The sequence below is a fragment of the Myxocyprinus asiaticus genome, chromosome 4 (genome assembly GCF_019703515.2).
Source record: "Myxocyprinus asiaticus isolate MX2 ecotype Aquarium Trade chromosome 4, UBuf_Myxa_2, whole genome shotgun sequence".
Lineage (NCBI taxonomy): Eukaryota > Metazoa > Chordata > Actinopteri > Cypriniformes > Catostomidae > Myxocyprinus > Myxocyprinus asiaticus.
In genome coordinates, this window is record NC_059347.1 from 29,281,768 (window position 1) to 29,405,531 (window position 123,764).

General features: G+C 36.9%; 1 protein-coding gene across 1 annotated transcript; it reads right to left on the bottom strand.

Moving 5' to 3' along the window:
• Window positions 1-24,221: 24,221 nt before the first annotated feature.
• Window positions 24,222-113,016, bottom strand: LOC127439982 (AT-rich interactive domain-containing protein 3A-like). Its single transcript, XM_051696312.1, is given in 10 exon segments — window positions 24,222-27,696; window positions 29,623-29,712; window positions 32,770-33,057; window positions 34,876-35,120; window positions 36,578-36,761; window positions 56,690-56,762; window positions 104,937-105,023; window positions 111,517-111,808; window positions 111,810-112,159; window positions 112,733-113,016. Coding segments are annotated over 10 exon segments (1,821 nt in total). The 5' UTR covers window positions 112,772-113,016; the 3' UTR covers window positions 24,222-27,523.
• Between the last annotated feature and the right edge of the window lie 10,748 nt (window positions 113,017-123,764).

Genomic DNA, 123,764 nt, shown 5'->3' on the forward strand with positions numbered 1-123,764 from the left:
AAAATATTGTGTTAAGATTCTACTGGGAGGAAAAAACAATGAGGAACAACTTGATGGCAGTAAATAATTTTGTGTATTTTCTTTTTGCTAGCCAGCTGACACAGTCATGTCATTTTACAGATACATCAGTGATGAAAAGAAATTCAAATTATATTCGTCTTTTCTTTGATACAGCACAAAAAAGAAAGAAAAGATGACTAAAACAGGCAAATTGCTAGCAATGTAGACACAGAGGTAGTCTTGTACTGTGTGAACATTTTTTTATCTTTTAAAACCAAAACGTATACAATTTTGTGCCATTACCGCATTTAAAGCCTTTATTCAGAAAAGCATTACATTCAGAGCCTTTAATATTTTAAAAGACCAAAGAGGACAATTATATTTGTGACCTCAACAACCACGATCCCCCACCCCCAAATGTTCAAGATATGGTTACACCCTTGGATCTGAATACAAAAAAGTAGGGATGTACTTGTACTCATACTTGTAAAAATGCTCCAGTCCTAAAAATGATATGTCTGATGTGCAAATGTCAGTACGTAAACATTCAGTGCACAAATTAAAATTGCGACATGTACTTGTATGATTATTAAACCGCAAAGGCCAGATTTAATGAAATAACTATATAAGATAGTTTCCAAACCGCACACTTCTGCACTATTCTACATAATTTTGTAGTGTGGTATGTTTACACTGAAAATTCAACAAAAAGAACTGTACTATGAGCACCCGGATGGATGATGTACTTCTTCATTAGTCAGACGGAGTGTGGAATGTTGGACACTTTGCGCACTCACCGCTCGTGGCTTGCTGTAAGTAGCAGAAGAGGCGGAGTTACCTAGCTGAGTTGCTGGTCTGACAAAATAATTGTAAATAATGTATACTGGAGAATGTAGCAACTAGCAAAACTTCAGTGAAGACAGCACCTTACAAATGTAAGTTGAATACTTTACATCACCCCATGCTGTGTGAATAGGTACGTTGTTTGAAATACAAGTGATGAACAGAGTTTGGCTAACTTGCTAAAGCTTGCTGCAACACATTACACGCATTTGAAACGTCACTTCTGTCAGCTATTAAAGTGCGAATGCTTCCGTAAAGTGTTCCATTTGGGACAATGCTACACTTTTAAAATTCATACATGGCTGAGTGCATGTATTTTGTAAGTGCATGGTGTATAGTGTTTCATTTGGGACACAGCTACAGCCTGCAAGTGCTGCACGCTTCAAAGTGAATGTGTGAAGCTGGCTGCTCAAAGACAAGAGACAGAGAGCAAAATGCCCATTCACCTTGAAGCGTTCAGCACATACAGACTACATATTTATTTATTTAAATCCCAGCCTTTTGTGCTTTTTGTAAAGCTGTCATAAAAAACAAATGAATTCAAGGGACTTCAGTCGGTTTTCTACCATATAAAAGCTCCATTTAAATGGGAAAAAAATATATGGCTAACAAGATTGACGTAAATTCCGCAGTACAACAAATAAATTATATTTATCAAAGGTGCTCAATCAAAGCAAACCTACTCCGTGCAAACAAGAAAACGAAACTAAAAACTGGGGATGAAATTTGGTTTGATAAAGAATGTAAAATTAAAAGAAAACTACTCAGACAGCTCTCCAACCAAAAACACAGAGCCACACAAAGATGAAACCAACAAGGATTATAAAAATACAATACACAACAAAAAGCAACAACATCTAAACCACACTCTTAATGAAATTGAAGACTCAATTAATGATAATCAGTTCTGGGAAAAATGGAACAGTCTGAATAAACAACACAGCCAGGACATAGCCATACAAAATGGAGAATTATGGAAAGGCTATTTTAAAAATGTATTCCAAAAAATGTATCCAGAAAATCTCACACCTGACCAGAAAAACATGCAAAATAAGCTGTCAATTGGAATCTACAATAAAAAATAACCAAAACCCTTTAGACTATCAGATTAGCAGAGTAGAACTGACAGATGCACTTAAGAAACTAAAACCCAGAAACCCAGTTTAGACAACATCAAATCAGAAATGCTGAAGCACAGCCCTGCAGTAATGCAGGAGGCCTTGTTAAAACTGTTCAATCTGGTTCTGCAAACTGGCTACCTTCCTGATACCTGGAGTATGGGCTTAATACACCCATTATATAAGAGTGGAGACAAATTTGACCCCAATAACTACCAAGGCATTTGTGTGAACAGTAATCTGGGGAAGATTTTCTGTTGTATCCTTAACGCCCAGATACAGGCCTTCCTTACCAAGCACAATGTCTTGAGTAAGAGTCAGACTGGATATCTACCAATCCACCGCACCACCATCCACATTTACACACTACACACGATAGTCAACCAGCACGTTCATCAAAAAAGCAAAGGCAAAATGTATGAATGTTTTGTTGATTTAAAAAAAAGCATTTGATTCCATTTGGCATGATGGTCTATATTATAAAATTCTACAATCCGGCATTGGGGGTAAAATGTACAACACTATCAAATCTATGTATTCGGACAACAGGTGCGGAGTTAAAATTGGCAATAAAAGAACAGAATTCTTCACTCAAGGGCATGGAGTGCTGCAGTCTGAGTCCAACTCTGTTCAACTTTTACATTAATGAGTTAACAGTGCTACTGGAACAATCTGCAACATCCTGTCTTACTAAACTATTCTGAAGTTAAATTTCTTCTCTGTGCAGATGATCTGGTGCTGCTGTCAGCTACTGCACAAGGGCTACAGCAGCACCTGGACCTGCTGGAGAACTACTGTCAGAACTGGGCCCTGACAGTCAATTTGAAAAAAAAAACTAAAAAACTAAAAAAACTAAAATTATGATCTTCCAGAAAAAAAAGAAAAGAAAAAAGACGGATTACAGGAAATCAGATACACATTCACGCTGGGAAACACTGCAGTAGAACACACCCTACATTACCTAGTCTACAAATCAGTGCTTCAGGGGTTTGGTATGGTTTTGGTTTTGGTCTGGCAGTGAATGCATTAAAAGAGAAAGCTAGAAGAGCATTCTATGCTATTAAAGGCAAATTTACCAAAATAGACATTCCTGTAACAATTTGGTGTATAATCTTTGATAGTATTATTTTGCCTATTGCTCTGTACGAATGTGAGGTTTGGGGTCCACACCCCATAGAATCCCTGTATGCAGAATTCTGTAGAAACATTCTAAGAGTTAAGAGAACACCTACTAATGCATGCAGGGGTTGTGCTAGGCAGATACCTAACTCACTGCAACATGAAGCCCTTAAAACCCAAGAGTTGAAGCTTAAAACCAGTCCCCTTTGTCAGCAGGCTCTGAAACTCACAAACCCACTAATAACTAACAAACACCAGTTTCAGACCAGCACTGCTGAACAAAACCAAATCAAAATAAACCAAATCATAAAAGAAAGAAACTATTCATATTTGGATCATTGGGAAAATGAAAGTAAAATCCAAAGCAAATTGGAATGTTATCGGACCCTAAATGGAAAGTATAATCTGGCAGAATATCTCCACACTGTAAGAGATCCAAAATGGAGATGGATCCTTACCAAATACTGGCTCAGTGATCACATTCTGGCCATAGAAAAAGGCAGACATAGACAAACATGGCTTCCAAAGGAAGAACGAGCCTGTGCTCACTGTGACACTGGTGAGGTTGAGACTGAGACACACTTTCTACTTCACTGTGAGAAATTGAGGTGAGAGAGAAATACTTCAACAAACTCTCAAACCTCATGCCACAGTTTTCCAGTTTAGCAGAAACGGATCAAATGCAGGTGTTACTGGGGAAGGACAATCACGCATCAGTTGCAGCAAAATTCATTTTTGAAGTGCACACCCTCAGAAACCAATCACTGCCTTAATGTACTTCATTCACAGTATTTTTTATTTTATTTTTCATGTTCATAATGTCTTGTTAAATGCTTATTTTATTTGATATTGTATAGTGTATATTGTTATTATAGTTTTTATTTTATTCATTACCTGGCACCTTATTTTAATGATATTTTAATTGTTAGTTGTTACTGTTTTATTATTATTTTTTGTCTTGTCATTATCTGTTTTGTGTATTAATGCTTTGGCAATATTGTATGCAAACACAATCATGCTAATAAAGCACTTTGAATTGAATTGATTATTTTTAGCCATTTGTTTTCTGTGAATTATTTGCTTTTAGCCTTTACAAATAGGGGAGAGAGAGAGAGAGAGAGAGAGAGAGAGAGAGAGAGAGAGAGAGAGAGAGAGAGAGAATTTGTTTTGGAGAATTCACAAAGTTTTTATTTACAAAAAATCATCTTGTTACCCATCAGATAACAACCCAATACAAATCAGTAAAGTGTGAATATTAATTCATCTTCAAAAATGGCACATAGAGCATCATTACAGCACCAAATATTTTCAAAAGAAAATAAACCATCAATACATTTATAGTAATAAAATTCAATTAAGATTCTAGATTGCACCAGGTTAAAAAAACAACATGACAATATTTTGTACTATATCCTGTTCAATTTTTTTTCTCCTACTCAAATAGATGGCCATTTTTGCTTGTCCCACCACAAAATTAAGCAACTGACACACAAACTTTTTCTTTAAAACATATCTGCATCCTAAAATGAAAATATCTTGTGAGAATACTCATTGCAATTTTTAAAAACATATTTTAGAACAGAAAACAATGGTTCAAGTCTATGACAGTTTAAAAATGCATGAAAAATAGTTTCTCTAACATCACAAAAAGGACACTTATCAGTGCTTCCAGGATTTAAAACAGAAGTAAATGCATTAACTGCAATAGCACCATGAACAATTCTCCATTGTAAATCTCCTGTCTTTTTGGTCAACGGTGGTTTGTAAAAAACTCTCCATTCTGGTTTTTTGTCTTCATATCTATCCTGTTATTCAACTTTTTCTTGTTAAAAACAATTAAACAGTATTTATACAAAAACTTTGTCACAGGAAAAAAAATCAACACTTAAATCAACTTTTTCAAGATAAAACCCAGCGCACCCATCCAACTTAAGAGTAAAAATCAAACTTGGAAAAAGCTTTTCCAAGTCTGGATTGCACAATCTGTTATTATAGTCCAATAACAAGAGTCTCTCATGATCACTTAGAGCAGAAGTTGTGCTATAACACGAGTAGAATTGATTCCAAGATGCTGAGATGTTGCTTCTTTGTTTTTAAAATCAAGTCCAGCTACTTCCAGCAAACGGCCAAGAGTCGCCATTTTGTTATCAATAAGTGCTTTGTTTAGTCTGGGAAGAAAAAAATTGTTTGTTAAATCCAATCGCTTACCGTGGATTAAAGGTTCTTCTAATAACCAGTAAAGGGATTTTGAGACCTCCACTTTTTGAAAAGTGAAAAGATTCCACACTTTAAAGACATTCTTATAAAAAAACAGGTAACATAGGAAAATTAAATTTCAAAGGATCCATCAAAAAAATTGTCCTGCCTAGATTAAAATTACCCAACCTATTCAAAATCACTCTTACCACAGCATTCCAGTTAAAGATATCTGAAACAGTTAAAAGTCTTTGCACAAATTGTAATCTAAAAGCAGCTATTCTACTTTGCAGATGTATCAGTCCCTGACCACCTTCTTCTTTGGACAAAAATAAAACACTTTGTGGGATCCAATGTAGCTTATCCCAAAAAAGTCCACTAGCAGTGCTTGTAATTTCATTAACAAAGTTAATGGGGGATCCAAAACAGCAAACTTGTGCCACAACGAAGAGGCCACTAAATTATTAGCAATTAAAACTCGCCCTCTAAATGACATTTTTGGAACCATTTTTTTGGCCATTTCCATTTTTCAAGTCGACCTTTAGCTTTCTCAGTTATACCCTCCCAGTTCTTTTGTGTAACCACTTCATCTGCAATAAAAATTCCTAAATATTTAAAACATATTCCCCACTCATAGAAGCCCATAGGAAGTTTTGGTTTATCATTTTTCCAATCCCTTATTAAAAAAGCTTCACTTTTTTCCAGTTTATATTAGCAGAAGAGATTTTTTTAAAAGTTTTCAACAAATTTAGCGAAGCCTGAATATCACTTTGTCCATTGATACACACTGTCACATCATCTGCATAGGCCGACAGTATGAATTTATTCCTGCACTCTGGTAAAATTACACCTTGAAGTTTGCACCATATCTGTTGTAACAAAGGCTCAATTGCTAAAGATAACATACCAGATAATGCACAACCCTGTCTTATGCCTCTAAAAACTTTAGAAGGAGTACATAAACCACCATTGACCTTTAAAATACTCTGACCCCAGCTTAGCTGGGATATGTGAAAAAAAGAATTTCACTGTATATGTGCAAATGTATAATGTGTGATAAATAAATATAATAATAATAATAATAATAATAATAATACTCTCCACATCACAATAAAGGACTTTAATGAAGTTAATAAAACTCTCACTAAAGCCAAATGCATTTAAAACCTTCCATAAAAAACAATGCTCTACCCGATCAAAAGCATTTTCTTGATCTAATGAAATAAAACCACAATTTAAATTTAGCATCTTGGAGACTTCAATAAGATCACGAATAAAAGCAATGTTGTCAAAAATCGATCTACCTGGGACACAGTAAGTTTGATCAGGATGAATAACACTGTCCATTACATTAGCCAGTCTGTTAGCGAAGACCTTTGATAAAAGCTTGTAGTTGCTGCAAAGAAACTGGACGCCAACACTTTATGTCTCCAAGATCTCCTTTTTTCGGTAGGAGGGTCAACACAGCTCTTTGGCAACTTTGAGGCATTTTACCCCTTGCCAGACTGATATTCAACACTTCTAGGAGATCTACGCCTATTGTTGACCAAAAGGACTTGTAAAAGTCCACTGGTATACCATCAATACCTGGTGTTTTTCCAGACACCATCCCTCGAAGTGCTTTTGTAGCTCACTCATACTCAAAGGGCCAGAAATTTCAGCGTTGATGCTTTCAGGCATCTGAGGTAAGTTTTCAAAGGAAAACTCACCCTCATTTTCTAGCTCTACAGCAACTTCACTTTTATATAAATTGTCATAAAAACCAACCGCCCTCTGGCGATTATCCGAAAGATCTGTCAAAAGAGTTCCAGTGTCAGATCGTAAAGCATGAATAGTTCTACTCTGACCATTCTTTTTTTCCAAATTAAAAAATAATTTTGTTGAAGCATCCATTAGATTCGATCTCGACCTGACCAAGGCCCCCTGTGTCCTGGAACCAAGTAGATCAGCCAATTGTGTTTTTTTTTCTTTCTAAAAGTAGGTCTAAGAAACCTCTTGTACCAGTAGACTCTGCCAATTCTTGGAGTTTTAAAATATCAGCCTCCAAGATACTCTTTCTAAAATTAGTCTCTATAGTGATATTTCGAGTAAACTGTAAACAAAACAGCTTAATTTGGCCTTTTCCTACATCCCACTATTGTTGTACAGAGTTATAAAAACCTTTCTTAGTTTTAAAATCCTCCCAAAAAAAATTTAAACAATTCTTTAAAATGTTTGTTACTTAATAATGCAGTGTTGAATTGCCAATAAGCACTTTTAGGTTTTAAAAAATTAATAAAAACTGAACAATTGACCATGCAATGGTCAGAAAAACTAACAGGTACAATGTGACAGTTCTTTATGATATTGTAATGGTGTTTAAAAACATAAAATCTGTCCAATCTTGCCATAGAAATGACTCTATCACGCATATGAGTCCAAGTATACTGTTTTTGCGTCCCCTTTAAGCGTCTCCAAACATCACACAGTTCATGCATCTTAACAAGTTGAATCAATCGATTTCTAGAAGGCATATGGGGTTCTAAATGATTCCTATCTATATTAGTTTCAGTGCAGTTAAAATCACCTCCCAAAAATAAAAACTCTTCTTGACTACATTTTTGTAACACAGAACACAAAATATTTCAAAACACCATTCTCTCTATTGCTGAGACTGGACAGTACACACAAATAAAAACAATAACATTCTTTTCATAGTTTGCTCTTACTTTTAAAAGTCTACCTTTTACTATTTCTTCTACTTGAAAGGAACGTGGGTTACATTTTTTTGCAAAAAGAATGGCTACTCCACCACTAAGTGAAGTATTATGACTTAAAAACGAGAAACCACCCCATTCTCTAGTCCAATCAGAAGCATTATTTAGATCGCTATGAGTTTCCTGCAGCATCACCACATCTAACTTATTATGTTTCACAAATTCATAACTTTCCATTCATCTCTTGCCCCATTAATATTCAAGGAAGCAATATCAATTTCATTCATTTTTTAAAAGAAGAGTATAAAATAACAGGCAAAAACTGCTAAAAACACAACTACAAAACCATAGCATGTCACCTTAGGCTTTTTAGCTATTATCATTTACAAGATCAGGATTTAAAATTCTTAACATTTTCTTCAACCGATAAATGTCCTTATTTGTGAATAAGCTTTCTGCCATGAACAATTTGGTTTTGTCAACGAATTGTTTGATGTCTGGAAAATATTCACAGACACGTACTCCTCTCTTATTTTTCGTTGCTCTGAGGAAGAGTTTAATATCTTCTACCTCATAATCACGACTGGATGAATCTCTTTGAGAAAAACTGAAACTTGAATCTGAAGATTCATTGCCACTTTCCATCTCTTCTTTGTCGTCATCATCAACTACATGTTTTTTTTCTGTTTAACACTTTGAACTTCACTTGAAATTTTCCTTTTAACTGGAACTTTAAACTCCGTTTTATCTGATTCTAGATCAGCATCATAAAGCTCAAATGATTGCCACTTCACATTATCACTTCCACCCTTTGTCAAAGCTGACTCAGCTGTGAAATCACTGACTCCTTCACTCGCTACAGCATTAGCTTCCAACCCACCTTCCTGCAAAAACACTACTGGTGCAGTGGCCTCAGAAACACTACCATCGTTCTCCACAACAGTCAAGATTTTTCATACTCAAAATGGGAGCATTAGAGGTCCCTGCTTCAACCCTTTCCTCATCATCACTATTTAAATTAGTCTCTCTCATATTTTGCCCACCAGTTGACAGATGATCCAATTTATTCCTTTCAGGGCAAACCTGAAGTAGATGACCAACCCCACCACAGCCAAAGCATTTCATCTTATCAGTTGTGGCATAGAAAACATAATCAAAGTTGTCAACCTTAATATTAAAAGTCAAGTTCTTCGCTGTCTTTCAAAATCATGTAGACAAATCTTCTAAAAGAAACTATATGTTTTAACAGTGGTGAAGCAGTACCAATGAGGATTTTCTTAATCGGTGAAACCAGCTTTCCATAGCGGGACAAGATCTTAACCAGTGTATCATCAGAAACAAAAGGTGGAATATTAGACAATGTAACCTTTTTCGTGGGTGTTGAAAGCGGAAGAACAGGTGTGAAGAGATTATTTACAACAATTCCCTTTTCCACTAACTCGTTTGCCTTTTCCGTCGAATTAAAAAAAAAACACAACAGCACTATTCATTTTAGACGCCGACAAAATACTGTCGTGGCCAACAACATCTCCCATTGCCAAACAACAATCTTCAACACTCACCGCGGACGCCACTTTAACACCGTGACGCCGCGTGAGATTCTTTAGAAACCCAGCTCGTGAGTCCGCCATACAAGGGGAAAAAACCCCACGCGACCCAAAAAAAAAACATCAAAAAGAAAAGCAGTAAATAAAAAAATAAAAAAGAGGAAAGAGAGAGAAAACTCACTCAGAAAATCACGCTCCACACTCACACCGGAAATGAGAGAGAGAGAGAGAGATGCACAGCTGCAGGACAAGAGACCTATGATAAGATAGAACAGATAAGACAGAAGATCGAAAATAGAAATCACTACAGGCCATGTGTGTTGCTGAACTGTTGATCAAGATTAATTGCTGATTTCCAGGAGTAGCCTGCAGTCCGTTTGCAGCCAGTCGTCCAGCAGGTGGGGCTGAATGCCAATACATCGATGTATGGTTATCACAAGGGCTTTCCTGTCCTCTGACACCCCCTTAACATGACAAAATCAACATGACAAAATCAACATGACGTTTACATTAAAGAAAGTAGAAATATATCTTTAGGTAATAATTACACATAGCCACTTTTTACAGTGTGTATTTGTAATATTTCTTTGTGTACCTAAAGTTATAAAGACTCTGAGAAAGGGCTTTAAACTGCCATGACTGAAATATATATATATATATATATAAAGTATATAGACTATATATATATATACTATATGATATATATATATATATATATAATCTTGTAATAACTTTGAAAATTACAAAGAAAATGTAATTTTTTTCAGTTTATATTAGCGTGGTGGCCTCACAGTTTCAACTTTCAGCTGTTTACCAAGTGCATTCCAGTGGGCTAACCTCAGTATTACTGGTTACGAGATTTAAACATACACATTTACGTCTTTTTCCAACTGTATTTTTGCCCACTGGTCAGTTCAACTGACCACATAAGATAAATAATTGAAAACTAGTTCACTTCTTCTAGATAGTCTATGTATATGCAAACAGTTTATGTATTTAGGCACTGAAAAACATTTTTCCAAAAAAAAAAAGAAGACGAAATCAACTATTTTCTCTTTGATGACATCGATAACTTCAGTTTTAAACTTGAATTTACCATAAATATCTTCTATGAATGACAGCAGGTCAACAAATTGCACTTTTTACACTTGCATTAGTCTTCAAATGCAATCTCACTAGTCAGTCTCCCATTTCTGCAACTATAGCCATGGAATATAGATAACATACACAGAAAGTTCTATTTTCCCTTTTCAAATGATTTTTTTGTTTTGTTTTTGTAATGAGTGACAATTTGTAGTAGTGACTAAAATAATTAATAAATAAAATAAGTTTATCAAGAGAAGGCATGTTTGTGATCATATTGATACAGTTTCCCCACACATCTCTATCAGTTTATCACTGGTGTTCAAGGTTGCCTTTGTCAATGGGCAAAGTTCCCTCCCCCACATTTCACATCCCCTTCTTTATCTATGAAATGAATACGAGCATGAAAGGCGAGGAGACATCAGATCTACTCCCAGAAGGGTTTGTTTCAAACATTAGCTATTTATTCATAATTTTTTACCACAATAACTCCACAATCACCACTCTTGTTCAATTCAACTCTTGTCTTGTAGAAAACTGGTAACATGCATGCGTTATAATAATATTTTTTTCCACTCGATCTAACCCTTAAAAATGAATTTTTGTAGCCAGGTTGATTCAGTCGTATTTAATAATATTTTTTCTCATGAATAAAACTAGTTCATTTAGATTTTTTTCACATGACACAAATGTTTTAGGTTAGGTTTTAAGTAAGGTTTAATAATAAAATATTTTGAAATTGTTTGCTGAACTGGCAATTGAACCTATTTTCACCACAGTAACATTTCCAGTTTTTTCTCAACATGATATTTGTTAGCATGTGACAGCTTTAACAAAGAACTATTCAAACATTTCAATGAAACTTGTGATACCATAATTTTTAAATAAAGAGTTGGCTTATGTATCACAAACCAGAATAAATAGTATATCAAGTGAACAATGACTGTTTTGACTAATAAAAAACTGTCAGAACATCAGTGTGGATGATCTAACTCTGTTCTCTGAATCAAATAACCGTCCACATTAGGCTTATATTATTCTGGTGTAATGGGTGTACACAGTGTTACCACACAAATCTTAAATAACTTATGATTGATAGACTGTTACTCATGACATGATGTTGAGTTCAACATGTTCTAGTGAAAACAGAAAGATTGCACTTAGATTGAATCTTTGCTCGGCTTGACAAATACAAGGTTAACCAAGATATTTGTGATTGATGAGGTTGAAGTGTGCAGGCACACAAGTCCATGACCTGGGTAAACTGCCCATGGCATCTAATTTACCCAGCCTTTCCCATTTGAGCAACCTGTCATAAGAAACATTCACACTTACAGGCATGTAAAGACCTGCCATAGGAAAAACACACATATAGGCACACAAACATCTTAGCCTTTATTAACCTTAGCTCGTGTTATTGGCAGTAGACAGAGACAAGACCCCAATTACTGTTGAAATCAGAGTTGCTACCGTTGAAGCTGTGGTGGAAGTGTGTGGAAACTCAAGAGTACTGGAGTGGCTTGTTAGTCCACTTAGTGCTCGTCCATTGGGACTCTCCCTTTCAAATACCTGTCTCTCCAAGCATTGTTATTCAAACGGAAAATCGAAGAGCCCAGTGTTGCTCTGGTCATTCTATCAAGTACAGACCATGCTGTGGGCAATGCTTAACAGTAAATTGTAACTTAGGGTCAAGTTCAGGGATAACACCACTTACATGTTTGCCTCAAAGTCCTGGACATCATGGGCATCCTCATATGTTAATTAGAAAAACTTCAGTTGGTTTTAACTAATTGTGTACCGCTCAGACTGACAGACAGATCGCCCTAAATAAATTTATGCCATCTGTTAAGCTGAGTGAAAAAAGATAAATCACTGGCTTACTAAAAATCATATTAAGGTCTACCCTTAAATCTGAGTAATCACTTATCCCAAACCTTTTTGTAATGTAATGTCATCTAATGCATTGCAAATAATAATAATGATAATAATAATAATAATAATACAGACCAATTGTATTAATTGAATAAATGTATTAATATTTAAGGAGAGGCATGCAAGAGACATTTTACACATGCCTGAAAGAGTATGACAAGTTTAGACATATTTTAGACAGATGCTGGGTGGTTTGTAATATTGCTTTAGAAATTAACGTGTTGGAATAAGATGTTTAAGTGTCTCATGTTTAACAACATTTAGGATTTTCTTTATACCTTTCAGAAATAAATGTATCCTCCATGTTAAGCTTAAACAAAACCAGAATATGCCCTAAACATACCAAACATGGTTTAAAGCTTAACCCACAAGGATTATAACCTTCCAAAAGGCTGGTAGGTTTTGTGGGTTACCTTAACTTTTCAAACTCTAGGGGAGACTGGGGTTGGTTGGCAGAATTTTCATTCTTTGTTCAATATCAAAACATTTAATTAACCCAACTGTGTGCAAATGAAAGCTTTGTCATGAAATATTTGATTGATTTAGTTAATTAATGACTAAAGTTATGTTGTGTGATTGTGCCAGCCAACCCCAACTCAAGGATGGTTCATGGTTGGAACAGATTGTGGGGCTTGTTGGTTGGCATTGGCACAGTGTTAAAAGGTTTAAGAGAGAAGCAAAAAACAGAAAAAATAAAAATGGTCATTTCAAAACAAACTTACACCACTCAGCTCACATTAGTCTCACATTTATTATAACATTTTTATGATAAAAATATAAATGTACTGTATATCATATGACATAATTCATTGTAAAAAGTGTTCATCTGCAACTGTTACTTTCCAGAGCTATTTCTGCTTGATCTAACCTTTAACATTTTTTTGATGATGTAACCAATTGTTATGAAAGTTTATCCAGACATGTTAAATAATATTTTTGACATGAATCAAACCAGTTAATTTAGATGTGAATGCAAGAAGCACATTTTTAACATGAACTTTTTTTTGTTGTGTATATTATGTTATATCATTTATGGTAAATGATTAATTTAAACAAATGTACAATATTTTATCATGCTTTTTAATCAATTAAATAACCAGTAGGGACACTTTGAATGTTTTATTTTTCTCCTCCAATTGCCCTTTTAATTACAATAATAGTTATCATAATACATTTAAATAAAAAATAAAATAAAAGTCATCCTCAACAAATCGTATAAATCGTCACGATAGAATCAATAAGTGTGGATGAAGAGGGCAAGCATTCAGATGGTACATTTTCCAGCATTCATTTATGTGGCAATTCTGTGACATGCAGTCAACCCCAGTCTCCCCTAATGGTTTAAGTTGTGCTTTATTTGAGTTGAAAAATGTTTATTAAATATATTAAACTGATATTATGCTGTCTGTTCACAGTGGGGGGTGGGGGGAATATGCTTTTGTATGTTCTTAGCAGTTTCATTCCCATACACTTCAGCTGCTGAAAACCAAATATCGCTGCCGATAAAACCACCATTATGATTGTGGTAACATGCTCTTTTTGTAATTCAGAAGGGCAGAAATGTTGCACAGGACTCTCCATTTGTAAGGCAAAACAGAAAAATAAGCAAAAGACTAGCTTGGGCCAGCTGTGTTTGTTGGGATGTCAGCATGTTAGAGGCAGCACATTCATCATTGCGCCACATAGCTTTGGTTCGGCTTTGTGTTTTGGTGAATTTGCATTCTAAATGTTTCATGTTATCTTCACAAAGGCAGGTGCAGGCAAGAGTTGGTAGGACTCGAACACCTAGTCTCACAGCAAGCAGACCGACGAAAGAGACGTTGCAAAGTATTCACTGATTTATCTCTGTTGATTTGGCACCCAGAAACAGCTTGATATTCATTGGCTCATGATGTAAAGCGTGACAATCCAGATGACGCAAAATGGAAAGCAGAGCTATACATACAAATATCCACATTGACAACATCAACAGATTTTTCTCTTTGTTTCAATATAATGTTTGGGCTGCTCTAAACAGTGTCTGACTTTTCTCAATAAGGCATGAAAAGTCTTTTGTTGCATTGTTGAGCTGCGATAGTGCTTTGATAAATAGACTCGGTGTAAAACGTGCCAATGTTACATTAAAGCTATTGTTATGAACCTACATTTTGATCTTCTGCATTTTAAATTAGATAAACATTAACATTTTTATAGTAAATTTATTGATTTGTTTGTTTGTTTGTTTATCAGAGTGTAAATGTTTGAAAATGTGTGCAATTCAGGAACCAGGAAATGAAAAATATAATTGTCATTGAATAATAATAATAATAATAATAATAATAATAATAAGCACAACACAGAGTAAAATGAAATAAAATAGAACTCCTCGCATAATATAAAATAAAAACAACTAAAGATATCAGTCATTACATACGTTAAGGACAAATAAAAGCTGACATTGTATGCCAGAAAGGATTGGGTTATGTTTGTTCAATAAAATCCACACCATAGACAATTTACAGTGGAACTATGGTGATCAATACATGATTTGTGTATTGACTACATATCCAGTTTCCATAGCTTTAATCACTATGGCAACCTGTGGTTTTGTGGCAAAACTACCATTTCATTTCACATGAGAATATTTCTAATGGCCTTTAAAGCACTTCCTTGCCATTTTATAAAACAGGTCATGGACTGTGGCCAAGATAACTGCCTAAAGAAAAGAATCCCATCACAATGCATAAGTGTCTGACTAACCCCTATGTAATAAGAGGAATGTATGACCCTTCCCCCACTCAGATATCTATCAATCTAGCCTTGTCAATGAACAAATAGAGGGACATCCCATCAATGCTTGTTCGAGCCTATGAAAAATCAGATGAGGAAACAGCATCTAAATTGTCACACAAACAGAAATAGCAAGAATATTATGTAGTGTTTGTGAAAAATTCTGTTTGTTGTTCACAATTTAAAATGTTTCATTCTTTATAATTAGAAAAATCAATATAGACTACCTGGACACACAAAGATAATGAGTTTATTAAATAAATAAATAAATAAAAAATCGAAATGTTACAGAAATGGAACTAGTCATCAATCAAAACAAAAACGAATGATGTAATTGTATAATAGATAGATAGATACAATATAATATATTGTTTAAATATATATATGTATACAAGATATACAGACAGACAGAGAGACAGACAGACAGACAGAGAGACAGACAGACAGACAGACAGACAGGCAGATAGATAGATAGATAGATAGATAGATAGATAGATAGATATTCAAATTAATGACTTGCTGTGAGACAGCTGTATGTTGTTTGTATGATCCTTCTTCAGTTTTGACTAGTAGGCTATTCTACTGAGGTTTAAACTTGAATCCCTCTCTGGCAACCTATTGAAATCCTCCTTCAATGAGCCTTTGCTATACAACATTTTGTTCTTTTTTGGTGAAAAAAATGCATGGTTTTCTTATAAAACTCAGAGGCTGAGGAATTTAGTGTATTGGACTAAATAGATTGTGCTTCTCAGTTTGCCTTTGAAGTGACACTCCCTTTGAGGCTTTGTGAAGCCCAATACATTTCATTGCTGACTTCATCTTACTACACCCCTGAGGCAAACCTGTCCACAGATAAAAGCATTTGATCCACGATCAGCGAAATACTGGCATTTAACTTTTTTTTTCTTTTCTTTTTTGTTTTTTGCCTAAAAGAATTGTCTTTAATTTACAATGGCATTATGTACAAAAATGTTGCACGTTTGCAGAGTTTTTTAAGAACAACTAGAGATATGATCTGATGTGCAAGGGATGATATTTACTTTTTAATAGAAACTGACATTTGGTGTTGGTTGTTCATGTTTTGAGGCCATTTAATAGTAGAAAAAGCACATCCTTACGTAAACATGTAAAGCTGGATGAGAGGTAGCAGTCACCACATCCTTGATCTTTCATGTTCCACTTGCAAAAAGTAAAAATAAAAAAATAAAAAAATAAATAAATAAATATATATATATATATATATATATATATATATATATATATATATATATATATATATATATATATATATACAGTATATCTTATGTATGATAAATATTACATTTTTATTTGTTTACATTAGTTAATGCATTAGGTATCATGAGCTAACAATGAACAATATATATTTTACAGTATTTTATTCATCTTTGTTACTAATAAAAATACAACTGTTAATTGTTAGTTCAATGCATTAATTAATGTTAACAAATACAACTTTCGATTTTAAAAATGCATTAGTATATGTTGAAATTAAAATGAACCAAGATTAATAAATGCTGTAAAACTATTGTTCATTGTTAGTTCATGTTAACTAATGTTGATAACTAATGTTAATAAATGGAACCTTACAGTATTTTAAAGGTTACCAAAAATATAGTTTATAATAAATTGTCTCCAAAGTTTCCTAAAGTAAAATGTCTGCAATGCTCAATGATTTAAAAAAAAAGATTTTTCACACCTTCTGAATTTGATTCGGGCAAGCCAAGAAGTCCAGAGCAAGTTATGCTTTTTCCTTTCATACTATGTGTCACGTCTTGTATGGATGAGGCGAGAGAGCGGGATCAAGGTGCAGCAATCCTTTAACTGACAATGACAAGAAGGCGAGGATACACAGAAGACGATGACTTAGGATACAAAACTAGACAGTCATTTTAGTAAACATAAACAATAACTAAGAACAACTAACAAGAACTGACAAGGTTGGAACTGAACTAGAAGATATGTATACACAAGGTGCTGATGAGGGAATGGAGAACAGGTGGCTGAGGAACAGATGGCAGTGATGAGGGCAGTGCATTCTGGAAACATAGTCTGGGGGAAACAGAAGACAGAAGACGAAAACCACTTCAAAATAAGAGTCCTAGGAAACACAGTGACTGTGACACTATGAAAAAAAGATCACAATTTTAACTGGACCATTAAAGGTTTTTACAGTCTTATTTTGTTGATGTTACCAATTGTTTAATTAGTGTTTTGAATTTATGTACATGTTTGGCAGAATGTCAGCATAAGTTCAGTTCAGTTTGATTGTCTGGGGAAAAAAATGCAGTGAAAGTGAATGGTTACTTTTTTTGGTGTGCATTTTATCAAATCACAAATTTGGAGCCAATTAATCAATATTCTGGATGTTACATTGCCAGTAAAGGCTGTGGTTGCTAATTGGTATTGACAGCACAAAAGCCTGTCCTCATACATTGGCTGAGCTAATCATCTCTGACAGCCATGAGGTGATTCTAGTGTGGAATCTTACTCCAGAGGTGAAAGTTCACCATTGAATCAATGGTCACCAGGACAGCAGAGGATGAAAACAGCATCTTTGTTTTCATTTCTCTTATCAATGGGTCATCAGCCAGTGAATAAAGGTGTAAGATGAGAGAAAACAACAGAAACCATAGGCCAATAATGTAGCTTTATTTGATGCAGGTGGGTGACTCTGTAGGGGAGCCTTGATGCAGATCTGACAGGTTTGCATCTAATGATAAACATGCCTTCATTTCACTGTGCTGTCCAGAAACGAGAACTCTCAATGACAAATCATTATATTCAATGTAATTAAGCTTATTCATTAAGGCTGCAAGCAGGAGCAGAAGTCAGAATTATACTACAGGTACTTGTAATATGCAATCGGATTAGATGTTCTCAGATGACCCCAGGCAAGGTAATCTAACCCCTTTGACACATGACCATTTTAATGCCTGCCAGTAATACTGGTCTATCAGACTGAAAACAGAAATGAGAGAGCACCTAGGTAAAAGCATTGAACTAACATGTGACTGGCCTGTTAAAAGTAAAGGATAAACCTTAGTTTGATATTTATTTCTTACTCTTCATCAGATGTCTATTATGACTTTTTAATGTGACTTAAAGTAATAAGTCGGTCATATTAAATAGTACTTTTTCACACAAATAAAACCAGTTCATTTAGATTAACTACGCACCCAATCTCATGACAAGTCGTAATAATAGTTCGAGATTGTGAAATCATGAGAAATCATTCGAGTTAGCTTGTACAAAAAAGGAGGACTTTTACTTCCATAGAGAAAAATAAATGAAACGATGGATGATGTTATTACGATTCTTCTAACCCAAACCTAACCAACAAGTCCATCCCCATGTCAAAATCCTAATCGTAACCATGATTTTAATCATGATTTTAGGAAAATAACTTTGGTGTGCCACGGAAGAAAGAAAACATTGAGGTTTAAAATGAGACAGGATAAGCATGTTAGAGATTATTAACATACATCAACCAAGTTTGCTCACTGACATTTCCTAAGTGTCAGACTGGAGGCTAGATAAAATTTGATGCCTGTATTTTATCGATTGGAAATTCTGTTTGTTGTTTGGTTGGTGTCTATGGAACTAAAATTTAAGAGACTGTGATGAACTACCACACACAGCACACTTTTACATTACCTGAAATAACATTTTAAAGTGTACTTCATTAGTCTATTTGTCCTGAACTATTTCTTGTACATTGATGCTGTAATAACAAGTTTATATCCCTAGAATGCAGGTACAGTTGAGGGATTAAGATATTTTATATATCTTATATTTATAAAGGTATTAAAGGGCAGTTTTTAGTAAACAACAAAAAGAGAACTCCTACAACAAGGAGAAAACTCCTCGTCTGTCCTCAACCCAGATTGATGGTCTCCCTGACTTTATAGTACCTCTATCGATTTTGAAGGTGCTTGTCAGTGAAGCATAAAATTAACACTGTGTTATAGGGCATGGATTTCTGTCAGACCCTGACAAGATAACCCATTATTGGACGACGCTGCTAATTTGTTTTTGTTTATTCCCGAAGTGTAATGTAACTGCTTGAGCCTCAATGATAACTCTATTACCTGCAAATCCTCAGCAAGACCATTGACAGGCACTAATCTTGGCCTTACTCATAATTACATCAGGTTCTCGGGCCTTAATGAACCAATCTTTACTCTATTTTAGCTGCTTAATGCCGCACACACCCCTGGCATCATTAGTTTAATTGCCCGTGTTTGCAATGCGGGATTTTGACCTTTGCCCTGCCAAGTCAACTTTTTCTGTCTCTGTCTGTCTGTCTGTTTTTCTGTCTCTTTCCTTGTAGTCTTTATGGTTGTTGTGGAAACTAACTGCTGATTTTTAATGCTACCTGTGTTTAAATTCTGGACCATCTGCTATTTCCACACAATCCTATTATGTTTTAATATGAACATAATGAGATTGAAGCCATCTTTCTCTGCACACATCTTGTCATTTAATTAATGTTTGTCACTCAATTTGTCTTTTAAGTGGACAGCTTTTAACAAAATCCTCTGTCAGTAAACATAGGCTGATCAAATATTAAGCAGCCTATCTGTCACGGTCCTGTCACTCTGTCAGTCTGGGTTTTTGTGTGACAGGACTGTGACATCATCGTCCTATGTCTGTCTTGTGTTTCGTTGTCTGTCTTTTTGTGAGCACATGGCTTTGTTTTTTATTTTCCTGCCATGCGCTCTTCAGACTGTCTTGTGTTTCATGTCCGGAGCATGGTGTCTGGATCCTGACTTCCCTGTCTGGTTCGGTTTCAGTCTGTGTCGGGATCCGGACACTCATGCTCCACGTTCTGTCTGTTACTGATGTGAGTGCATTGCGCTTATGTCAACTTGGCGGCATGCACTAGCGTCAATAGTTTATGTCTGTCTCTCGCGAACACGGGTGCGCCTTGCGTTGCGCTGCATGCCCGGGTTGCGAGCTGTCTTCACATTGTCCTGAGGTTCGGTCACTTTGGTCTGAGGTGTCGGGTTTGTGTGTGGCCGAACTCTTGCACAGGTGTCCTGTCTCTTGTCACCTGTTGCATGCATCGCGTGGCGTTTGGCACGTGATGTACGCTCAGGCTTTGTCTAGTGTGGGAATGCGTGGCATTGCTTTGTTTGCCGTTGCTACGCATTCTCTCGTCTTGTCTGTCGGTTGGCATGAACGTATATTGCCTTATTATCTTAGTGATGTGCACTCATGCCATTCGGGTGTTTGTGTCTTGTGAGAGCACTTGGCTTTGTTTTGTTCCGTATTGCTGCATGTCTCTCAGTCTTGCGTCATACCCCGCCTCCTTGTTTGCCTATTATTAGTTCATTAGTCACACCTGCCCTGTCTGTTAACCTGTTTGATTTCTCTTCCTATTTTAGTCTCCTCGTGTGCTGTCCAGTGCCAGTTCATCTTGTTTGTTGGTCTTGTTCCAGTCGGTCCTGTGTGTTTTCCCCGTTTTCCAGTCCAGCCCGTTTTTGTTATTTTTTGCCCAGAGCCTGGTTTTACCCTTTGGGGTAGTTTTTGTTTTGGCTTTGTTTATTTTTTATATTAATAAAACCTTTTGTTTTTTAACTTTGCGTTTGGGTCCTGCTTCTGCAACTCTGACACTATCATTATGACTCCACTCTGTATTATCTTTAAAAAAATGTTTTTTAAATATATTCTCCCCTTTTTCTCCCCAATTTGGAATGCCCAATTCCCAATGCGCTCTAAATCCTCGTGGTTGCGTAGTGACTTGCCTCAATCCGGTTGGCGGAGGACAAATCTCAGTTGCCTCTGCGTCTGAGACGAGACCGTCAATCCACGCATCTTATCACGTGGCTTGTTGAGTGCGTTACCGTGGAGACATAGTGCATGTGGAGGCTTCTTGCCATCCACCGCGGCATCCACGCACAACTCACCACGTGCCGCACCGAGAGCGAACCACATTATAGCGACCACAAGGAGGTTACCCCATGTGACTCTACTCTCCCTAGCAACCGGGTCAATATGGTTGCTTAGAAGCCCTGGTTTCTAACTCGTGACTCATCAATACTCGCTGAGCTACCCAGGCCCCCACTCTGTATTATCTAAAGTTTAATCTTAAATCTATTATTTTTAGGTTCAACTCTGGTTTACTCTCTGGATTTTGTCATATTCATACACTGGTGGCCAAAAGTTTGGAATAATGTACAGATTTGGCTGTTTCGGAATGAAATTGGTACTTTAATTCACCAAAGTGGCATTCAACTGATAACAAAGTATAGTCAGGACATTACTGATGTAAAAAACAGCACTATTTGAAAAAAAATCATTTTTGATCAAATCTAGACAGGCCCCATTTCCAGCAGCCATCACTCCAACACCTTGAGTAATCATGCTAAATTGCTAATTTGGTACTAGAAAATCACTTGCCTTATATCAAACACAGCTGAAAGCTATTTGGTTCGTTAAATAAAGCTTAACATTGTCTTTGTGTTTGTTTATGAGTTGCCACAGTATGCAATAGACTGGCATGTCTGAAGGTCAATATTAGGTCAACAATGGCAAAAAAGAAAAGCTTTCTCTAGAAACTCATCAATCATTGTTTTGAGGAATGAAGGCTATACAGTGCTTGAAATTGCCAAAAAACTGAAGATTTCATACAAAGGTGTACACTACAGTCTTCAAAGACAAAAGACAACTGGCTCTAACAAGGACAGAAAGAGATGTGGAAGGCCAGATGTACAACTAAACAAGAGGATAAGTACATCAGAGTCTCTAGTTTGAGAAATAGACGCCTCACATGTCCTCAGCTGACAGTTTCATTGAATTCTACCCGCTCAACACCAGTTTCATGTACAACAGTAAAGAGAAGACTCAGGGGTGCAGGCCTTATGGGGAGAATTGCAAAGAAAAAGCCACTTTTGAAACAGAAAAACAAAAAGAAAAGGTTAGAGTGGGCAAAGAAACACAGACATTGGACAACAGATAATTGGAAAAGAGTGTTATGGATCTTAACTCCATTGAGCTTTTGTGGTATCAGCTAGACTGTAAGGTGTGGGAGAAGTGCCCGACAAGACAGCCACATCTATGGCAAGTGCTACAGGAAGTGTAGGGTGAAATGTCACCTGAGTATCTGAACAAACTGACAGCTAGAATGCCAAGGATCTGCAAAGCTGTCATTGCTGCACGTGGAGGATTTTTGGGTGAGAACTCTTTGAAGTAGTTTAAGAAGTTCTGAACATTTTTTTCAAATTGTAATTGTAATTTTTCACGTTATTAATGTCCTGACTATACATTGTGATCAGTTGAATGCCACTTTGTTGAATAAAAGTACCTATTTCTTTCCATAAGATCCAAATCTGTACATTACCAAACTTTTGGCCACCAGTATATGTTAGGGTCTTTAGTTTGATTGATACAGATTAGAGAATTAGAGAATGCATTTTCATTACTTCAATGAAAAGTTTCTAATAATTATTATGCTCTAGAAAGCAGTACAGCTCTGTTAAAGGAGGCAAAAAATGTACATACACCGATCAGCCACAACATTAAAACCACCTGCCTAATATTGTGTAGGTCCCCCTCGTGCCGCCAAAACAGCGCCAACCCGCATCTCAGAATAACATTCTGAGATTATATTCTTCTCACCACAATTGTACAGAGCAGTTATCTGAGTTACCGTAGACTGTCAGTTTGAACCAGTCTGGCCATTCTCTGTTGACCTCTCTCATCAACTAGGCATTTCCGTCCACAGAACTGCCGCTCACTGGATGCTTTTTGTTTTTGGCACCATTCTGAGTAAATTCTAGAGACTGTTGTGTGTGAAAATCCCAGGAGATCAGCAGTTACAGAAAAACTCAAACCAGCCCGTCTGGCACCAACAATCATGACATGGTCCAAATCATTGAGATCAAAATTTTTCCCCATTCTGATGGTTGATGTGAACATTAACTGAAGCTCCTGACCCGTATCTGAATGATTTTATGCACTGCTGCCACACGATTGGCTGATTAGATAATCACATGGATGACTATTGGAGCCAGATGGGCTGGTTTGAGTATTTCCGTAACTGCTGATCTCCTGAGATTTTCACACACAACAGTCTCTAGAATTTACTCAGAATGGTGCCAAAACTAAAAAACATCCAGTGAGCGGCAGTTCTGCTGATGGAAATGCCTTGTTGATGAGAGAGGTCAACAGAGAATGGCCAGACTAGTTTGAACTGACAAAGTCTACGGTAACTCAGATAACTGCTCTGTACAATTGTGGTGAGAAGAATATAATCTCAGAATGCTATTCTGAGATGCGGGTTGGCGCTGTTTTGGTGGCATGAGGGGGACCTACACAACATTAGGCAGGTGGTTTTAATGTTATGGCTGATTGTTGTATATGTTAAAACTGAGATAAAATTGTACAATAAGGTTGTGTTGGTTAACATTAGTTAATAAGAGGTAACAATGAACAATAATTTTCTGCACTTAATGATCTTGGTTAATATTAATTTTAGCATACATTAATGCATTTTTTAAAAATAGAAGTTGAGAAGAACATGAACTAACAAAGAAAAAACATATTATATAAGTTAACATTAACCAAGATTAATAAATCCTGTTAAAAAATATTGTTCATTGTTAGTTAATGATGTATTTAGTAATGTTAACAAATAGAACAATATTGTAAAGTGTTACTGAAATTATTCACTTTCTTTTTGAAAATATGTTTTAAGAATCACTGAGGTATTTGGCAAACACAAGACTAGAATGACTGATGCAATAAGCCCTACTCCTAATTCCATCATCAACCAGTGTTATCATTGTGTTCAGACTTTTTTCTCCAATAAAAGTTAAACTTTTATGTATTATGGCAGAGTTATGAAAATTTGATTTAAAACCAAAAGAAAACCTCAACTGGTAATTAAAGTGGAAAGCAGTACTTTATTTCTAATTATGCTACAAGTCAATGGTAAAAAAAAAAAAAAAAATCTTTCACTTGTTTTTTTTCTTCCCTTTTTAACCCCTGAGCACCACAATCCAGCTTTCCCATAATGCACTGGATTTATCCAAAGTGAATAAAAGGAAAAAAAGCATCATACACAGCAAATAATAGGATCTAAAATCTACCAGCATAGCATTGTTGACATAGCTAAACAAAGTAAACAATATGTTATTTTTTAAGCACATAAGTGAATCATATTTTTTCTAAACCTTTATCAAAATGATCTTATATGTCTTACATGAACAAATTCTCAAAACATTGTCATCTACAGAAAGCCTGTAAGCATGGTTTTGTAAAAGCTTTTTGTTTCACAGTCAACAAGCGCTCCAGAGTTTGTCCCGAAATCTCTGCAGTCTAGTGACATGAGCTGTACAGAGAACATGTGAAGGAACAGACCGTGCCACTGCTGTGAAAAAAATAAGAGCAAAGTCTCTTCATTTGCTGATCAAGAGGTAAATTACATTGAACAACAGGAATCAGACAATTGTGCATTGATTGTGCCCTCTGTAGTTCCACATAAATATACACTATATATTTCCATCACAACACAATGATGCTCAAGTTTACTTGTTTAATTCATACTTAAAAGTGTGCGAAAAATCTGGAGACAAACTGAATATACAACTTGGCCTTGCCTTTCAAAACAATTTGATCCAAGTGCTTAATATCAAGTTTTGCTACAGCAGAGACCAAATGAAAACTTTTCTTTGTTGCGCGTGTGATTAAAAGTTAAAGGTTAAAAGTTACAACAGTCAACCCTACAATATTGTCAACTCAGATCTTTGGTATTTGTAAAAAAAAAAAAAAAAAAGTACTGTTCAATCACAAGAGCATGTTTCCACATTCCAATCACATTTAAGAGAGTGTATAAAAAAAGATAATTACAATTTTATGTTAGTTTTAGTTCAGGTTATATCTTCTGAAAGCCACATTAAGTCCTGAATAGAATAGAAATGATGACTGAAGCAAACACTGGCATCAATGGAACATCTAAAGACTGCAAACCGTGATGTAAGCTACAACACTTAATTAAAAAAGTTAATAGACACAGCTTAACATAGTTTATAGTTTATCAGATATATTAAGGTGTTTTTCAGATCGATATAATAAAGATCTAATTTACAAAACCTTTATCACATCAATATTGAATCAATCTGAGCAGTTGAACACATAAAATAGGATCCTTCTGGTATTTTCTTTCCCCCAAGCATAAAAAAATGCCACTAACAAAAACAAACAAGCAATGCAAATCATGCTGTGTAAAGCCCTGTGTGGTCCAGCCTCTGGTTTTACAGAACGAGTCATGCAAACAAAAACGAATTTGGACCAGAAAGGCTATGATTGAAAACTGGCTGCTGTGATCATGTAGTTGGCACAGTCTATAACAAATGAGGTAGATGTGTGTTCATTATATATTCCCTTCTTTGGTAAAACAAAATAGAAAACAAAATCCAGTGATCTACTGAAAAAAAAAAAACAAAAAAAAAAACAAACATCATTTTCAAGTGGCTTCACAATAAACATAATAGAAATGAAATAAATGAGGTATATCTTGTATTCGTAATCTATTATCCATTTACAGGTTTACAGGATTTGTGAGGTATTTGGGCTGTAAAATGACTTTTTTTTTTTTCTTCATAAAAGTGGTGTCACTAAAAGCATTGAAACAGCCCAAGATTCAAAATGATAAAATAATAAATACAACTTGAAATTTTCTACAGAATTCTAACAAAATGACAATAACATCCTCCCATTTTCCTTACCAACAGAAAAGAGAATAAAAAGAAATAAACAACAAGAGCGTGAGCAAACAAAATGGAGAATGGAATAAAGAATGAGAGATGAAATCTCACATGCAAGTGCATTGTTGAGAACTCGATGAAAATTGGATTCTATTCACAACAGTGATAACACCTCATGAGCTGTTGGTTAGGATGGCCGCATTTAGCCTGTTTACGGTACATGCAATCTTGTTCTCGAAAGCCTCTCTTTTCTCATTGCAGTGCTCAACCATTTTGTTTGCATGATCAGCTTCCAGCTCACAATATAATTTAACCTCCCTTGACACCCCTTAAACCTGTATTAATCAATGTGACCCATTTTTTCCATCTACTAAACCATCTAATGAACACTTTTTGCTATTAAACACTAGCCGAGGTGGTGAAAAATCGTTAAACATTGTCGACAAGTGTTCCCCAAATAAATCAGCAATCAATGGAATATATTTTGCCATGGCTCTAGAAACAAACCCAGTCATGAGAGAGTAGGAGACATAATCATATCTGTTGTTCTCCCTGCTTTCTTCAGAATTAAGCTAAAAATGGCTGATTTTGCATATCTGTCTCACTTTTTAATAGATTCTGTATATGATTACTTAGATGTATGAAGTTCGTCCCATCGCAGCAGATAAACATCCCTTCCACATTTTTCTTTACAAACAGAACTTCAAGCAGTGATACAGTAAATAAGTTGTTCTCCCTGATCATTTGATGACCCAAGTAAAATGGGATGTGCTTTGCCAAAAATCAAAATTTTAATATCTTTTTAGCATGATACTTCACTATAATCACTCTCCATTGCATATTTCGGATATTTTGCAATGGCTTTAGATATGTGTGATGTTGCTGAAAAACTGTGCATTGTAATCATTATAAGTTATCAAATAAAGTCATAAACCACTATTATGTTGCTCGTATTCTCTTTGGTAATAGCTGACAGTAGCTCTTGCTGTTTGATTCAAGAATGCAACAGGTAAAGATACAGGAAAAGAAGAACAAGATGGACTCCTGTGCCAAAACTCCAGGATCTGTGAAAGAGAGTTAAGAATCCTGCTTTTAAAAATATCAGCGCTCTGTTTCAGGAACATCCAGTCCTCTCAGGTTCCTCACACTGTTTCTTGTGTTCATGGCATTGCCACACAGTATGTTTCAGTCACTCCACACTGAATAACATGTACTCAGATGAACAAAATTACAAGCTGCAACTTGCTGCATTGTAAATGTAACACACTTCAACTGTGCGACAATCAGCTTTTGGTGCTCAGCTTACTGATTTTGTCTTTTCCTTTTTTAAATTATTTTAATGGAAGTTTTTTAAGTAATAGACTCTTCTGTCCTGATTACAGGGGGGAGGGTTAGAAAAACAGTAAAAAGTTTACATTGAAGGAGACAGGATGAACTAAAGACCCTGCCTTAAATGACGATGGGGAAGAGTCGTGTTAGGTGTTGTGGGCTCAAGGGGAGGTGGCTGGCCCATGTGAGGAAGCGGTGGAGGAGGAGGAGGAGGATGGCGGCATGTGGTTGCTGAGACCTGGGCTGCTGCTCTTTACCTGAGAGCTGTGTTGGTGATGGATTCGCTGGTTGCCTGGCATGAAACCAATGGTTGGCTTACGGGCAAACAAGACCCCTGGAGTAAGCAGACAAATAATTTAGTTCGTTTAAGTTGGGCTGAAGTTAGATTCAAGGCATTTAAACAGTTGCATTCATTGGTTCTGTCAAAATCGAAGTGTTTGATATTTTAATGCAATAGTATGCAAACTATGTTGCCATATACAGTATACTGTATTTTTTAATAAGGTTTAACTGAACCAAATTTATGTGGTGAAATAATCATGTGTTTCCACAGTCCTAACAAACATTTTTGACAACACTCCCTTGCCAAAGCAACTGCTACATTTTGGTGGCAATTTCTCAATTGTGCAATGCAGGAGACATGAAAGTAGTACTTGAAGCCTACATTTTGATTATTTTCTGTATAATATTCACGAGAAAAAGTACAGATGCTAACAAAACAAAAAACTAAGTAGTTGAGATACTAACTAAAAGCAGTGACACTATTAACTTCAGCAGTGTAACTAACTTTGCTTTCAAAATAGTGTAGCTTTTCCAGTTACAAGCTACTCCCTCCAACAAATTACACTGTAGTGGGAGTATAATTTTATGTCATGTATAGTTGCTATAGTATAGTTGCAATAACATTTATAGTATAATTGCTGTTCACCTTTTTAATCCTGTCACCCTCATTGAGATTCTTACTATATTTGTTTCAGATAAATACTGCTCTGATCACAAATGTATAAAAGGATATGCTTTCTCCAAATAGCTTTGATGTAGTTAGCTAATTTTTCTTATTATCTTAAAGGGATAGTTCACCCAAAATTTAACTCACTCATTAACTCACCCTCATGCCATCCCAGATGTGTGTATGACTTTCTTTCTTCTGCAGAACACAAATGAAGATTTTTGAAAGAATATCTCAGCTCTGTAAGTCTATACACTGCAAGTGAATGGGTACCCAAATATTTAAGCTCATAAAGTCAGCATAAAAGCAATCCTTAAGACTCCAGTGGTTAAATCTGTATCTTCTGAAGCAATATGATACAGTAGGTGTGGGTGAGAAACAGAACAATATTTAAGTCTGTTTTTACCATATATTCTCTTGCCTGCCCAGTAGGTGGCGATATGCATGAAAAATGTGACTCACCAAAAACAAAAGAAGAAGAATGTAAAAGTGAAAGTGGAGGGTGATAGTAAAAAAAATGACTCAAATATTGATCTGTTTCTCACCCAAACCTATCATATTGCTTCTAAAGATATGGACTTTACCACTGGAGTCGTATGGATTACTTTTATGCTGACTTATGTGATTTTTGGAGCTTCAAAATTCTGGCAGCTATTCACTTGCATTGTATGGACCTACAGAGCTGAAATACTCTTCTAAAAATCTTCATTTGTGTTCTGCAGAAGAAAGAAAGTCATACACATCTGGGATGGCAGGAGGGTGAGTAAATGATGAGAGAATTTTCATTTTTGGGTGAACTATCCCTTTAACAGTTATTTAACTATAAATTATGATGAGTAGCTTATACAGTAGCTAGACAAACTAAAGTTTCAAAGTAGCTTCCCCACCAGTGAAATTAAGGTATTGAAAAAACTCTATGTTCTGGGGCTATGAATCTTTACTGGAAGCAATCATTCAGTGAAAAATGGATGCCACTTCAACTTGATCTCCTCCACTGAAACGTTCCCAGCAAGCTTATGAGCCATCTTCTAGTAATTACTGTCTCCCGCACATCAAGCACAAGCACTGTATCTAGCTAAGGTACAGGGCCATTCTCTCGGGCACGAAAGACAATAAGCTCCATCGACCTCCCAGTGCCTGGGCCCAATTTTAAGATATTTAACTTTTTTAACTCTATTGAACTCGCCACTTCATTACGATGGATTTTATAGCAAAGACATCAAATTGTGTGGAGGACTAAGCGAGGGGGTGCTGCTATAACTTATTGAATTTTCTGCCTGCAATTACATCAGCAAACGGTGCTCTATTTACCTGTGTAGACAACCCCATTTATTTCTATTGACATGTTGATGCTGCTAATGCCGTTGGTAGACAGGTTCAATGCGGTCTCTTGTCTATCATCTGTCAAGAGAGGAGCCAAAGAGCGAGAGAGAGAAAAACTCAATATGAGCATTTATAAAAGGAACACAAGAAGCAAGAGAAGCATTGGTGATAACTCATGAGTGACAGGATAAGGAAGGATTTATTAAAAGATTTAAAGGGGGGGGGGGGGGTGACTTCCACTTGTGTTCTCTAGATAGGGAACAGCACAGGGGACACCTGTGTCAAATGCTCTGACCATTTCTTACAAAAGCCCATTGAAACTGTTAACATTACACGCAAAGTATTAAATAGAAATACACTAGGCAATCAGATCCATTTTTTGCTAAAAAAATTGCAAAGGATCCATATTTCCAAGAAGTCAGCTACTATTACATTTATCAAATCAAATCCCTTTATTGTCACTCAAACATATACACTAGTGCAACAGTGGGTGAAAGTCTTGGGTGCAGTTCCCAGCAACACAGCAGTATGACAATTACAATAAATATTTAGTGGATATTGGTGTGCATTTCATCAAGTAACAGAAAATATCATTTCAAAAAATAGAAAAAGCAACAGCTGTTAGATGATTGAAGAAAAAAAACAGTGATGCAGAAGACAACATGCATTTTACTCATGACTAGCCTGCAATCATAGCACACTCTCTGTCATTAGGTTATGAAGGTGCACTGCAATCATTACCATTAGACAAATAGCTAGACAGCAATAATCAATTTTCACAATTTACACCTAATTAAGCAGATTTGTTTATTTTTTTGTGAGTGTGTAACCCTTATTAAAGTTTATTTATAATGGTAAGGTATTATTTATTCAAAAATGTATTCAGTACATGGTTTTGTTATAGGAGATTGGAAAGATAATGTTTGAGGCATCTTTTGTTTGGCAGTCAAGCCTGAAGGTTTCCCAGCTGCCGCTGGCTGTTTGTGATCCTCACTCAGCCCAGAGTAAATAACCTCCAGTTCCCTGTCTGTCACTCATTCGACGTTGTGTCGATGTAGTAACACTAGGGGTCACTCTTGGGAGCCCCAAACACCTCTGCTTTTTTTAAAAAAGGCCAATGAGAATTGGCGAGTGGAATTTGCATGCCACTCCCCCGGACATACGGGTATAAAAGGAGCTGGTATGCAACCACTCATTCAGATTTTCTCTTCGGAGCCGAGTGGTTGTATTCAGTGCACTGAATTCAATTCCCTCCAAAGACACCCCTCAAAACTGCTGGATTTATAGCGCATTTCAGCGGCTTCTCCCCCTCTGCACCCGTGGAGTGCAGAGAACGCCCCTGGGCGCTTCGACAGAGTGAAAATAAGAGAGTATATTCTAAAAAAGTTTAATTTTAAAAATAAAGTAAACTTTTCATTCACAAAAAGAGGCCCCTCTGCCCCCGGTCGCCATGCTCTGTAAAATCTCCTCCCCCTTCGGATAGGACCTACAATGGGACCTCTCCACATGACATACTTCCGACAAGACTCGGTAAGAACATGTGACGTATTCCACTCAAAATCTCCCCCCCCCCCTTCTTGGGCGGGGTGTGGTCTCCGTGGTGTCTTCCCTTTGGGAGGGACACCCCCGACGTAGACACTTATGGCTCCCAGTCGGTTAACAAATTCCACTCTTTTTGGGGAGAAAAGAGAGCAAAACAGGCCTCGGCTGGGCTAGCCTGTCCTTATTGTTGGGCAGTCGACATGTTCCTGCAGGACCGTTCGACGCTCATAAGAGCATTGGGGGAGGTTACGTGACGGCCTGATGCGCTGGCTACAAGGCACACAGCGGTCTGCCCGTCACACACCGCCAGTTCATGTAACACAGTTCAGATAGTTGTGGCATTTTGTATAGGGACCCCTAGTGTCACTACATCGACATAACGTCGAGTGAGTGACAGATAGGGAACGTCATGGTTACTTTCGTAACCTCCGTTCCCTGATGAGGGAATGAGACGTTGTGTCCCTCTTGCCACAACGCTGAACTACCCGCTGAAATGGCCGGGACCTGGTCTCAGCTCCTCAGCACAAAACCTGAATGAGTGGTTGCATACCAGCTCCTTTTATACCCGTATGTCTGGGGGAGTGGCATGCAAATTCCACTCGCCAATTCTCATTGGCCTTTTTTCAAAAAAGCAGAGGTGTTTGGGGCTCCCAAGAGTGACCACTAGTGTCACTATATCGACACATCTCGTTCCCTCCATCAGGGAAAGGAGGTTACGAAAGTAACCATGACGTTTTCTCTACCCTCATCTCCATTATTTTACCCATAATGTTATCTCTACTGACTCATGTCACAATATGATATTATATAGACATCTGGGTCAATATAACCCAGATATAATATTGTTTAGTGTATAGGTGCTCAAAACGATTAAATATCTTTTCCTCACTTATTGCTCATTCATCTTCACTGGATTTGCCTAATTATATTCTTTGCTTGTTTGAGAGTAATTTTTTGGTGAAATAGAAATAAATGAATCTGCGTTAACCTAATGCTACAGAACGTTTCCTAAAAATATTAATGTAAAAAATGTAGCTAAAAATATTGGTACTTGGCATTAGAATTATAGACTAGTACTGCGAGGTAAAATCGCTCTTTGAAATTTTTTACCCCATCCTTACCAAGTAGGTTCCATTATTATTAGCTACTTGCTAATCATTACCATTATTAGCCAGTAGCTGAAGTCAGTCTTAACCTTTGCTTCACAATTACAGTACATGCCTTTCCATGAGAAACATGTAACCTCTGTGGTTGATATCATGGCAGACACATTGTTATTATATTACAATACTGCACATGCTTAATTATAAAGGTTGTGACTTTAAATTGCAATGTTACGACTTCTAAGAATATTTTAAGCTGACTGGACAATACCACAAACTGCACTGCATTTTACATTTAGTCTACAAATGGTTGCTACTTATCAATCTTCTCCAATAAAGCATCTTTCAAGAGGAGAGAAATTAAGCTTGTGCCTCTGTTAAGAGTTTTTAATTTCACGTTTTTGTAACGCCGATGACAATAAAGAGGCTTTTATGAGAACATGAACTGACCATTTCAGGACAATCTTAGCACTCCATCTTCTTCACTCACCTCTGTTGTTAAGTTTAATGTTCATAGGTAGCTGAGTTGCCATGGCGAAGAGATTCTGCTGCAATGCATGCTGCATTATCCTCTGCTGCTCCTCTGCCATAAGTATCACTTTCTTCTCCGGTGGCTCTCCAGACTCCAGCTTCTCCCGCAGCTGTTCCAATGCAGCCGCCTGCACAGCTGCTGCAGCTGCAGCCTGGGCTGCAGCAGCCTGAGCTGCACTGTGATGGCCGGCAAAACACACAGGGATGCCCACTCTGTTAGTCAGGCAGTTGGAGAGCATGGTGTCTTCTGTGGAGCAAAAAAGCATCATGAGATCTGTGTGTAATAACTGTGAAGTCTGAATAAAGTGGTAACCTCCAATTGTTTCCTTAAGGAGCTATTTCTACCTGATCTAACACTTAGAATGAGTTTTGTTGGTGTAACCTAATGTATTCAGGTTGATTCAGCGATGTTAAATAATATTTTTTGACCAGTTAATTTAGAAGTCACCACATGTAGTACATTTTTTAAGGTTAACATTTTTTACAGTTGTGTGACTGATGTGACTCTAAAGGTTTTTGGGTCACTATTTGACCTGCACTTTCATACTATAAACTATACACCATTCTATACAATAGTTTCAACCGATACCTTCAACTTTATACTTTATAGTCACTTTGGATAAAAGCGTCTGCCAAATGAATACATGTAAATATAAATAAATGTAAATGTATATTGCAAAGCGATTGTGAAAGTGAAAAGCACTGAACAGACACAGCATTGAACATGTTAATGCATTTGGTATCATGAACTAAAAAGTAAACAATATTTTTGACAGAATTTTTGGTTAATGTTAATTTATTATAACACAATTGCTCATAGTTAATGTTAGTTCAATGTATTAATGTTAACATACAACTTTTAATTTTAAAAATGTATGTTTTGCTGTAAAGGTATTGTTCATTGTTATTTCATGTTAACTAATGTAGTTAAATAATGTTAATGAATACAACCTTACTGTAAAGTATTACCTTGCACAACTACATTGTAAAAAAATTTTTGTCAGGTAACTTAGAAATGTATAAAATATGACTTATCCACTTTTTACAGTGTATATTCTTTGCATGTAACGTTATCGGTCTGCATTGTATGCTACAGTACATTTTAATATTTGGAAATAACATCCACATAGGGAAGCATGAGTATGAAACACAAGCCATGCAATATGCTCTCAGTTCTATTTAAAGCTGCTTTGTAAACACTATAAACACTGTCAGATTTGTAAGGGTCTTTGATCCTTCCAGAGTTGCGTGACTTGTCTTTTTCCATATGGGCACATTACTGGATCATGAAACTCTTTGTGTTTCATTTCTCCTGCTGGCAGAGTGGGCAAGAGGAAGTCCTGCAAGCTGTTTCCTGTCCGCTCTGATGATCACTCAGGCCACAGTGAGGAATCAACATGAGTAAGAAGTGCCAGTGTTACTGTGTAAGAGAGATGACTTCTCATTTGGTGGGTCTAGGATGGGTTGTAATTTAGATGGTATGCAATAACATTACAAATTCCTGATAAAGAATATAATTTAATTAATTAATTAATTTATTTATTTGTTGTCCTTATCTTTTCACTAGTCAACAAGCAAAGCTTTTTTCTTGTTATATTATTTGTAAGGGATAAAATAAACTCTTGCTGAGTGGTCGAGACAACTACTTGTCTAATAAATAAATAAATAAATGCACATAAAATACTAATTTGGGTTGAAATTATTTAATAATATAATTATATAATAATTATCTATTTTACATATTACATATTTATATAATTTTATTTATTGAAGATTGATCACAGGGTGATATGATAGACATGAAAGTAGCATTGATTATTATTGTTACTCCTCGACCCCTTCCACATCACAACCCCCATCCCCCACCCTCCCAATGCTTATAATGTACAACACTCCACCCCCAACCCACTCGACAGATACATGGGGCGCAAAATTTTGTTTCGCGTACCCGCTCAGAAATGGGTAGCTGCGCCCCTGACAGTAGGATTAATATGCAGACTTATAGCCAACTGTAGAACACAAGCAGTCGCTGAGGCTTGCTCACAAAGTGAAACAAAAAAAAAACCTTTCTTGATAACAGGGGACTGAGTCATGTGCCCGCCATTAGGAGTGGGCATGCTGATGTGGGGCATCTGGAGTTTGGGGGAAGCCAGCAGTGTGGGGGTACCCATGGGGGAGTAGTTGAAGAGGGTGGAGCCATAACTCTGTCTCCGCCCTTCACGTCGGTTACTGTCGATAGCTGCCTGGAGCTCGCCGGGAGAGCTCAATCCCCGCTTTTCACATTCATAAGGATAAAGGTATTTCATATACCTGTAAAAAAGAGACAATGTGAGAAAAAAGAAGATTGTCCTGTGGCTGTATGATGGTACAATGAAATGAGAAACTGTCAAATGGTAGAGATTTTGCCATACCGTTTTTACTATGACACAATTTAAAATATCCAACATGAAGCAGAAAATTAAAGTCTACTCTGAAACTGTCTTTCAGCAGAGCGGAGTGGAAGTGGAGCGAGGAGTGGGGTGGCTTGGTTTTGCCTGTAGCGAAAAGTGTGTTTTTTGAAAATCAGAGCATCGTTGTTTTGTCTCGCTTCAAGAGCGCTCCACAGACACTCCATCACGAGCACAACACATGTTAACGGCCCATAATGCAATAATCCACTATGTGTTAAGCAGTGTTACATTTATTTTTCATTTAATACATCTTCTGCAAGGAGGTTTGTGGTATTAAAAAGCATATTGAAATAACTTTACAGTGGAGCGGTAGTTAGGCACAAATTTTACCATAGAGCTAACATGGAGTGGGGTTTCTATTTTCAGGGAGTGCGGAGCAAACGAGGAGCAGGAAATAGACAAACCAGAGTGGAGCTGGAGCGGAGTTATTATAGAATGCTTTGAGCACGGAGGGGACATTTTTGCAGCTCCACTCCACCCACGTACTCTGGTAGCAGGCGAGCGTTACCAGTGTAGACAGTAAATATGATTCCACAAGTCCTTCAAATACCATGTTTTTCTTATGGTAGCCAACAGGGCCACAGGAGAATTGAATTTCTTTAAGTGTATTGTAATTGTGTTAAATGACGGTGCTGAGAGTGGACTTGCACAAACAAGCTCATGTGCTCTTCAAGAAGGTCAAGGATTTACAAAGAAAGCAAAAACAGAACCAGCACAATATTTCTGACACAAATGGAAAAAACGAAATGACACACTGCCGTGTTCATGGATCAGGTTAGGATTTTTTTGAGTAATGTGATTTGATGTTTTCAAGAAAACAGTTCTTAGTTAATTATAATAATAAACAGGTAGTTCACCCAAACATGACAGAATATTTATTATTTACTCACCCTCATGTCATGCTACTATTTTTTCAGTGGAACATGAAGGAAAACTCATAAGGGTTTGGAGCAAGGGTGAGTAAAATTACTAGTAACATTTTCATTTTTGGGTGAACTATACTTTTAATTGTAAACTTTATTGCAATTACATGTTCACTCCATTGAAATAATATCTTCATTAAACTTACATTCTCATGCTGATTTAATGCTTAAAAACAGCATTATTCTTAAGATGATTGATCACAGTTGCAATTCTATCTACAAATTTATCTCTCTGATTCTGCAATCTTTGTCTTATATCCACTCGAACCCTGTCAAATATACTTTCCCCTTCACTCTCTCTATTTTAAAAGTAGATAATTGAATTGGATGAGATAGTCAAGAATCAACTGGCTGTTATCAACAGGTTTTTCCCCTTTAAAGTTATCTCACTCACTGTGTTCGGAGGGTAAAAGCCGCACTGGTGATGGAGGTAGGGAGGTTCAGGCCTTTGGTAATCTCACGCCATATTTTCTTATTAATGACTTCTACTAAGCCGCCTTTTTCGGTGACAAGCTTGTAGAGAGTGTAGAGATCCAACACCTGCTTGGCCATGATAGGGATCCGATTCACTGGAGTCCCTGCAAAAAAAAAAAAAAAAAGGGGGGGGGGGGGTGGAAGCACAATATCCACAATCAATGCCATTAACTTAAGGTCATTGACAGGCCTCTCTGCCGCTTATAATGCCAATCAGTAAGGCATAAGTAAATGTCCAACAGATTCCCACTCCACTTAGTAAAAATATCACTTTTTGCCTTCAATCAAAGGTCTCTGCTGTCTGTTTCACTAGAACTATAAAGATCTATTGCTTTTCTTTTGGAGCAAGAGTGCGTCTGTCTCATTTAGTAAAAGTAAAATTTTGCAGGTTATATTCTCACATACTGAATATTGTATTTGTAAGTTATTGTATGTCCAACCTTAAACACTGCACACCTCACCTTTGCCAGTTAATTTGCTGAATGAAGAAAAGAAAAAAAACCTTGGTGATAATTTGTGCTCACGATTTAATGTTCGGCTGTAATGTGTGAAGAGGATTAGCCCTTTGTGTGCTTTTGAGACCGGCTGACCTCAAGATAATTAACCTGTATTTTGCTGATAGAGTTATATTGTGCTCATTGGATTTGCCATAATAGCAATCAATGCCCAGAGAAATATAGAGCAAACAACAGCAAGGAGAGCCACGGACTGAAAAGAGCAAGGAGAGCAGAGCTATGGTCTATCAAGTTAAAACACATCAATTAAGACTTGTAAGCATGCCTTAATTTTGCCTCTCTGGCATGTAAACTAAGAGACACTATTAAAAGTAAAGATTTATTTGCCCTCCACACTGAGACAATTCTGGCATTAGATCTAAAGCACCACCACCATCTAAAACAATCAACTGATGTTTCTAACTTCTCCTCAAACTGACCAAACAAGTCACTGGAGAAAAAATAAATATAAGGGGTCTGGAGAAAAAAAACACATAAAGCTTATTAAGAACACACACACACACACACACACACACACACACACACACAAAAGCAGTGCTCTCAGTGCTAATCATGCTACTTTATGTCAGATTTATGCTACTTTTTGTCAGATTTTATGATAAAAACCACCAAAATCTGAACATTTGAAAGGGACAACTTCAAGTATTTCAATAATTGTAAAATAGTCTAGACAAATTGCATGCAACACCTTGGTGTTTCCCAACCCTTTTTGTCTTAGTATCCCTTCATCAACACTAAACCGAAAAGAAATGTGCTCCTACTAATTCATTAAACTGGATATCATTTAGCATTATCATTTATATTATTAAAGTCACTTTAATAATGATTTTAAAAAATCAATACTGTGGGTTATTTCTATTTGTTCTAACCCTTAAAATAATTTTCATTGATGTAACGTAATATAATCAGGCTGATTCAGTCACGTTAAATCATATATTTCACTTGAATAATGATACAAATGTGTTCCCACATGGAGCACATTTTTTTAGTTACCTGCCATTTTTTTTTTGTTACATTTATTCATTTAGCAGACGCTACTACCCAAAGCCACTTACAAAAAGGTTTTTGTTGTAAATATTATTATTATTATTTTTTTTTTTTACAGTGTAGCACATATATTCTGCTACGAGTGTCATTCAATTAAAAAAATAAAAATAAATAAAAAATGTGTGTGTAAATCATTCATAAATCCAACAATTTACATACAAATTTGTTCTGATCATGTTTCATGAATTATTTCATTTTATTCCTATTGTTGCATTACACACATTATTGTGTTTTCTATCCTTAAAAAGGAACTTAAAAAAAGAGATTAATCATGATTAGTTATATTAATCTATTTTTTTAATTATTTTTTTTATATAGGTTTAACAAAGCAAAAATCAAAGCCTTTCCAAGTACCCCCTGGAACTTGCTTAATTGCCCACTGGGAGTGAATCACTGCTATAATGCACAAAGTTAAATCACAATAATGCACAAATAATTATTTATTCCCATGCACAAAAGCCCAAACTAAACAAGGCTGAAGCAATAAATAAAACCTGACTATACAAAAGCCACCTTCGGACTAAAGTGAACTTGGATAAGCGTCTTTAAAACAAGATTTACGAGCACTCGATATCCAAGGTGATGTATTCATCTCCTCCAGTTCCCTGAAAGAGATGCAGCGAATAAAGGCCAGTGTGAGCTTTTGTCATCCCAAACAATTTGATCTGGTCATGCATCATTATTACAATGAGTGATTGTGGACTGCAGAGAAACACGTTTCGCCAAACTTACATAGCTGCCTGCTGTTAATTGCTCACTGGCTAAAAAGGTTTAATTGAAAATGTGCTGAAGGGAATAAGATGGTGTTGGGGCCAATCATCTATGTTGCTGCCTTCATCAGCAGTCTGTGTTTTCATCATTCACTTCAAGCAGATAATGGAAGGAGAATGTGCCTGCAATGCTTGCTCTTCCCAAGCATGAAATGAACAGGCTAATTTGTAAACAAAGCTAGAAAAAAAAACTTTATCCATCTGTATAAAACAGGCAAATTGCACTTATAAGACCAAACAAGCTTGAGTAAGTCCTCTATCATGTGTTTGTCAGGGAGACAAGCTACATTTACATTTACATTACATTTATTCATTTAGAAGCAGATGCTTTTATTCAAAGCAATTTACATATGACTCATTACACGAGTGATTCATCCAAAAGTGTAACAGCTTTGCCTACGTTTTTCTTTTTCCTTTTTCAGTATTCTTAAAAAAACTACAATATCTTCTTCTTGGGTTGAAACCAGCACATAAGTAAAAAATGTAAAATTTAAGGGGCCTGGGTAGCTCAGTGAGTAAAGACGCTGACTCCCACACCTGGAGTCGCGAGTTCGAATCAGGGCATGCTGAGTGACTCCAGCCAGGTCTCCTAAGCAACCAAATTGTCCTGGTTGCTAGGGAGGGTAGAGTCATGTGGGGTAACCTCCTTGTGGTTGCTATAGTGTGGTTCGCTCTTGGTGGGGTGGGTGGTGAGTTGTGTGTGGATGCCGTGGAGAATAGCGTGAAGCCTCCACACGCGCTATGTCTCCGTGGTAATGCGCTCAATATGCCACATGATAAGATGTGGGGATTGATGGTCTCAGACCCAGAGGCAACTGAGATTTGTCCTCCTCCACCCAGATTGAGGTGAGTCACTATGCCACCACGAGGACTTAGAGTGCATTGGGAATTGGGCATTCCAAATTGGGGAGAAAAAGTAAAATGTAAAATAAAGTTAAAAATTCTATAAATAAAATGGCCAGCCAACCACATATAATTGTGAAACATTGAAAATGTATAAGAACAAACATGGACAATCACAATTCACTTTCACTGACATATTCAGATGGGGCAGATATGAAGTTATAAGACTTAATCTTATGACTTGCTATTTATAATGATATTCCTCCTTTGCCTTATACGAATGCTCCCTCTCATATATATATATATATATATATATATATATATATATATATATATATATATATATATATATATATATATATATGCTGATATATTAGAGGAAGATCCAATAAATATGTGTGTGGTGCTTTGTTTTTAAAGATCAAGAGCTTTCCTAAAAAAGTAAACTACTAAAAACATACAGTTACGATATTGCTGGCTGAAAACACCCTGGAGTGCTCACTGTAGTAAATAAGGAGTACTAAAAAAAGATACTTTCATTCTATATTTTTGTTTTTATCTTCAGCAAAATGGCATTTCCGTACGGATTCAGGCATGTGCTATCGACCTGACTTCTTTCCTGTATGGAAGCAAGAGTGAAATTAGACATGAACTGACAGAAAAAACTGTGGCTGTCGCTCAACTTGCCTTTCATTCTCCTCATTAGTATTTCAGGTAACTATGAGAGCATCAAATATTGATTTATTCAAAAGAAAGTGCTGATGCTGCCCTAGATGTGATCAATTTATTGTTGCCTCCCTGTGGGAATCATGAGTCAAAGTGGGAATTTATCAGTTTACAATGGGCAATAACACTTGCATTGTTCCTATTGCTTAAAGATTAGGGGCTGTAAATGAGCCCATCACTCCAAGTGACTTCCATGATGGACGTATATATTCTTCAGAACCCATCACAGAAACTTAAAAGAAAGGATGCAATTAAGTGATTTCCATCAGTGGTCGACTAATGAGACAACCATACTAGAGCCAGTATCAACCAAAGGTTTTAATCGAACTATCATAAAACAAAAGTCTATGTCAGGATTATTAAAGTTTTGAAATTTAATTTAGTTTAAATTTCTATTTTATTTTCAATTTGTGCTTTCAATTTAGTTGAGTTTTTGTTAATTTTCACTCTATGTCTGTTAGTTTTAGTCTATTCTGTATTTTTGGCTTTAGTTAATTTTTTTATATTTATATTTATTCTACACTGGTAACCTGCAATTGTTACCTCAAGGATGTATTTCTACTTGATTTAACAAACAAAAAACACTTTTGTTTGTGTACCCCATTTTTCAGGTAAATGTTATACACCGAGATTAAATAAAAATTTTCAATAAAACCAGTTAATTAAGATGTTACCACATGAAGCACAGGTTACCTGAATTTTTTTTTCTTCTTTTTTTTACAGTGCACACAGTAAATGTGCTTCATGTGGTAACATCTAAATTAACTTGTGTTATTCAACTCTGAACAAAAAAAATTATTTAACATCGCTAAAACAACCTGATTACTAGGTAACACCAACAAAACTAATTATAAGAGTTAGAACAAGTCAAAATAGATCCTTAAGGTAACAATTGCAGGTTACCACTATTTACAGTGTAGTTTAAATTTTTTGTTAAAAGTTAATGCGTTAGATGATACAACTAAAATATGTTTGATGGAGATACATTTTTCAGGACTGCTTAGTGTTATTACTATATGTTTAATGAAGGTAGGCTGCAAAAGTAACATTTTATAATATACTATGTATCAAAAATTAAAACTAAAACTAAAATTAATTTACATTTATGCATTTGGCAGATGCTTTTATCCTATGCGACATACTGTGCATTCTAGGTATACATTTTTGAGACCTTTTATGTTTTAGTTAGTTTTGGAGTCATGAAAATGCTATTTTAGTTTAGCTTCAGTTTTTATGGTAGTTGTTATTTCAGTTAACCGAAAACTTTTCATTTAGTTTGTATTTGTTAATGATAATAACACTGTTTTTCAACAAATTCATAAGATTTCTCCATTCTGACAGAGGTATAATTTGCCCTTTGCAGTCAACTGTACAAGTTTCATTAACAGGTCTTAAAACAGCTGGTCATAAATACTTCTCTCTATATAAAGCTCTCTGGGGGAGCATCTACATTCTTCCATGAGCTGAGCTCAAACACAGGCCTGTTTGTGTTGAGCTGTGAAATAGAGGCAGCCATTTTGATGTGAAAAAAGATATGGCCATCTCAGTACACCGAGAACCTTGCGACAAACAATCTGTATTTGACAGGTTATGATTGATGAAGGCAAGGTCCAGGGGACACTGGAAAGGCCAATGACCTCTGGTCGCAGGCCAGGCCTACAGGGGACCACAGTCCTGGCAAGAATTCACTCACAGTGGGGGAGAAATTTTTGTGTATTGATTTTTAATGTGTTCCGGACACTTTTCTTTTCCTTACTGTCATCAAAATGTAATCTGATCCTGTGACTAAACACTGTGGAATTTCAGTCTGGGAGTGGAATTTGGTTTGGAAATATTTTATTTGAGATAATCCTTGATACTTTTACATTTGCGTAATTTTGACTATGTTAAAATACTTTCTCTCACTGCAGCTATGTGAAGCTATTAAAACATTCCTCTGTTTGTTTGAACATCTTGACAAAGCAACATTGGCTCAAACAATAGTCTGAGTATGGGGGCGGGGCTATCTGTTTTTTCTAACCAAAGGTCGACGGAGGAAAAGTTAGGGAAACCTGCTTGAAAACAATCTTTATTTTTGCAGTTACACTTGGTTACACTAGTGGCACAGACATTACACAGATTTAAAAAATACAAGATAATCTAAATAAGCATACATGAATAATGTAGTCATAAAAAATGTTTTGTAACTGTTGGTGCTTTTAAATAAGGATATCTTACGAAGAATTTTGTCAATTAGTCAAAGTTAAATTTACTCTTGTAGAGCTTTACAGGAGTTCAGAAAATACTTTCCAGGTTGATATTAATTTTCCCATGATCATTGTTGACACTGGAAAATTATCTCTTAAGAATACAAGATCAATCAACAACACTTTGCTCTTTTCCAAGCAGATCAAAAGAGAAATGGGATGGTAGTAGTAGTTTTGGGTGAGTCTTGATACACTAACAACTCCAGAATGTCCAACAGAAGTTGCTTGGGATAATAATTCAAGCACTGTTTCGTTTTCTAGTACAGCTGTGGAAAATCACCCTCCTCAGAGCCACAGTTTAATCTTTGAGTACTCTTTAAAGTGGGCTGCAGTTGAGTGAAGAGTGGAAGACAGTGCCCGAGGCAGGACAGGAGATCATAACAGTCCCGAACCCCATCACAATGATCTGACACCAGATATTCCAGCATGCCCCACTTTATGTTGACATTTACCTCAGACACACAGACATACAGTGTGGTCCAAAATTCTGAGACCACACTGAAAATATGGGATTCAATATCAAATTTAAACCTGGATATTTTTAGGTTTTTATAGATAAAGTTTTAACATTTAAAAAAAAAAAAAAACGCTCCTTGTGCTCCTTGAAACAACCACACCGTCTTTTTTCCAGAGCAGCCTGTATTTCTCCTGAGGTTACCTGTGGGTTTTTCTTTGTATCCCAAGCAATTCTTCTGGCAGTTGTGGCGGAAATCTTTCTTGGTCTACCTGACCTTGGCTTGGTATCAAGAGATCCCCGAATTTTCCACTTCTTAATAAGTGATTGAACAGTACTGACTGGCATTTTCAAGGATTTGGATATCTTTTTATATCCTTTTCCATCTTTATAAAGTTCCATTACCTTGTAACGCAGGTCTTTTGACAGTTCTTTTCTGCTCCCCATGGCTCAGTATCTAGCCTGCTCAGTGCATCCATGTGAGAGCTAACAAACTCATTGACTATTTATACACAGACACTAATTGCAATATAAAAGCCACAGGTGTGGGAAATTAACCTTTAATTGCCATTTAAACCTGTGTGTGTCACCTTGTGTGTCTGTAACAAGGCCAAACATTCAAGAGTATGTTTTTTTGCATGATCAGTCATATTTTCAAAATCAATGCCAAAATTTCACAATTTCTGCCAGGGCAGCCCTCAACATTGCGAGTAAATCACTTGCATATGCGAGTAAATTTCGCACAATGCGACCAAAAAACGTCTGTTATTAGCCACTGGCAAGTAAATATTAACATTTTACTCGCCAGTGATAGAGTTATATAAACAAAATATAACAAGGTATAAACTTATTCATTTTGTTAACTCAAAGCACTCCAGTTTCACTTAACGGCCATGTAATGGCAAATGTCCGTGGTCATTGTGGGTTTATTCACGCAGAGTTAATAACACGCAGTGAGACAGAGGAGATGCACTGCTCTATTTTTGTGGAGATGATAAAATGTAAGAAACAGAATCTCAAAGTCTTCCTTCACGAGAAATAAGGGCTTGTGAGTTAATCAGAGAGCCTTAAAATAATGTGTGAAAGTGAAGAATTTAAGGCAGAAATATTTTACTATTGCATAATATAATATATAATATAATATAATATAATATAATATAATATAATAGCTATACAGGTTGGCTGGGTTACAAAAGAAGCAAAAGAAAACAAAACACTGAAAAAGTCCAATGGATCAAAAGTAAATCGGACAAATAAGAGAGATATATTTTAGTTATTTAGACATATTTTGATCATTAAAATATTATTTTAATTATTCATAAAATTATCAAATTTTATACTTTTTTATTTGACTGTCATTCATATGTTTTTGAAGCCTGAAAAGGAAATCATTTACCCTTATTATATGACCCAAGCTAAATTTGTATAAATGACTTTGTTTTGTGCATGAAGCCCAGTTATAAATTACCATACACAGTGAGTTTGTATGGTAATTAATCGTCATATTCCTGAAACACCTAAAACAGACAATTAATCATCATAATCGCAATTATTTGTTTGACAATTAATTGTCAGCCAAATTTCACAATCGTGACCCCTAATTTTCATTATTAGGTTCCTACCTTGTGAATTGTTTAGTTAAAAATGTGTACGAAATTTAAAACAGTGACAACAGCTTGAATCATTAATAAAAATGCGATTTCATGACATCATATAAATTGATAGAATGTGAAATTTGTACGTTTTAAAAAAGCTAAAATGTGATTAAAAACATAAAGCAAAATCTAAAATTTTTTTTTTACAATATACTATATTGTGTGAATATACAGGTGCATATCAATAAATTAGAATGTTGTGGAAATGTTCATTTATTTCAGTAATTCAACTCAAATTGTGAAACTCGTGTATTAAATAAATTCAATGCACACAGACTGAAGTAGTTTAAGTCTTTGGTTCTTTTAATTGTGATGATTTTGGCTCACATTTAACAAAAACCCACCAATTCACTATCTCAAAAAATTAGAATACATCATAAGACCAATAAAAAAAACATTTTTAGTGAATTGTTGGCCTTCTGGAAAGTATGTTCATTTACTGTATATGTACTCAATACTTGGTAGGGGCTCCTTTTGCTTTAATTACTGCTTCAATTCAGCGTGGCATGGAGGTGATCAGTTTGTGGCACTGCTGAGGTGGTATGGAAGCCCAGGTTTCTTTGACAGTGGCCTTCAGCTCATCTGCATTTTTTGGTCTCTTGTTTCTCATTTTCCTCTTGACAATACCCCATAGATTCTCTATGGGGTTCAGGTCTGGTGAGTTTGCTGGCCAGTCAAGCACACCAACACCATGGTCATTTAACCAACTTTTGGTGCTTTTGGCAGTGTGGGCAGGTGCCAAATCCTGCTGGAAAATGAAATCAGCATCTTTAAAAAGCTGGTCAGCAGAAGGAAACATGAAGTGCTCCAAAATTTCTTGGTAAATGGGTGCAGTGACTTTGGTTTTCAAAAAACACAATGGACCAACACCAGCAGATGACATTGCATCCCAAATCATCACAGACTGTGGAAACTTAACACTGGACTTCAAGCAACTTGGGCTATGAGCTTCTCCACCCTTCCACCAGACTCTAGGACCTTGGTTTCCAAATGAAATACAAAACTTGCTCTCATCTGAAAAGAGGACTTTGGACCACTGGGCAACAGTCCAGTTCTTCTTCTCCTTAGCCCAGGTAAGACACCTCTAACGTTGTTTGTGGTTCAGGAGTGGCTTAACAAGAGGAATACGACAACTGTAGCCAAATTCCTTGACACGTCTGTGTGTGGTGGCTCTTGATGCCTTGACCCCAGCCTCAGTCCATTCCTTGTGAAGTTCACCCAAATTCTTGAATCGATTTTGCTTGACAATCCTCATTAAGCTGTGGTTCTCTCGGTTGGTTGTGCATCTTTTTCTTCCACACTTTTTCCTTCCACTCAACTTTCTGTTAACATGCTTGGATACAGCACTCTGTGAACAGCCAGCTTCTTTGGCAATGAATGTTTGTGGCTTACCCTCCTTGTGAAGGGTGTCAATGATTGTCTTCTGGACAACTGTCAGATCAGCAGTCTTCCCCATGATTGTGTAGCCTAGTGAACCAAACTGAGAGACCATTTTGAAGGCTCAGGAAACCTTTGCAAGTGTTTTGAGTTGATTAGCTGATTGGCATGTCACTATATTCTAATGTTTTGAGATAGTGAATTGGTGGGTTTTTGTTAAATGTGAGCCAAAATCATCACAATTAAAAGAACCAAAGACTTAAACTACTTCAGTCTGTGTGCACTGAATTTATTTAATACACGAGTTTCACAATTTGAGTTGAATTACTGAAATAAATGAACTTTTCCATGACATTCTAATTTATTGAGATGCACCTGTATATGAAGAGGCCCCCTCTCTCAGTTTGCTTAATATATTTTTTAGTTACATTATGCTTACATGTCGTCAAAAGTCTGGTGAGTAAAAACAAAAATTTACTAGCCAATGACGATTCTTTCTCCAACATGATCGTAGAGGGTTGCAGGGTATGCAAACTTTTGAGCACAACTGTACACACACACACACACACAAACACACACACACACACATATATATATATATATATATATATATATATATACACACACACACACTGTATACCAGTGTCTTTAACATAAAAAAATTACGTGCCTCTCAAACTCTTTAAAAGCATCGTGTTGATTTTTTCTTTTGCCTTCCAGGGCACTTTCTCTTGTTGGACTTCTTAAGTAAAACAGAAAACTACTAGTTAAGTAACCATTTGTAAAGATATTTCCCAAACATAATGGTACTTAATAACTAGAATGCATACATGACTGAAGTCATATGCTAAAGGAAAAAGTTGATTGGTGTCCACTATCCACATATTCTGGCTTATGGAACCTATGAAAGATAGAACTATTCAGCCTGATCTCCTTTCTCAATCATACTTTTGCTATGAAATATGGGCACAGAAATATTTATATTTTTTTATTGGACAAAACATTAACTCACACCAAAACCCATGTTTGTCAGTTAAAGTGAACGAAAGAAAACAAAATTGGAAGAAAGAATTACGATTCATGTGAGTATTGTAACTAAGAATACTTGGACAAAATCAGTGTCATTATATAATTAAAATACATAAATTATATATAATAGAAATTACATGAATATAATTAATTACATTTTTATTATATACAAATTTACTACAGTGTTAAAATGTATTAAAGTTTGTATATTAATGTTTTTATATAAAATATTTTAAAACGAATGCTGTCTTATAGGAGTCTGAGCTTAGTTTCTTTAGCTCTAGTATGAAATGAACATGTAAGGTCTGACTAGTTCTGAAATGTAGAAATTTATTTACTTCAGATTCTGTGACACTCAACAACTATTACATCTATTTTCAGAAGCACCTGGAATGTCTCTATATATGGAATGCACATATGTCGTTAATAATATATGTAAGACACTGTGTCCTAATTGGATTCTGAAATCTTTGCTCAGTTGAAGCTCAGATTGCAGTGTAACCAACACTCGCCATAGCTCTATATATGAACTTGGTATCACTGATCATTGACCTTTCCTCTATTATAGTGTCCTGCTTAAATTTACCCTTACTAAAATAACGACAGGTGGATCGTTTGCATCCTATCATCCATCTTGCTCATTTTAACTATAAGGCAAATTAAGGCTGTTAATCACTTTCACTCAGAAGTTCAGTTAATATGTAAATTTACGAGAAAATTCAACACATGTAGCTACTGAAAATGACAACATACAGTGTGTGCGGCTAAAAAATAATGCCATGATAAACTAAATGTTCAATCAAATTTCATTCAATCCAAATCGGTCTTGAAATGTAATTTATCATATGTACAGGAATGTGTCATTTGTAATATGATCCTTGGCAAGTTTCAAACAAGAAAACCCACTAACCCACTCGTGTTGCTATTATAGACACCTATATTTCAGTGGGGCCAGCACCTTTCAAAATTTCCCAGGAACAAGTGGTTTTGGACTAGCGCAAACAAACTTACACTCAGGTTTATCAAATTATCACCTGTCAGTTGAAACACACACAGAGCTCGTGATGTAACTGAGTAAGGGGGAAAATGGACCTGTGGCAATCATGTGTTGCAAGAACATGGAATCGCATGTGTGGAATGTGACCAAGACAACAGTCACAGAGAAGACCATGTGCTATCACTCACTTATTGAGGTTATTGAGTGGAGATTCACCCTTAATATTCAAATTTTTACACAGTAAAAAAATTGTCAGGTAACCTAAAAATGTACCATGTTGATATTCAGAAATGTCAATAAACTGGCCTTCAGTCAAAAATATTATTTTATACATTAGGTTACATCAACAAAAAAAAAAGGACTTTGTAAGGGTTTTAAGGCATAGATCAGGTTTAAATGGTCGCTTGGCCATTGGCCCAGAGGAATCCCAGAGGAGGCATGATTAAGCCCCAGAAGTGACATTATGACCCCACTGGCCCTGGCACGCACTAGCATGCCCTCATTTTTCCCGACAGTGGAAACGCGGCTATTATGAGTTAGGTCACTAGCGTTTAAGCTAATCGGCTAGGCAGGCCAAGGCACACATAGAAATTTTGTTCATTAGTGTTACGCCATTTGGCCTGTGGCCAGGCACACCTAGCTAGCATACTCTCGGTGCACGTGGCTCTTCGGAGCAGCAGCAGAACAGAAGTCTTGGCCTAGATCTGCTTGGTTGGGGGGTTGTGTTTTGTGTTTGCATTTATGCATTTGTGCAGCTTCCCTGCTTTGTTGGGGGATCGTTTGTTTTGTCTATTTGTGCAGCAGCATGTAACATATGCTCGATGCAGCATTTCTTGTGTTTAGTCTCATTGTGCAACAGCAGCAGCATGTCCACGTGCTAACTCCAGATGTATGTGTATTTTCTAGCAGTAGCAAGTCTCTGTGCTTGCTCTGCAGCAGCAGCATCAGTGTAGCAGATCTAGTCCACCAAGACCAATTTCCTATCAGTATGTCATAACAACATGCTAAACCTTTGAGAGTTGGCATGACTGAAATAAAATAATTAAGAGTAGCATTTCTACTCTATTCACTTAGTAGTCTCGTAGAATGTACTTTTGACTATTAGCATAAACTCATATTGTAGGAATACTTTAGAATATACTGTTGTGCTTGAGGAATTTGCGAGCAAACAAATTTGTATGAGCCTGTCCATTTGTAGTTGTTGCAAACTATTTTATTAAGGCACAATGCCAAAGTTTGACAAATTTTTCAGAAGCATTCATTGTAAAATCCTGATAACTTCTAAACAAACTTAAAACACCTGGCGTACCATTAACATCAATCTGTCATCAGTGTACCATGTCCATTTTACAGTCGACAAAAAGAGTAAAAATTATTGTAACTACAGCATTTTAAACTACATATGACGCTAAAATGCGCATGATCTTAAGGTGTTAGGGCTGGATATTGATACAGATTTCCCAATTCAATTAAATTCTGTTTAACAAGCTCTCGATTTGATTCAATTAGATTCCGATTCGATTCAATATAGATTCATATGGGTTTTTTTCACTTATAATGTCCCTTTTGCTTACATATAAAATAAATTATCTCCCAGCTAATGCTGTTAATTATACAGGGGACCTTTTAACTAGGTATATTAGGAAAATATTAATTTGACTAATTATATATATTATATATATATTATTTTTGTTACATATTTATTATTAAATTGCATTGTTAATGTGTACTATTTTACAAGTATTTACATAGATTCTTTGAACACGTGCTAAAACCGGTACTGTCACTTTAACAAAAAAATAATAATTTCTGTAAACAGCGCCTTTTAATGAGCCCATGTTTACTAGAGAGGACTTGAATGGCTTTACCTCACCTGTGTATTGCATGATTAGAATTACATGTTTTTTTTTTACGTTTTTGATCCACAACTGACTGTAAAGAGCAAAAAGGGTATAAAAAGAGATAGCATTCAGTGACAAAAGGGTTACGTGGATCTCGTCTTGGACACACATTACGTGGAACAACTTTTACTCTCAACCCGCTGTGAAAGGATCTCGCTGCTGAACACTTCATGACTAAACTACACAATTACTGGTGAGTGAAATGTAAACATTTACCAGCCAGTTGCCAAATATATTCACTTTAGCCACAGAGCACGTAATTTGGTTGCAAATGCGAGTGATTTCCTCTCACTGTAGTAGACTGTGCACTGAGTGAAAGATCGATTTCGAGATCGCTCAAATGAAGATCACAATTAATCGGAAAAACTATATTTTTCTAGTTGTGATAACATAAAATGAACATAAGTTGAATTTACTTAAAATGTGTGATGCAAAAATGCAACCCATCACTTTTTTTTCATTGCAGATATAAAATTTCAATATTTATTTAAAAGTAATGAATGGAGAGCGAGATCAGGAGATGAGAATGGTAAGGATCATCACCTGGCAATGAATGTCTCTAACAGCTGTTTGTTATTGCAGTGAGAGTTGGAGACAAATTTAGGAGTGAACCAATGAGGCAGAGGTAGAGCTACCACACGTACCCAGAGACTGTGCTGAACCGTTTCCGCTGAAAAGCGTTATTTTGAGTTGTTGCCTCTGAAAAGCGTGAATTTGAGTTTAAAATAAAAACATACCTTTTGAGTTGGATTCACCGTCTACCGCTTCCTGCTTTTCCCAACTGTGAACTTGTTACACTGGTGCCGAAACCCGGGATCTAGGAGGAAGAACGCCACCATGGATGCCTCACCTCTGGAGGACGTATTCAAGACCCTTGCCAGCATCCACCAAACACAACGACAGGCCCTCCTCGAACTGCGCACAAAACAGGAGTAGCGGTTTACTGCGCTCCTCCAGGCCCAAGTGGAGGACCAGCAGGTGCTCCGGAGCTTGCTGCCCCAGGAGGGTGCTGCAGTCATGACCCCAGACCCCGTGACGGCCCCACTCCATGTTCTGCTAGTCAAGATGGGCCCCCAAGACGATCCGGAGGCTTTCCTGGATCTCTTTGAGTGGACGGCGGGGGCCTGAAAATGGCCGAGCACCCAGTGGGTGGTCCGGTTAATACCACTGTTGTCCGGGGAAGCCGCAAGCCGCGGCGCAGCAATTACCAATGGAGAACCTCCTGGTATATGCCAGCTTGAGGAAAACCATCCTGCAACGGGTCAGCCGGACACCTGAGCAGCAGCACAAATGCTTCCACTCGCTGACCACTGGCGAGCACGGCCGCCCACTTGCCTTCGCCCAGCAGCTCCGGGACGCCCGCTAGAGGTGGTTGCTGGCTGAGCAACACGACGTTGGAGCTGTGATCGGCCTGGTGGTACTGGAGCAGTTTATCGCTCAACTTCCGAAAGGGACAGTGGAGTGGGTCCAGCACCACTGCCCGGCATTGCTCCAAACGGCCATCCAGCTGGCAGAGGACGATATGGCGGCGAATTCGGCTGGCAAGCCCCGAGATCCTTCTCTCTCTCTCCTGTCTCCCCTCCTTCCCCTTCTTTCCATCTTGTTCCTCCTCCCCAGAAACGGGGGGTACCCCATCCCAAACTGGCTCCTCGGCTTCGGGGACTGCACTACCTGCCGGTTTCCCCTGTCCCTACTCTCACTCCCAGGTTGGTGGACCCGCTGCCACGGGCGCGGGTGTGGAGTCTGGGCTGGTCTGCTGGAGCTGCGGGGAGCCCGGGCATTTCCGGGACCAATGCCAGGTGATGGAGATGCGGACATTGGTTTGGGTCCCTGATGTGCCGCAGGCCACCCCGATCAAGCTGGGACGTACTGCATACCCGTGTGTATTAAGGGGGGTACATATCAGGCCTTGGTGGATTCAGGATGCAGCCAAACCTACATCCATCAATGCCTGGTTCAAGACGAGGCTTTGGATGCTAGTCACAAGGTGAAGGTAAGGTGTGTGGAGCTTACACCAAATCGTGACTCTTCTGTTCAGTTTGTTTGGGGCCCTGGCTACGTTTCAGCGCCTTATGGACCGAGTCCTCAGACCGCACTCTGCGTACGCCGCACATGCAGCATCTGAGGGTGGTTCTGAGGTCGCCGCGATGGGTGGTACTCACAGCAAACCCCAAGAAGTGCAAAATTGGATGAGTGGAGGTATGGTATCTGGGGTTCCACTTGGGTCACGGGCAGGTGCGACCCCAAATTGATAAGACCGCAGCAGTCTGCCCGAGAACCAAGACCAAAAAGGAGGCGAGACAGTTCCTGGGGCCGGCTGCTATTATAGAAGGTTTGTGCTTAATTATTCGGACGTCAACAGCCCGCTGTCCGATCTCACTAAAAAGGGAGCCTCAGACCCAGTCCAGTGGTCGGAGCCATGCCAACAGGCTTTTATGCAGGTGAGCCATTGTTACATGCTCCTGATTTTGCTCTCCCTTTTGTTGTACAGACCGATGTGTCGGACAGGGGGTTGGGAGCCGTGTTGTCCCAGGTGGTCAAGGGGGAGGAGCGCCCGGTGCTGTACATCAGCCAGAAGCTTGGAACAGCACTTTTGAGAAGGAGTGTCTGGCCATCAAGTGGGCAGTCCTCACCCTTTGGTACTACCTCCTGGGACAGGCTTTCACCCTCTGTTCGGACCACACCCTGCTCCAGTGGCTCCATCGCATAAAGGATACCAATGCGCAGATCACCCATTGGTATCTGGCTCTTCAGCCTTTTAAATTCGAGGTGGTCCACAGGCCGGGGGCGCAGATGGCTGTTGTGGACTTCCTCTCCAGAAATGGGTGGAGTTGGAGACAGATTTAGGAACGAGTCAGATGCCAGTGAGGCAGAGAGCTACCACACGCACCCAGAGACTGTGCTGAACCGTTTCCGCTGAAAAGCGTGATTTTGAGTTGTTGTCAATAAAAAACGTGAATTTGAGTTTAAAATAAACATACATTTTGAGTTGGATTCGCCGTCTCCCACTTCCTCCTTTCCCCTAACTGCCACCTTTTTACAGTAATATTTCACTATTAGATCAAAGGTTGGCCCCAGACACAATTGCATTGGCTAAGCACTGGATACACAGTGACCCTAAAACTACCCCTGCCTATTACCATCTCTGACAGAACATGCATTACTGGATAGCATTTTTAATCCTTTATCCCAATGGTGATGCGATCCAACAGATCCAACTGTCTCTAATGACTATAGAGAGTGACAAAACTTACAGGAGTTTCCATTCTATTCATGCTGTCAGTCACAAAGTATGATAACACAGCTATGGAAGCCACTTGGTCATTTAATACCATAGAGACTTTATCAACAACACAATATTAAAACAAGTACTGCAGGTCACCTGCATTATGTGCTGAAAGATTAATTATTTTATGACAGGTGTATCTAAAGCACATAACAGATCTAACACTCTCAAAAAGCTTCATTCAAAAATAAAGGGGTAGATAATTTTTTCATGATTATAACTGATTTTTTATTTTATTTTAAATTTTGTAGTAAAGTAACTTGAAAAATGTAGCCAAATAAATTATTGTGTGAAACACCCCAGGCACACTGACAAATTAATATATCCTTTATGGCCTTGTGAAGAAGTCTAACCAAATCAAGTCACAACCAGTGCCAATAACAAACACTCATTTATAAATGTAACTGAGCCTTTCATGAGTGTCCTGGGTGTTCCAATTTCCTGAGCTATCAAGTCAATGCAGATGAAGACATCAGACATAAGAACAGAGGCGGAGGGGATTTAATTATATTTGATATCATGGCTGAGCTGACGGGAAGAGCTTCACTTTACTGCATTCAGACATTTTTATGTCATGGCATCACTAGACTGGGTGACTCCTCACTGGCTGTCTCGGATGGATTAGCCCATGGTGCAATAACAACAGAGTGAACAGTGATAAAACCTGCCTGAATTCCTGTCATCACAAATTTAAACAGATGAGACAGACATAAATGACAACTCACCCCTCCCTGTCCTCTCTTACCTCTCAGGGCAAATAAATTAGATATCCCAGGACCTGTAACTGCCCCAAACACTGAACCAAAACACTAAGGTGGAGTTTTGCTCCAGACAAGAAAATCTGTTGCAAGATTGTTTGACTAGTCAAAATGGCAACACACGACGTATAAACAAATATTTTACAAAAATATCACTGGAATGGGAAGATTTAGAAAATATTTACTATATATAATTTATCATGGATGCATTGGAATATGTACTGTATAGATGTATATAGATATGCCAATTCATTGTATAGACATTAGTGTTATTTTCGTTAACAAACTAAAACAAAAACTGAATTAAAACAATTTCATTAAGTGAATTAAAAATAAAAACATAACTAAAAAATACTTTTCCATGATGTACTACTATAATCAAATAAAAATGAACATTATTTAATTTTCGTTTTAGAAACACAGTACATAAAATTTGGAACCTAGCAACTTGCCTTTATTAAACAAGAAAATGTCACTTGATAGCGATATCAATAGACGACCCTGAGAAATGTAACTGTGTTAGACATATTTAAATTATATTAAATCTTTTTTTTTTTTGAATAGCCACAGAGTGAAAACTAATAAAACCTAAACTAAATCAAAACTAGAGCAATACTACGCTAAACATGGAATAACACAACAACCACTAACAAAATATACACAGAAAAAATTGTCAGCCAACAGTACACTGAAAAAAGTTAACCTACAAATGTGCTTCGTGTTAACATCTAATTTAACTGGTTTCAAGTCAAAAATATATATCTCGAACATCACTGAATCAACCTGACTACATTAAGTTAAACCAACAAAACTAAATGGTTAGATCAGTTAGAATAAGATCCTTAAGGAAACAACTTAAAGTTATCACTTTTTAAAGTACTATGGTATTACCATGTTTGTTTGTCTTTTTTAAATTTTTAACCATGTACCATATTAGCACCAGGTAGTACTGGCACCACCACAATGTGGTGAGCTTTTCAGTAATAATATGTTGTTTTGCTGACAGGCTGTCAGGTCAGCAATACACCATGAATACATTTACACACAGATTTTGTCGAATTGCTTCCAAGTACCCTCATTGTAATGTGCAAGGAATGATTCCTACACAAGCGACAAAACTGTTGAAGAGGCACATCTGTCATTATTCATGGATTAACAGAGGAGCTCTCACTCAACACCTCTTTCTCTGGAAAAATCTGCAGCATATTTTATTGACTTGGAGATGATTGTCCATGACAATTTCATAATACAACTTTTCAGTCAATCATGCAAAAAGTACACTTTATTTGAGAAAAGGAAAGTTGTTTGATCATGGTGTTTTTCTAGATTACAAATTAAACAATGGCAACCAAATCAGGGAAAATCACCCAACATGATTTACCCAATAAATCATATTTATTCTATTCTATTCTATTCTATTCTATTCTATTCTATTCAAACTTTACAAAAATTGGAATTATGAAATTTAAATGGGTACATTTTAAAAATAGGTTAGTCTATGCCAATACAGAGCCACTCAAAATAACAAAAACAGTTCTGTATGCACCGAAAATATCTCTGTAATTTTGTCCTGTCCTGTCTTGTTTTCTTTTTTTTTTAAAGGGCGGCAAACATCCTCACATTGTGTAAGACCATTAAAGTTCTTCTATTTCCCCTATAAAGTATCTGAGGCTGATGTCTCCTGAAGCATCTCGATGGGAAAAAGTTTCAAATGATGTACCTCCCTCCTCAATAAACAGAAAATTAATTATGGTATGGCAGGCTAACATAATACCAGGATGCTGCCTTCCCCACTGTGGCAAGGTCATCCCCTCAGGGATGTTTCCACATAATCTGAGAGTAATTATAAAACAAACAGCAGAAACCGTTGTTTCAGATAGCATCAGGGGCAGAAAAACGCCACTGTGGCAGCAAAACTGCAGAGAACTGGAAGTTTCAAGCAGGAAACCTGAAAAAGCCTATCACAATAGTATCTACACATTTGCAGCTTTTAGCAAAACAATAAACCCTGCATTTCTATTGTTGGCAAGCCTGCATATGGGTATTAGACATTTATGATTCTTTGTTTTAGAATTCAGGTGGCAATCATCTAAACGCACAATTATAATCAAACATATTTATTCAAATTGTTCACATGAAAGAAGATCCTCATTATATCCTAAGTTTGTATTCATTGTATTCATTTAACTTGATTACAAAAACCTTTTAATACAGCTTCTGTTATTTTTTTTTTTTAAAAAACAAAAAAAAGAAAAGACAACTTAGATAGCTAGAATACAGCTTGAAAGTCCCCGATCCTATAATTACCCGTATGCAAACATTTTCATTTAATGGCAACATAAGCTTGTGTAATGTGGGTGTGTAGGGGTGTGTGTGCTTTTTACATTTGCAATCTTAGCTGCACACACACAGACACAACAAGACTCACCTCTTTTCTGCATGAAACTGAAGAGATCATCAAGAAACTCCTTTCTTTTCTCATCTTCATCTAGTTCATACAGCTGTGAAATGACAAAAAAGAATCATTAGTATTTTGAGAGGATGGCATATTATGTTTATGTTGTGCTGAGAGTTATTAATAGCAGTTCTACCTAGTGTATACACCAGGGCCAGAAATTAACCAGGGCTCAGGGCAAAAATGCAGCTAAAAGTGACAAAAATCCCACAGATATTTTAAATGTGGCTACAAAAAAGACCCCTTAGTGAATTCATCAGATTCATCTTTAAAATAATTCTAAGGAAAAAATTTTTTGTGTTATGATATTTACTATAAAACAGATACTTTTGTATTTTGATGTTGATTTGATTTTATAGGTAACAGCCATTATCGTTTGGGATGAGAATTTATTTCAATTAATTGATTCAGTTAAAGTATCTTGACATAAATGGATGGCACACTGTTCCAGGGAGCAAACAATGCTCCTTAATAAAATAGCTAATTTCTGACACGCTAATCTGTCTTTAAATATATTGTATTAAGGCTTGATTCTGATACACTCACATCAGTGTGAAACCACATGCATTCTACACGAGCTTTTCCCCTTATTGGCATATCCATTATGTTTCTCATCCTGTCCCTCTCTCTGAATGGACATGCTCAAAAGAGCCTTTTAAAAGCCGCCTCAAGAAGAAGGCTGCAAACTGATGGAAATATGCTCCTCAACCTTCACTTTCAATAAGTCTTAGGGCACGTTAACAGGAGAGCAGGTCGATACAGGAAGACAGAGGGATGACCTTTGGAAACAGCGGGGCACATGGAACAAGGCCACAGAGATAATAACCGATCATTTAAGAGTGTATTAGCTGTCACCAATATTAAAGGACCAATGCAATCAATGCCTTGGAAAGAAGGTACAGTGGGTTTAAAGTGTGAACAAGACACAACAGGCTTTTCCCCATATGTGACATTTCAAATGTGCGGAGCACAAATATAAAATGTGCTGTTTGAAGCTAAACAAGCAAACAAAGAGAAACTCTGATATGACATTAACCTCTTAAATGCAGTAAAGCCTGTAGTCACCAGCAAAGATTATCATTGTCTTTATCCTGCATACATTTAAGAGTTATTTAAAGAAAGGTACATTTGAATTAGTCAGTTCACCTAAGAATGTAAATTCTCTCATTATTTACTCATCCTCATGTCTTTCCAAACCTGTATGCCTTTCTTTCTTCCATGGAGCACAAAAAGAGGTTTTAGGCAGAATGACAGCCTCAGTCACCATTAACTTTTTATTGCTTTTTATTTCTCCATACAATGAAAGTGAATGGTGACTGAGGTTATCAGTCTCTAACCTTCTCCTTTTGTGTTCCATGGAAGATAGAATGTCATATAGGTTTGGAATGACAGAGTCATTTTTGTGTGAACTAACCTTTTAACTTAAATCAATTTACCCTTGCTACGTGGTTGTCCAGTTGTGATTTAATTGTGTTTGCGCGGATATTGATGCACAGTCACAGACAGTAAGTGCAGTATGATCAGCACTGTGGCAAGCTGTTGAGCGTCAGAACGTAACCCCTGAAGAATGAGGCACAGAAATTGTATTATAAGAATCCTGCTTCACTTGATGTGCTCAAGAAACACAAAAATTTTTTAAATGCAAATATGTGGCAAAAACTTCCAATTGTTACCTTAAAGGGATAGTTCACCCAAAAATGAAAATTCTCTCATCATTTAATCACCCACACCTACTTTATCACTTCTGTAAATATGGATTAAAACCACATCGTATGGATTACTTTTATGTTGCCTTTATGTGCTTTTTGGAGCATCAAAATTTTGGCACCCATTCACTTGCATTGTATGGACTACAGAGCTGAAATATTCTTCTCAAAATCTTCATTTGAGTTCAGCAGAAGAAAGAAAGTCATACACACCTGGGATGGCACGAGGGTGAGTAAATGATGAGAATTTAAATTTTTTGGGTGAACTATCCCTTTATCCCTTTAAGCTATTCCTGATATAACAATTAAAATTAGTTTTGATGGGGTATATTAATGTGTTCATGCTGATATTATATAATATTTTTTGACTTCAATAAAACCAGTAAATTTAAATGTTACCACATGAAGCACATTTTTATGTTAACCATCTTTTCAGTGTAGCACATTTACCACCATTCTGGGATACAGAATGACTTCAATGTATTTATTAACCATAACAAATACATACTGTGCAAAATATCTCTAAAAAACATACCCATATTTACATTGTATTTTTAAAAAACTATAAAGAATAATTTTTAACAAATTTAAAGAATCCTAACCAATCTTTCTTTTTTAAAAAGATCACACAATCTTGTCAAAACTCTGGCCAAAGTTAAAGTGGCATGAGCCATAACAGTAAATTAGTGATTCATTACAGTAAGATTGAGGTGGTGTTATTGTGACACTGTTGCAGAGGACATCACTAGGCTGGGGTGACCAGTAAAGGAGTAATTAAGTCAAAAGCATAATGACATCTACAACATTTCATTAAATATTAACAGACGGAAAATACATTAGAGCTCTGCTTCACCTTTGAGTGGTCCATTACGGTCAGATTAGTTCTATTCCGAGCATTATGACTGCAGGAATGTAGAGTGCTGCATGCATTTGGTCTCACAAGACTCACATGAATCTAAATTTTGGTAGATGGACTGTAACTCTAATTATTCAGATTTTGGTCACTTGTTGAATGACTTATTTTGTTATATGACATTTACTTTACAGTGATTTGAAGTTCTGATTCTGAAAATATCACTCATGAGATTAAGCAAGTTGTTGAATTCTTAAAGTATGGCCACGTACACCATTTCGGCTAAATACAGTTGTTTTTACACCATAGAGTGCTTAATCCTGTTCTGTACACACACACACACACACACAGTTTGATCATTTAAGGGAGTGACTTCTGCATTCTACAACCAAATTAACTCCAGAAACATTTAGGTGGTTACAACCACATTTTCATAAATTCCATGTAGTGTGTACAAAAGCGAAATTCTGGAATAGTGTGCTATGTCTTTTCTAACTGACCGGACATTGTTTTTTTTTCACACAGCTGACAGTAAAACAAATATCTGAAAAATCCTATAGACTTAAAGTTACGGAATGTTCAAATTGGCCAATTGAAAGCTCGTTAATTCAAACTTCAATTGTCAAAAATTCAAACTAAACTGCAGCCTCAGCTTTCTGTTCTTGGCTGACAGAAGTGGAACCCGACGTGGTCTTCTGCTGTTGTAGCCCATCCGCCTCAAGGTTTGTCATGTTGTGCATTCTAAGATGCTATTCTGCTCACTACAATTGTACAGAGGGGTTATCTGAGTTACCGTAGCTTTTCTATCAGCTCGAACCAGTCTGGCCATTCTCCGTTTATCTCTCTCATCAACAAGGCGTTTCTGTCCGCAGAACTGCTGCTTACTGGATGTTTTTTGTTTTTGGCACCATTCTGAGTAAATTCTAGTGTCTGTTGTGTGTGAAAAATCATGCCAAAATCATGCCATGGTCGAAATCACATGTGAACATTAACTAAAACTCCTGAACCCGTATATGCATGATTTTATGCATTGCACTGCTGCCACACGATTGGCTGATTAGATAATCGCATAACTAAATAGATGTACATGTGTTCCTAATAAAGTGCTTGGTGAGTATATACAGTGTGTGTGTGTGTGTGTATATATATATATATATATATATATATATATATATATATATATATATATATATATATATATATATACCTCTGTTTGTATCTTGCTAGCTGCAGTTTGTCTTACTGTAATGTCTGCATCGAACTTTAAAATTAAGGGCTTTGTCAAGCCAACACTATGTAAGAGTAGATATTCATGCATCACAAGAGAATTCAAGCCTTTTTGTCATTTTTCCCCCCTAAATAATCATTTTTCGGAAAAAACAACATTCTGTGGTGGAAATGACATTTGAAACATTTTGGAATAAATGGCAGACTCCGTTGTCTTGCTAAGGCCAATTTTATAGCTAGCATTTTACATTTCATAAATACACAATTTAAAAAATGTGTTTTTTATTTTTCTTTTCTTTTTTTTTACATTATCATAGTTTCAAAAATGCAATTATTAACATTTTTATAATGGACTTTCACATTTTAAGATTGGAAGTCAGGGTCTTGGACAAAGTTTAAGCAATAACATCAATACACAAAAGCCATTTGAAAAGTAGCAAAAATAAATGAGGATAAAAAATTATAAATAATAATAATAAATCCCTGGAACATACTATAATTAAGAGAATTAAGTCTTTCTTTTTTTACTGACCTACTCAGTTTTGAGCATGAGTGTGTGTGTGTGTGTTTGTTATGAAGCTTCTGAATGATTCCTTCAAGTTTCAAATGACTCAAGCTGCTTTTAGTGTCAAACCCCCTAGGCTGCTGATCACACACTGATTCAACCATGAATGACTGTAGGTTAAAAATATACAAGTAAAAAAACAGAGAGAGAGGGGGGAAGAGGGGTTGCTAAATATGTTCATTTGAGTGATTTATGAATTACATATAAAAAAAAGCTATCAAAACTACATTTTTTAATTTGTCTTCACAAACTAATTATCTACAATTCAATATATTATTATTAGAAAATGAAAAAACTGTAAAACATACTGAACTTAAGTAACTTTCAGAATATGTCACAACACTGATGATTAGGTGTGCATAATGTCAGAAGTATCACAGCAGAATTTCAGTAGAGGGAGCTCTTCACAATACAATAAACTGTCTTGCACAAGCGACTGAAATGTTTAATGTTTATCAAGACATTTTCACCTGGGCTTGCATAACAGACTCTGACCAACACTGAGGGTTTTCACAAATCAAGCACACTGAATCCCAGACTGGGAGTAGAAGAACAAACACTTTTCTTGTGTTTATACAGTGTCCAAGAGCAGGGGTCGACATGCTATAGACATAGATTTATAATCCTCAAATCAGGTAGGCGAGCCAGTGACGGGGTGACATTCTTTGTGACTGAAACACACACATACATCACTCATTTTTTACGTGTCAAAAGCATTGAAGGCAATGTGGGGGGAACTGGAATATGATTTTGAACCCAGTTTAAGTGAAGTTTCAGGCAGTCTAGAGCTGAACTGTTACATGTCATTACTAAAACCTGGAAGCTCAACAGAGGGACTGACTCTTGACTTAAAAGTTTGGAAATGCTTTTACTTCTATACCTCATAACCTCTGTGACCTTGCAAATAATACACACCTTGTGCTATATGTGCGAGAGCACTCTTTAAAAGTCTGCCTTTCAGCACAGCTGAAAAGCAAAAATGTTAGGTACAGTATTATATAGAAAATTGCCTAAAAAAACATAAGGTATGCAATTCAGGAGGCTATGTCATGTCACACAAGCACTGGTGCTGTTGCAGGCAGGCTAATTACAGCCATGCTGATATTCAGTACAACATCATGATTGCAAGTTTAATATTGTTTTATGCAACAGTTTTATAAACATTATAATAATAATTTGGAGTAATTTGAATTATATACACAATTTAGGCCAACTATTTTGTTTATTTTTGATCCATTAATAAAAACAGTTCCTACAGAAGACAAAGCAGGTTAAACTTGTGTGTGTAGCCGAGCAACACAGAGAAGTAGAGTGATACAAACAGTTGAGTGTTCCAGGGCAGTTATACTAAATATCAGAACTCTTAAGGCCGATTTATACTTCTGCGTCGAACCTACAGAGTAGGCTGTTTGCATTTAAAGTTCTGCATTGGTCTGTGTCGTTCTGTAAGTACAGAGCCAAGTGCTAGTATTAATATACTGAGAGAAAATGCTTTCATTTCTAAAATAATTATACATTTCCTATTTAAACAAAAGCACTGCAATTTGTGGATTCAAAAGTATATTTATAAAATTATCATAGCATTAAAAACGAGTTCATCAAAGTATGTTAAGAGATTTCTGCCATGCAGAGAGAAAATAAATCAGGCATCTACTGTATGCTTGCTCTTGAGCCGCTTTAATAATAATAAATACATGTTTTGGCATACTTTTGATGCTCTGTGATGAAAGAAAAAATCATCAAATTAATGAATAACTACTCACTTGACCAACACAAAATGGGTATCATTTAAAGCTTAAAAGATAGACTTTACAATGCATATAGGTAATATTACCAAATCTGAACAGGTGCTTTTAATTTGATGACAAATTAGAAATGTTTTGTTTTCATAACATATGAAATATGATTATTTACTTTACACAATACTGCCAAACATCCGGTCAAAACATCATACAGATCAGAAAGTTCTCAAGTAGAATACAACTAATATTATGTCACTCACATATTACTGTAAATACTGTATATATATTGAGTAAAAGCCCAGAGAAAAAAGCACAGAGATAATAAGTTGTAAACAGATGTCTTTTTGTCACGTTTCACTTGTAACTCCAATAAACATAAACCAAATATTAAAAGAATTCTCCTGAGTTCAAATACAATGTAACACAATCACTGATCAGTAGATATGATGCAAAGATCTTAAAATAATCTTGGAGAAAATGTGTCACTACTGATGTCTTTTTCTTTTACCTCATGCTGGGGGATGGTCTCTGGTCACAAAGCGGACCAGTCACAACTGGTCTGTGTCAACGCAACGTGCAGTTAAATTTTTGAGAAGTGGACATCAAGCTACGTGTAGCCTATGGCGTAGGTTTGGCGCAGAAGTACAAATGGCCCTTTAGAATGCAGAATAAAGGACTGGAACAGACTGTTGCTTAATAAGTCATTTAAATACTATAGAGTAGGATTAAATCTAGCAATGAAGAGAATTTGTTCTGAACATGCTTTATATTCCTGGGGAAATGTGAGTGATGTATAATTTTCAAATACTGTTATTGCCAAAGTGATTGTTTAGAGATTGAGTACAAAAAAAATTAATAAATGTGGAATAAATAATTTTTTGAAGGTAACAATCACCTTGCTAACAAACCACTAATTAACAAGCATCAATACTGGGAAAAAAATACCATTACAATAGAATCGATCACACTCATTGTGTGTGCCACTGATAGTGTGTAGACACGTGTATGTGGTTTCATGCACTGGGTCCTGGAGCTCCTAGGAAACTGCTGGGCTTAATGTGCCTGTGTGTCTGTGTGTTTGTTTGTGTCTGTGTGAATTTGTGTGTGAGAAGCACAGGCGCAAGGGAGCAGGAGTTAATTAGAGAACAGTAAGACTGGTCACGCTGGCACTGGTCCAAACTGGCTGACTGCCAGTGCTTCTTCCATTCCATTCCATTACACACACACACACACACACACACACACACACACACACACACACACACACACACACACACACACACATCTGACATAATGAGATGTGTAAGCTAAAATGAAGAGCTGATCTTTGTCTTTCCTTGATGGAGTTCCTCCTAATGGGATTTGTCCGGGTACTTGAGCTGACGGACTGGATTAAGTAGCAGTGAGTTGAGCTTGTACTGCCAGAGCTAAGTGTTATTTTATGGGGGCAGAACTGTGCAGGGTGCCCCTTTAACTCCCTAGTGGGAGGTGTGAGAAAAGGCCCTTTTGCCATGAGCATGGACTTTTGCCCAAACTACAGTAGGTCTACAGTTAGACACTTGAAAAATGCTTCTATTTTGCATTTTTCTATTAAAGACATTTTTTTTTAAATTACAAATAACAATAAAATCTATAATTATATAGCAAAAAAAACAAAAAAACAAAAAAACTAAAAAACAAAGGAGTTAAAATGGTCACTGACACAAATGTGCTTATTTGATTACTGAAGAAATAGTGCAGAATCTTTCTAATTTGTTTTACATCATAATGTTTCTTTGTTTGACATTTTTTTAAATCCTAAAACTTTCTTTTTATTTTCAGGTTTAAATTATATTTTGGATCCTAAATGTATAATGTGGACTCACATTGAAACCCCATTGTAAATCAGATTTATATGGTGTTGGCCACTGCTATGGGGATTCAAGATCAGTGTAGCACCCCCAAAAAACTAAACATGTTATGTCTTATTGTATCTCTATCATATATTTTACATGGCTGTATTGGAGACATAGGATATGATTATATTAAAACAGAAAATAGACCAATATTGTCAGTAACGTGTGATCAAACAAGCTTTTGATCAAATTGTGAAATATTGAAAGGACAAATAAGATCCATGATATAATTTTGTAATGTGATATAAAATTGTAAAAGGTAATGTGAAATATGGTGCTTAAAATACTAAATCAACCAATTCTAATCCTAAAAACCAGCAGCTATATTCCTAAGAGAGGACTGCTAGAGACAGCTTTCTGCTGTCCTATAAAACATGAATCGCACAAAACATGGCCACCAAAAACATCTCTCTCTCTCTCTAGGTTCAGTTCTTTATCTTTTAAAGGCTCTGTTGATTTAGAGAGGCTGTCTGCTGTCTACTGCCAAACATCTAGCATGTGTGGATCAAAGCGACCAATGGCATTAATATATCTCAACTAATAGCTGATATCTGGGAATGCCATTGCCCCCTCTTCCTCTTGTAAATTTTTATTTATTTATTTATTTATTTTTTACATTAGTCTATTTCTTTATGACTTTAAGACTTTATGTGTCCTTTCTGTGATGAAGGATAAATCTATGACGGTCTGGAGATAAGTGCTGTAGCTGTGCTTATTTAAAGGCAGTGGCATAGCCAAGGGGGGGCCGAGGTTGGCCAGGGTCTAATTTGGGTGGGAATATTAGAGATTATTCTTTGACTTCAAATATATATTTAGAAAATAGTTATAAAAATGCATACATTTCTATTTCTAAAAGTGTGGGGGGTGGGGGGGAATGGTGGGCAAAAACTTGGCCAATCCATTTTTGTTGAGGCCCATCCAAGAGTAATTTCCTGGCTACGCCCTTGTTTAAAGGTGAAGCAATTTCTAAACCACTATCAACACCTAATGAAATTGCAAAAATAATAAATTGTAAATAACAAAGTATTGTTTGGTTTTTCGAATAATTTTTTTTTGGTGGGACTATCTGTTTGCCAACAAATGGCAGATGAGGGAGTATTCATGAAAGCTGTTTGAAAAAGATGATTATATTTGCAATTCCGTTTGGTGATGCTAGTGGTGCAGAAATTACCCAATTTACCTTTAAAGCTTCAAATAATTCTATTATAGTCTTAAAGTGGCATATTCATATTAATGAATATTTTAATGTTTAATGTTTAATGTTCACATGTTCACATGTTCACGCAATCAGAGATCAACCACTGCTTCTGCTTTCATCTGGTGCCACAGGGCAGAATGTGGGGATGATTCATAAACCGTCCTTCACCATTGTGTTTTACTGTGTGATCTGATCATCTGAAGACCAATGCTTTGTCCATGAGATTACACAAGATGCCTGAAACCTCTTTGCCTGCCCACAAACTCAGAGAGATTATCAGATGAACAAAGGCAACTGAATGAGACACTTCTCTAGTCTATGCATACTTATTTCCTCACATCTGGTTCTGATAATTTGGCTTTTACCTTTTTTAGATGTATTTTGGTCTGATGTGAATTAAATTCACTCTTCACATTTTGACCTTATTCATTTAAGAGAAGAGAAAGAAAATATAAAAAAGAGACAGTAGGTTGTTTGATAGAATTTAAGACACTTTAGTGGCAAGCCCCCATAGTGTAATTATGGGATTAAGACTGAAAACTGCTCGGCGCTCAGATTTCGCTCTTTAATTACAAGTGAAAAACACAGCAAATCTTCATAGTCACTCAATCAGAGCACCATAAATTATACATCATCTGATCAGGACAGTTTCTTTGTGTTTTACATCAATGATTTAATGTAAAAGCTTAAATGGGAAGTTGATGCATAAGCTGCCCATGGACATATTGTTTTTTTTGTAAAAACAAATTTTAAGTTAAAATTTATATAAATATATAGGTGAAAGTATATATATTAGGTCTTGTGACTAGTTAACATTTCTTTAAGGTTTTTCACCATTTTTAATCATATTTTTTTTTAGCATTTATAATTAAAAAGACATTAAATTCTAAGCATTTCTTTTCCTTATTTTGTGGTCATTGTGTAAAAATGTACCCATCGGTAAACATTTGGCTGAAACACAAAACATTTTAATTGTTACTCAACAGCTAAAAATAGAATTCCATAAAAACAAACGTCAATTAAAAAATGACACCAAAATGTACATGCAGAAGAAAAACAAATGGAGCTCCCGTACACAGTCTGGAAATGTACCACCAACAATAGCTTCCATAACCAATCACAGTTTTGGGAAAACTTTACTTTACAATTCCTACAGTAAAAGAAATGCTCATTAACAAATGTATAGCATATGTCATAATCATAAAATAGAAGTATCAGATAACGTGGAATAAATTAGAAGGAAAACAGGTCATGTACCTATATATGCAAACTCATGAGAAAATATGACATGTGGATTAGCATTTAAATGCTAATCAATAATCACATTATTATGCTGCAGCAATGACCCACCCAGCATAAAAACAAAAAGAGGATGCTGACTATACATCTGATAAATTGATCACCTCCCCCAATCATTAATTTATGGAAAAACAGACTCAGCGCAGCCTTGTAAAATGAAACACTTTAACTGTGATTTGAACAGGCCTCTTTGTTTTATGCTGGAGCTACTGGGTTCTGTAGTGATAATAATGTCATCTACTGGAAGCTTCATGATATAAAGGGCTAATAGTTTGTGTGTGTGTGTGTGTGTGTGTGTGTGTGTGCGTAGGATGGGGGAGCTTTGCAATCTCTAACACAGGCATGACACGAGAGAAAGAAAAGCTACAACTCTGTCCTTCACCTGTGTCTGAGCCAAGGCAAGGGTCAGACATGATTTATGGAATAAACATAGAAAACAGTAATGAGGATGCAAGGAGTCCTTCTGCTCTCTCCATTTATAGAAGTCACAAGATATCACGTATGATTGCGATCTCAAATATGGGTGCATTCTATCAAAAAGAACATTTTAAACAGCCATTGTTGTTTTATTTTAATAAAAAAATAAAAAATTAATTTAAAGCTACACTATGTAACTTTTTTGGTTAAAAAACAACATTATTGTTATTAATGAGAGAGTGCTACAAAAATCCATCTTCCAAACCATGTCTTGTCTTTACCTAAATACACTTTGATAAACCTTTAATAATAATTTATATTTTTAGAGCTGTCGGGACTTCGCGGGAAATTGCATACATACGTCATTCACCTGTGCGTGTCACGTCATATCCATACAAAGAGAAAATTAGCTCTGGCTTCTGTAGTGCATGTATGGTGTGGGAGTAGCATGAAGCTGAAAGTTTGTTGTCACAACGATTGAGAAAAATTTACCATGGATCATTCAAAACAGCAAACCTCCAGGGAATCACCGGTTGTAAAAACAAAGAAACCCTGAACAGAGCAGAGTCTACAAGTAAAAAGGGAAAGCAACCGTAATAAAACCCAAATCAACATCGGCTTGGCTTTTCAGAGCTGGCGACAACTCCGAGGTCTGAAAGGATTTAAAAGTGACCAAGAGATGGCTTTTTCTTACTCAACAGGTAATATATTTTATTGATATGGTTTATGTGTAGTTATGTAATCACACATGTCTGTGTGTGTGTGTGTGTGTGTGTGGTGAACTACAATAATTATTCTGTAATAGGTGCAGAACATTTCACTTGCTAGCACACGTGTATTTTTCTTTATAACGGCAATAATTTATATAAATAAATCCTTTAGTCCTAGGCTTGCCAAGGACATGTGAGTCTTGAAATGATGTTGACCACTGTTTGGTAACAATGACAATCTATAAATTAGCTACTACTGTGGTCTATTTGGCCAGAATATCCTGCAGTTATAAAAACTTCACAACGTTTGATCTTATCAGACTAGCAATCATTATGTTTAATGTTAACGAACGCTGCCTGAAGTTTGTAACGTCATTTATTTTAAAAAATCAATGTTTCCAATAAGTCTTGAAACTTTGTAATACGGAATTTTTCGTACCACTGTCTCCTTAAGATGATTCGCTTGTAATGTATTCCTCTTTCATAAGTCGCTTTGGATAAAAGCATCTGCTAAACTAATTAATGTAAATGTAAATGTAGTCAAAACAACAGCATAAGTTATGGCACTTACCTGCTCAGATGACATGTTTTCAGATATCTGACTTTTCCTTTCTTCGTTATTTATTTGTCCATTCGCTCTGATAAGATGTCCTGTATCCGTGTACACCAGTGCCTCGAAGCACATTCATCCGCACAGAGGAGCAGAGCCGAAGCACAACTTACGTCTTTACCAAAGCAATGTTCTTCCAAAAGACACATGCAGTTTAGCTTTAAACAAAATATATCTTATTAAATTATTACATTTTAATGTGATTACTTTATAGCTATCATAACTAATCAATTTAATTAAACAATATTTTGTTACATCGATGACTAATAACATAAAAAAAAGAACTTTTCATACTCATACAGACATTTTATTTTGTTATTTGAATAAAACAAATTAAGTTTATATAAGATTTATTAAATTTGTTTTAATTGTTTTTATTTATTTATTTTAATGTAATAACTTTATAACAATTTTTTTTTTTTTTTGGTTTATTCATTCCAAAATGAATTTGGTTTATTCATTTATTCATTTAAATGTCATAATTTTGTTGCATTTTTTCATGTTTATGAAATTATTTTGCTTGAATTGAGCCATTTAAAATTTTAATTAAGATTAAAATTTTTATTGATTCTAAAAAGACAAAGAAAAACAAAACATATATACAATGAATCAACATTTAACTCCCACTACTACCCCTCCCCCTCCCCAATCAAGAACCCCACCCCGACCCCAAACGAACATCCCAGTGGTCTTACATAAGTACACACACACAGAAAATAAAAATAAATAAATACATAAATAACAATATATATATATATATATATATATATATATATATATATATATATATATATATATATATATATATATATATTAGAGCCTGACCGATATGGGATTTTTGAGACCGATACCAATACCGATTTTAGAGAGAAAAAAATTCACCGATTACAGATATGGTGACCAATATAGCTAAGTTTTGAGCTGGAATGAAAACAGACCTTTTCTATGTGGATTGTGCACCGATTTTGCACCGATATGACTATGCAAAGGAACTCACAAGGCTGCTTTCTTAAATATTTTTTATCATGAACATTTTACATTATTATTATACATTGTCAACAAATTCTAGAAATGAACACTGAGAAAATAAAGAATAAATAAAAATAAAATAAATAGCTTAATTAACATCAGTACTGTTTAGTTCCCTATCTGTCACTCACTCAACGTTGTGTCGATGTAGTGACACTAGGGGTCACTCTTGGGAGCCCCAAACACCTCTGCTTTCTTGAAAATAGGCCAATGAGAATTGGCGAGTGGAATTTGCATGCCACTCCCCCGGACATACGGGTATAAAAGGAGCTGGTATGCAACCACTCATTCAGATTTTCTCTTCGGAGCCAAGCGATTGTATTCAGTGCACTGAATTCAATTCCCTTCAAAGACGCACCTCAAAACTGCTGGATTTACGCCGCATTTCAACGGCTTCTCCCCCTTTGCACCCATGGAGTGCAGAGAACACCCCTGGGCGCTGCGGCAGAGCGAAAATAAGAGAGTATATTCTAAAAGAGTATATTTTCAATCATAAAAAGAGCGGCACACACGGAACGTCTTTTTAAAGATGTCTTTCCGTTTGTGTGTTATTCCTGGTTGCGGTTGTTATCTCTCCGCTTCTAATGGCCACGATCGCTGTCTTACGTGTCTGGGCACTGCCCACACAGAGACATCGTTCGTGGATGAGTCATGTCCTCATTGCGAGAACATGACCATGGCAACGTTGCGGTCGCGGCTTGCTTTCATAAGAAAAGCTCGTCTCAGAGCAAGTTCGACTTCTCGTTCGGAGCTCGGGAAGACGATGAGTTATCGAGCGCAGCATTGGAGAGCGTGCTCCTCCAGTCTGACGCAGAGGCTTCGGCTGGGCTTGCTCCTTCGGGAACGGTCGCCTAGTCTCAGGCCGACGCGGAAATGACAGACATGCTTTCCCGGACGGCCGCGAGCATTGGGCTGGAGTGGAACCCTCCACTCTCCCCTGAACCCTCGCGGCTCAATGATTGGTTCCTAGGCTCAGGGCGCCACCCACGGCCACGCCCCGCCCCGGTCCCTTTCTTTCCGGAAGTGAATGAGGAGCTGACAAGATCGTGGGAGGCACCTTTTACTGCCCGGTCCTGGTCTTTCAGCTCCCCCGCTCTCACTACCCTCAATGGTGGAGTGGTCAGGGGGTATTCGGTGATCCCCCAGGTGGATAAGGCGCTCGTGGTGCACTTGTGTCCGCAGAGTGCCGCTACCAGGCATGGGCGCCCGAAGCTCCCGTCCAGGGCCTGTAGGTTTCCCGTCCACAGCCCTGACGACTGTGGACTGCGGTGCCGCTGGACAATCCACCTCCGCCCTGCACGCCATGGCTCTCCTGCAAGTACACCAAGCCAAGACACTAAAAGAACTGCACGAGGGTAGTTCTGATCTGGGATTGATGCAGGAACTGCACTCGGCGACTGACCTCGCTCTCTGGGTGACGAAGGTCACGGCACGGTCTCTCGGGCAGGCGATGTCCACCTTGATGGTCCAGGAGCACCACCTTTGGCTCAACTTGGTCGAGATGGGAGAGGCGGACAAGGTACGGTTCCTTGACGCCCCCATTTCTCAGGTTGGCCTGTTTGGTGACACCATCGAGGACATTGCCCAGCAGTTCTCGGCGGTGAAGAAGCAGACAGAGGCCTTACAACATATCCATTTAAAATTTTAATTAAGATTAACATTTTTATTGATTCTAAAAAGACAAAGAAAAACAAAACATATATACAATGAATCAACATTTAACTTCCACTACTACCCCTCCCCCTCCCCAATCAAGAACCCCACCCCGACCCCAAACGAACATCCCAGTGGTCTTACATAAGTACACACACACAGAAAATAAAAATAAATAAATACATAAATAACAATATATATATATTGGGGCGGCTGTCCCCCTCCACCTTGAAGGTGTATGTAGCCGGTATTTCGGCTCATCACGATGCAGTAGATGCTAAGTACTTGGGGAAGCACGACTTGATCATCAGGTTCCTGAGAGGTGCTAGGAGGTTGAATCCCTCCAGACCATTCCTCGTCTCCTCGTGGGATCTCTCTGTAGTCCTTCGGAGTCTACAGGGAGCTCCCTTTGAGCCCTTGGAGTCAGCTGAGCTTAAGGTACTCTCTTTGAAGACTGCCCTCCTGACTGCGCTCACTTCCATCAAAAGGGTAGGGGATCTGCAGGTTTTCTCTGTCAGCGAATCGTGCCTGGATTCGGTCCAGGTTACTCTCATGTGATCCTGAGACCCCGACCGGGCTATGTGCCCAAGGTTCCCACGACCCCCTTTAGGGATCAGGTGGTGAACCTGCAAGCACTGCCCCAGGAGGAGGCAGACCCAGCCTTGGCGTTGCTGTGTCCGGTGTGAGCTTTACGCATCTATTTGGATCGCATGCAGAGCTTTAGAAGCTCCGAGCAGCTCTTTGTCTGCTTTGGTGGACAGCGGAAAGGAAGCGCTGTCTCCAAACAGAGGATCGCCCACTGGGTCATTGACGCCATCGTGATGGCATATCAGGTTCAGGACGTGCCACCCTCTGCGGGGTTACGAGCCCACTCTACCAGGAGTGTGGCAGCCTCCTGGGCCCTGGCCAGTGGCGCCTCTTTGGCAGACATCTGCAGAGCAGCGGGCTGGGCAGCACCCAACACCTTTGCAAGGTTCTACAATCTCCAGGTTGAGCCGGTCTCGTCCCGTGTATTGGCAGGCACGAGTAGGTAAGTTCTGGGACAGCTGGCCGGGTGTACCGCTTGCGCACAGCGCCTTCCCCTCCCTTGAGGTGAAGATGTGTGCTCGACTCCCAGTCGTGTTCACAGACTGTGATCCCTGGATGACTTTCCTCCTTAGCCCTCTGGCAGTTAAGTTTGTGGAGAAACTCGCTGCCGGCCCAGTACATGCACTATTGAGACCCTGTACTGAGGTAGGTGCTCCACATGTGCTGGTTCCCCGAAGGCGACCCCATGTAATATCTTCTGCAAAATAATTTCCCTGTCGGTAAACTGGGTCTTCCTTGGGCAGAGGCCTCTCTTTTTGGGCGGGGTGTGGTCTCCGCGGTGTCTTTCCCTTGGGAGGGACACCTCCTGACATAAACACTTATTTTTAGGGAGAAAAGAGAGGAAAAGAGGGCCCTCGGCTGGGCTAGCCTGTCCCTATTGTTGGGCAGTCGACTTGTTCCTGTAGGACATAAGAGCGTTGGGGGAGGTTACATGACGGCCTGGTGCACTGGCTACGAGACACACGGCGGTCTGCCCGTCACACTGCCAGTTGACGTAACACAGTTCAGATAGCTGTGGTGTTTTGTATAGGGACCCCTAGTGTCACTACATCGACTCAATGTCTAATGAGTGACAGATAGGGAATGTCATGGTTACTTTCGTAACCTCCGTTCCCTGATGGAGGGAACGAGACATTGTGTCCCTCTTGCCAAAATGCTGAACTACCCGCTGAAATGGCCGGGACCTAGTCTTGGCTCCTCAGCACAATACCTGAATGAGTGGTTGTATACCAGCTCCTTTTATACCCATATGTCCGGGGAAGTGGCATGCAAATTCCACTCGTCAATTCTCATTGGCCTTTTTTCAAAAAAGCAGAGGTGTTTGGGGCTCCCAAGAGTGACCCCTAGTGTAACTACATCGACACAACGTCTCGTTCCCTTTACGAAAGTAACCATGATGTATCAGTCAATGGCTGACCGTTAAAATAAAGAATAAATAAAAATAAAATAAATAGCTAAATAAACATCAGTACTGTTTAGTATCAGTCAAACGCTGACCATAAAGAAAAATAAAGAATAAATAAAAATACCCCTTAAAACAATCTGCCTGCCTATCATCGCACTGGTCAGGACCAAATTTTTGTTTATGTACCCAATGTATTTATATTCTACATCGATGACCGCCCCATCAACCAAAACACAGCATCTGAGGCAAAATGAAATTCGAATGCCCAACACAGCACACACAAAACTCTGTACCTTCAACCAAAATTCCTGGATCTCAGCACACCACCAAAAAACATGGGCCATATCTCCATCCTCCAATTGGCAACGCCAGCAGGTGAGTGTGTCTTTGAGACCAAGTCTATACAGTATAGAGGGGGTCCAATAGAATCTATGTAGAATCTTGAATTTCATAATTCGCACCCTTGCATCTCTAGATACAGACTTGATGTTAGAATCCCAGCCCACACTCCCTCCTCCAATACCAAATTAAAATCGTTCTCCCGTAATCTCTTGATAGAGGTTAAATTCCATCCCGCAGACTCTGAACTAGCAAGGAGTAATACACTGATGCCTCATGACCTTTTCCAAAAGCAGTAATCACCACTCCCAGAGTGTCTGCCACTTTAGGGGGTGTATGCTACTCCCAAAAATAGTACAGAGCAGGTGTCGCAACTGTAAATACCTAAAAAACTGAGATCAGGATTTTGCAAAAGGGAAACATTAAAGCGCCAACTATATGATTTCTTTTTCTCCGTATGTGGCAACACCTCTAAACTCACCAGGGCGTGATCTGAGACTAAGATGTTTCCAAATGAGCAATCAACAACAGATGAAATGAGGGACTTTGATATAAAAAAATAAATAAATCTATTCTAGAATAAATCTTATGGACTGATGAAAAGAATGTATAGTCCCTACCAGATGGGTTCAAAAGTCTCCAAATATCTGTAAGACCAACATTTTTACACATCTTGTGAAGCGTCAATGTTGCTCTAGGGGGCTTACACACTTTTGCTTCTCTATGATCAAGGACTGAGTCCATCAAAAGATTAAAGTCTCCTCCCAATATTATATCATGAGGGGTGCCAGCGGCTTGCAACATCCCTTCAAGATCTATAAAAAAGCCCTGATCATCAAAGTTAGGTGCATAAATATTAGCCAAAATCAACGTTTGCCCCTGAATTTCTGCTAAAACAATAATGACTCTTCCAAATTTATCTTTACTCTGTTTGAGACATTTGAATTGTAGATGTTTACTTTTCAATGTAATGATTCCCCTGCTCTTACTTGAGCCAGCACTAAAGAAAATATGTCCACCCCATATCTTCCCAATATTTTCAGCTTCCTGCGGGGAAAGATGCATTTCTTGAAGAAACACTATATCTTATTTCTTACATTTAAGAAAAGAAATAACCTTCCTTCTTTTTATGGCGTGCCCCAACCCATTCACATTCCAAGTGGAGAGAGACAATCCACTCATATTAACATTTGACATTTTGACATATTAGAAAAAATAGATTGTGTGTCAAAAACAAAATTATAAAGACCACATTCCAACATTAGTGCAACAGTCAAACCCTGAACTTCCCCAGAACCAAACAAACAGAAAAAAGAAAAACATGCACATTAACCCCGCGCACAACAGCGCCAACCGGCGTCCATCCCGCTAAACTCAAACAGTCCATGTACGCCTACGAGTGTCAACTTTGCCGTCGGATTGCTCGAGTCCGGTGCTTCTGTACAAATTTTGTGAGACAGAATTACATAACAGGTAGTAATCTATAAGACAAATTCCATCCAACAGGCATAAGAACGTGTAGATTCATGCACAAACTGTCTTGAATTTGTGTTCCTCCACAAAACAAACTCCAGCCTCTAGCGGAACCAGCACACACACACACACACACACACACACACACACACAAAAAGCCGTTCAGTTTCCTCGGCAGTCAAACGAATGTTCAGTGAGCCGGCTGTTCGTGAGTGCAGCAAATGACCTAATCCTTCCAAAGTCCTGCAAAAATACTCCACAAAACAAACTCCAGCCAATAGGACGCATAAGCACAAAGAACGAGCAGATTCATCCACAACTGTCCTGAAGGAGTGTTATTCCACAAAACAAATTCCAGCCGCTAGGCGGAACCAGCACAAAAAGAACCAAGAATGGCGCCCAGCTTCCTCGGACGGTCAAGTGTATGACCAGCGAGTCAAGCTCACTTGGAGGCAATGTGAGAAACACACCATGACTTCCTCAGTCCATTGATTTTATGGAAGACATCACTTGTTGTGGGCATGTAAATATTTTGTGGCCATCCTTAATATCTATTCTCAATTTGGCCAGAAACATCAGTGCAAAAGCGGTCCTCTGTCGATGCAAGAGTTTCTTGAAGGAGTGTTACTACACAAAACAAACTCCAGCCGCTAGTCGGAATCAACACAAAGAAACAAAAAGGTGCACAGCTTCCTCAGACAGTCATAAAATTGAAATTATTAAACTACAAACTATTTACATGTTTCAGTATGAAAGAGTACTAATGTTACCACCTTCCATGAAATAAAATGTAATAATATATAATAATAATATATTATATTTTGATATATAAAAATACTTTCATGATTGGATCAATATCAATGTTAAAAAACAACATAAATTATAGTTGATCAGCATTATGGTCATCTGCATGAAATCGACAATCAATGGAAATGGAACAAGCACAGAATGATCGCCCAACATGAACAGGCCACGCCCAGCTCTGTGTCCAATGGCACCATCAGAAAACAATGTGGAGAATGCTCGTTTGTAGTTTCGCCACATAGCACTTTAAGAAACTGATCCTATAAATGATAATAACATATAGAGAACATTAAAGAAAATTCTGTTCAACTCTGAGAAAAAGTCATGATAAATTTGGACAAATACATTGAGTTTATTACATTAAATGACTAATGGCACTTGGCAATACTGCAAGCTCAAAGGAGCTTGAAACTCTGTGGCAGTTTCCCACAGCATCCCGTCATTAAGCGTTTTCTGCTCCACATCATTTCTTTCGTCCAGTGACTGGGGCCCCTCCTCCCCCCTGTTGTAACTGTGTGATGTTTACCCTCCAAGCCCAAGGCCACGTCTCTAATTATCCCCACATGAAAACTGGAATGTCCAGCACTGTCATTAAAAATAGAGCTAATGCCCAGAGCAGTAAAAACAGGTGTGATCATTATAACGCAAAACCCCAATTCCTTTTCTATTTAACTTTGCACATTATTGTCAGGTCAAGTAATAAAACTGGCTTAATTCAAATTTCCTTCTAGCGTTCTTATACATTTGTAATGTTTCATGATGCTCATGATATTTTGTGATGCTACATGAGCTGGGCGATATATTAAGTAGATCCTTCAAATTGAAAAACAACAACAACAGCACCCATATCATAGCAAATACATAAATATCAAGAATATATTGAATATTTTATAAATTGAAAAATATCTAGATAGTGATCCAGCTAGGTCAGGTCAATTACACATGCCAAACGCAGGACTAACGAAGCAGGCAAATGTTAATCATCACATAAAACACAAATGACAGAACGGGGCGACATCCACCGAACAGTGCAAATGCAACCTCAGCAAGAACACTCAATGGCCAAAACAATTAAGGCATTCGGGTACGGCCGCATGGAAGCTGCTCCATATTTCACTTTTGCTGATGCACAGTGGTCCGGTCTGATTCACATGAGCCCCCCAGGGCTGGATCTCCCTTTCACTGTATGTTATGAGTCCTGTCACAGGCCTAGATGCACAAATTGTGGTTTTACTTTGGAAATATCAGTCTACTTAGAGACTCAAAGAAGCTCTCTAAATACAAAACAAAAGTGAAATTGGGTAAGTAACATAAAGTATGTAAAGTAACTGACTGACTCAGTTGTTTTGGACTTAAAACTTTATAACAATTCTAGTAGATAATTAAATAATTATAATATCAAGCGTAGATCCTTTAATTCCAAATTCATTGCTACTCACTTGAGGCTGTCTAAATTTTAAATTACAATTTCAAAAAGACTTCTAAGGAGACACTGCCACCATAACAATTAAAAAAATATACTTAGGACTCACTATCCAGAATCTAAACCACATGCTTAATTAAAACAAAGGCTATTGTTCCTGTACCATGCACAAAGAACACCCTGACCAAATTAAAACGTTAATCAGTGTCCGAAAATTAACAATTAAACATTTGATATTGTGATGTGGCTTCACGCTATTTGCCTGTAAAGAATACAGGCTATGCTTGATGTTCTCAGCTAATTCTGTTTCCCTCCTGAAATGCTTCCTGTCCTGAATGAATGTGTTAGGACAAAAGAAAAAGGTTAAGCTAAATGAAAAGCAAAGATGTCTGGACAAGAGCGGAAAATGCATAGTTAGTGTTAATGGCTTTCCAAGAACACAAAGAATGTTAAAACACTTATGGCTGTGATACTTCAACTTTCATCTCTTTCTTTATATGTGCAAAACTTCTTAAAAACTTAAAAACTTTCTAAAAAAAGCATATTAAAGGGATAGTTCACTCAAAAATCATTTACTCACCTTCAAGAGGTTGAGTAAATGCTGACAGAATTGTCATTTAAAACAACTCTTTCTGCTTCATAAAATGCCCTTTGTTAACAGGCCTAATAAATGATTTTTTGGACATAATGGAGGGACTTCAACTCGCATAAGCAAAGAACATTTGCTTTTGTTGCAAGTGACATGAAGTAGTACTGCATGACGAGTGAGAGAAGACACTTCACTCTGTGGTCTACCCTTTTGATTACTTTCTCCTTATGTAGCAACCGAGAGGATAAAGTGAGAAACCACTGTGATATATTTTTCAACATTAATGTTAACAAGCATTCTAGTCATGTGAAACCATGATAATGGCAATTATAAACAACACTTTCAAAATGAAGAAGTGGGTAAGGAAGTGTCATTGCAGCTATGGGTAAATCACATGGTGCAGTTGATAAGGGAGCAGCAGTTATGACCAAATTGGCATTTTTCTTTCAATAGGTGTTAAAAGATTGGTGCTTTTTTTGATTGGTGTTATCAAATGAAGGATAACATGATGCTTGACAGGTTTTCTTCATAAACACAAGAGAAAAGGAAATGTTTCTGTCCTTAAGCTGTAGGGACATTTTGAGTGTATGTATTATGTACAAATATGACAGTGTGAAAGATAACCAGATATTGTAATGGTTATACAATATGTATATATGGGAAGTGGGTATGAAATACTTTTGGGAAGCTGACATTGATGGTGTGACATGATACACTTCATCTAAACCTATTTTAAACTGTATTCTGCTAATTCTATTTTATTATACAGTATGTGCAGTTTTTATGACTTCATATTAATTAAGAGTCTACAAAGAATTTTTTTCTTTTACAAATTCATTTGTCACAGTGCATGAACTTTTAAAGCACATAAAATGTACATTCACCCTTTTACTGTACGTTCAGATAAAATGTAAATGTTATTTGTATAAAAAAGTTCATGGACATATTTTGCATCAACTACCCACATGTCTATAATATGATCTATGTTTAATACCTTATCATATTATAACTGAAATGTCTATAATATTAAAACAAACTAGTTTAACATACAAATGACAGTGAGGATGTCATAGTCCTTGAGTTTCAGCAATGTCACAGTCCTTGACATTGAAGAGCGAACCATACCCAACATAGCACATTAAATGTATATGATATAACCAATATAGTAGATGTATTAGGTTGTAACTCTAATACACTTCAAGTGGGCCCCTTTCATATAGTATAAATACTCCTGGGACAGAGCCCCAATGAAGACAATGTTCAATGGCCCTGCTTTGGGCCCCTGCTTAAAGAACTCCGATGGAATGCAGTTACTTATGTTTAATGAGCAAAAAAAAAAAAAAAAAACAAACAAAAAAAACTCCCTGCTATGTCTAAAAGGAATATTGCCAGTTGACAAGCAGAATAACTGAAATAGCAGTGATTCACACAAATACGAACTGCATTTGGGTAATTGACGTGTAATACTTTGTTCTGTGGTGTGACGTTTTACTTCACCTAAAACTGTTTTAAAAAACATTTTGCTAATTTTTTTAGAATTATGCATGCATGCTCGTATTAATAATGACTAGATGGAATATTAGTACTTTTAAAAGTTAATTTGTCCCACCGCAGGACCTTTTCAATCACCTAGTGAAGGCAAAAGGGCGATTAAAAATAGTTAAAAAAGAAATTTAAATGGTGACCTGCTGCAGGACCTACAATATATGCTTCTCTTATATAAATTCATATACATTTTTACCTTGCTCATGTTGATTTAAAAAAAAGCTCAACTACCCATTTCCAAAACGGTGCATTACCTACACCCAACACACTCATAATCACACTTATATTCTTTTTTTGTAATGACTATCATCTTCTATACTGCTGGATAAAATCAGTCCATAGGCTACTCAATAATGTATTTCTACAATAATAACAGAGTCAACGAGTATAGTCCACAGATCTTTTCCAATTTCAATATACTGTAAACCAGCCATGGCCCGTGCATTTTAAGTCTAGGCCTTCAGTGCGATTCATGTCATTAAGAAAACACAGTTTCACAATGAATAAGACACCGTATGCCTATCATACATTACGTCGCAGTCAATTAATAATACCAGTTGACATTTTAAAAACACGTCCACGCATGAAAGCCAGGACCAAGGAGGTCTAATACCAAGAAAAAGCTCTCTGTTTGCGTGCAATAAATTTTGTTTCATAAGGGTACACGGTTATTTTTCAAAACTTGATCCGACACTGAATGCTCAAGCAGCCAAATTTATACTTAGAAAACTCCTGATGTCGCTATAACAATGCAAAAAAAGCACTTACCAATTTGCTTGAAGTGAAAATCATCCCTCCTTTCCTGTTTAATTAATCAATCGCACGATCATGCAGAACATCTCAGGTTTTTAAATCCATAAGGATCTCTTTCTTAACGGCAATACCAGCAGTGATGACAGCCGACTCGTCAGCAAGATCTCGTGCTCTTTGCTTTCAAATTACGTACATCATTTAAAGCATGATTGCATCACTCAAGGCCAGCAAGAAGGCCTCGACTGGGACATATCCTAAAGACCACACCCACCAAGAACAAATAAATCAATCTGACTGGCTGATGAATCTGACAATCTGACTTTAGATGCCTGTTCACTGCAATGTTGAGGGATTCTGCAGAAATTCTGAAGGCCTGACAGGGTGGAGCTCAGTCTCACGCACTGCTTCGGCTAAGGAGCATGGCTTCGGGCATGCGATTTTTGAAACAGTTGTCACACTTTGCTTGTAAGCATCGAGGAATAAATTATGATTGGATAAACTTTTTGTTTTTTGCTATTCGTTTGAAGAAAAAGCGATTGGAAAACATAGACAAAAAGGTCAATGAGAATGAAAGGTGAAAAAATATTTATTTATTAGGCATGTTATGTCAGCAGAGAAGGCTTTGCTGGCCCTGAGAAATCACCACTGCTGTAAACATGTTCCCAGAGCAAATCTGTTTGGGAGGAGGTTCTGCCCCTCTAATATTGTAATGAAGTTTTTACTAATGAGTGCTCAGGCCATCAAAGATCATTCACTGCTGCTTAAACCCAATGACTCTAGGCATGATTAGCTACATCAAAGCCCTCTGCCTGCTGTACACACATGTGTTTTTGAAACTAGTAACATGACAGCACAGCTAAAGTATTCATTCAGTCAGCACTCCCCTTACCTTTATGCTTTTATATTGTTTAGCATGCAGCGTAGCTCTATTGGAGCTCATTCAACTGAGGTTGAAATAAAATTCTTTGTAGGCCTACTTCATTTTCCAAATATTTATGATGAAATGAGCCAATATTGTCTCTTGAAGTGCATTCACTCATTTAAAAAAATTAATTTACAAAAAATATAATTTAGTGACAAAAATCTGTAAAGTTTACATCTTTACATTTAAAAAAAAATGATCCCCTCTGGCCCGCTATAAAAGTCAATAGTCCATTGTGTGAGAGTGGGGCCACTGCACGCTCAAACTCTGCTTAAAATTGTCTAATGTTTTAACTGCTATATTCAGAGGGTGGTTTAATGTGCAGTGTTTAAATATTCATTCATGTGCTTCATACAGCCCATTAAACTTAAAAAAAATATATATATAAAAACATTGTATATCTTCATCTGAAGTTCACTGTGACCTCTGCTTTACCTAATAACACCCATATTTATACTCAAATATTAACCTGGCTAAGTATAATTGAGAAGACTTTCATTGTGTTATGCACTGAATAACTGTAAATGTATGAAGAGACAAGCAGACCTGCTTTCATTTGTTACTACTTGCCTAACACAACAATTAAGTCTCACTGCTTTATGAATCAGGCCTTTGAATAACAAATAGAGGGTCACTTTTTCTTATTTCTTTGCTAAACAAAAATATCAGGGAAACTGGCTTACTTAGATGGAACGAATTGTCTATGTGCTTCCTCAAAATGCAGTGATTATAAGTAGTAGTAATAATAATTGTATTACAATATACATCTAAAAAAAAATATATATATACATATTATATTAGAAAATGTTCTCTCCTAATCTGCTTTCTCAACAAATGTATATTTAATATACTGAAAAACACTTAAAACAAATTATCATTACATCTTTGTTTTCATCCATTTAACTTCACGATAATTCACAATAATTTCTGTCATTTCTACTCAATTTTATGAGTTTTCAGCATTTCAATTTGATTTTCCTCATCATTAATTAAATTCAAAGTAGTTGGAAAAGTGAACTTATCACTGCAGACTGTAACTTTGGCAACACTTTAGTTTGACATAAAAATTTAAGCCAGCAATTAAACCTAAGTTTTCCATTTTTGTGGGTTAAAATAAATGTGTTTTATGTCTCAAGGCTACATGAGCTCAGAGCACTGGATGTGTGCTGTCAACAGAGAACTAAGCACAGTAATACTCCATGGTGTATTTCAGCAACAGATGTTTGAGTTTCATAATGGCTGTATAGAGAATCACATCATTATAAAACATGCCTTACCCCTATAAGGATCACTTCTCACGATACAAGTTGTTCTCTGGCAAGCCTTACATCATTAACTGATAAGATACCGGGCTAGTTTTTTCTAGCCTGCTGCCAAACAATTTAATCTTAAGGAAACTCTGTATGACCTTAACATGCATATTAATTTTCATTTCCTGTGACAGGAGCAATTTTTACAGGGAGAAAAAAAACTGAAATCACAATGACTACAAAATAAAAAAAATGAAAAAAAATATTTGGGGTCTGTCATAAGGAACAAGGAAGATATTATAAACAAGTCTAGTTTCTAGTATTTCAGAACTAACAGGCCTCAACATATTATTGCATATCTAAACACTGTAACCCAAAAAGCAAGATCAGTCATTTTAAGTAAGATTAGTCATATCTCTTTATTCTCTAAAAATAATAATTTATTTTAAAAGGTATGTTTCATAATGATGTAGATAGTCAAGGCTGACTAAACCTACAGTAGAGATTTGAATACTTTGAGACTGATTAAAATACAAGCTTTCACACTTGTATATAAAATCAATGTTCTGTGAAATATTTGAACTACAATACTCTCATTCATTATGCTTTAAATTCTTTAACTAATGTACAGTGACAGTCAAGTTCTGGCCTGCTCAAAGTGACACATGATGCATTTAAGCAATGGAGACATGCCGTGATAATGTAGGTCTATTATGTTATATCAACATTCAGACAAATATATCAATGTAAATTTTTCAATGTCTGACACCAAAAAAGGCGCCAGGCGTGGAACAATCAACAAAGCTTAACTGATAAACTTTGATAAACAATTATTTGATAAACCTAAGCTCTTTCACCTGATAGCATACAAATGTTTTTTTATTGGATATTACTAATTGCTATGGCCAAGAATATATTAACATTGTGGTTTGTAATGCGTGCGCTGTGCTCTTGAACTATTTAACATTCACGTCTACACAGGAAAAGCTGGACATTCAAATTCCTTATCAGCTTAGATAATGTCTTCTATGGTTGTGCAGAGGATAGAAACCAGACATCATCCTTCTGTCAATGCTGGAATGTGGGGAAAAGTAATTTACTTGAGACTAGGACAGCCATGTTAGCTTGCACCACAACAAGCTACTAGTGCACAGTTCCTCAAAGGCATCCACCAAAAGCAGCCTGCCTCTATAATAATAGAAGCAATTCTCACAATACACATAATTTGATGGGCTTCTCAAGGGAGACTGAGCTCTCTGTGTACATAATACAGAAGTCTAGGGTTACAGTTAAGCAGACACAGGAGATTTCTCAATTGAAATCTAAAGGCCTCACACAACTGAATGGGAACAACTGCACATGGAGGATATAAACTGCGACTACAGGATGAGACCATAGCTAACTGCACTGCTATAAAAAATCGAAAGCAACAATCCAGCTCCAAGATTTAGTCAGTTTTCCCATTTTACACACAGAGCCACACCCTCACACAGAAGAATCAAATGCTGCCTGCTGGAACCATAAACATGCCTCACATGCTTGATTGCTTCTCAGTGAATACTTAACTTAGCAATGATAATGGAGGTGTCTAGTCTGAAGAGGGGTGTGATTGTATGTGTGTGTTTGTTGAGTGGGAGAAAGAAGGAATCCTATCAAACTGTTGGCTCCCAGTGCATTTTATTTCATGGCTTTGATGTTTATGGTTGGACTGTTTTTCAGTAATTCCCTTCTTTTGAGTGTCACCCTTATTTACTGAAGACTTATGATGTTGGCTGCAAAAATGTCACGCAATCTGACCTACTACAGACCTTTTATAAAATAAAAAAATAAAAAACTCTCTGGACCTTGTAAATGTATCCACTCCTTAGCTAAAATATGAAGAGTAAACGGCTTTAAGATTAATATTGTCTAAAAAAAAAAAAAAGACAATTAAAGCTTACAAAGATACCTGAATGACTTTGAAGGTTCTACTTCAAATCAAGAAACACTCAGGTCTTCTTCCCTGTCTGGCTCTCCAAGCCTGCTTGTTTGAACTTGCTCTCACTTCTCCTTATTAGAACACAATAAAAGACAGGAATGGAATGGGAGGCCTCCCCTCACCCAAAAGAGCACTCAAAGCTCTGGAGATGGAGACCAGATAATTAGGTCTTGGTCTTTGATGCTCCACCATAGCAAAAGGTGAGTTACCGGCTCATTTGTAACACAAAAGTTGGCAGGGCAGTGCAGGTTAGAGTACAGCAAGTGTAGAACAACAAATTGAACGGTCATTTAACTTCCTGACACTGAAACTTCTGGCATGTAAAGATTAAAAAATCCACTTTTCTTCTGTGCTGCCCTGTGGTTTAGATGGTGTCATCAGACCTCAACTTCTGCTGCTGCCAAGCAAACTTTTAGAGCAATAGCAAACACATCTACAAAGATAGAACGTGATTCACAAGCAACTAATGTTTGCTAAGAAAATATTATTAAAGGAATGGTTCACCCAAAAATGAAAATCCAGTCATTATTTACTCAATTTAGCAATAAAAATAACTAAATTGAGTAAACACGCATGAGCCACTATAGCTTCTCTCATAGTGCTTATAAAGGTGCAATGCATGCCAATATTTTCATTGAAAAATTACAAAAATGTTGAGTTGTTTCTTACCAAAACTTATTGCATGCTGTCGGAAGACTTGAAATATTTAGCAGGGGTAGCATGGGCTTTTATGATACTTCTGGGTCCATTTTTAAGCTTTAAAGTGAGGCATTATCCACTGCTATTGTATAAAAAGATGAGCTGTGATATTCTTTTAAACATTGGCATAAGAAAGACATACGAATTCGGAATGACACAAGGTTGAGATAAATTATGACCGAATTTTCATTTTTGAGTGAACTAGGTCTATTCCTTTAAGGGAAAGTAATAAGTTGATTACTCCCTGTATATTAAACTGAAAATTAAAGTAACATAATAAAGAAAGTTTTTAATATTGATTAAATAGGTTGCAAAAAGCTGAGCATGGACCAACACATAAAAAGATATCCTCCTACTCCTGTGTAGAATTAGATTATAAACCCACACCATCCCATTTAAGGGCCTCAGGAGTGACTTTAAAGACCTGTGCAGTTAGGGCCTTAAAATGTGTGTGTAAATCCGATAAATGTCAGAGCCATAATTAAGAAAATGTGCAGCGCTTTTTCAATCCGCAGTCCTGTACTGGCAGTTCAGTTCTTACTAACGTAGTGCATGAGATGTTCAAAGCATGCAAACGTATAAGAAAACTCACCCAAATCCAAAAGCAGAAAAACAAATCTCTGAAGCAGGAATGCAAACTGACAGGCATAAAAACAAATCACAAAACACCGAAGCAAATACGACAACAGGCAACTTGACTTGTCAGTGCCGCCCCACATTTTGACTCGTCCATCCTTTTCTTTAAAAAAGCAAAAATCGAGGTTACAGTGAGGCACTTACAATGGTGAATGTGATTAATGAAAGTGGATGTGGCCAATTTTTGGAGGGTTTAAGCAAAAATGTGAAGCTTATAATTTTATAAAAGCAATTACATTAATTATTCTGTTAAAACTTGTGTATTATTTGAGCAGTTAATTTGTTTAAATTGTCATTTAGGGTTTAGGGTTTGTTGACATTACATCGTCATGGGAACCAAGTTGTAAAATTGGCTATAATTTACACAGAAAAGGTTAGTAAGTGATTTTAGCACACTAAAATCATGTTTACACACATATTACGTCTTGTGGCTATTTTAACGTTCAAAATTTGGCCCCCATTCACTGTAAGTGCCTTCTTTACTGTAACCCAGATTTTTATTTTATTTTTTTTAAGAAAAGGAGGGATGATTCAAAATAATTTTTTGTGGTAATCAATATTCTGCCACAAACACTGCCGATTGAGCTTAACTTGTATTGAACCCGGAATATTCCTTTAAGTCCTTACATTTATGACTCACATACAGAGTCTTCGGCTAATTTTATTACGTTGATCAAATGTGTAACATTTGAAACTATTACTAAGGAACATTTTTCCTTGCTTCTGGTAAATTTTCTCAAAACATAGTGATAAATGGATATTTGTGACAATCGGTGTGATTCGTTCTATCGTTTTGCATTTTCTTATGCTTTTTAGAGTTAAAGAAAGCTACTTATGCAGTTTGCAAAGCTGCTGTGTTAGTATGTAGGTATTTGGATTTGTGAATGATATTTGATTTGTTTGCATGCTTTCACTATACACTGTGAATACTACACTAGTCCAAAAAAAGAAAGCCGAGGGAAAGTCCAAGCATTTCACAGCATTTCACACAAACTGAAGACTGAACTTTGAAACGATGACAAAAACATTTCCATGCCACGCCTTTATAGCACCTCTCCTCACTTGTTTAAAGTAAAGACAGAAGAGCAACAATCCATAGCCCTCCACCCCCTGTGTGTCTCTGCATGTATTTACTCAGATGAACAGCAAGGACTCAATGTTTTCCTTTTTCTGCCTCTGCTGACAGGTCCTTCCACAAAAGGAGCCTGCCATGGTGGGAGGTCTACTGTGGTAAGTGGCTGCCCTCACTTCTGTGCTGTCAGCCTTAGCGACATGTCCGCTCGCCCCCTGACACCCGGGAATAATGATATTAGCGGAGGGTGGAGGAGACAGGACGTCAATGGACAGATTTGTTCAATTTAACCCCTCTGACCCCGTCCGGTCCTTCAATCTGTCAGCCAGACCCTTCCCTCATGCTAAACAGCTACATAGGGACAGGATCAGGGAGGAAAGATAGAATGAAAAACTAAATAAAAGATAAAAACCACAAAAGCTACAGGTATGTCTGAAAGCTGAAAAATGCTACATTTGCAGCTTGTTTCCAGAGGAATTTTTTAGGGAAACTGACCACGCCTATTACAGAGTTTAAAAGGAGTTTTAAGGTGCAAAGGCAAAAACATTCACTTCAAGATGAATTTTGCAAAAAGCCTGCACACTTTATTCCTAAAAAATACATAGGCCACAAACCAAAATGTCTGCATGCTCTCTAAAACATTGCTACTCAAATGTAAAATATTTTTTTCCTGCAATAGTGTCAAGGCTTTCTGTGAACTTCAGTATACAAAAGTAGGAAGGCATCAAAGCACATCCGAATCCAATATTTGCATAACATCCTGTCTACTATGATGTCTTAATCAGGTCTGTTTTTGAAGTCAGCATAAATGTATTATTTGCAGCCTACGGTATGCCACAATCTTATGCGTGTGGTTTGGCCATTGGTGGAATACAGTGGAATAAAAATGGCATCTGAATGTGCACTTTAAAAAAGTACATTTATTCAAAAATGTCAATTTTTCCCATTATTTTCAACTTATGACTCCATTTCAACAAAGAAATAAAGATTGTAGTCCCTAAAAAGATGCTTGGTTGTCTGTAAAACTGGAGAATATTTAGCAGAGATGGGCCACTTCTATTCAAATGAATGGGAGAAACTGGAATGCACAACCAAGAAGCTCCAGCGCCCAATGGTCAACAGATGTAGAAAGGAAGTTCCACCTTACAGGTAAAGAGCCAATTGCCTTTTAGATACAGACATCGCCTGCCAATCATCTTGAGAACACGCATGCACTTTAGCTACTGAATAAAAGCAGGGTAAATTGCATTTTTTTGCATAATCTGAGGTAAAGAAGCACAATTTATGATACCAGCACTGTCAGATTTTACAGCTGATTTGAAATATGTACTTTGATTGTAATCTTGACCAACTGTTTTTGAGATTTCGGTGTTCCCCCATTCAAGTAGATAGGAGCCACACTGTCATGACTGGAAATAGCCTCCTGGGAGCCTTCCAAAGATGGCCGACAGTGGATTGACTTGCTAGAAAATTTTGGGTAAAACTCATTTGAATTTGTTATAGAACATTAGATATGATGTGCCTTGGAAGCCAGTCTTAAACCAGTTTCCTTACACAAAATGCTGCCTGTGTAGTAATTGACTGACTAAGGTTTCAGACACAGCCAAAGATAGATGACAAGAATGGGCAGAAAATGAGAAGGATGATTTTAAAATGAAGCTGAATGAAGAGACACACAAAGAGTTAAAGGAGTTGTGACATTGGAATTTAATTTAGTGTGGAACTGCTTTATAATCAACCTAAACAGATTATTGTATTGAATAAAGAAAACAAACCAGCAAATGTGACTTTTACGGCTGTGTTTGCTAGAAGCAGAAGAGGATTTGGAAGCACAGAATACAAAGGAACTGGACTGTCTCACACACACACTCTCCATCAACGCATGAATGAGTCTACTGGCTACTTGGATGAACAGTAAGCAGTGCACCTGGCTCATTCTGCTCCATTCGTATGCTCCTTGTTTTTAAAGGATGAGTCTAACGCCATGTCTCTAGACATCTGTAAGAGATTGTCTGTGTGCTGCAGCAGCAACAGCAGACGCACCGTCAGCCAGCTGGAGCCAAGCCAACGAAACGCTGCCAGAAACGTCAGCGGGCCACGCGTGTGAACAAACAGTATGGAAAGAGGTCAGAGAAAGTGTTGTGTAATGCAGACCTTGGAAACTGAACGGGGATTCAGGGGCGGGAGAGGGGATGACAGAGACTCTCGGCACACGAGCCTGCTTTATTTCCCCCATTATGACGGATGGCTCCTTCATATGGCGGCAGCTGCTTTTGGAGAAGCTGAGCAAACATGACGGTATTAAAGAGGACTGAATGAGATAACAGTCTGAAAATACAAGGAGATCACAATTACGCTTATCTCAACCACTCTGTTGGACGCTAAATCGATATGGAGGTGTATTACAAGGGCCCATATGCAAATGTTCACCACTATGATTGAGCTAAAATTATTGGTGGCACTTGCTACAGGGTTACCACACATTTTGAGCAGTCAATCTTGATTATTTTTTATTTTTTAAAGAAACAATTTAAAAGACATTGGGTGGATCTCCATTTGTACGTGAATACAATCTTTTGCATTAATAGACTTAAATGATTATACTTATTAGTGATTTTAAAGGTTTCACTCTACACAAGCACTAGCAAAGTGCAATATCAAGCCAATTAAATATTTGTGCATGAAAAAATATATATATACAGAAATTTCCATGCCTTTTCAATTACTAGAAATCAAAATTTTAAAAATCCCTGTTGTTCTCAGGTTTTCCATGACTGTGGGACTGATGTTGCTAAGTATTATTATTGCTCATACTTAGGGTTAGAGATTTGAAAGTATTAAGTTTGTGCTACGGACATTAATGAAACAGGAACAGGAACATCAGAGAAAATCTTGAGGACTGGCAGCCTGAAAGTCTGTTATTGAGGAGGAGGTGTTGAGAAAAAAGTCCAGGACGTGGGGTGATATGATCAGAAGTGGAGCTGGGACTCATAGCTGTACTGCTAAAACTTTTCTGACAGCTTCTCAAATCAGCGAACAACCAATTTATTCTAATGCTACAAGACGTGCGTACTTAAAGCATGATAGAAGCTCATTCACACTGGTTGATACAATATCTATATAATACACAAGACAGTATATAATACATAGGTTTTTAGCAGGAACTGATTTTTTAATTTAACAGTCGGAGAATGGCAGCAGACTGGTTAGTCATTAAGTTCTCTCTTCCTGACCAGCATATGGCTCTAATACTCTTGGGACCATGAACAGTTAATCAAAATGGTAGTATAACTCAGAGCCTTCAGATGGAAATGCACATATCCGCCTCTAAACCAATATAAAGCTGCGTGAATAAATCACAGGTCACCAATGTGAGGCAGTTGGATACTGGTCTCTATGTACAAATAAATAATGCAAAGCAACATGACCAAGCAGTTAAAGCCAAGAACCTCAACGTAAATCCAGACGCTGAGATACAGTACATGTTCCAAAGATCAAGATAGCCATGCATGGTGCCTCTTCCTTAAAAGAGGAAATGGTTCTGAGTGAATCAGAACTAAAAAAAAAAAAAGAGATAACATTAAAGGAATAGTTCACCCAAAAATTAAAATAATGTCATAATTTATTCACCATTATGTTGTTCAAAACCTGTATTCTCTTTTGTGAATGAAAAACAAAAAGAAATGTTAGGCAGAATGTTAGTCTCAGAATTACATACTTAGTCACCATTCACTTTCATTGCATGGAAAAAGATGCAATGAAAGTGAATGGTGTCTAAGGATCAGTGCGGAGTAGATTACTTCTGAATTGTAATCTGGTACTGATTACCAATGACATGTCCAAAATTGTAGTCAGTAGTGTAATCTGCCAGTAATATTTGTGAATCAACATCATAAAAAAGTCTCAAAAGTTGTCACAAAAAAGCATTTTTGAAACTGAGTATACAAGTAATTAGCAAAACTAAAACTAACTTTACAGTACTAATGCAATCGGTTCAGCATTTATGTGTGGCTTAGAGAACGCATATCAGCTGCAGGTTGATTTAGATTGATGATTTAGACTTTTAGAGTGATTAATGTATGTATATTAATAATATGTAATCCATAAACAAGTAACTGTAATCTGATTACAAGTATTTTAAAATGTAATTTAATCGAATTGCAAGTGCTTGATTTTTATAATCTGATTATGTACTCCTGATTACATGTAAGGGTGTAATTCTGCCTAACATCTCCTTTTGTGTCATACAGTCACACAGGTTTGGAACAACATGAGGATCAGTAAATAAGGATAGAACTTCTGCGTGAACTACCCCTTTAACTACCAATACCAGTCTATGTAAAGGTTATGATTAATTAGTAATATGACAGGAAGGAAATGGTTGAATTTAAATATGATGATAACTATCAGCAATTTCTAAGATAATAAATGTTAAAGATAACATTTCAGTAATGCTATTGCATTTATTATGAGCACTGATACAATTTATTGTGGAATCAATTCTATAAAGTCAACTACTTAATCTTTATAAAACATAATACATTTTTTAAGTTTTTTGTGGTAGGAAGAACTGTATTTTTTAAGCATTATTTTAGTAAATATTTAGTAATTTTTAGTAATTGTTTTAGTAACAGTTTTGACATTTGTTCAGAGTGGTTGTGGTTCTTTATCAAAATCCAGCAAGCAAAATATGGCACACTTCTAGTACAGATCTAACTAAAATGCTTCTAACGAACAGGAAGTTCTCGTAGCACATCTTTCAAGTATGGTTTTACATTACAGATGTTTTTTTTTTTTTTTAAACGTGGGCTAGTTTTCAGAGAAACATCTCAGTTTTTACTGAAATTTTTTTTTTTTATGGTGGCCTCTATCATGTCATTCTGCATTTCCAGAACTCAGTCATGATGGAAATTGTACTAAAAATATGTTTGGTACTTTACATTTGGCTACAGAGGCAATCAGGTGAGGCTGTTTTATCCTGCATGACACATGCTCAGATTCAACAAGTCAATGGAAGGGCAGGATTACCAATGTAAATCTTTGATTTAGGTTGAAATGTAGTCTTTATTTATTTGCCCCTCATACTCTTGGAAATTAAATGATGTTGATACCCATTACTTAGGTGGTGATTCTGGTCTTTTACAAGTACCAACAAGCACAAGCATCACTGCATAGAAGTTATTACCAGAGACCACCAGCAATATGTTTGTATCACTTTCACCCAGAGTAAGTTTGGGTTGCAGCCAAAACTAGAGAACAAAGAGGGAGTTGGAGCCCTGAATAGATCAGTGATGTATGAGTACATGATGACTACTCTGTGCTCGAAGAATCACTGTTCCGGTGTGTGCGTAATGCAGGGAGAGAGAGAAGGTGTGTGTGTGTTTTGTGTGCGTACAAGTGTGTCATGAGGGTCTGGTGTTTCCCACAGCTGTGTGTGTGAGTGCTTGTGTGCATTGGAGGCGAGGGAACTCAATCACATCAACAGTGCAGCTCCTGTGTGAGCTAACCTTTTATGGTCTTTAACAGCCAGGCTCAAGATGGCTACCATCCCACACAGAGCCATCTTTATTAACCAAATTCTAAAGCACACCACATACATTAGCCAAACACCAACAAGCTTTCTAACGCAAATCCAGATGAGTTTTTAGCTTAGAAACCACTATAGAAAGTGAAACGGTGCAGTTCTTACTTTAAAAGTATAGTTCACCCAAAAATTTACATTATGCTGTCATTTACTCAAACACATGCTGTTCTAAACCAGTATGCCTTTCTTTCTTTGTGGATCACAAAAGCAGATGTTAGGCAGAATGTTGAGGACTGACAGCGAATGTGACTGAGAGAATGGTGACTTTTGTGTTCCACAGAAGAAAATCATGCGGGTTTGGATGAGGGTGAGTAAATGATGACAGAATAGAATTGTAATAGTAAATAGTATTTTAGACTTGAATAAAAACAGTTCGTTTAGTTGTTACCACAATAAAATAATTTTTTTAGATTACCTGACAAAACATTTCTGACAGTACATGGCTGACCTTTTACATTGTAAATCCAGACATCGTTCAGACTGGTGGTATTAAAATTATGTGTAGATACTACACACAGGGGTAACAAACCAATCTAAGCCAATCCCACACTATGAACTACACCATTTAACCTTCTAATAACCTGTTTGTTTGGTTTAAAGGATTTGGAGTTTCATTTCAGTCCACGCAAAGCTTTTTGTTTGTATTGTCAGCTCCAACAGACTCATTTTTCATGTAGGCTGCAGTGTATTACTTGCGGTCATGTCTTGTTTAGTTTAGCAGACCTTGGCAAAAGGTTTGAATGTGGCTGGTGGTAGGGTTAAGTTTAGTGATATAGGGGATCTAAAATATTATTAGCTCAGTATAAAAAAAATAGAAGTCAACAGAAAGTCCCTACCATGATAGAAAAACAAATGTGTGTGGGTGTGTGTGTCTGTGTTTATTCATAGTAAGCACTGCATTTATACAATAATGCTGACTTTAACACTAGGCTAGTAGAGTAAAAGATGACAAGGCACATGACTGTCTACATGTCTTGTCTAAAAATTACTATTCCTCATTAGGGGTCTTAGCAAATCAAGGATACTCTAAAAAAAATCAAAAAATATACTCCAATACTAATTTGTTCACCAGTAACATCAATTATACTGTAAGTGCTGGGCTGTACATTAAGGTAAATTTGTAGTATATATACAGTATATATACACTACCGGTCTAAAGTTTTGAAACACTTGACCGAAATGTTTCTCATGATCTTAAAAATCTTTTGATCTGAAGGCATATTCTTAAAAGTTTGAAATTAGTTTTGTAGACAAAAATATAATTGTGCCACCATATTAATTTATTTCATTATAAAACTAAAATTTAATTTGCAGAAGTCTGCAAATTCTAGGCAAAGGGTGACTGCTTTGAAGATGCTAAAATATAAAACAGTTTTGATTTATTTTGGATTTTGTTTAGTCACAACATAATTCCCAGTGTTCCATTTATGTTATTCCATAGTTTTGATGACTTTACTATTATTCTAAAATGTGAAAATTATAATATATATAATAAAGAATGAGTAAGTGTTTCATAACTTTTGACCAGTAGTGTGTGTGTGTGTGATATATATATATATATATATATACATGCTCAACAAGATTTTTTTCCAATCTTCTTTAAGGTGTATTTCATTCTTTAAGCTTCTTCAGAAAGGCCCGCTTCTCATTTCATTGCTATCTTGTTTCCAAATCTGTACTTAACCTGCTTTTGCAATAGTTTAACTTCATTATAATAACCTAATTTGTATTACAGATGATCACGAAGCAAACCATAAATCAACAGACATATGGAGCAAGTCTTTATATGGCAGGAAATTGCTGGCTTCATCTCATCAATTCTCTTCACCTGTCACCGATCACAAAGGGAGTATTGCACAGTCACATCACAGCATACGGGCAAGGGGGCGGGGTTTGAATAAACCCATTCATCGCAGGCTCTTTCGTAACTAATTCTAGCTATACACCAGGAGTTAGCAGGATAAATAATTGAAGGAATAAGGTCAGTAATCCTGAGAGAGTGGAAGGGGGCTATGAAGGGATGGAGCTGGGGGAAATGAGGGGGGTCAGGCTATTAAATTTATGACTGAAAGTGCCACATCATCAGTGGGGGATGCCATTTCCTGCCAGGGGAGGGAGGGGAGAGGGGGGTCACACTAGCATTGCGAAAGCAGATGGTGAAGATATCACCACAAATTATACCTTCAAACATGACTCAACTATCAAATCCTGTAACACAACAACTAAAATCTTATTGATGGACAAGAAAAACACTAAGGGTTGTGTATTGTAATTAAAACAATTCAGTTTAGAAGGCTCACACCCATCTGAATTTTTCCTTATGTTGCTAGTTGCAGGTATAGACACATTGAAAACAGACCTGGTTATTATTTTTATGGCTGCTGCATTATCAAAATCAGTTTTGTGGATATTACAGAAAGCAAAGAGCAAATAGAAGCCAAACAAGCAAGTGAGCACATAATGCAAATTGCATTGGAAAACAGTTTGAGAATGGGATTGCCGTGAAACATGTTTCTGCTGGTAAAATCCTCAATGTTTTATGTGTGTTGATCATCCTCGTTTTGAATGTCCAAAAATTAATGCTAACCAAACCCAATTCTCTGATTGTAAATACGCTGATATCAGTGGAATCATACCACAGTCTCAAACTGAAATATTTGTGTTAAAACCAATATTATTACAACTTCTTTAGCATATCCTAAATATTTAAAAAATATATTTTATATTATATGTAAGGGATAATGTACAGTCAGCCGGTTGTTGTCGCACAATAATATTTTGCGATAACAACCGACTGACTGTACATTCTCCCGCTTATTACATGGCTACTAACCAAATAAATAAATAAATGGACATAAAATATTGATTTGCATTGAAATGATGTAATATGAGAAGAAAGAAATCACTGAACAGCTTGAATCAACTTCCGGTTTGCGTCGGAGTTCTGTTGGTGTTTACTTTATAAAAATGACCATCTGACTCCTCAATATTCAGCCTATTACAAGACTACTTTCCAAATAAATAAATAAATGCACATGAAAATTTTATTTGAGTTGAAACTATTTTATTAGCTTACTTGTAGAGATCGCACAGTGAGCCGAGAAGCAGGAGAGACGGCTTGCAGAACCCGGATGACTGGTCTGATAGGTTTAAATCCCCGGAAGTGTGGTAGTTACAGAGCAATATCTGACTGCTGGATGGCGCCATTGACAAATCAGAATCAAGTATTCCAGAGAGCCATGTAATAAATATATAAAGTATATCTTATATCTTTTATTAAAAGGATACCTCAACCAAAAATAATTATTTTTTAATGTTTTACTTACTCTCATGTTGCTCCAAAGTCATATGACTTTCTTTTCTCCGTGGAAAACACAAGGGGATGTTAGGCAGAATGATCAATCTCAGTCGCCATTCCATTTAAATTGTAAGGAAAAAAGACACAATGAAAGTGAATGGTGACTGAAGCTATCAGTCTCTAACATTTTGCCAGTGTTGGGAAGGTTACTCAAAAAACTACAAAATACTAAATACTACTTTAAAACTCTAATCAGATTAATGATTTTATTGATTACTTCATCAAAGAAGTAATCACATTACTAATTACTTTTAAGTTACTTTCTAAAACACTTTTCACAGAAAAGCTTTAGTTTTTCCACTCAACAAATTCAAAATAATATCTCTATTTCCTCCTTGTTCATTGACTCGTTAAGGGGCGCACACCCTTTAGCTCTCCTAAAACGCAATAAGCTGTACATGTTAACGTAATTCATGTTTTAAATGTTTTCAACATATATAATATCATTTTAGAAATGTGTAACCCAAGTAACTGACTAAATTGAAAGTCAGTAACTGTAATATGATTACAAGAATTTGAAATGTAATGCGCTTCACTACTCTTGTATTCATAAAGGTAATTAAATTGCAGTAATTACATTACATCCAACACAGCATTTTGCCTAATAACTTCCTTTGTGTTCATGGAAACAACATGAGGGTGAGTAAAGGATTGCAGATAATTTTTTGGGTCTTAAACTCTTTAGCATCTTCGATGAGCTCACTTCTTGAGCTTTCTTGTTAAGAGCATCTGGATTGGATCTACTGAACAGCACTGGCCTGTCAAATTTACTGTAGATCATAAAACATTTGTCTAAGCAGATGATACACAGCAGAAGCACAATGTATAATCTAAGTCAACAAAATGACACCGACGGAAGAGGCCTTTTAGTAACAGCTTTACGGCACTGGCTCTGAATAATTGAAGAGAGGGAATATGAGTCGTTGTCAGCTTAGAGGAATACGCCACATTTCTCCTACTGTCAAAAAAGTAGTGGGACACACATGAGCTTCTCAGAAACACATACTGATGCGATGTAGAGACAGTGTGAGCGGTGAGTGATGAGAGGTGAAAGGTGAGCACTATATGCACATCTACACACGCATACACAACCCACAAACGACAGCCATCACACCCTCCTGAGAAAAGTATGTTGTATTATTCTCTATATTTTCATTGTCAATACATCACACTTATGTTTATAGGTTTCAAAACCAATAGGATTGTGCTGCCGATCGGCTTACTGACTAGTGTGTGCTACGACTGATCCTTTCACTAACCCTTTGATATCCTTAATGATCAATGACCGAGTCAGGAATCTATGCGCAGCAAGTCTTGTTTTATGGTGATGTGAGGAGGTGAGGTCTTCAAATAGGTCAAAGGTCATCAGATTCTGCTTATGCTAAACAGAAACGAAGAGTCAGCAAGCCCATGTTAGATTTCACAGCGGCAAATGCTGATTAGAGAGGATCACATTTCTCTAGGAGCCATCTTAAAGTGACAGTAGCTTTCTGATCACGATTTGGGACAACACTGTATGTTATATGTCTGTCAACACATTAATAATGAGACAACAAAACCTGTTTTAAAATTTAAAATAATTAAAATGACGAAACAAAGGCAAAATGCAGTCACCACACATTTTGTCAGATCGGAGCTATGACCAAAATCAGTTCTTATAGCCCTTTTCCACCGACATGGTTCGGGTGCGGGTTCCTGGGCTGGTGCAAATTCTTGAACTGTTCGATGCATTTCCTTTGCAGAAAAGGCCGTTCTGGGGCCGAAAGCCTGGTTCAACACCAGCCCCAAAAGCTTGCTGGTCTCTACGCAGTAACCGATTACATCAGGGGACGGAGGGTGGGATAATGTTTCGTCACCATGGTAAAGTTTTCCCAAACAACAACAGTAGATACCGTCTGCAGCAAGGAGTACTCTTCACTCCATAACAACAATAAAAAAAAAAAACACAAAATTATCAGATATCAAAAGCGTTCAGGCAACATGACGAAACAAGTGCTCTACTTCCGATATGGTATTTATGAAGGTCCGAGATAAACTAGAGAGATCACAAAGGAAAAAAATACTCTACGAGAATGAAGATACAGCACGAAATGATGCACGCCACCAAATCGAAAAACACTTTTCGAGTACAGGGACCATAACACAGTGGACGGAGCAACAATGTTTTGGACTCGGACACCGACCAGCCTGCTGGCTGAATTCAGCCAGTAACGCTTGTGATAAACAGTGAATCACCAGTGACCTCTGCAGCTGATCTTAGTAAGTTGTTATATTTGCCAACTTTGTTAGCTTTTCTTACACTGTTGTCATCTTATTTTGTGCAATGTTTTGTTCTGTAAGGGGATTTTTGACCAGCTACTCACTAAGTTTGGAAGGTCGAGGCTATCTGTTAAATTAGCCTCGGTGGGATTCTCAATCTATTTTGCTATGGCAAAAATCCAAATACAACCATCTGCTACACTAATATTAATAATGATTCCACTGTAACAGTTTACAGAACTTAGCAAGTTAAGCCATAGTTCATACAATATAATGTAATTACATTACCTGTCATCTTTAGCATAGATATCGTCTCTGACAATCTTGTTGAGCAATGTAATAATGATGGATTGCATTAAATCATATGTTTAAATATGTCCTCAAAATCAAGAGTAAAAGCTGTATACAAACACACTGTGACGCGCCATGTTTGTTTATGTTTGAGGTAGTCACGTGAAACTACCACGTAGACAGTAGCCCGTTACATCATCATTCGGCTCTCAGGTCAGTGGAAAAGCACGGCTGGTTTACGATAGGCTCCAGATTGCCCTGGCCGTGAACCAGCAGAGCATAGGCTTGGCACGAGAACCATTGCAATTTCGGTGGAAAAGGGCTATTAGATGATGATCTGTCCTGTGACAGAGGGGCTTGGCACAACTTTGCTCACATTCAGAGAAAACTGAATAGAATTGTTTTACAATCCACATTTGACTGCACAATCAGTAAACATTTTACAGTTTTGTGCATTTTGGCTGATATAAAAAACTAAATTCATTCATTAAAATATTTAAATGAAAAGTGGATCTACTTTATTAGTCATTATCTAACAACCATCCTCAGCAAGCAATGGTAAAATATACATTTCGGATATAGGCTGCATACACACTGTCACCTAATTGTGCAGCAAGATTGTGGTTCAAGCTACTTCCTCTCTGTTATGTGCTGTAAAATTTTATTGGTCAGCGATCGGCTCCTGAGGAAGGCCCAGATCCACTACAAAAGCCTTACAGTTTCTCTGACACTAGAAAAAATTCAGTTCCTCCACCTGCATAAGTGCAAACTCGACCCCGAATTACAGAGGCCTTCACTATATTTTTCCTTTTTCTCAAAAAGGGTCAGTATTGATCTTTCATCCCCCTTGTGAGCAGCCCTGAATGATCCGTTTCCCTCGCACTTCTTTTCTACACAGTTTGTCATGAGCGCTGAGGGGGAGAGAATGGAATCAAGGAAGGAAAACAAATCCATTATCTTGTCAAAATTCTATTTAACTTCATTAGCCCTCATCCTAGGAGAAGTGGATAATGTCCTCTGTTGATAGCATTGGCTGCTTTTTAACAGTGCGGTCAATCATGATTGGACATGTTCGACCCCCAATATCTTTATAAATATGCAAAAATTATGCATGGCTGCACTTTTATTTGTACATGGAAAACAACGAGCATTCACTGTTCCTTTCTTTGGCTAAACAGATTATTTTCTTTATATTTTGTTGAATGTTTTGGAACAGATGCCAACTATTTCATGTGATGATTCCTTGATACTTATGATTCTGTCACCCAATTTAATGTGCTATTTGGTTAAAGACAGACAGGCCAAACCACAGTGAGGATGTTCAGATCTTTTGGTCAGCTGTGGATCTATGGCATTACGAGATATATCTAGTTTGTATTGATTTAGTGAGGGCTTCAATCCAAATGTACTGATTGCTTCCCTGTACCTCTTTGAGGGAGGAAGGGGCCAGTGTTACCGTTAAGATGTACACGGATATGAATTTTAGCTCTATAAATCCAACTGTGTTCACCAGAAACTAGCTAGACTGCATGGCTATTTAGGAGATAATTTTCACCTGTAGAAAAAAGGAAGAGAAAAAGAGAAAGAGGGAAATGTTCGTAGCAAAGTGTAAGCCAATGAGCCTTGCAGAAATTTAAAGGGGAAATAAAGTTGTTAAAATTTCTGTTGATATGCTTTTCATTTTCTAAAATGAATTCTAAATATTTACACATTCTACATCTTTATTTGATGGAATCTAATGCATTTCTCTCTAAAGCAGAAGATTAAATCCACACCTACGCACTCCTTAGGAAAAGAAAGCCCATATCAAGCTTCCTTCAAGGAACCCCCATATCAAGCAACAAAACTGTCCCTTGCAATAGAAATGCCGTTATTTAATTTAATAAAAGAAAATTAGCTATTTAATGGAACGTAACGCTTGCTAACAGAAGTGTGATTGGCAAACACAGATGGCACAAACATTCAATGGATGCTATCAGAAGATCCCAATATTCTTACTTAAGACTCTTACACAATATTGAAATCTTCCACAATTGGAATGGACAAAAGCAACCTCTGCTATTTACTTTATTGTGCACTGAAGGTCAGAGTCCACTTTCTTTTTGCTCTGCTGACCGTTGGCATTTGATTGGTTTAACAGAGACTGTTATTACCATAATTCCTTAGAATCCGATATGGTGAATGTTCCTTGCTTACCAGACAGGGTAACAAAAATGTTTGATGCTATACATTAGAAAATACAGATGACAATTCTTGCACACAGGTATATCTTCTACGATGACACATATTCATAGTATAATAAATGATTTTCATAGGTTAGAAATCAGGGACTAAAAACGAAATGTTTTTCATTTCTGTTCGCTCTGAGCAAAAACTGTACTTTTTTGTTCCGGTTCAGAAGATCCGCAGCCTCCTTTCCAAAAGGTTATCGGTTAGAACAAAATAAAAGAATGGTTAATAATGTTCTTTTTAAAATGACAGTACTCTGCGATAATGGGTGAGTGAAATACCAATTGAAGTGTTGCCAGATTTTGCAAGAGAAACAAGCAACCTGGTCTGAAAAAACAAGCCCACCAAAATAAGCAAAAATAAACAATTAATTTTTTTCCTGTGTGGTGGATTGATCAGCATAAAAAATCATAACAAGCAATTAATTAACAGTTAAGTTTAATTTTATTGACAGATCTGCTTCTCAGTCAAAACCTGGCAGCATCAGATCTGTATTAATGCATCATATCTAACAATAATTTAGTAAAGGTTTGGGAGAAATATATCTCTAATTGTGTTTTCCTTGTATCTGGATTAGTCGTGCATGTATACTATATGTAGTATTTATACATAGTTGTTAAAAATGTCTTCATTCAGAAAATGCTTTATCCACAACAGGCAATAAGGCAAAGAAATGTGTGATGCAGCACTTTCCTTCAGGATCAAAGCACGTTACATTTTTTTCGGGCAACATGAAGTGGTGTAGTTCCACAAATTTACTGTGATAAACCCTTTGGCCTTTGGTTTCATAAAAAAATGATCGAACAAAATTAACCGGATATAACCGATTACCAGCATTTTAAAATAAAGTTTTCACTCCGGAACAATTGAAAATCACTTTGTTTTTCGGTTACGTTGTGCTAAAAATTGCGTTTGTTTCCGTTTTCCTTCCTTGAACCGTTTTTAGTCCCTGTTAGAAATCAATTTTGAGTCTTGCTTTGAATACTCAATAAAAAAGACTTGCATTCAGTGATACAAGTTCAAAAGTTTTAAAGACTAAACTTATTAGGGGTTTAGTCCTAATAATACTAAAGTAACAAGAAAATCTCAAAAATACCTAACAATCCACTAAATGATTTGAATTACAATTATTTAACTTTTATATTAACCTCATTAACCATCCGAAAAAATCTGAGCTAACATTTCTTATAAACAGCATAAAACTATTTCTGGTCATGAAAACATAATAAATGACCGTGCCAAATAATATTTTCAAACAGCATGTGAAACAATGCAAGTAGCGGATGAAATCAAACTTTCCTGCTTTTGAGGATATGTGCTTGAGGAATTCTCTCCAGAGTAAAAAATAAGAAGAATTTAAAAATAGCCACACTTGCCCTCTCTGTTACTTGACATTCACATTTCAGGGTTCACTGTTACTTTTTATTTTAGAGTGTAAATATTTTACACTCTAAGTTTACGGCCTCCTTTAACAACTTAGCCAGATGGAAAAAACACAAACTCTCTGAGCAAAACACAAGATGAGTTTGTTTTCATTTCAAATATTACATTGTTCCCTTCAGACCTGATAAATCATCTTAACAGCAGCAGGAGAGGCATTGGGTGCAAAATCTGTAAAGTAAACATTCCCTGGGATCCAGAGGGGTCTGATGCTGTTTCAGCTATTAATTGTTGCCTGTTTCTCCACTGCTGTGGCACAAACATGCAGAGGTCTCCCTTTATCACTCCCTTTATTTTTTACTGACCCACAAATCTTTTAGCACAAAGGTGTGGAAGTCAGTGGATGTCGATGATATCCATGGCAATTATACCGAAACTGCTCTTCTTAAATTAGTGAAATGATCGACAGCTTTAAAACAGAGCTGTCCTTTGGATTAAAGAAGAGACCATCCGATGTAATTGAGGTTTCTTTCATGGACACTTGAATTCATTGCAGGCCATTTAAAAACAAAGCAAGCCTTCTATGCTACAGGTACATGTGGGTTGTGTACTATCTAAGACACACTCCGGTCAGTTGATTAGCACATATTAATGAATTTATTTATCTATTACAATTTTTCTCAGTCACTTTGGCTCATTTTTTGAAACAGTCTTAACATTCTCTAAACTGTAAGTGCAATTGTCACAACTGTTTTATGGGACATCACAACTCTATTGCATGTAATAACTCACCCAAAACATTTAATTAATGCTTCAAAACCTAGTTATTGTGTCAGTAAATTGGCCAATGCCACCAAAATTAAACGTTTTTTGTCATCGTGTGAGCCGTACTGGTCAAAGTTTAGTTGTTTTTTCACCATGGCAGTCAACCCTGGAAATATATGTTATATACAAATTTCATTTTTGATCACATTTTTGTTGACACTGACTGCTTACTGTACTATACAAGAATGTCAGTTTTGTCTAGCTGAATGCTATTTTGTATCACATTGAGCTTTTTAGATACCAATTTCAACAGTAGGTAAAAGTTTACTGGGAAAAGTCAATACTGTACAATACTGTAGTACACAGAAAAAGGATATGCACATTTGTATGTATACAGTAAAAAAAAATTTGTAGCAATGTGTACATGTAAACAGAAAATTCACATTTGCATGTCCATTTTTACACATTTCTTACATGTAAAGTCATATATAGCGAACAGAAAATTGCCACAAAATGACATTCATGAAAAGAAAAAAACAACAAAAAAAAAACCAATGAAAAAACATTCCATGTCATAGATATTTATGGAATATACATGTATGTCTGAAAGATTTTGATAGCTGAATGGATCATTTTGATGAAATAATATTTAAAAGCTGTGAAGAGTATGACAGTTTCACTGAGAATCAACTCATCAGTTTTTATCAGCAAGCCATGTGCATTTAGTTACTGTGCAAATTGTAGACAATTGTGCTTACTCTTTTGCAATTTGCGTAAAGAATAAGAAATTCAAATCTGGCGTGAACAAGACATCAAAACACAACTGTTCAGAGGTTTGAACTTAATGTTTTGAAAAAAATAATTCTCATTTGAGAATTGAGCCAAAGCAATTGAGAAAAACCGTAAAGTGGATCTTGATAGTATCACACTTTGGAGTTGGGACAGACCGTTACTTTGTCTATTAATGACTCAACATGTGCCTTCTCAAGAAAAATTGTAAGTGTAGATAGACACTGTACCATGGTAACCAGCAATTATTCATGATACTTGATCAAACCCTTATATAAAAATAAATGATAAAAATGATTTTGTTGTTTCGTAGGTGTAACTTAATATAGTCAGGTTGATTCAGGCATGTTGATTCAAGCAAGTTAAATGTATTATATAATAATATAATAAAATCTGGTTATTTAGATGTTTCCACATGAAGCACATTTTTAGGTGCAGGATAAATTAACCTGTATACATTAGGTGATATTACACATTTTAACTGAAATGTTTATGAAATTTTTATGATCTGTTTTGAATTTACCTCTTTATCTTTTAATCACAAAATACAATGGACAGAAATACATTTTGAATATTGAAAACGTGTACACATCACAAAATGATGTGTATTCTTCTGGAATTCTCATTTAGTACTACACTAGTAGACAGGTTAGCTAATTTAAGACCTTTAAAAGTAAAGGATTTTTTTTCTACTTTAAAATCAACAAATGTACATTTACATTGCAGATCAAGTGCTTAATGAAATACATTTAGTGGAATATCAATGTAATACCATCCACCACCTCTAATTTTGCTATTTTTTAATAGAAAATTAGTTTATGTGATAACCATACAAGCAATGATTTATATCAACAATTACTTGTAGCTAAACTTTAATAAACTTTACCTTTACTACATCAAAGAGGTGTGAAAATGTTAGTTTCAAAGCTGATGTCTCGGACATTGAATAAATGACTAGGGAGAGCTCTGGCAAAGATAACACACTATTGTTTCATCTTTCAGAAAAGGGGGCTTTGTTTTTGGCACTACATCAAGATGGGCGCAAGTTCTCCAGACTGTCACTACTGTTTGGGTTGAGGGGTTGTTACAGAGAGGCCCGGGCCAGTAAAAGGGTGTGTTAGTGCAATGTGAACAAAGCAGAGGGATAAGAGAGATGAGGAATGGGGGTTGGGGATGATTACTGACCTCCTGTATCAGAGACGAAGAGCCACCACCACTGAAAGCAACGCTTGACTCTTTCAGCTTCCACACCAGCCCGCTGCTGTGGCCTGACTGAACACATGTCAAGGGCACAACTGAAATCATGGACTGAGAGGTACTATGAAGTACATTTGACTCATGCTAATGAAGGCAGCAAACACAATAGGCATTTGTTTTAAACAAAGTAAAGATCACAATACAAAACATTCTGGTGCTAGTTGCTTTAGTACCAGACGTTGTTCTAACAGGAAATTTGCATTCACATACCCTCCTATTTTACTTTTTCCTGTCTGTCTGGGTAGATGATAGATAGATAGATAGATAGACAGACAGACAGATAGATAGATAGATAGATAGATAGATAGATAGATAGATAGATTTTTTTTCCCTTTAATTTCCTCTTTACTGATATTGGATATGGGCTTTTTACAATTTATGGAGCTTGCAGATCACTTGCACTATACCTATTTCCCTATACTGTAAAGGCAAACTCTACTGGCACTCCGCACCTGTGGGATTAAGCAACAAGATAATTAACTAATGTTACATATGATCTTTAGGCCTGTGTGTGTGTGTCTCTGAATTCAGACTGAATGGGTCATGCTGAGATTACTCTACATCTCCTAAATGATTCAACAGCTGAGGACCTGGAGAAAAGGGTGTTAGTACTATAGCATTACACTTTTAACACAAACAAACAAAACTATGCCAGCAAACACAAAGACTTAGTTTAACAATAAACAATTTATCTTAGACTGTGTGATAATCTCATTATAACTGTAATTTCGCAATGATATTCCAAGCAAATTAAACATATATCAAGACACGTCTTATTCGATCATGTATGGACATGTCTGAGTGCTTGACATAGCCAATCAGGCAGTAATAAACCTAAATAAACACATGAACAGTGTATATGTGACATGTGGGGGGAATCAGTAGGGTGGGAGGATTCACAGAAGCTAATCCTGTAAAGAGAATATCTGATTCTGACCGTAACCTAAAACACTCAATGCTTGATTCCTCCCTATCTTTCATTACCACTCCTCACCTTAATGAATGCAGACACGTGAGGCCATATGGACCAAGACTGATGACATGAGAATTCAGTAGCATGCTACATTTTACACCCACTGCGCTGCTTGTATCTTAATGATACTGACACAAGTATCAACCTTAATATGCAAAGACAAATATAAGTAGGCCTTTTGTAGTTTGATTTATATGAAAACAGTGCTCTGTTTGTTTGAACATCCCAAACGGCAACATTGGCGCAACCAACAATTGGCACAATATTTGTATATGACCAATGGAACACGGGGGACATGTTTGAAAAACCTGTCGTAAAACAATAATTATTTTTGCAATTTGTTTGGTGACACTTGCGGCACATTTTACTTTTAAGTAGCACCAAAAACAAAGTTATGTATTTAGCCTTGCCATCCTCAAATGAGGCTCTTTTTATTCTCTTGATTGCAGAAATTCAGTTTTGCCTAAATGCACTACAAAGGATTAGCCATTTATTGCGTGGTCATTTATTGTGAACTGAAGATAAAGTGGTAAATGGTATGTCCATTAATAGCTAATTTACTTCAAGTGCCAAAAGAAAATATATGGCATCTCGTAAGAAGAACCTTGCACACTGTGGCCTAAAAATAATATATCACATGTTAGCTGCTCTAACGATCATACTGTTTAACATTACAACACTCAATATGAAAAATGCTGTATTATTATTGCTCTATATACACGCAGTGTAAATAGTCAAAGGTTAGCTGACTTGTACAATTTGAGAATGTTTTTTCAGGCTCAGGTACAGTATTTACAGATACAACATCAATATAGACTATCTAGTATATGTGAACTGAACATTTTGTTTATATCCCAAATGTTTGCAGACTGTTGCATGGGCTATGCCTGGCAACCAACATCACAAAAGTGTATTGAGAAATCAATCTACAATGACTCACATCTAAAATAATATTCCTATGTTTTAGGCAACAATAATGAAATATTTCACTGGCATATTTAAGCTAGGTGTGCTTATCAGTATATTAGTGCTGTGCTCTTATTATCTTTTCCTCTCTGTTCTTAACTTGAATGGATATTACTTGAGGATACAAAGCATTTGAAATTTAAAAAGAAAAACTGTTAATTGCAGAAATCTGTTTTGGTAAATTTTGTTCTATGCTTTTTTTAAATGTCTGAACAAACATTCCAATAAAGAAACTGGGAAAATTATTATTATTATTATTATTATTATTATTATTTACTATTTTACTATGTAGACTAGCTGTTTTTCCACGGAAAATAATCCACAATTCATATGGGCTGCCTTCATGATCCCTCGACTACAGGATACAGGAAATCATGCAGGGCACTCACACTCTAAATTGTGTGTCTAAATGATGCCATGTGGCCTAAAACTGCTTGAATTCACACCTCATTCTTCAGATTAAGGGCAATGTGTTGAAAAGCAAAGGAGAACATTAACAGGATAATAGTATGTATTACATTACCCAGCAAAACAGCGTATACTGTTGCTCTGAGAAGGTGTAACCTCTTCTAAACGCACTAGAAGTGGCGTATAGCTTAGTATTTGCTAAGTTTGTTCATTGCCCAGTGACTTTTGCAAGCAACAGCATTGCTCATAAAACGTGACACCTGCATAAATGAGGCAAGCCAAACGAGTCTGTCTCCCTGTGTTTTAATAAGAAAAGGACCGTTTTGCTACAGTGCTATAGTGAAAAAGTTACATACTTTCACTGACAGGGTTTGAGTGATGACTGAGGTCTCAGAAAAACATAGGATTCAAGTGGAACACTCTCATTTTGACATTTCAATCTGTTTGTTTGTACAGTCAATAAGATGTTGATGTCCACTAAGGTTAATGTTAGGAGCTGAATTATCAGGTCTCCTCAAAACTGGCAGTTGATGAAATGTTCAACAGGGATTTATAACAGCCCACCAATTGGACATGGCTAAAGCAGGCACCTAAAAAAAAAAGCCATCTAAAACCGAGATGACTGCTAGAATTCTATTAAGTATTTCCACTGACAGCACACATCCAAAACGAACCTGCCACAACTGTCGGTAGGCCTGCGTTAGCTCATTCCACAGGCTGCTAATGATAATGCTGCTGGGTGAAAATCACAACCTCTGTGCCATATGAAGAATTTGCTCCATGCATGTGTTTTAGCTTGACAGAGACTGCATGCTGGGGAACTTAATGGCTCTCCAAAACATATGAGCAAGGCAGTGCAATCAAACAGAGGGGGATACCATATGGGTGGAGCAGGCCTGTAAAGAAAATAAATTTCTTGTGTTGATACTGGAGATACGCTGTGTGTGTGTGTGTGTGTGTGTGTGTGTGTGTGTGTCTATTTCAAAGAAGGGGCACCGAGCATTTTTATGAAGGTGTTGGGCTTGAATTAAAGTGCGTTACTTGAGAAAACACCAAGACGGGTCATTTAAATATATCAACAGACTAACTGCCTGCATATAGCCTCAGTGTCTCACTTCCACTTGGAGAAAAGTTTTTTTTTTCCCCCTTCAAAAAGGTGTCCAGTAAAAAGAAGGTGCATATCTTAAAACCCCTGCCCACTGACAACGTTTGTGTAACCACAAAGACTATTTGCCTTCCTGGCTGGGGGGAACTTTGTCTTCCTTTCAGTGATTTCACAATTGCCTCATTTCCTATTTTCTCCAGGAAATGTTTTGCTTAATCGTGAGAGCTGTAGAGTGAATTAGGTCACCACTGGCTGCCTCAAAACACTAAATAATCTGTTTTGAACTGGATTTTCGAAATAAAAAAAAAGATTATGTGTATTCAGAGGGGTTTCTAACAGTTACTTCTAGAGGATTAAGGGGCCAAACTGTCCCTTCTTAGCTCAGAACAAACACAGAGTTCAGAGTTTAGAGAGCACTAATACCCTCAGAGCCAAAAACAATACATTAGACTAATTTTAATAAAGCGGACTAGTAAAGTTTTGGAAAGACAAACCTCCTTTTTACAAGCTTCTGTAGTGAAACCAAACACCACTACCGGGTTTCCTCAACCCTCTTTGAGCCCTGCCCAGTCCCCTCTATGGCCCTGTAAAAGCCTTGTTATGGGAAAAAGCCATTCTGTGAGTTTTTCATGTTTGCAAAACATGGCAAAGGGAGAAGGAGTGGGGAGATCAAACACAAGCCCCGAAACCAAAGTGGAGGTCAGACTGAGTAATCAAAAGATGAGTGATATTTGCTGAAGGAAAACGTACCTTCGGTTTTCTTTTTCTTTTTTCTGAGCATTAAATATTTACTTCAAATAGAGTTCAAGCTTGCTTAATTGGTCTCCTTTTTGCCACAGTAATATAAACCTTGATTTGGAGCCTGTCTGATTAGATGTTATTTAATCATAAACTCATAAAATTATATTAGATAACCCATAAAACTGCTCTAATCATGTCATACACCATTTTTTAAATGATCATTTCTAAAAATGCATAATATTTAATGCACAATACAAATAAAAACCCTGCTATTTCACAAATACATCTTCAACAGTCTGTATACTTCTAAAAAACAATGAATAAAAATGAAAGTGGTAGAATGAAAAAGTAAATAAATAACTTTTCAAAAATGCACTCTAGGTACAGAATGTGCTTCTCTTTGAGGATATACACTCGAATATGTTTGTCTGGCTAGACTGTATTTTTTGCTCCTATTTCGTAATGGCTTGGCTACGAGCCGACCCATTTACAGCCTGGGAGGGATATCCCAGCGTTATTGGGAGGGAGCCAGGTTGGAATGCCACTAGGTCTAGTTTCTTGCATTCCTGCCAAAACTCTACGCAACTACTTGCTTTTTTCTCTCTCACCTCACTGTTTTTTGACAATAAACGGCCATATTTAACTTTATCTCTTCCTATCCTTTCCTTTTCTCTCTAACTCTCTCTCCTGCCTGTGTTGATTTTAAGAATTACGCATTTTTGTTATCTGTGCAAAAGTAGTGGTAAAAACACCCAAAGCATAACTAAATGTTTTTAAATACATGTATAATAATGTGCAAGCAATAGCAATGGAGGAAAAACACAATGCTTCATTTATATATCTGATTTATAAATGTTCGGTTTTGATTTTAATTACATAACATAATACAGAAATAAAAATATAACATGATGCAAACAGATATTTGAGCCAGCTTACACAGTTCTGTATTTATTGTTTTAATTACTTTTGCAAATACAGATGCCAAGAATTTGGTCACAACCAGTTTGGATGTTTCTTATTCTTCTAAACAGCTTTTCTTATTTCACGAAGGCATTTATTGCATTAAGATGGGTGGGTGGAGGGGGGGGGGTCAGTGTTGAAAAACATGCAGTACACTGGCTCCAGTCAGTCTGCTGGATGCCATTGGCATCCTTTCATTGTTTCTACATTTCACTTGATTTGTGCAAATAGCTCAAGAGCATTTAGAAAATGCATGTCCTTGGCTTTTGTTAAACAATGTGGTTTTCTGTAACAAGTTTTTTAATAGTTGAAACCATATATGAATACAATCAGATGAGTTATTACCCTCCATTGCATGACTCTCAATCAAAGCAGCAGTCTTTATTCAAACTGCACTGAACGCCTATACGTTAAGCCAGTGCTTACACTAATGCAGCTGCTAATGTGTATGTCTCATTTAGCAAAGCATCTGAATGATCTATCATAAATAAGAAATGACAAGTCCATCCAGGCTTGTTCTGTATAGATATGTGTTTGCTTAAGAGCCTCACTCTCAGTGTATCACTCTAAATTATCCCCAGAGAACACTGTGGAACTATACTGCTGCAGCATAACTCGCAAACAATCTCATGCCGTAAGCCTGAATTTCCAATGTACAGGTGTACTAGCCTATCTTGAAGAACAAGCTCTTCCAGTTCGAACATTGAAATAGTATTTTGCATTTTTCTTTTACAAATATGTTCTGACACATCAAAAGCAATGATTCCAAAAAAATATAATCTTCTTGCATGTTGCAAAAACACAAATGTCAGACATAAATAATGAAGTGGTTGTAATTTAAATATTTTATGCAACTATTAAAATATATCTGTCACTGATACAAGTCATAACTAGCATATGCATAGTAAGTATACCTATCGAAATTATGGTGTAATGGCACATTGAAGCAGGAAATATTATTTCCATAGGCCTACTCAAAATATACATGATCCAAGTGTCTGAACTGTATAGTTTGTACGAAGATCAAGTTTGTACTTTAAGATCAAGCATTGAAGTCCTAGTGCTGGCTCAATATATTGCACACTTATAAGCCTATTTCTATCCAATATCCTTATAGATGCTGAACTTCAGTATAGGCCTAAATGTTTCTTGTTTAAGTGACTACTAGCTGTGTTGTTGATTAAAATAATGGGAGTTCAGCAAGTAGTTTCACACAGGACTGAAAAAAAAAATCTCACTTCATGCTTTCAAACATTGTACATTACTGAGCACCATACAGTTTACCAGAGTGCGCATTCAATGGTTATAACAGTGCATTACTAAGATCTACCTACAGAACTCATGAATGGACATACCTGTTTGAACTGTTCCTCATAAGTCCATTCGTGGTGCTGCGATTGTGCTTGGGATGCCAGACCACTGGGTGATTCAGCCTGTCTTGGAGCGGCATAGGAAGGCTGGACTCTGGACAGATGTGAAGGGGTACTTTTTGGAGATTGTCCCTCACCTGGATAAATAGCATGGCGCGGTGGGTAATGAGCTAGGGGTCCTTCCAAATCTTCATCCCCTCCACCCTCATTCATACTGTCATCTTCCTCCAAATCTCGCTCTTCATCATCCATGCTGCGGCCCATGTCTGGGTCATCATTCATCATCATCATCGATGTCGTAGTCGACCGTACGCTCACCGGGGTGGCCTAAGCTCGCCATGGGTAATTTCGGGGCTCCCCCTTCGAACGCACCCCTGACCGCCGCTTGATAGTGGCGGAAGGCGAGAGCTTGCTGTTGGATCTGGGACTCCACCATAGACCTTATGTCTTTCTCCTTCTCGGCTTGCCGGAGCTTCTCCTCCAGAGCGAGGCGAGCCGCCTGCTGTCTCTGAAGGTTCTCCATGACCGCCTCCAGCTTCATCCCACCGCCGCCGCCGCTCGAGTGACTGTGCGCGCTGGAGGAGCTGACCAGCAGAGGAAGAGTGTTCACCGACGAGAAAGCGGCTTGCTGTGGGCAACAACGTGTCAAATAATATTACTCCAAATTTCAGCTGCAAGTAATTCGGTCCTTTTTACTAATGCTTAATAAAAAGCAAAACACTGTGCGCATACATTAAAAGTGGAAAGACGTCAGTTTTCTCTGTAGTAGCCTACAGATCAAATCAGAGCAGCACAATTTAGATCATAAAAGCACTTTGCATGTAGCTGCTTGATTAGGCAAGAATTGTGGTTTCCTATGGAGATTCGAACACTAACATGATCATTTGCGCAACATGCCTGACGGTCATTATCTAGAAAGTTGCAGAAACAATTGTAAATAGCCTCCTTCTAATTTTTGAAGCTATTTTGAAACGGCAGAAATGTGTCAAAAAGTATAGATTTGCTGTATGGGTAGCTAGCCTATAGGTCGAAGTGCAGCGTATCTATAGGCTAGCATAACAGAACTTGAGCAAGTTTGTAAACAGCCATTGCAATGATAAGTGCATGATAACACTGTCTGAATGTAAGTAAATACAAATAATGTGACATGCTAAACACGAGGATATATCTGTTCGACCGGAGGAGCAGAGCTCACGCTTACCAGTGCAGATTTAGTTGCTATGCTTGTGTTGTCAACCATGCTTCTCCCGTCAAATGCGACGAATTTGCTCAAAAGTGGCCCTTTTCCCCCAAACAAAGTCAGAAGTGGTTGTATTCCCGTCTCAACATCTAGCTCAGTGTCGTGAACGCGGAGAAAGTGTTCGCTGAGTGAAAACGGGTTCGCTGCGCGCTCGCGTCTCTGAGCGATTTGGCAACAAGTGTCTGTAACTGTAGCGAGAATGACCTCTGAGGACTAGAGATCAGACCAGTCCCTCTGCCTCCATCTGCTCGCCCTCTACACGTCAATAGAGAGATGAATTTAAGGCAATCAGGGCAGGGTTTGCACTCAGCCAACAGAAATACAGCTGAGCTTCCGGCGCGCGGTGGGATTCAACAACGGTACTTCAAACTTTATAGCTATTAAACCAAATAAAGCCTTTCCCATTAGGTTTTAATAAGTTCTGGTTAAATATAGCTACTTATCACAAAATTAATGTTTCGTCTGGGAGAGTTAAAATTTCGTTGTTGTAGGCTAAAACTTTATTTTTGGTTTGCGTGCGTAAAGCGCATATGATAAAGTAGGCTGGTAATTATAATTTTGCTCTTCAAGCTGTCCTCCAAAACAAATCCACCCACTATTTATATTTGTGAACAAGAGAAGCGAGAGAGTTGTCTCTAAGCGAAATATGAGGTTTACGTATGTTGTTTCGGATCTTATATGCCTGCCACAGAACATTATTAATTGTAATCAATTATTATTAGTATTTATTTTTTATTGTGATATAGCCAATGTTTGTCTTTAATGTGGGCGCTGTTTGTTGCCAATTGCATTTAAATGCTTCTCTTACATATAGAAATAAGAAAATCCCTGCACACTTTATTAAATGCATTGCACAAAGAGTTTACTGAACCTATTTAAACACCTGGTTTGATTGAGAACATGTGCATTTCACACATTGAATTGGTCTGTTTTAATATGAATATATAATATGCTGCGAGGGTATGTTCACTCAACATACAGAATAAAAATCAACCCACTGACCAGCATGTAGACAGACTTAAATAGTACTGATAAATATCACTGAGTGTTGGTCCTCTGTAAATACACCCTTCTGACTGCAGAACATATAATTGCCATTCACCTTGCAATTATCCAAGATTTGTAATTATGGAACCGATAAACAGACTTACAATTGTTTTCCATATAATTTCAGTGTAGTACATTACTCATTACTCAGTTCTTAGTGTTTTTAACTATGTTGTGGTAATGAAGCTTGTGGGGTTTGTCTAATTCTTGACTCTTGCTTTTGCAAAGAGTCTTGTGGGAAACATGGATGAACATAGATAGATTTGGACAGACAGACAGACAGATAGACAGACAGACAGATAGACAGACAGACAGATTGACAGACAGACAGACAAACAGACATGCCAATTTCAGTCACCTAATCATAAATTTGGTGTCTGAATTGGTCCAGATAGCAATAAGTAGCAGGTAATTTCTCCCATGACCCCTCTGCTCTGTGATTATGATGAAATAACCCATTATCTTTTGACCCCAATAACTCCTGCGAGAATCCTGTGTTGCTTTATGCCTTCAAACTGTTGAGCAAAATTGATAATCATCCCAGGCTTACAATTCATTCGAGTTAATGCAAGGCTAAGGTCTTGCACTGACACTGATTAGGATAGAATGATGGTTAATGTGTTTGACACTGTGAACTGAGTTTAAAGAAATACAGTATCTCAATAATGGGATAGCAGTCACACTTTACACAATAAATAATCTGTAATGTTTGCAAATATTATAACAACTCTAAGATTATAACTATAGAAGAGGACACATGTCAGATGTCTAATATAATGATAATAATTAAAACATGTAATTCATATTAAAGAGAAGTATGAAGTTGCCAATGAAATGTAAAAGTTCTGTTCAAACAATTTGAGATAACAAACCTGAGTTCTCAGAGGATTAAAAGCCACATAACACATAGAACATAAAATATGAGCTCTTTAACATCGCCACCTGCTGTTTATTGCCGCTAAACGCATCAAGATGAGTCTCACCAAAGTATCCAGAGAAGTGATTTCAAAACTCCCCTCAATTCTATATATTTGTAAAAAAAAAAAAAAAAGCCATATACATCAGCTACATATATATCATGGTGTCAACCAAGACCATAGCCATAGATTTTAGATTTTACATTATTAAAATTTGCTTGATGTAGGCCTATTGATTTCTTATATTACATTTTTCATGGTTCCGTTCGGCTATAATATCTGACCAAGCACCCTGTAAAATTACTCAGCATAAAATTTACTGGAAATGTCAGATTATTTTTCATGGTACCCATATCTTCAGAAACACTTAGCTAATGAAAACATGAAAGTGTTTATGCCTTGCATCAGCTCTAAGATGGCAACTGAGTGAATTCAATAACACTAATACATTGGCCAGCTTAATAGATCAGAAAAAGAACACATACGTGATTCAAGAAAATAAAAGAAAAAGAAAAAAAAAATACAAAATGACATCAGAGACTTTGGCTCATTTATAATACAATCATCATTGTAACGAAGTGATGTCTACACTTAAAATTTAAGCCGTGGATGCAAAGCTCCTGTAAAACATTTTAATACAAACCAGAATTCTTCTGCTCAAAAACTGTGATGCAAGTTCAGAAATTTGCTCAGAGGGGATGTAATTGCTGATGGGTCACATCCTTTGATTTTTCCTTGATCTTAGTGAAAATCTAATTTGTTAAAAAAAATTCAAACCTAATGTTAAGTGCATTTCGAGAGGATGATCCATATTTTCCTTCAAAAGAATAATGATTAAATTAGTGTATAGGAGCAATGAAAAAGAGAACAATAACAAAAACGTTCCACGCATTAGAAAAGGGAAGGGATGTAATGAGTAGAGGGCAGCGGCAAATAAGCACAGTATTTTAAAACCAGCTTATAGCATCCTGCAGAATTTGCAACAATCAGAACAATAGAAAGAGATTTGATAGTTTCAGGTTGGTTCTAATAGGTAATAATCAGCAGTGGACTGCAGGTATTGTTGAGGGACAGTAGGCTATCTGGGTGTGTTTGAAGTAAGTTTTTCTCTCAACAATAAATCGAATGCAAGATGAAAATATATGACTTGCACTCCATAACATAATATCAGGTGGCATCTGCAAACTAATGATGCTAGATTTTTTCTTAGAATTAATTTTTCTTCAGGCCATATTTACAATTAAATTAAACCTGCTGGTCCCAAGGCCATTTTTTGTGGATGTATGAATTCAGTTCACCGCAGATGTTTATCAAATTAATAGACATGTTCCACAAAGTTTGACAATATGAAAGTGGCCAATACTTTTTATCTTAATTTTGAACCGAATGTATTGCTTTATATTGTATATTTTAAAACCTAACAAACCTTTTGTGAAACATTTGGCTTGAAAATTGTGCATTGCATCTTTCTTTAAAATAAATGCCGCTTGAATTGATATTTTGTTATTGAATATAATGACATAAATATATATTTTTAAGTTTGTCTTACTTTGGACCACTGTAATGTATATTCAATACACTTCTCACACAAATTTCTTCAACAAATATTCCAGTGGATGAATGTACCCACTATGTCATGAGTTAAAGCTCCTCGTAGTATATTTTGTGATCTCTGAACAAATAATCCTTGCAAAGCACCAGAATATGATTGATTGTAAGATAAATGGGAGAGGATATCAATATGTTGACCAAGATATTCTAGTCAGCTGCTGGAAGAGATTTTTTGAGGAAATGGCAGCAGATGATTACATCAGTACAGATCAGGGATATTGATTTCAGAAAACTTGTCAGGTGGGTCAATTTAAAAATAACTGTGGATTTTGCCTTTTCTAATGAGAACGCCATAGACTGAAACATGTGCCATCTTTTGAATGCAGCACAAGTATCATTAAATCACATTAACAAACACATTTTGACAAACCAGTGAATATGACTCACATGACTGATCATTATGATTTACACATAATCATATTCTTTTGTTATGCATAATAGAAATCCATACGTGTGATATGGGTTATACTGTATGTTATAACATATATGATATGTTATTTTAAATAACTTTAAACGATTAAGACATTTTGGGAAACATTGCTGCTCAAATCAATATCAGTTGGTGCTTTCCTCCACAGGTTTCCTAAAAAAGCCAACATCCAATAACCTTTTTTAATAATAATACGACTGTCATAATCACCTAACACATTGTTATGCTTAAAGAGATGTCTATAAATCACTAGTCTGGTACACACTTGGTGTGTTTAAATGTGTTTCTCTGGTTTAAAAGAAAGACTGGCAACTGTAATTTTCTTCTGCCCTCTTTTTGAGTTGCTAACGACTGCTGAAGCACTTTATTTTAAACTGTATTAAACATTTATCATGCGCCCTTTTGCAGACTCTTAAACATTTTTAACCATTATAATACAAGTGTAGTGTACTTTTCAGCTCAGTCTTCATCTGATCCTTACTGTACATATTGTAAAGCAGAAACTAAGTGAATGAATGAGCAAGAGTGAAAAAAGACTGATTTAGTCTGAAAATCTATCATCATCTGGAAAATACCATGTTGTCTAGGACATTGGGTGCAAATTATAAAGACTTTAGTATTGTCATTTGCCTGGATGCTTTTGAGGGGAACAACCAGTAGATGTCTCCAGCATCAAATCTGTGATTTCAGTAGCAGATCAATAGGTACCTTTAAAGCTTGGGATTAATCAAGTGCTTACTGGCAAATTAACTAAAAGCTGTTTATCTTGGTTATGACAAGACATTTTTTAAAGAATCCTTTTTGAGTCTGACCACCCATGATCTTGGACAGATCCATTGTTCAAACTGCTCACCATTTGGAATCTACAGTATGGTTCTCACTAAGCTGAAGTCCCAAAGACCTAGAAGTATCTTTGTAAGCCTTTCCAGACTGACACTATATGAACTCTTTAGACATTTCATTTGATCATGGCATAATGAACTTTCCAAGTGTCTGTGTTGGCAAATTAAGGTAATTTTAGTGTCAAAATCAGTGTAAATTTAAAAACTTTTCAGTGAGTATTGGTATTGGATAAACATGCTAACTGCTTGTTAGAAACAAAATAATATAAATATGGGATATTTGTGAACTCAGGTTCTTTTTACACACAATTTTATTGTGTTTGAAGACTTAAAAAACACATCATAATGGGTTCAGTGTCTAAAATGTGCACTAGTCTAGGAAAAAGGAAGGGGGCAAACACATTTTAACAACTGGGTGATTTGATGACACAGATCCAACTGCTATTGCTAAATTATTTAAAACATTAACAAATTACTAGGAAACGTGAGTAAATAGTAACCTATCTACTCAGAGGTTAGAGTTAGCCTACATCTTTAGGAACCGAGAGATGAGGTGGCACTTCCGAATGACATCCTTTGGTTGTTGGAAACCATGACTTTGCAGGCCACAAACTGGAGACATTAATCTAGCATAATCAGGATTAATGCGGAACACAGCTCACCCTCTCACTCACACTAACAGATGGCTACAATTACGTGAGCACTTTAATACATTTAAAGTAAAAATCCATTTGCACCTTTCCAATTAAAATGAGTTGTAATTGTTGCATAGTCATACAAAAAGCAATTTATTGTCTCTGTAAACAAGAATACAAAAGATAGAACTAAAGTTGATATCATTTTGTTCAAATGTAATTGTAACTAATTACTAAAAACTAATTTCGAAAGAGTTAAAAAAAAAAGTGCTGCACATTAAAAATGCATCTCCAGGGTTTTTCCTGGGTCAAAAATGGTCTTCAGTGGTGGCTGATGTACACGGTCATCACATGCGTGATGCAGTATTTAGTTTTTTTTTTTTTTTTTTTTTTTACGTGATTGCAATTACTATTTAAGATATGTAGTTGCATTTCATGTTTGTAATGAATATTATTTATTTGATCATCTGAGCATCTAGAAACCTCTGAATTCAACCTCTGAGTTTTTGTACTTCAAGGTGCTGTGGGAAATCAAATTAACTTAACATCTTATTTCTATAGGGCTAGTTATCATATTCATGAGTAAACCACTTTACTGATTTGGCAGCTGTGCATCTATAGAGGAGATGTTTGTTTCCTACTCCAAACAGATATTGTTTTCCTTTTACCAGACACTTAATGATTTGGGAATCATTTTGTTTATAGGAATATCTGACACCAAACCAGGCCAGTTTGTTTCCTAATCTCAAAAATAATCAGAACAGGAAATGGATTAACATAGTACACATGAGTTTGTTAATAATTTATAAAGGTCCAGACTTTTATCCTACATTGTACATGCCCTTTTGTTTACCATAGTTCTTTCATTTCTTTTAGTTCTTTTTTTTTAATTTTTAATTTTTTTATCCCCTTTTCTCCCAATTTGGAATGCCAAATTCCCACTACTTAGTAGGTCCTTGTGGTTGCGCAGTTACTCACCTCAATCCAGGTGGCGGAGGACAAGTCTCAGTTGCCTCCACTTCTGAGACAGTCAATCCACGCATCTTATCACGTGGCTCGTTGTGCATGACACCACGGAGACTCACAGCACGTGGAGGCTCATCGTGACCACGAGGAGGTTACCCCATGTGACTCTACCCTCCCCAGCAACTGGGCCGATTTGGTTGCTTAGGAGACCTGGCTGGAGTCACTCAGCACGCCCTGGATTCAAACTCACGACACCAGGGGTGGTAGTTAGGTAGTTAGTCTTTCTTAAAAAATAAACTGTTTATTTGTTAACAATAATAGCTTAAACACATTTAACACTACTTTTTTAATACAACTTCCACAGTTGTAATGAAAAATTCTGTTACAGATTACTGTAGTCTTGTAGTTAATGCTGGTGAAGAGCAGGTGTTTTCCCTTTCTCTTGTCAGAAAGGACAGAAAGCTGTTCTGTATGTCAGTGCTGTAGCCATTTGAAATGGTTGAATTGCTGCATAGCGCTTTAAAATAGAAAAATCTCATGAAGTTTTGTCATCTGCGCCATGATGTTGAGAGAAGCCCAGTTTAATGAGACAGTCATGTGATCCGCTCTGACCTATCCTGTTACCGGAGCTCACATGTTGAGGGAAGCCTGGTTGACACGTGTCTTGCGCACACCTGTGTGCTCCAGAGATACAATAGGATAGAGTAGAGCGCATCTAGCCTGCGAGTCTTCAAGTAGGGATCGGCGATACCACTTATTTTCTTTTTAAATTAGTTACCAATAATTTTAAGTCCAATATCGTTAATACTGATACCAATACTGATACTTCCATAAAATGTATTTATTTATTTTTACAATTTCTTGGGATAAAATGGGTAATTTTTTTATATTATTTTTAGTCATAATTCAAGTCATTATTATTATTATTATTATTATTATTATTATTATTTTACATTTGTGAGCCTAAACAGAAATTATTAGACTTCTGTTTTGTTTACCCTTACAAAAATTAACCATGGCTTCACTACATTAACTATAGTTTAACCATGGGATTTAGTTAAACCATAGTTACCACACAGTTAACCATGGTTACTACTACAATATTACTGTAGTAAAACCATGGTTAACTATTTTTTTAATGACTTATTTAAAAAGTCTCCTTTAGATATGTTGTTATTTTAGCATGAATTTACTCCAGAAGCTGTTTCTCTGATTTTCTCTCATTACCTCTACATGGCACTGATCCCTCTTGTTTGAACGAGCCTTATAACGGCGCTAGCACTTGTCTGCTTGGATGAGCGGTAGAAGAAATAGTTCCCATCCTGCACAAGTGGCCTAATCCTTTTTATTTAACTTTGAAGCTTATGCTTATTGTTCATGTTCATGGAAATAATAATATCCCTAGTTTAAAAAAAAGGCTAGAATCGATATGTTTGTGTGAGGATCGATATTTTTGATACAACATCAGTATCGGAAGTATCGATACTTTAGGATCAATCCGCCCATCCTTATATTTAATCACCCTGCACTCATCCACGTTGTGGATGAGAAGCATATTTCGCTTATAATATGGCAAAAGCAAGATGAATTTGAATATCATATAATTTGCTTCGGTGGCCGCCGAAAAATGTTCAATGCAAGAAAAACCCTGTTCTCACAAAAGCAGAGAATTTAACAGTGGATTTAATACTTTAAAACGTACAACAAGAAAACAAACTGGCATGGCAGCCATCTCTCTTCACTGAGAGTCTTTGTCCTCTACAGACTCAACAGTCCAGCTGAAATATAGGATATCAGTCAGTTGCACAATTGACAGACACTCAATTGGATTTGAAGCATGCGTCAAAAGTTTATGCTTAATAATAATATATAGTTTTTTTTAATTGACATCTCAATCCCATCGTCTCCCTGCGCCTCCCCTGCAGTGCCCTCACGCCTCCAAAGGGGGGCGCACCTCACATTTTGGGAACCACTGACGAGTCATAAACTCATCGATTAGATTTAGAGATTAGCAAAACCCAAAACAACAACTGGTCTGTTCCCGGAATTAAAAAAGTAAAACAAGAAACATAAATCACAAAACTCTCAAGTGATTTAAAAAACGTATGGCTTTAGGATGACAACTTGACTTACAAGAGGTTCAAAACATAAACATAATTATTAACGTTTTAATGCCTATGGAGCATTTTAGAACAATTTTGTGATTCAGTTACCATAGTAATCCCAGGAGAGAACTACACCCTGGACCACAGAATAAAAGACACTCTCAGCATTCTGCATCTCAGAAAATAGGGAGTCTGATATTTATGTGGGAGTACAGTAGGTTTGCCAGGACTGTCGTACATTGCCCATTAGATAATTACAGGGACATACTTCAGTGCATTTCACTGAACAGATCCTTTGGTTGCTGTTATCTTTAGATCAATTTTGTTTATTCAGCCTACATGTGTAATGCCTATGGGGGCAATCAAAAGAGCTGGGATTCAGAACAGTCTCATTGACAGACTCAACACACCATTTAACAGTGACGTGAATAAGAAATGTTTTGTCTGTAGAGTTTGGCTGAGTCTTTTTTTAATCTGCCACTAAATCCGTCCTGCTGTAATGCCTTTTTATTTTGCAGTGTGCTTGCATTTACTCTTGAGTCTTACCATTAAATTGACGCCTTATATAAATAGTATATGCTTATGTAAGATGTTGAATTCATAACCATACTATATATACATATACAACATTTATTATACATATTTGACAATCATTTGATGTGTTGTTGTGTGTCTCCCACTAGATGTTGCTCTGATAATGTTTGAAATATTGGGTAAAGCTCAATATTTGTAACACATGAAGGTGGATATGCGGTACAGAAAACAGTCAGCTATCAAGTAAAAATACCAGCGATGTAATAGAGGATATGATTTAACAGAACAAAATGAACATTTGATGTTTCTGTTTAAGTTACAGTTTGCAAATCTTTTACACAGGCATAATTAGGCCATCATATTGGGTAGATTCTGGCTTTAATCAAAGGGGTATAAAGGGGTATGCTATTATTTTTTTCTTTGGATTATTACACAACGATAGTTCAGTAAAGTTAAACATAAAAATATACCACAACTATGGCTACTTAAATAAGTATAACAACAGTAGAAAAGGAATATAAAGAGATATCACTGTACAGTGTCCATTTTACACATAGGCTATTACATCTTCAAACAATAGTTAGTTCCGGTCCTCGAATCTGATTTGACGAGCAGCACTGGAATGCTTTTTTATTTATTTCACTCCACTTCTCTGTGTTCGTGGCTTTTGAAATAGTGGTGGGGGTTTTAATTCATTGTTCATTTAGATTTTATTTACAGATTTGTTAAGTGAACATTTTTGGAGATTGTATATTTACTCCAGTAGGTGGTGACAACTGAGCGTATTTGATGCTTAAAGTGAATAATTTAATCAGAGAGTCATTCACCACTGCAACAAGTGAATGAGAATGATTTGTTTACTTAAAAGATTCATTCAAAAACACTGATTCATGGGGCCTGGGTAGCTCAGTGGTAAAATACGCTGGCTACCACCCCTGGAGTTCACTAGTTCGCTAGTTCGAATCCCAGGGTGTGCTGAGTGACTCCAGCCCTAAGCAACCAAATTGGCCTGGTTAGGGAGGGTAGAGTCACATGGGGTAACCTCCTTGTGGTTGCTATAATGTAGTTTGTTCTCGGTGGGGCACATGGTGAATTGAGTGTGGTTGCTGCGGTGGATGGCGTGAAGCCTCCACATGCACTATGTCTCCATGGCAATGTGCTCAACAATGTGCGGGTTGACTGTCTCAGACGCAGAGGCAACTGGGATTTGCCCTCCGCCACCCGGACTGAGGTGAATCACTATGCAACCATGAGGACTTAGAGCACATTGGGAATTGGGCATCCCAAATTGGGAGAAAAAATAAAAAAAAAAAATAAAACACTGATTCATTTACGAACCAAACACCACTAGTTCAAAACAGAGTTTGAGGGCATGTGGGTGATGCTTGCCTGCTTTTGGAACTATTTTTGCAGGCAAAGAAGAAATACACGAACTAACTGGCCAATTTTCATCCAAAACAAAAGTTGTTCAATATTATTTTATTTATATTAATTCATATTAATATCAATATTTATTCTATACATTTTTGTGACTGGCAGGGGCGTAGATTCCGGGGGTGATGGGGGGAGGTAACCCCATCTTCTTATAGTACACAAATTGCAGGAAGCAAGTAGAACCCCCTCATTATTTATACCATGATCAATGGAAACATGTAAATTCCTCAATGCTGCAACCCCTCCAATGTTCAAGCCAAATCTATGCCCTTGGTAACGGGGGTTCTAATTGGCAGCCCTACCCCAGCTGGTGGCGCCCTAGGCAACTGCCTAGTTTGCCTATGCCTAGAAATGGCCCTGGTGAGTTTGTTCCGTATATAAGCACAGCTGTCATTACTTGCGGCATGAGGCCGCAGCAGCACTCTTTCTCGTGTGATATTGCTTACATATACAGTATAATTGCATTAGAAAA